The sequence below is a fragment of the Podarcis tiliguerta genome, assembly GCF_965153285.1.
Source record: "Podarcis tiliguerta genome assembly, chromosome: 17".
NCBI classification, from domain to species: Eukaryota; Metazoa; Chordata; class Lepidosauria; order Squamata; family Lacertidae; genus Podarcis; species Podarcis tiliguerta.
Window position 1 is genome coordinate 8,000,403 of NC_139550.1, and position 143,604 is coordinate 8,144,006.

The 143,604-nt window shown below is 45.2% G+C and overlaps 3 protein-coding genes and 3 long non-coding RNA genes across 11 annotated transcripts; 4 read left to right on the top strand and 2 right to left on the bottom strand.

Moving 5' to 3' along the window:
• The first annotated feature begins 11,489 nt into the window (after positions 1-11,489).
• Positions 11,490-64,425, top strand: MFHAS1 (multifunctional ROCO family signaling regulator 1). The gene is made up of 4 exons (XM_083419602.1): positions 11,490-15,121; positions 53,789-54,070; positions 56,249-56,655; positions 61,437-64,425. Exons 1-2 carry the CDS (start codon positions 11,791-11,793, stop codon positions 53,917-53,919), a joined length of 3,462 nt encoding a protein of 1,153 aa, XP_083275728.1. The 5' UTR covers positions 11,490-11,790; the 3' UTR covers positions 53,920-54,070; positions 56,249-56,655; positions 61,437-64,425.
• Positions 25,741-31,662, bottom strand: LOC310667909. Its single transcript, XR_014506400.1, has 3 exons — positions 29,715-31,662; positions 27,487-29,598; positions 25,741-26,165 (listed from the first exon to the last, which is right to left on the bottom strand). It is a non-coding gene; the product is annotated as an uncharacterized lncRNA (long non-coding RNA).
• A 3,406-nt stretch (positions 64,426-67,831) lies between the features above and the next one.
• Positions 67,832-71,678, top strand: LOC310667904. The gene is made up of 3 exons (XR_014506390.1): positions 67,832-68,466; positions 69,181-69,235; positions 71,440-71,678. It is a non-coding gene; the product is annotated as an uncharacterized lncRNA (long non-coding RNA).
• Positions 71,679-73,070: 1,392 nt separating this feature from the next.
• Positions 73,071-84,225, top strand: ERI1 (exoribonuclease 1). Of its 4 annotated transcripts, none has more exons than XM_083420537.1 (7): positions 73,071-73,386; positions 77,131-77,305; positions 78,850-79,060; positions 80,027-80,110; positions 80,984-81,093; positions 82,042-82,156; positions 83,012-84,225. In XM_083420537.1, the coding sequence occupies exons 2-7, from the start codon at positions 77,181-77,183 to the stop codon at positions 83,249-83,251; spliced, it is 885 nt and encodes a 294-aa protein (XP_083276663.1). In that variant the 5' UTR covers positions 73,071-73,386; positions 77,131-77,180; the 3' UTR covers positions 83,252-84,225. The 4 variants fall into 4 exon arrangements, with proteins under 4 accessions (XP_083276663.1, XP_083276664.1, XP_083276665.1 ...); XM_083420538.1 differs by lacking the exon at positions 73,071-73,386 and adding an exon at positions 73,489-73,606; XM_083420539.1 differs by lacking the exon at positions 73,071-73,386 and adding an exon at positions 73,626-73,900.
• A 25,587-nt stretch (positions 84,226-109,812) lies between these two features.
• LOC310668177 lies at positions 109,813-111,663 on the top strand. The gene is made up of 3 exons (XR_014506645.1): positions 109,813-109,879; positions 110,427-110,565; positions 111,610-111,663. It is a non-coding gene; the product is annotated as an uncharacterized lncRNA (long non-coding RNA).
• Positions 111,664-125,814: 14,151 nt separating this feature from the next.
• Positions 125,815-141,589, bottom strand: PPP1R3B (protein phosphatase 1 regulatory subunit 3B). 3 transcript variants are annotated; one of them, XM_083420605.1, is made up of 3 exons: positions 140,459-141,589; positions 139,678-139,778; positions 125,815-130,059 (listed from the first exon to the last, which is right to left on the bottom strand). In XM_083420605.1, the coding sequence occupies exons 2-3, from the start codon at positions 139,680-139,682 to the stop codon at positions 129,168-129,170; spliced, it is 897 nt and encodes a 298-aa protein (XP_083276731.1). In that variant the 5' UTR covers positions 139,683-139,778; positions 140,459-141,589; the 3' UTR covers positions 125,815-129,167. The 3 variants fall into 3 exon arrangements, with proteins under 3 accessions (XP_083276731.1, XP_083276730.1, XP_083276732.1); XM_083420604.1 differs by having other exon boundaries at positions 141,033-141,347; XM_083420606.1 differs by having other exon boundaries at positions 140,932-140,952.
• Between the last annotated feature and the right edge of the window lie 2,015 nt (positions 141,590-143,604).

Genomic DNA, 143,604 nt, shown 5'->3' on the forward strand with positions numbered 1-143,604 from the left:
GGTGGGAAGTTAACAGCATTTCCGTGCGCTGCTCTGGTTTGCCAGAAGCGGCTTAGTCATGCTGGCCACATGACCCGGAAGCTGCACGCCGGCTCCCTCGGCCAGTAAAGCGAGATGAGCGTCGCAATCCCAGAGTCTGCCACAGCTGGACCTAATGGTCAGGGGTCCCTTTACCTTTTACCTTTATATATGTATATGTATATATAGTATTTACTTATATCATATATGTTTTTGGAAACATTCACACACCACACCCTCCTTGTCTGAGATCTTCAGATGCTCCCCTGGTGGAGATACACTGCTGTAGGTGCCATCCTGATCGGCTTGTATACGCAAAAAGCACTATGAGGATACTGCTATTACCTAGCTCAGTTTCTCCATAACACTGGAGGCTTTTGTTGCTGTTCTTTCTTTTTTAAGAGAGGCAATAAAGTTCTTGCGCAGTGTCCTGCATGGGCTGTCCACTCTAAGGCTTCCTTCCCCGGCAGGTACCATAACGCTCCAGTGCTTTCTCCTTACTAGGGGAACTGTCCCTATGAATTGCTGCTTCCTGACCATTTTCCTGATTCAGTATTCAGTAAAGCAATATTTAATGGGTCCCCCCGTATGTTTAGTCCAAGGGCGTCTGTGCTCTCCGGAGAGCCGCTTCAGTTTTGTCCAGCAAGAGGTTGGCCAAACTGACAGAGGAAATCATTTATTGCTGCAGATATCTGTAGGCTGCAATTACAGAACTGCTTTCCGTTTTGCTTTTGCCGTGGCCAAAGTTTTTTTTTCTTCCTCCAAGTTCCAAGAGCCAGTCACAGAATCCGGTTTAAACTCACCACCCAAGTGACCGATTAATCATATCTCAGCAGCAAGCGAAGTTATAACAGACTGCTTTTCAGGCAACACCCAGCTGAACTAGACTAAACCGGAGGAACTGTTTAAATATTAGCCATCAGTGGTGTTGCAAGCGGCAGCATGCCCAGAAATGCGTAGCGACTGCCTCTGGGCCAAAAGTATATAGGAGTGAAGATTTATCTATCTGGAACACAGCAGTTCCTCTGTGAGGTCTCAGCTGGCCACCCGCTCTGCTTCATATGCAGAATGTCACTTTAATTTCAGTCTGAAAACTGATCTCAAGAGTGGCTAAAGCTATAGGAGGTGCTATAGCTACAACTGTGGCATCAGTCAATCTTGGAGAGCATTTGACATCTAAGGCGGATGGCAGTTGTAGCAACTTAAGTACAGTATTGAGTCTGAACCAGTGGCACAGTGTGGGGGGGGACCCACGGGCAGTTGCTCCTGGTGCAAAATTGTTAAAGGTAAAAGTACCCCTGCCCGTACGGGCCAGTCTTGCCAGACTCTAGGGTTGTGCGCTCATCTCACTCTATAGGCCGGGAGCCAGCTTTCCGCAGACACTTCCCGGTCACGTGGCCAGGGTGACAAGCTGCATCTGGCGAGCCAGCGCAGCACACGGAACGCCGTTTACCTTCCCACTGGTAAGCGGTCCCTATTTATCTACTTGCACTTTGATGTGCTTTCCAACTGCTAGGTTGGCAGGCACTGGGACCGAATGACGGGAGCGCACCCCGCTGCGGGGATTCGAACCGCCGACCATTCGATCGGCAAGTCCTAGGCGCTGAGGTTTTACCCACAGCGCCACCCGCGTCCCTATGCAAAATTGTTAGGGGCGCAATATTTCAACACCCGGTGCTGCCTCAACGCAACTGCACGCTGGGCTCCATTGAAACGGCTTCTCCATGCAAACCAGGAAGTGACCTCTCCAAAATTACTCTTCTTTTCTTATCTCTGCAGTTGCCATCTCCTGGGTGATCCAGAGGCCTTTAGGCAGTTGAATGTGTGTGTGTACTCTGTTTCCCTCACTCCTGCTCCCCCCCCCACCTGTACAGCCCCAGACCAGACGCTGGCAACCCATGCTACACCACTGGTCTGAACACATGTTCAGCACTCTGGAAACGTACTTCAGAATGTGTGTACCGCTTTGAGCACACTTAAAATGTAATGCCTTCCTTTGCTCTTAGTTCAAAGGGGCAGTCAGGTCACTCAGTAAGCCAAATGTAATGCTTTATGGTGTCTTTGCATTCTGGTTCTTTACATAAAAAGGGTAAAGGGACCCCTGACCATTAGGTCCAGTCGCAGATGACTCTGGGGTTGTGGCACTCATCTTGCTTTATTGGCCGAGGAAGCCGGCGTACAACTTCCGGGTCATGTGGCCAGCATGACTAAGCCGCTTCTGGCGAACCAGAGCAGCGCACGGAAACACCGTTTACCTTCCCACTGGAGCGGTACCTATTTATCTACTTGCACTGGCGTGCTTTCGAACTGCTTGGTTGGCAGAGGAGGGACCGAGCAATGGGAGCTCACCCCGTTGCGGGGATTCGAACCGCCAACCTTCTGATCGATAAGTCCTAGGCTCTGTAGTTTAGACCACAGTGCCACAGCGTCCCTGTTCTTTTCATAGGACTCTTTACATAGGATTCTTTACATAGGACCCTAAATATCTCCCCGCACACACGTTTTTTCTCCTTTTAACAGTGTTTGTTGGGAACTGAGCCCACCTTAACCTGGCCTCTGAGGTCGAGTTCCGCTCTGAGCTGCAATATCAAAGAAGCTCAGTGATGTCTGTGCTTGACATGAAGAAACTGAGTTCCTTGAAGGAAGAGTTGGATAGAAATGTAATGAATACCTAAGACCAGGGGTCAGCAACCTAAGGCCCATGGGCCGGAAGCGGCCTGCAGAGGTCGTTTGACTGGCCCACGAGCCGCCCCCTGAACCAAGCTGCCTGCTTGCACGCTGCACTAAATCAGCGCAGCGCGGGGACTCACTTCTGCGGCACCGGAAATCGCATCTGCGCACAGACACTGAAAATCATGGGCACCGATCTGAGCCAGGCAAGATAAACCTTGCTGACCCCTGCCTAAGACCATAATCCTGGGCACACTCACTTGGGAAAAATGTCCCACTGAAATGAATAAACATTCATAGGATTGGCTGTAAGTCAACCTGGCTGTGAGAATCAACTTCTGCCTTTAGTCTCAGGACTGGATTCACATGCAATAATCCTTTTTCAGTTGGCGTGGAATGTTTCTCAGCATGCCCTGGCCCTGGGCTACATCACTCCCCTGGCTTGGGCTTTAACGGTTATTTCCCAACTCATACTTGCAGCACTTAAAATAACTGCCAACTGAAACTCCTGCCTTAACTACACCTTAGTGTGCTTGAGGGAAAAGGCTCACTGCGCTACCACTACAAGGAAACAAGGAAATTATGGTGGTAATTGGTTGAATGAAGAAACAGTTCTGCCAAATATGCTGAGGGGCCAGGGAATAAATAGCCGCAAATCTAGACTTACTGTTCTGATTATAGTTGACTTTCTCATAGTACAGTGGTACCTCAGGTTAAGTACTTAATTCGTTCCGGAGGTACGTTCTTAACCTGAAACTGTTCTTAACCTGAAGCACCACTTTAGCTAATGGGGCCTCCCACTGCCGCCGCACGATTTCTGTTCTTATCCTGAGGTAAAGTTCTTAACCCAAGGTACTATTTCTGGGTTAGCGGAGTCTGTAACCTGAAGCGTATGTAACCCGAGGTACCACTGTATTGATTTGCAGAGGAGGCCCTATCGTGAGATAACGACCTCAAGTGGTGGAGTTTGGGCGCCATAACAGGCATTGTTGGCAGATGACGACATATGTTGCACTGGAAGACACACAGGTGAATGAACCTTTGATGTTGTGTTTTTGTGGGAATGTCTACTGCTCGTTACAACCTCCGTCCCTCGTGTGTGTATTTGTACCTGCAACTCAGGGCAATAATTTATTCAGTTTGATGCAATAGTAGTCACTAACCACCACTTACCAATGAATTGTATTACAATTATTATTTAAATAATGAACACGCTAATAAATCTACCGGTTGACTCAGTGCCTTCCATGCATATGGTGCTTTATTGAGAGGTGAAGCTAAGACTCCAATACTTTGGCCACCTCACGAGAAGAGACGACTCCCTGGAAAAGACCCTGATGTTGGGAAAGATGGAGGGCACAAGGAGAAGGGGACGACAGAAGACAAGATGGTTGGACAGTGTTCTCGAAGCTACCAGCATGAGTTTGACTAAACTGCGGGAGGCAGTGGAAGACAGGAGGGCCTGGCGTGCTCTGGTCCATGGGGTCACGAAGAAACGGACACAACTAAACAACTAAACAACAACAACAAGGTGTGTGTGTTTGTGTGTCCTGAGGAACTTCTGAACTGAATTGCCACAGTGGGTGAAAACAGTAGAAAGGAAATGGGGGGGGGGGCAGGGAGTGAGACGGGATGAACAGGAAAAAATACAATTCAATCTGTACTTAAGTTGGGCATGAGGACAAAAGGATTTTTCTTATGGGCTTTGCTTTTGCTGCAAACAGCAAGAGAATAATGTTCTGCCCAGGCATTTCCCCAAGAATCTCTTCCATTCCTGTCTTCACGAAAAGGTGAACGCTTTGTGGTATTTATGTGTTCTGTGCAAGCGCTCACCTACTTTTGCGTTTCAGAGAGGCATGAATAATATATACACAACTGTCTCAGTTCAGCAGCACTCAGCAGACTCCCAAGGGGACGGAGAGAAGAGAGGAAATCCTACCGGTGTACTGCAGCAAACTGTTTGCTCATTAGGCAGGGAAAGAGGGGAGGGAGAGAGAAGGAGGGAGAGAAAGAGATCAGTTTATATCAGTGTGTGAGCCATTAATCGTAACAACTCGGGTGCATTTGCAAGCTCAGATCACACTGATGATTATTTGCGTTGGAGTTGTTACTGAGGCAGCCGTTCCCATGTCCCCCTGCCAAATCTGTCCTCACTCAGGATTGAGAGAGCTGTGTTAATTAAAACCACTCCCAGCCTAGGGGCCGAGGTCTGTTCAGCCCACCTCCCAATAAAATATTTGAGGGGGCCGTCGCACCCTCCCAAGTTGATGGGCGTTGCCAAACAGTGTGCATGTGCCATGTCATGTGATCAGTTACCTGGGCTCCCCAATATTTTATTCAAGTTGGCACCCCTGCTCCCAGCTGATGCTAGGAATAGGAATAATAATAATAATAATAATAATAATAATTTATTATTTATACCCCGCCCATCTGGCTGAGTTTCCCCAGCCACTCTGGGTGGCTTCCAATCAAGTGTTAAAAACAATACAGCGTTAAATATTAAAAACTTCCCTAAACAGGACTGCCTTCAGATGTCTTTTAAAAAGAAGATAGCTGCTTATTTCCTTCACATCTGAAGGGAGGGTGTTCCACAGGGTGGGCGCCACTACCGAGAAGGCCCTCTGTCTGGTTCCCTGTAACCTCAATTCTCGCAGTGAGGGAACCGCCAGAAGGCCCTCGGCGCTGGATCTTAGTGTCCGGGCTGAACGATGGGGGTGGAGATGCTCCTTCAGGTATACAGGACTGAGGCCGTTTAGGGCTTTAAAGGTCAGCACCAACACTTTGAATTGTGCTTTGGAATTGTTTCTTTCTAGCCAGCCACAGCTTTCTTTCTTTCTTTCTCTTCCCACCCCCCCCAACTGAAAGCAGATGGACACCATACCAAATTGGGCAGACGAGTTGCATAGATGCATTTGTTTTCGTCTTGAAAGTACCACAACGTTCTCCTGTTTTTCTTCAACTCAACTATGCCTCTGCATTTTGACTTCAAGACTACAGCCAGAAAATGTGTTGCTCCTTAGGGCTTGCTAAGGATTGCCCCAGTGAAGCGCCAGCATTGCAGTGCAAATGAGTTGGCATAAGTGACCAGCCTACCATCTTGGTGATTTAAATATGCTGCATAAATGTTATATGAGCAAACCAAATGAATAAACTCAAGAGTTGTATCCAACTAAAGCCCCACCTGCACTGTACACTTAAAGCAGTATCATACCATTATAGTCAAGGGATGCGGGTGGTGCTGTGGGTTAAACCACAGAGCCTAGGACTTGCCGATCAGAAGGTCGGCGGTTCGAATCCCCACAACGGGGTGAGCTCCCATTGCTCGGTCCCTGCTCCTGCCAACCTAGCAGTTCAAAAGCACGTCAATGTGCAAGTAGATAAATAGGTACCGCTCTGGCGGGAAGGTAAACAGTGTTTCCGTGCGCTGCTCTGGTTCGCCAGAAGCAGCTTAGTCATACTGGCCACATGACCCGGAAGCTGTACGCCGGCTCCCTCGGCCAATAAAGCAAGATGAGTTCCGCAACCCCAGAGTCGGTCACGACTGGACCTAATGGTCAGGGGTCCCTTTACCTTTACCATTATAGTCATGGCTTCCCTCAAGAATTGTGGGAACTGTAGTTTGTCAAGGCTTCCAAGAGTTGTTGGCATCCTTCTGTCTCAAGAAACAATGGAGTGCACCTCCAGGGATGAAGTCACACAGCTGCGCTAGCGGGACCGAAGTGATGCCCTCTCTATCATCTAGGTCATGGAAACGCCAGGGCAAATAGCTCAGTCAGCTGAGTATGAGACTCTTAATCTCTGAGTTGTGGTTTTGAGCCTCACGTTGGGCAAAATATTCCCGACTTGCAGGGGGTTGGACTAGATGACCCTCAGGATCCCTTCCAACTCTGCAGTCCTAAAATTCTATTAATGATGCCATTGTGGCTACTCCTAGTGCAGGTCTTCTGCTGATGGGACTCATTAAGTGATACCTGCCCTGTGCCTTCAAAGCACATTGTTTCCCTCAAGGAATTCTGGGCACTGTAGTTTGTTAAGGGTTATAATCATAGAGTTGGAAGGGACCACAAGGGTGATCTAGTCCAACCACTTGCAATGCAGGGGATTTTTTTGGAGGAATATGTTTTGAACATCTGTAAATGTATATTGCGTACACAGTGAAAACACTCGTTTCATTCCAAAATTGAAAGCTCATTGCATATTGATTTTTTTATTCCCCTGCAGTGTGTCCAGTTGAAAACAGTTGTCAGCAGTCCTGACAATTTGGGTGTGGGTGTGCACATCCACATCTGCCCAATGATGTTGTGAGTGGGTGTATATCAAGATTACAAGCACCACTTCCTTCTTCGTTCACTTGGACCATGTGCAGGGAGGGAAACATGTGGATATCCTAAAGAAGAGGAGGAGGGTTTTCAAACACATAACAAGTAGGCACATCCAACCTCCTGAACAGCAGGATCTAGAAACACTCTAAATTGAAAGCAGCATGTTGAGGATGAGCATGAATGACTCCGGATTGGGAAAACCTACATCTTTTGTAGATTTTAAGGACCTTTTAATGAGGGTGAAAGAGCAGAGCGCAAAATATGGTCTGAAGCTCAACATCAAAAAAACGAAGATCATGGCCACTGGGCCCATCACCTCCTGGCAAATAGAAGGGGAAGAAATGGAGGCAGTGAGAGATTTTACTTTCTTGGGCTCCATGATCACTGCAGATGGTGACAGCAGTCACAAAATTAAAAGACGCCTGCTTCTTGGGAGAAAAGCAATGACAAACCGAGACAGCATCTTAAAAAGCAGAGACATCACCTTGCCAACAAAGGTCCGTATAGTTAAAGCCATGGTTTTCCCAGTAGTGATGTATGGAAGTGAGAGCTGAACCATAAAGAAGGCTGATCGGCGAAGAATTGATGCTTTTGAATTATGGTGCTGGAGGAGACTCTTGAGAGTCCCATGGACTGCAAGAAGATCAAACCTCTCCATTCTTAAGAAAAACAGCCCTGAGTGCTCACTGGAAGGACAGATCGTGAAGCTGAGGCTCCAATACTTTGGCCACATCATGAGAAGAGAAGACTCCCTGGAAAAGACCCTGATGTTGGGAAAGATGGAGGGCACAAGGAGAAGGGGACAACAGAGGATGAGATGGTTGGACAGTGTTCTCGAAGCTACCAGCATGAGTTTGACCAAACTGCGGGAGGCAGTGGAGGACAGGAGTGCCTGGCGTGCTCTGGTCCATGGGGTCACGAAGAGTCGGACACGACTAAACAACTAAACAACAACATCTTTTGTGCTACAGATGGGTTAGGCTGCATACCCACCAAGTCTGAATGGAAAAGCTGGGCTGTTGAAGGCCGTATGTCAGCAATGCTATACTTTTTAAACCAATAGGCTAGGATGAAATGCAGAGGACAGTGTTCCCTAATAGTAGAACAGAAGAAGGCATTCTGATTGGTACAGCTTGTCATGTAGGGGAGAGAAAATCCGCACAGCTATTAAAAGGCACAGAAGTCAAGACAACTTTTGCTTGAGGTAACTTCTACCAAACAAGCAGGAGGCACCGTCTCGTGGCTTTAAAATGCATTCACTGGTCGAGTTCAAACCTTTTCCAAGTCAGCATAACCTGAACTGCAGTGATCTCTGAAAGCAAACAGAATGTCCATATAGGGCTTTGCTTTCAATCATCACTGCTAATTATGTTGAGGCCTTCAGTTCCAAGAAGGGGGACTAGCTTAAATTATATCTTCCTTTTCATCACTTCTAAATCTGTTCCTTGAACCACTCAGGCACATTCTCTGAGAATATCGCTTGCTTGATTAAAATAAGATTGCTTATGGGGGCAGGCAGGAGAGACGGTTGGTCAATGACGTCCTCCAAACCCTTCCCATCCACCAACCAGGTATTATATTTCAACAAAGCAATTTTCAAGGGAAAGATGACCAGTATGCCACAAACAGGAGCAATGATTTAAAATTAACCACCACTTCCTTTCTTTTTAAGCCAACTTTTTTAAAAACAAGCACCCAGTCTTCATTCATTTTATCATAGAATGTTGTGCATACATAGGAGTGAGAAGCAACTGCTGTCCTTTCCAACTGTACCCCAGGTTGCAGCCCATTTACCTTGCTCCATAGAATTCAATGGGGGCCACTGAGATCCAAGCCAGCCCCTCTTCCCATAGTCTTTCCCTTATTCTCCTGTGCAGGTCATGTTCCTGTAGTTTGTAATCCATGAGATTTGGGTGGATTTCAAATTCAGTTCCCTTGTATTTCCAGAATGTTTTAATTTGGAATGAAAATACTCATTTCCCATCAAAGCCCTGAAGTGACCCCCTGTCAAAAATAAAGACATTTGCACCCACAGTATAAATGCTGCAAGGGACTATTTTATGTGTGGTTATGACCAACAGGTGGTGGAAGGAGCGAGCCGCATTCCAGTGAGTGAGCCTGTCCCTGGCTATAGTACTGGTGTTAGCCCTCTCACTGGTCAGAGCTGAAGGAGTTAAGGGGCAGAGGGATTAGGAGAGGGAGGCTGGGAAGATGAAACAGGTTTGAAAAGGCAACTGAAACCAGCTTAAATCAGATTGCTTTTGAAAACTATTGGGATTTTTTTTTAGAGTAAATGAAGGGATTTCACTCTGCTGAAATTCATCATTTACAACTTTAAAAAGGGACACAGGTAATTTTAACCTGTGATCTCTTTCATGGTTGATTTCAAATACTGCACACATATATCTTAATCAGGTATCTGTCCCTAAAAGGTGTTAGGAGAGACATTAAATTTCAGATTAAAAGGAAACCGAAGGGAAATAGAAGATCAAAGAAGACTTAATCCTAATAACACAGGGACAGTAAATGGTAGACGGATGATGGACCTTGAGAAACTCCCTTCAAAATGAGTTTAGCCAAGCAAAACTTAAACTGAAAATTCAGAAAAATACCAAGATGGAGATTTTAAAGAGAATCAAGAAAATCAAAAATACTTAAATGGAAAAGCCAAGAGAAAATGAAGATAAATGAAGGATGAAAAGAGGAAGCACATGAAAGGGTACATGGATATTATGTTCGCTTAAAGAAGAGGGAAGATGAGTAGGCAAAATAGAAGGGTTCTGGCATCTCCAGCTACGGGTGGGTCCAACTTACAATATCCTTTGATATGATCACCTGATGAAAATCTTGGCATATTGCAGAGATGGCAAAATGGATGGCACTGTTAAAACATACAAATTTAGAATATTTTAAGGAAGACTGAAAACCCTTTCTGGTCTAAATTAAAGGTTATTATTTCCCCTATTCAAGGATCACAGCGGATCATCAGTGGATGATCACAGACGTATCTCAACCTGAACTACGGTAACCTCACAAGGCTGCTGGGGTGAGGTAGAATGTGAGCTCCTTGGAGGAAGGGTTAGCAAAAGCAAAAAGTAAATAAACAGACACCTGTGTGAACCTTGGTCTCTAATAGTTAACTGCTGTCTTTTCTTCCTCCACAAGGAAGTGGGAATAGAACTCAAGAAGCTTGGGTTGGGCAGTGTAGAGAAGGACAAGGAGGCGAGGCCACTGTCTAGCTGCAGTAGTGATCCCATGTTGCTCTCATTTATTTCAGTAGTGCTGGTGTCAGGAATCCTTGGGCTGCCAGATGTTGCTGAACTTCAGTCCCCATCATCACTGGTCGCTGCACATACTGGGGCTGATGGGAGCTGTACTTCAGCAGCACCGAGCAGGCCAAAGGTTCCCCCACATTGGCAGTTAAGTATTGTTCCTGAGAATTTCCCCCATGGATTGAACCAGTTCACAAAAACACACAGAGAGAGGTATGGAGTGCTCCCCGAAATGAATTTAAAAACTCTCAACTTCTACTAAATGCTTGGGCTCTGCCTTGCATGTGTGAATGGGTGGCACTGTGGGTTAAACCACAGAGCCTAGGACTTGCTGGTCAGAAGGTTGGCGGTTCGAATCCCGTTGCTCGGTCCCTGCTCCTGCCAACCTAGCAGTTCAAAAGCACGTCAAAGTGCAAGTAGATAAATAGGTACCGCTCCGGCGGGAAGGTAAACGGCGTTTCTGTGCGCTGCTCTGGTTTCGCCAGAAGCGGCTTAGTCATGCTGGCCACATGGCCCGGAAGCTGAATGCCGGCTCCCTCGGCCAATAAAGCGAGATGAGCACGCAACCCCAGAGTCGGCCACGACTAGACCTAATGGTCAGGGGTCCCTTTACCTTAATTATCATTATCTTTTTTACACAGATGGAACTTTCACACTGCAGCACACCTGTCCCTGGAACACCCTGGCTTCCTGCAGGTCTGAACCTTAGGTGACGTCAGGAATGCCAACTTGAATAAAATATGGGGGGGGGGGGCAGATAAGCCCCACCCCACCTAATCAATCATAGGACACGCAAGGGCATAGCCTGGGGAGAAGGGGGGCAGTTGCCCCCATAAATCAATAAAAAATACTTAACTGAGGTTCTGCCCCCCCATAAAGCCTGCCCTCCCAACATAAATCCTGGCTCGGGCAGGCACACTCCATTTGAATGGCAATGACCATCAACTGGGGGGCCTGGCCCCCCTCAGATATTTTATGGGGGTGCTAAGGGACCTTGGCCCCTCGGAGTTGCCTCCTTTGAGTGAGGAGGACGAGCCTCGTTGTGAGCCGGCAGCAAAGGGAAGCGAGGAAAAGCCTCCGCTCCCGGCTGGCGCGCCCTTTCCTCCTGCAAGGGCGGCTCCGACCAGGCGTGCTCTGACGTGCCGAGGGGCGGCGCTGCTGTTGCCGCCGCCGCCGCCACGGGCACCTCCTCCAGTTTCCTCCCCTCAGTCGCGGTTCGGGAATCCGCCGGCGCCGCCTTGCTGGGAGCGGCCGCCCAGGAGAAAGGATGCTCCTCCGGGCGCGGCGGCGGAGGAAGAGGCGCGGCGGACGGGACATCCCTGCGGCCGGCAGCCTTGCCTAGCGCAAGACGCGCGCAGCCTCCTCCATGGCGAAGCCCCGCGCTACGTTGCAGCGGCGAGGCCCGGCTTGCGGCGGGGAGCCCGGCGGCGGGGGCGGCGCTGGTGCCCGGGCCCATCTTTCCTCTCGCCTCGGTGCGCCCTAAGGACTGCGGCGGCGGCGGCGGCGCTATGGCCGAGACGGAGCGGCCGGAGGAAGCGGCCCGGCTGTGGCGAGACGCCGCCCTGCGCGCCGGCAAGCTGCGGAGCGACCTCGGGCAGCTGGAGCTGGGCTCCCGGGAGGAGAGCGGCCCGCAGGCAGAGCCGGAGCCCAAGTCCGCGCTGCAGCAGCAGCAGCAGGAGCAGGAGCAGCAGCCGCCGTCGCCGCTGGAGACGCTGAACCTGAGCGGGCGCGGCCTGGAGGAGCTGCCCGAGGGCTTGTGCGCCGCCGTGGGCAGCAGCCTGAGCGTGCTCTCGATGCGCAGGAACCGGCTGGCGAGGCTGCCCTCGGCCGCCGCCCTGGGGCACCTGGGCCGCCTGGCCGAGCTCGACCTGAGCCACAACCGCCTGCGCTCCCTGCGCGACGACGGCCCGGCGCTGGCGCTGCTGCGCGGGCTGCGCAAGCTCAGCCTCAGCCACAACCAGCTGGGCGCCGGCGGCGACGGAGCGCTGCCCGACGCCTTGGGCGAGCTGCGGCAGCTGGAGGAGCTGGACTTGAGCTTCAACCGCCTCAGCCGCCTGCCCGGCGAGGCCCTGGCCCGCCTGCAGCAGCTGCGCGCCCTCGACGTGGACCACAACCAGCTTCCCGCCTTCCCTCCGGCGCTGCTGGCGCTGGGCTCCCTGGAGGAGCTGGACTGCTCCGGCAACCGGCACCTGCGGGCCCTGCCCGAGGGCATCGCCGCCCTGCGGCGCCTGAAGATCTTGTGGCTCAGCGGCACAGGCTTGGCTGCCCTGCCCGAAGGCTTGTGCCAGCTAGCGGCCCTGGAGAGCCTCATGCTGGACGGGAACCGCTTGAGAGGCCTGCCGGCCGGGTTTGGCGGCCTGCAGCGCCTCAAGATGCTTAACCTCTCCTCCAACCTGCTGGCCGACTTTCCCGCAGCTGTGCTGGCCTTGCCTGGCTTGGAAGAGCTGTACCTGAGCCGCAACCAGCTCACCCTGCTGCCCGCTGGGCTGTGCCAGCTGGGCCAGCTGCGGACCCTGTGGCTGGACAACAACCGCATCCGCTACCTGCCCGACTCCATCGTCCAGCTGCATCACCTGGAGGAGCTGGTCCTGCAGGGCAACCAGATCGCCATCCTGCCCGAGGGCTTTGGCCAACTCAACCGCATCAGCCTCTGGAAGATCAAAGACAACCCTCTGATTCAGCCGCCCTACGAGGTCTGCATGAAGGGCATCCCTTACATCGCGGCCTACCAGCAGGAGCTGGCCCACTCCCAGCCTGCCCTCAAGCCCCGGCTCAAGCTGGTCCTGATGGGCCTGAAAAACGCAGGCAAGACGCTGCTGCGGAAGTGCCTCGTGGAGGACGAGGACGAGGGACAAGGGCATGGAGAGCTGTCCTTCGCTGCAGCCTGCAAGGACGCTGGGAGAGCTCGGACCAAGGGGTGCTTCATGCAGACCCTAAGAGACCTGCCCCCTCAGCCTCTTTCCCCCAAAGCACAGCCCCACCGTCGCCCCATTGTCGAGCAGCCAGAGGCTTCCCCTTTGCCAGCTTCGACCCTGAAATGTTCCCATTTGGGATGTATCTCCAGTGAGCAGTGGGACATGCTCTTCTACCCTTCCCCGAAAGCTGCTGGGCAGACCCAGGTGGGATGTTTTGCTGCTGAGCGGCAGGACGATGCTCCGCTGGCCCCATCCCCAAAAATAAATGGGGAGGCGCACTTAGGATATTACCCTCCCCTACGGCCCATTATGCCCCCAGCTCCCTACGCAGCAGGGTTGCCAGGCAGCAGCAAAGGCATAGAGGTGACCGACTGGACTGCAGACGTGGAAAGGGGCCTGACTTTCATTGTGTACGAGCTGGCGGGAGACCCAAGTTACGACGTGATCCAGCCCTTCTTCCTCTCTCCCGGAGCCCTCTATGTGCTGGTGGTGAACCTGAGCACTTATGTGCCGCAGTGTTTTTATCCCTCCGTGGGGCACTTCCTTCACTGGCTGGGGGCAAAGGTGCCCCATGCCGTGGTGTGCATGGTTGGCACCCACGCTGACCTGTGCGCTGAACGGGAGGTGGAAGAGAAGTGCTTAGACATCCACCGACAGATTTCCCGGCAGGAGAAATGCGACTACGAGGGCCTCCAGAGTCTGGCCCAGCAGGTAGACGAAGCCCTGGGGCAGGATTTCGACCTGCGCTGCTCCAGCCCCCACGTCGCCTTCTACGGGGTGTCGGACAAGAACCTGCGCCGCAAGAAAGCTCAGTTCCAGTATTTGCTCAACCACCGGCCCCAAATCCTTTCCCCGGTGCTGCCTATCAGCTGCTGGGATTGCTGCCAGGTACGCCGCTTGCGAGAGAAGCTCCTTTCGGTAGCCGAGCATAGAGACATCTTTCCCAATTTGCACCGGGTGCTGCCAAGGTCCTGGCAGGTGCTGGAGGAGCTGCACTTTCAACCGCAGGCTCAGCAGCTGTGGCTCAGCTGGTGGGACTCCGCTCGGCTTGGCCTGCAGGCAGGGCTGACGGAGGACCGTCTCCAGAGCGCCCTTTCCTACTTGCACGAGAGCGGCAAGCTGCTCTACTTTGAGGAGCACCTCACCCTCCGGGAATACGTTTTCCACAACTTGCCCAGGCTCATTGACATCCTCAACGTCTTCTGCCAACGGGATGCCGCGGTCTTGCTCCAGAAACTGCTTGGCAATGCCCACGTGGACGAGCTGAAGGCCACGCAGCTCCACCACTATGTGGAAGGCTTTTTGCTCCACGGGCTTCTCCCCGCCCATGTCATTCGCCTACTCCTCAAACCCCACATCCAGAGCAGAGAGGACCTGCAGCTGATCCTGGAGCTGTTGGAGAAGATGGGTCTCTGCTACTGCGTCAACAAGCCCAAGTCCAAGCCCTTGAACGGGGCGACGGCATGGTACAAGTTCCCTTGCTATGTGAAGAACGAGATGCCCCACGCAGAGGCGTGGATCAATGGCTCCAACCTGGGTGGGCAGTCCTTTGTCGCTGAACAGCTGCAGATTGAGTACAGTTTCCCCTTCATCTTCCCACCGGGGCTCTTCGCCCGCTACAGCGTCCAGATCAACAGCCACGTGGTTCAGCGGTCTGATGGGAAATACCAGATCTATGCCTACAGGGGGAAGGTACCTGTCGTAGTCAGTTACAGACCTGCCAAAGGCACCCAGCAGCCAGACACTTTGTCTATCGCTAGTCATGCATCCTTACCAAATATATGGACAGCCTGGCAAGCCATAACCCCACTAGTGGAAGAACTGAATGTCTTGCTTCAAGAATGGCCAGGCCTTTACTATACTGTGCATGTCCTCTGTTCCAAGTGCCTTAAAAGAGGGTCGCCCCACCCGCATACTTTCCCAGGTAAGAATATTCTAATGCTCAGGTGTTTCTTTTGTGGTGTGTGCATGCGTGCGCTACTGGGTTAATATCGAGTGTGCGCATGTAATTGCCTTGTAAGCGGGTGGATAGATAGATGCAAGCTGTCTTTCTGCAGCTGCTTGCCGCGTTGCAAGATGATGCAGGTAATCTCACCTGGAAACCTGACTACCGCCAGGTGAGAGAGGTTACCCCAGGATAAGTTTGCTTACCTGTATGTGCTCCGTGTTCCATCCTGCCAAGCGGCGAGGAATCTTTGCACTTCTCTGTTCCCCCCAGATTTCTGGCCAGGGTTGAAAATGTCAAATTCTCCCTCGGCGCTTGGCAGAACAATACAGGATTCACCTGCGCTTTGACGTAGGCGGTGAAATTCTTACTATGATGGTGCAAATAAGTCCATACAGACGATCAGAATACGCCCCCAGCGAACTCTGTTGCCATGAAGCATATTAGTCATCTGTATTTTCCAGTCAAGTGATAAGTTGGTGTTTTGTGAACATCAGGTACAGATATGTGGTTAAAATGGCTGTCTGCATCTTGGCCGAGTAACAGTGATACCTGGCGTATTTTTATAGCCTCACTTTGTCAGCAGCATGCACCCTGGTCACAATTATGTCACTTGGCCAAAGGATCATCTGTTCCCACCCACTGCTGTGTTTAGCAGGGAGTATTGTGAAAAAATCCCCCTCTGCCTCCTCCCTTTGTGCGGCTTTTGCATATGCTGATGTACAAAACAGCCAAAGGAACCGATTTACTTCTGCTGGCTCCTGTTCGTGTTTTCATCGAGGGTTCATGTTTGTTTCTTCATTCGATTCCGTATTCTGTTCTTCCTTCAGTCAGGTTGGCAACTTCCTATGTGTGCGGCATGTGTGCGCTCACATATGTTGAGGCTTTGAATCTTAACAAGCCTCCAAAAGCAACCATAGATTGCGGCCAGCCAAGTGTTTGGTATTCTCCCTGCCCGCCCACCACTCCCGCCCCTGCCTGCGACTAAATGCTGAGTATTGAAAAAAGCGGGGGGGGGGGGGGGAGGACTTGGGAAAGCCACAATAGATGGTTGGTGGGCCTGTGCGTTGTGTAGACCTGATGAATAGTATGTGGATGTATTCTTAATACTTTGGAATACTTGCAAAGCAAATTGATTTAGGGGATGTGTTTCCATCGTTGGCTTTTAAGATAAAAAAAACCCCCAAATAATATCTGATGTTAGAATTTTCGTCAAAATTGCCTGTAAGTGGAGAAAACGTTAGGTGGAGGTGATTGCTTTTTTGGTTTCTTAATGTTGACGGTGGCCAACAAGAAGGATTACTGCATATGGCATGTACCGTATTTTTTGCTCTATAAATCTCACTTTTTCCCTCCTAAAAAGTAAGGGGAAATGTGTGTGCGTCTTATGGAGCGAATGCAGGCTGCGCAGCTATCCCAGAAGCCAGAACAGCAAGAGGGATTGCTGCTTTCACTGCGCAGTGATCCCTCTCGTTGTTCTGGCTTCTGAGATTCAGAATATATTTTTTCTTGTTTTTTTCCTCCTCCAAAAACTAGGTGCGTCTTGTGGTCTGGTGCGTCTTATAGAGCGAAAAATATGGTATATTCATCCCCCTTCCCCCTCAAGTCTGGTAGGTTTCTGTGTTGTTTAAATACAAATGTTGACCAGAGGCAATATTGGGGGCGCCCTCTATGGGAAGCTGTGCCTCTCTCAAACTGCACCAGTTATCTTAAAGATAATGGGCCGGATCCAGCTATGTAGGTGTGCTCGTGGGAGCCAGGGCAACATGTTCTGCTAGTGCAGGGCGGTCCAGCTTTTCATCCCAAGTGGGCCGCAAGAGTATGGAACCAACGGGCTACACTTTGCCATGTCATGCTCCACCCAACAAGGCCAGCTTCCCAAAGCCCAGCATATCTCTTACCCGGCTTTGGGAAGGTGGTACAAGGGGCATCAAATGTTGCCAAGGGCCGCCAAAAAGGCCTCGAAGGTTAAGTGTTGGATCACCTTGCCCTAGAATCATAGAATCATAGAGTTGGAAGAGACCACAAGGGCCATCGAGTCCAACCCCCTGCCAAGCAAGAAACACCATCAGAGCACTCCTGACATATGGTTGTCAAGCCTCTGCTTAAAGACCTCCAAAGAAGGAGACTCCACCACACTCCTTGGCAGCAAATTCCACTGTCGAACAGCTCTTACTGTCAGGAAGTTCTTCCTAATGTTTATGGAATCTTCTTTCTTGTTGTTTGGATCCATTGCTCCGTCCCCTAGTGAAACAGAGCTCCCTCCAGCCCCTGGGTGCCATCCCAGATCGGCTCTGGGGTGTCTGGAGAACTCCTAGAACAGCATGGAGGACAGAGAGGGGAGATTGTTCTGTTGGGCAAGCAGAAATGTTTGCACTGGTGGAGCCAACAACATGGAATTCCTCCTAAGCTATTGTGCAGTCGTACACCGGCAATCCTGAAAACTGTTCAGGTTTAGTCTCCTTTTAACTGTGTCCTAGCTTGCTTTATCCCCATAGAATTCAGAGGGAGCCACTGAAAAGACATTCAGGCCCTGTTTGGATAAACTTGTCCGGGGTTCTTTTCCCCCGCTATGACACTAGCCAGTGATGTGGAGCAGAAAATAATCCCAGGAGACTTCCATGGAAAAAATTCTATTTCATAAGTCAATTAGCAGCAGTGAATGGATGTCAGCTGATAATAGAATATTTGAAAATACAGTATGTGAAACTTGACCGTTTCAAAGTTTTCAGCTTTGTTTACTAAATGCAGGAAAAATAAACAAGAAAAATAATAAATTAGTAGCAATGAATGGGTGTCAAATGAAAACACAATATTTGAAAGTACAGTATTTGAAACTAAATGCAGGAAAAATAAACATGCTGAATTTGAACACACTATCTAGGGACATCTGACTTTATTGGGGTGAAAACTGAAAATTTTATAGTGCACGTTGCCCTAGGAAAAGTCTTCCGATTCAAGCTTTTTTCCGGAAAGTTTGCATCACTGCAAATGACCTTTATGCAGAGAGGCAATTAAGAAGGGGGAAAAAGATGCACTGCTTTGCTGGAATGATTTCTTCCTTAATTATGAAAGCTACTTCCACTGTTGTGGCCCCCACTGAGCCCCAGCAAAGACTGACTCTGAGTCACACACTGCAAGAGAGAGTTGCAAAATGACTGCCTCGCTCTCCTCCCCTAGTCTAGGTTTCAATTGTGGGAGCAGGCGAGAGGACAGCCAACACAAAGAGATTGTGGTTGCGGTGGTGACTCACAGCTTCTCTTCAGTGTGATAGCTGGAGACTTTCTGGTGATGGTTTGTTTTGAATTCATTACTTGTGTGTAACCAGTTGATACTTTCCTGCTTTAGTAATGCAGACTTGAGTCAGAACGCCGGAAGAGTATTTTTGGCAGGAGGAGCGTATGTTGGCATAAAATCAAGTCAAACTTCTGACCTTAATAAGCAATGTGTTTATGGGACTTTTCTTTCAACAAAGTACTTGGGAATGTACTTCATAAGGATGGAGGGGGGGGTGAGTTAATTTCACTCTTATTCAAATGTGTGTTTTGGCTCGTTTGCGTTTTTCTTAGACTGTGGTTAGTTTTTGACCCGGCTTGCTGCTGCTGCTTCTACATACCTGGTAGTAAGCGCCAGTAGAAGTCATTTCAGAGGGCTCAGTGGTCAGATTCATGACATAAAGCTTGCTCTTTCCTGCATCTGTTAATGCACTAGGCCCTTGTTGATTTGCAGGGTGAAGCTCTTAGGTTAGAGTTTCTGCTGTCAACATAACAGGGTCTGATCAGGGACTTGCTGATCAGAAGGTCGGCGGTTCGAATCCCCGCGACAGGGTGAGCTCCCGTTGCTCGGTCCCTGCTCCTGCCAACCTAGCAGTTCGAAAGCACGTCAGAGTGCAAGTAGATAAATAGGTACCGCTCTGGCGGGAAGGTAAACGGCGTTTCCGTGCGCTGCTCTGGCTCGCTAGAAGCGGCTTAGTCATGCTGGCCACATGACCCGGAAGCTGTACTCCGGCTCCCTTGGCCAGTAAAGCGAGATGAGCGCCTCAACCCCAGAGATGGTCACGACTGGACCTAATGGTCAGGGGTCCCTTTACCTTTACCTTTAATCAATGTACTGGGTGCTTTATAGAGCAATACAGTGGTACCTCTGGTTGTGAACAGGATCCGTTCCAGAGGCCCATTCGCAACATGAAAAGAGCACAACCTGAAGCGTCATATCTGCACAGGTGCGCGACACGATTTGGTGCTTGTGCGCCTGTGCAAAACGCGATTTAGCGATTCTGCGCGAGCAGTGAAACCCGGAAGTAACCTTTTCTGGTACGTCCGGGTTGCCACAGGACGCAACCTGAAAGAACGTAACATGAAGCAAACGTAACATGAGGTATAACTGTAATGACAGTTCTTTGCCCTCAGGTTGGTCACAATCTGAGTCCAGTGGTACCTCGGGTTACATATGCTTCAGGTTACATATGCTTCAGGATACAGACTCCGCTAACCCAGAAATATTATCTTGGGTTAAGAACTTTGCTTCAGGATGAGAACAGAAATCGTGCTCCTGCGGCGCGGCAGCAACGGGAGGCCCCATTAGCTAAAGTGGTGCTTCAGGTTAAGTACAGTTTCAGGTTAAGAGCAGTACTTAACCCGAGGTACCACTGTATTGACTGTGACAGAGACATCAGTGATAACAAGGGGCAATAACTGAGAAAGCACAGTTAAGAATCCCTTCAGCCCAATGCTATGTTCCTGCCATTTTTAAATTTATAGTATCTTGTTAACCAAGCCAATCATCCCATAAAGAAAATGAGCATCTGTTTGTGAGCAAAGTTCATTATCCCTCTCTAAAGTGCTTTTTGGAAATGGCTGCCCCCTCCAATTTGGCTTTCTGTTGATAGATACAAAAATTGCATCCAGGCACTAATAATTCTGCAGATAACTGCTAAACAAGATTTTAGTTTTAAGTATATGCGAACTACTGAAAATGTGAACCACACTGCAATCATTCAAGGACAAGATGAGCCCTCTGAGCCCAGAGGATACTGATTAAAGGCTCTGCTATTTTCAGGTCACCTTCATCATTGGATTAAAAACATACAGATGAAGCCATCTTATGCCAACTCAAACCACTGGACATCTAGTTCAGTGCTGTCGACATAGACTGGGAACAACTTCCCTGGGTTTCAGGCAGGAAACATTTCCTACCTTACCTGGAAATGCTGGAGATTGAATCCTAGGGCTTTTAAAATGCAAAATGCATCTTCTGCCAGTGAACTAAAGCCCTTCCTCAAGGGTTAAGGATTGCAGGGTCAGAGGAACTCCTTCCTGGGAAGAGACTGGTGAAGTTCATATATGTTTGGTCCAGGCCTAAATAGTTCAGCTGGTGAGAGAGACCCTTTGTTTCATTCTGAATTTCTCACCCTGTTTGGAAATGTGTTCCTCTTTCCTTTTCAAAAGAAGGAAGAAAAAATACGATTCAGAGCATGACTACATACAGTCCTACCTCGGGTTGAAGTCGCTTCAGATTGAGCATTTTCGGGTTACGCTCTGCGGCGATCCAGAAGTAACGGAATGCGTTACTTCCAGGTTGCGCCACTCGCACATGCGCAGACGCTCAAAGTGACGTCATGCGCAGAAGCGGTGAATCGTGACGCGCAGACACAGGTTGCATTCGCTTCAGGATGCGAAAGGGGATCCAGAACGGATCCCGTTTGCATCCAGAGGTACCACTGTATTACTGTACTTGCAGTTGGTTGTAGTGAAGCCCAGCGGTTAGTGCCAACCATGGTTTACAAATCCACTTAAAGTCATGGTTTCTGTTTCAGGTTTATGGTAGAACCATAGTTTATATTAAGGGTTGTGCTTGGATCGGTGACTTTAAACCTAGGGTAAGTCTGACAAGGAAAAGAGGCAAGGGAAATCACTTGGATAGGAGCCTTGCATTTTCAAAGCTGGTGCTGCATTTAAAAACTGTTTTCTGGGGAGCCATTATTATGTGGCATTGGAGTGTTGCAGTATAGAAAACCCTAGAGCAGGGAGTGGCTAACAGTGCTAGAAACTCAGATATAAAAGTTAGGCACCAAATAGCTCATTAAACCAGGGTTACAGCCGCCAAAACGGAATGCCTGGTTGCCATTTTGGGGCCAGACAGCTCAAAAGTCACATTTTTCAATATGCGTTATTGGTTCCTGAAATTTACTCTGTGCAGATAAAATATACCGTATTTTTTGCTCTATAAGACTCACCTTTTCCCTCCTAAAAAGTAAGGGGAAATATGTGTGCGTCTTATGGAGCGAATGCAGGCTGCGCAGCTATCACAGAAGCCAGAACAGCAAGAGGGATTGCTGCTTTCACTGCGCAGCGATCCCTCTTGCTGTTCTGGCTTCTGAGATTCAGAATATTTTTTCCCTTGTATTCCTCCTCCAAAAACTAGATGCGTCTTGTGGTCTGGTGCGTCTTATAGAGCGGAAAATACGGTAATTTTACAGGATGCATTGCTAGTATGTGAAAACAGTCAAGATCCAAGGATCTCCAGGCATGCACCTCCAGATGGTGACGTCATGTGCCATCCTGGTGAATGGGCATCTTCGCCTCACAAGTGGCCAATAGCCAGCTGCAAAATGAATTTTGAACACTGGTGGCCCTCTAGTGTTGTTGAACTCTATTTCCCACTAATCTTGATGTGTTAGCCATGCTGGCTGGGGTTTATGGGAGACGGAGTCCAACAGCCACAGGAGAGCCACAAGTTAGTTAGCACTGCCCTATAGGAACAGTGTTACATGATAGGGTCACTGTGGGGAAAGCATATTCGCCAACTGGAATATTCGCCAATGGGATCAGGGGCAGGGTCTGTGTGTGTGTGGGTTTTTAGGAAATGGTCAGGAAAATTATTTTGAGCACCCTGGTTAAGAATGATCTTCTATGTTAAAAAGACCACCTAACTTAGCGTTTATTTAAGGCCTGAGCTTTTTATGTTGAACTTGGGGGTCTGGTTTTAGGTATGCCTTGTGAATTTAAGAACACCAGACAGCGTGATGTGACAGTAAAGGAGCATGCAGAAGATTACCGATGGGATAAGCACATTTCAGAGACTCTCTTGTATACCCCATTGAGGATTTGCATTGCTGTCTTTTTACAATTGTCTCATTGTGCCTCTGAATATATTCTAAAGAATCTAATGCATGCTGTCTGAGTCACTAAATGATGCAAAGAGTGCGGCTTCCACAATCTCCCCAGTCACCCGGATTATGGGAAGAGGAGTGGGTTAAGGAGTTAACTGATTGGTTAAGTGGTTTTTGAGAAAGTTCTGTAAAGTGTGGAATGGTTATTATAGTCCTAATCCCATTTAGTGACTAAAAGGGTAGGATTTAGGGTTTATGTTTCTTCCAGATTAATTAATTTGTGCTAAAGTCATGGAATCTTGTGAACGCCCCTCTTGAAATATGCAGATCATTTTCTAGTGTATGCTTATGTGGTTTGGCTCTGTTGAGACTCTAATAAAATTTTCTGTAAACAATTCCCTGAATTTCTGTTGCTGTCCTATTCATGCTTATTTGGTGATGAATCCTTCTGAAATCAGTGAAGTTATTTCCTGAGTAAACGTGAATGAGATCTGATTGTTAGAAAACTAGCTCATAAGGGAGAAAGGTTCTAGCCTAACCTTCAACCTGAATTGTTTTTCTACATGCAAAAAAGGTTCCTGGGCAGGTATCAAAACAACATGCAGAGGTATCAAATATGCAGGTTTGACGTGCAAAGTTACAGGATTGTTGAGAAATAGAGACATTATTGTCAACAGTTGTGATCGTTTCTGAATTAGAGCATTGTGCTCACAATTTGTTCAGATACAACAGCAATGGAGGGGTGGGGAGACAGCACTGGCCTTTATGAAGCTACTTTGTTTGTTCAACTTATGAGGAACTGCATCTTTAGGAGAAGCTACGCCTGTTTTCTCCCAAATGAAAGCAATCAATGAAGTTGTTCATACTATATAGCTCATCTCAATCTTTAGAACTCGAGAATCCAGCCATTGCATCAGAGAGCTTACTATGAAATACAAGAAACATATTCTTCGAAAGCAGTGTTTTGCTGCCTCTCATGGAAGAGGCATGGTACGGCAGAAGAACTAAACCTCTCCAAAGAGCCTCCATAATAGGCAAATACCACTTTGAGTGAAAGGAGAAGAGGTCCTGTGGTACGAAGTGCTATGCAGATGGATGCTGAGGACTAAAAATATCTAGGAGAATGCTGATCCTGTAATGTTAAAGATGCTGCTTTGAGGCCTAAAGCTGACACTGAACTGTCAGGGAACTGCCATCAGTGCCTGAGGGAGAGAGCAAAATCCAGAGGGATTCCGGAGAGCGTCCCATCTTCTGGGGTGGGAGAGGCAGCCCATCTTCTGGGGAAGAGAATCAGCGTAGCACCAGTGGGGCAGCTGGGGGAATCGGCGAGGCGGTCCCATGACTCCTTGCCGGGGACCAGCAGGGAGAGTAGAGGTCTTCCGCTGCCTACACCCTCATTGCGCAGAAGGCTTTCATGCAGAGAGAGTAGGAGGAGACTAGGCGTCAAAGAGCTTCTTTGCTGGAAGAAGTTTAAGAAACGCCCACTGACGGATTCTGCCAGCGACTGAGACAGCCACAGGTGAGTGGCTGTCCGGACAGGAAAGGTTCACTCAGGCAACCCAGCCAGGTGTTTGCACCGGCTTACACACGAGCAACCCCTAGAACCACTACACTGAACTATACTGATAATAAAATCTCTTAGTTTTCAAGAGTCTAATCTACATTCCAAATATCACAAGGTACAGGGCTCTCAGAAACAGGTATGTCAAAATAATTGATCCTACACAAACTACAGTGTCACGAAGAAGACTAGATTAAAAGGTATTATAGCTTTTTAAAATGTTAAATTCAGTATTATTGTAGAGTTAAAAATATTTTAGCATAATTTCTCCCAATTTGGAACATCAACTTCCATGTTTACTTTAAAGTGATAAACACAACACAATCCTGGAAGTCAGTCCAGTAGTGTTTAATCCCAAGTAAATGTGTTTAGGAATGCAGCCATCACAGTGTTTTTTAAACCCAAGTTTTGATCTTTGAAAAAGTGTTTGTTTACATTTGTAAGGTTGCACACCACTCACTACCTGCCTCAAGTACTCTTGTAAGATTAATTCTTTGCAACTCAAAATCCCTGGTGGCTTTACTAGTAATGTTTGAGCCATTGGAAGACTTCCCCGGGAGCAATTCCAGACCCCGTGTTCCCCATGCTCTTAGGACTTTCTCAAGTGTTTTGCTTGTAGTATGGTATCAGTTAGAAGGAAATCATACTCCAGCCTTCCACTTTAAAACAAAAGACCCTAAAGAAATTTGCAAATGCCGTCACATATTTGCAATACTTAATGAGCTCGCGTTTACATTTGTGCTCCCAAACATGTCTAGTGGGGAGAGTGTAACCAGCCTTGTGTGACAGAATAGCGTCTGTTCACGGTTGCTGGGTCAAGCAGTTGCATTGTTGATCATTTGTAAGTTTCAGCAGGAAGCTGGGAGACAGCATTTCCCCTGTTAATCCCTTCCCAACCCAAACTGCACTGGCTAGCTGTTACAGCTTAACTCTAGTGCACCTACCCCATCTTCAGCTGTTAAAAACATCTCATTTTCCAATAACGTGAATGAGTCTGCACAAGTATCAGGCGTGTATGCTTCTCTTCATTTGCATGCCACTGGAAGAGATCAGAAAGATGTCCTTTTGATTTCAAACTAACCACAGTTTCCCGTGACAGCCACACTCAGAGATACCTGGTTTGACTGTAATTAGTGAAATAAACCAGGAGCAAGCATGATTTTATGTCCTGTTTTTGTTGTTCTCAAATCAACTTACTTAGAGTAGGTGACCAGGGTAATGCCATGCTGTGTGGCATTGATTGCCAACAATGCCCATATATGCCCATAGAGGCCTTTCCGACTAAGTGTAGGAAGAACTTTCTGACAGTAAGAGCTGTTAGGCAGTGGAACAGACTCTCTAGGAGGGTGGTGGACTCTCCTTCCTTGGAGGTTTGGAAGCAGAGGTTGGATGGTCACCTGTCATGGATGTATTTTGAGATTCCTGCATCGCAGGAGGGTTGGACTAGATGACCCTCGGGGTCCCTTCCAACTCTGCAATTCTATGAATGATGCCACTGTGGCTACTCCTAGACTGCAAGCCTAAAGCTGCCATCTTGTGTATGCTTCCTTGGGAGGAAGCCCCACCAAATTCATCCGTGGAATTGAGCTTCATGGCTGCAACCCTAAGCGTAGGAACAAAGGAAGCTGCCTTATAACTGAATTAGGCCAGCACTCCCATCTGGCTTTGTATCAATGACTGACAGTGTCTCTCTAAGGATTTCCCCCAGCAGCCATATCTGGAAATCTGTGACCTCCTCCATACAACACACACACACTCCACCACTGTGTTATAGCTGTGCCCCCAAAGCACACTGGCCAGATCACTGGGACTTCCTTCTAAGCAGAGTTAGGGTCAAACTGCACTTCCCATGATCAGGGGGAAAACAAAGGGCCAGGCTGCCAGGGCTGGAGTCAGATGCAGGTCAGCACAAAGAAGCAAGGCCAGTTGTCAGTTCTCAGCCAACTTTTTATTCAAGGAAATGAACATACAACTCAGCAACACTTCCCATTAGGTCTTGCCCCTGTGGAGCAGTTGTCAGGACTGAGGTCCCTGCCTTCTAAGGCTCCTCCTCTCCCAAGCAGTCTCAAACAGCATCTGAGCATCTTTGGCCTCTGTTCCACTCTCCTCATTATTCTGTGCGTTCTTGGAGACAAGGCTGGAGGGGAGCTTGTCGCAGCAGGAGAGGGAGACTCCCTGGATTCCTCATCAGTCTCTTGACGCCCCTCCTCTGCTTCAGCCTTGGAGTCTGAACTGCTTCCTTCCACAGGTTCTTCCTGCTCACTAAACTTTGTTGCCCCTTCAGCTTCCAAGCTAGATTCTTTGAATTGCATAAATTGGCCTCTTGGCTTATAGTGGCCACTGACACATGGCTTAAAAAGAAAGAAAGAGGAGACTAATTTGCAAATGCTGTATATAGATAGACATGTAAAAATGATTACTGCCCTACTGAGTAATACCCATTGGTATTGGTAGACCCATTGGTTTCAGTGAGTCTGAGTATGAATTAGCTGGATGCATGATTTTACTCTTGAGTATGACTAATGTTGGATATCACCCTATAATTTTTATAGAGGAATACTATACATCTCACTGTAGTGGGGAGGACCAGGGCCTGTGTGCATGTGCTCAGTCTTCTGCCAAGGGGCTGGCTGCTGATGGACACTGACCACCCTGTCTTTGCCCTGTCTTTGCCCTGCTAATGTGTGCATGTGGTACCAGTTGCTCTGCCATTGAGACCTTGTCCATTTTCCACATCATTTAAAAAGGTTGCATTTTTGGGAGTGCGTGTTGTTTCCTAAACAAACAAAGATGTCAAGTTAGACTCTCTTTAGAAAAGTACTAGGGGAGTAGTACTCCTTAGTACCTGGGAATTCTAGGATAGGAAGCACCCACATGATCCAGCCTATCTAGACACACCTGGAGATGCATCAGGGGAGCATCATTAGAGCAGCAGGCACAGGGCAAAGGTTGCTTGAACCATGTCATAGATGCCATGACAGAATTCAGAACCAAGCTTATTCATTGAAATCCCCACACAAAAACACTCGCACGCTAATACTTTGGGATTTGAGTGATATAGGGGAAAATAGAGGGGCATGATGGTTGCATTAGAAGTTAGTGAGGACACCGCAGGGACTTGAACCCCGTCCTGGAAACCTTGAAGGTGGTGCTTGAAATGGTCCTTTGGTGCAATGGTGGAGTTAAGAATCAAGCTCAGTCACTGAAGTCACCACCCTCCCATGCTAATACTTTGGCTTAAGAAAAAAGGAGCCAATTATTATTTGGGCAGTGTGGGATAGAGAGGGGTAGAGAGACAGAAAGAGAGAGACAGAGAGGGGTAGAGAGAGGGATAGAGAGAGATAGCAGTTGCATTGGAAGTAAGCATGGACACCGCAGGGATTTGAACCCCGTCCTGGGAACCAGGAGCGCCGACCACCAGTGCCTTTTGCTTTTTTTTTGAGCAATGCAACAAGGGGAAAAGCAAAACCTGAGAGAACATTCTGTGAATGTTCTCTCAGGAAAAAGAAAAACCTTAAGAGTTATGAAGAAATCTGCTGCAAAAGGCTTCCACTTCTGACGAGTCATGGACTGCAACCTGAAAGAGTCTTAGCAGAAAACAATGTTAGTGCAAAAAGTTGCAGATGGAACACGATAAGAGATTTCTTCCTTAGTCAAGCAAGGGGTACTGACCTAAATATCCTTGAACAATGGAATACCCTTTTGACTGCCATTTTTGTCTGAAGCTGGATGAGCCATTGATCTTTGTTGTTGTTGTTTAGTCGTTTAGTCGTGTCCGACTCTTTGTGACCCCCTGGACCAGAGCACGCCAGGCACTCCTGTCTTCCACTGCCTCCCGCAGTTTGGTCAAACTCATGCTGGTAGCTTCGCGAACACTATCCAGCCATCTCGTCCTCTGTCGTCCCCTTCTCCTTGTGCCCTCCATCTTTCCCAACATCAGGGTCTTTTCCAGGGAGTCTTCTCTTCTCATGAGGTGGCCAAAGTATTGGAGCCTCAGCTTCAGGCCATTGATCTAGAGGGGCACAAAAGAGAGATAAAATTCAGACTTCAATCTCTGCCATTAAGCTTGGTATGCGGAAAGAGGAAAGATTGCTCAATGCTCACCCTTTTGTTTGTCCATTTAACTTCATATGTCTGGCAGCTCCTTCTGTTGGTCTGCGATCTAAAGTCTCTAGTTTATCCTACCAGCAGGTGAGCCTCAATGTGGTGACACGGAATAGGGCCTCTTCTGACATATACAGAAGAATCCTTTGCTGTAAAAAGTCGCAAACCATCTTGCCGCAACCTTAAAACGAATGAGGAATCAGAGAGTACCATTTTGACTAGATATTTCCTCCCTAGTCAAGCAAGGGATACTCACCTTGATGTGGTTCAGTCACAGAGTGCCATTTTGACAGTCATTTTTTCAAGAAGCGGATGAAGAGATTAACAAGGAGAGACCAGTACAAAAGCATTGCACTGAAAAAGATCACTGAGTTGTCTTCATCCAAAGACTAATTAGTTTGTAAGGTAAATAAAACTTTAAGACTTAAAAGTGTCTTAGCCCAAGAATTGCAGGTGGAAAAGAGATTTTCTCTCCAGCGAAACACGAGATACTCACCTAGAAGCCACCACCTTTTGAAAAGTCAAAAGTATTTAATAGTTACCTTCCTTCAACTGCAGAACTAATTTCCAGGTGTGAAGTTACTGGCAAAGGGAGCTGACTGCTAGACCTGGTTTTAAAATTGGCATTTTAAATGCATTACCTTCAGTGCTGGAGGAACCAAGTTTTTTGTGTAGAGTCAACACTTTGTGTTGTCTGAGCTATGCAGCAAATAAAATAAAATAAAATCTGAAAACCTTGGTTATTACCACCAGAGAGCCACGTTATGCATCAGGGGTAATCTTGCCTGGCCTGTTTCATAGTTGCCTTTTGAGCTCCATTTCCCATATCTTTTCGAAATCTTGCCGGTTCTGCTGGAAAGGCTTAGTGGAGTTGATGTTCTAGTCTGCTTCCTCATCTGATCCTCACAACAACCCTGTGAGGTAGGTTAGGCTGAGAGACAGAGCGCTTCATGGCAGAGTGAGAATTTGAACTTGAGTCTCCCAGGTCCTAATCCAGTACTCTAGCCACTCTCAGGAACTTCCTTTGGAGAAAGCACTTTCCCTCAGGATCCTGGACTTGCCATGTCCCTGAGCAGTCACTCTCCAGTCGCCATCAGCAGGTTCATCCTCAAAATGCTTTATTTGCCTTTTCAGCAAGTTTTTAACTTACCTGTCTTTCTCTCCTTCCAAGGCAATTTGAGCCAACATGAAATTAGAAGGAACGGCTTTGTCCTCTCCTTGTCTTCTTTGCCCCCCCATATGCACATTTCTAGCTTCAGCAACAAAAAACTCAAACTTTCCCTTCATGAAATGACTTCTCTAGTTGCCTTTTAAAAGAAAACCCTTCTATTTTTCCTACTCATTTTCGCTCTTCTTTAAGCGGACTTCATATCCATGTACCCTTTCATGTGCTCCTTCTTTTCATCCAAAGTCTCCTTAGTTTGAAGTTTCCTAGATCTTCATTTTCTCTTGGCTTTTCCAGTTAAGTATTTTCATTTTTCTTGATTCTCTTTAAAATCTCCATCTTGGTATTTTTCTCAGTTTTTTGTTTGTAAAATATGTCCACCATGACTTCTGTGACTCTGCAGGAAGAGGTGGCTTCATCTGAGCGTTGTGGGCTCTTCAGACACAACTGTAAAGAGAGGCTGCCGATGAGACGCACCTGGAAGAGACTGGGGTCTTCAGCACCTTTTCTCTCTCCTACAGAAACAGAAGACCAAAAACAGCAGGTTACCTAAAGCCGCGCAATCAAAATGCATGTTTCCCTCAATAATAACTGCAGGTTTTTACTTGATGTATCAAGAGCTCTTACTCACTTTGCATCTTGGGAGTTAACAAAACAGCTCTGCCTCAGACACAGTGAACTCTGCAACGTCTGTAAAACAGAAGATCTGGAACAAAAGAAAGAGTGTTGTCCCGTCCGCAAGTGTACCTCATTGTGGACTGACACAGGAAAAGGCCTTCTCTGCAGTGACATCTCGACAGTAGAAGTTCCCTTGGAAACAGGAATGGCGGTCACCTGGCGTCTTCAGTTCCCAGATCATCTGAAAAGAACGACTGAATGACCAATGTTGCTAAGTGCAAGCTCCTTAGGAACTTGTATATTTTATGTATTATTACATCAATAACTTACCTCTTCTCCAGTGAGTTCATGGCGGTGTGATCGTCCTTCTCCTGTGACCTGAAACAGTCTTTGCACAAAGAGTTGTAGAAGGAAGACAATATACCGTATTTTTCGCTCAATAAGACGCACCTAGTTCTAGAGGAGAACAAGAAAAAAAATGTTTTCTCTTTCTCTGCGCAACGCCTCTCCACCAAAGTGGCAGGAAATGGAAGGGGCTCCGTTTCTCCGGCCGCTTCGCTGAAGGGCCCTGCGCAGCTTTCCCTCTCTGCGCAGCTCCCCTTCAGCAAAAACCTTGGTTATTATCACCAGAGAGCCATGTTACACATCAGGGGTAATCTTGCCCAGCCTGTTCCATAGTTGCCTTTTGAGTTCCATTTCCCATTTCTTTTCAAAATCTTGCCGGTTCTGCTGGAAAGGCTTAATGGAGTTGATGTTCTAGTCTGCTTCCTCATCTGATCCTCACAACAACCTGTGAGGTAGGTTAGGCTGAGAGATAGAGCGCTTCATGGCAGAGTGAGGATTTGAACTCGAGTCTCCCAGGGCCTAATCCAGCACTCTAGCCACTCTCAGGAACTTCCTTTGGAGAAAGCACTTTCCCCCAGGATCCTGGACTTGCCATGTCCCTGAGCAGTCACTCTCCAGTCGCCATCAGCAGGTTCATCCTCAAAATGCTTTATTTGCCTTTTCAGCAAGTTTTTAACTTACCTGTCTTTCTCTCCTTCCAAGGCAACCTGAGCCCACATGAAATTAGAAGGAACGGCTTTGTGCTCTCCTTGTCTTCTTTGCCCCCCCCCCCATATGAACATTTCTAGCTTCAGCAACAAAAACCCCAACTTTCCCTTCGTGAAATGACTTCTCTAGTTGCCTTTTAAAAGAAAAGCCTTCTATTTTCCCTACTCATCTTCCCTCTTCTTTAAGCGGACTTCATATCCATGTACCCTTTCATGTGCTTCCTCTTTTCATCCAAAGACTAATTAGTTTGAAAGGTAAATAAAACTTGATTTCCCCTCCTTCACATTCCTTCATTTATCTTCATTTTCTCTTGGTTTTCCATTTTTACTTTTCTTGATTGATTTCTTGATCCATCTTGGTATTTTTCTGAATTTTCAGTTTAAGTTTTGCTTGGCTAAACCCATTTTGAGGGGAGTTTCTCAAGATCCATCATCTGTCTACAATTTACTGTCCCTGTGTTATTAGGATTAAGTCTTCTTTGATCTTCTATTTTCCTTCAGTTTCCTTTTAGTTTAAAATTTAATGTCTCTCCTAACACCTTTTAGGGACAAATACATGATTAAGATACATGTGCACAGTATTTGAAATCAGCCACGAAAGAGATCACAGGTTAAAATTACCTGTGTCCCTTTTGAAGTTGTAAATGATGAATTTCAGCAGAGTGAAATCCCTTCATTTACTCTAAAAAAAAAAAATCCTAATAGTTTTCAAAAGCAATCTAACTTAAGCTGGTTTCAGTTGCCTTTTCAAACCTGTTTCATCTTCCCAGCCTCCCTCTCCTAATCCCTCTGCCCCTTAACTCCTTCAGCTCTGACCAGTGAGAGGGCTAACACCAGTACTATAGCCAGGGACAGGCTCACTCACTGGAATGCGGCTCGCTCCTTCCGCCACCAGTAGGTCATAACCACACATAAAAAAGTCCCTTGCAGCTTTAATACAGTGGGTACAAATGTCTTTATTTTCGACAGCAGGTCACTTTGATGGGAAATGAGTATTTTCTTTCCAAATTAAAACATTCTGGAAATACAAGGGAACTGAATTTGAAATCCACCTAAATCTCATGGAGTACAAATTACAGGAACATGACCTGCACAGGAGAATAAGGGAAAGACTATGGGAAGAGGGGCTGGCTTGGATCTCAGTGGCCCCCATTGAATTATATGGAGCAAAGCAAATGGGCTGTACAGTTGGAAAGGTAATATGGGGTACAGTTAGAAAGGACAGCAGTTGCTTCTCACTCCTATGTATAGAGAACATTCTATGATAGAATGAATGAAGTCTGGGTGCTTGTTTTTAAAAAAGTTGGCTTAAAAAGAAAGGAAGTGGTGGTTAATTTTACATCATTGCTTCTGCTTGTAGCATACTGGTCGTCTTTCCCTTGAAAATTGCTTTGTTGAAATATAATACCTGGTTGGTGGATGGGAAGGGTTTGGAGTGACTGAAATAGATGTACAGTTCCACTAATTACAGAAGAAATTTCATTTCACTCAGAAGATTAAAAACCTCAGTGTTTGATGCTTAAGAATACCTTGTGTGGTTTGAAGTTAAGTGCTCTTTTCTCTGTTCTATCTCTGTCTTAACTTTAACCGCCATGACATGATTGCGTAATTATTGTAACTTGCAAAACCGGATGAATTTTAGCACAATGTGTAAAGTTACTTTCCAGATAAACGTCCCTGAAGTTGGACTGTTATTTTACAGGAAAGCAGTTAGAGGTGAAAGACCGGGTGAAATTGCTTTGGATATGGTTTTTATCCTGCTGTAACCACTGTTGTGTAATGCATGACATCATTAATCTGGTTGCCATTGCCAATAGATTTAAAATTCTCCTAATCAAATGCATTCATTTTAAAGGAATTAGCCTTGTTTGGTACACTTCTTCCTTGCATTGGGCAAGGAAAACATTGCCACTGAGAGACAGCAGATTGTAAAGTGGTATATTCCTTTAACATTTTAGCAGCCACTGGCCCATTTGAAAATGGGGGCTGACTGGTAGTATTCCAGATAAGCCCACACTTGACTTGTCTAGCTTGATATCCTAACTACATATAACGTGACTGCAATGAAAGGTTTTTGCTTGAGATGATAGCTTGTTTGCATGACTATTCAGTAGTTCCTCTTTTAATACCTGACAGGAAAATGTCAGTGATATGACAGGTGATTTCTCACTGGGAGAAATATTTCATTAGGGGTCCAGTGTTTATGTTAGTGCACTCTGAGAGACTGCTAAGATTTGGAATATGGTGTTATTTTGCTCCGTTGTATGTGTAATTTTTATTTATTTATTTTTTCCCCATGTTCAACAAATGTGTATCTTTCAAGGCCATGAACAAACATGCCTGAATCCAGATCGTTGTAGTCTTGAAGCCTGAAATGCAGAAGGCAAGAAGGTTTTGCTTAGTTGATCAGGCAAAGGTTGAGATGTGAAAGCCTGGAGGTAAAAATAAAATAAAATAAAGAACAAAGGTGCAACTGCTTATTTCCCATTTTTTTCTGATTTTTTCCCCAGGCCTTCACATCTCTAAGCAAGGGTAAGAGGCAGAATCACTTAAAATTGTAATGCTAGACTACCGCAATGTGCTGTATGCAGTACTGCCCTTGAAGTCCATATTGATCATGTAGGTGCTCCTTTAGTCCAGGCATGAGGGCCTCAGGCGAAGGAGTTAAATGTGGCCCTCCAGAATCTCTTTACTGGCCCTCGGGACTCTTTTCAGGTGACACCCTGCCCTCATGCACAGTTCTTCCCAGGCCACACTCCTCACTAGGCTTCCTTTTCATCCTCTTTCAAAGGCTTTGCCTAACTGGGACGTGTCCTTGAATCACTACCATCATTGTCGTCGATTGTATAGGCTACTCAGAGAATAATAATAATAATAATAATAATAATAATAATAATAATAATTTATTATTTGTACCCCGCCCATCTGGCTGGGTTTCCCCAGCCACACTGGGCGGCTTCCAACAAAGACCAAAAATACACTAAAATGTCACATATTAAAAACTTCCCTGAACAGGGCTGCCTTCAGATGTCTTCTGAATGTCAGGTAGTTGTTTATCGCTTTGACATCTGATGGGAGGGCGTTCCACAGGGCGGGCGCCACTACCGAGAAGGCCCTCTGCCTGGTTCCCTGTGAAGCCATCAAAACAGTAAAACAGGATAAAACAAGCTCTAAGAACAATAACATTGATTCGGGAACAATAAAACCATCCATCCAAACTCTAGAAAAAACACCCACTGATATTATAACCCGGCCAATAACTTGGACAGGAAGTCCTGGGTGAGCTTTCTTAGGAGTGGATGTGCCACCACCAATTTCAAAACAGTGGGAACTACCTCTGTAATGATGCCTTCACCACATCCCAAACCCACCCAAACATGCCCTGCTGGGTAGATTTTATTAACCATGAAGGACAGGGATCAAGGGAGCAACATGGTTAGATGCCTCACTGCAAGCACTTTCTTATAATGCTACAGTGGTACCTCAGGTTAAGTACTTAATTCGTTCCGGAGGTCCGTTCTTAACCTGAAACTGTTCTTAACCTGAAGCACCACTTTAGCTAATGGGGGCCTCCTGCTGCCGCTGCGCCGCCGGAGCACAATTTCTGTTCTTATCCTGAAGCAAAGTTCTTAACCTGAGGTACTATTTCTGGGTTAGCGGAGTCTGTAACCTGAAGTGTATGTAACCTGAAGCGTATGTAACCCGAGGTACCACTGTACTTTCTTGCCTGGATGGAATATAAGAGAGGGGTGTGTGAGTCTGTGTAGAAAGTAGACTTGTACAAATGTACAGTTTTCCATTTGGTGGTCTGCTAACATTTGCCCCTGGCCTTGCCCCCATGTTGACATGTAGACCCCCGACATTTCACAGATGAGAGGACAGCCCTCAGTCTGAAAGATGGTCTCCTGCCACGACTTCAGTAGATTATAGGGTCTGTTCTGGCTATGATTTAAGACTGCAGGTTTTGACCTTGCAAAGACTTGAAGGAACTTGAATCTTTATAGCAAAGAAACCTCTCCTCTCCTTTTGTAAGCAGTATAAGGGCACCTTTTATATAGCGAATAAGAATCATGAGGCATATAAGTGTCCCTAGTGGCTGTTGCTCAGCTCTCAGTTCATTGTCTCTGGAAGTTAGCCAATATCTTAGCTTGGTATTTTCTGGAAATGATGCAAGATGTTTGTAATATATAAACAGGAAAAAACAGTTTTTAGTTTCTGTATTTCTTGTAGGTTAGTTCTTTTAATTGTATTGTGAAAACTTCAATTAATTTTTAAAAAATATTCTACACAGAGAGACATATATATGAATGAAAAGATTGAAGACACTGGGATGTATAAATAATAGAATATGTATTTTAAATGTCATGATTTTTGTATTCCAAAATGGTAGTTGCTGACACTGTCTCAGAGAGAGGAGAGAGAGAGACAAGGTAATAAATCTGAATAAATAGATCAAAATAGGTTAAAATAGTAGTCAGCGGTCATAATACTTTTAAAGCTTCACATGAGAGGCGATGCTTGGCATTTATATTGCATTTTTTTTGCTGCTCAAAGCATTTCATTTTGTACAGTATTTCAGTACTTCCTAGGAAACCTTGAAGCAGCCCCTAACTGGGCTTTGGCTGAAACCAAGAGGCAATGGTTTGTTTGAGACTAACTTGCAAGTTACCGTACCTAGTTTTTGGAGGAGGAAAACAAGGAGAAAAAAAATCTGAATCCCAGAAGCCAGAACAGCAAGAGGGATCGCTGCGCAGCAAAAGCAGCGGTCCCTCTTGCTGTTCTGGCTTCTGGGATAGCTGTGCAGCCTGCATTCGCTCCATAAGACGCACACACATTTCCCCTTACTTTTTAGGAGGGGAAAAGTGAGTCTTATAGAGCAAAAAATACAGTAATACCGACGAAAGATTTGCATTCGCACACTTGACCACTAGGCTGTCTCAGATCTCGGCGCTTGTACTAAAGTACATTAGCCCATCGTCAGCTCACCTTTCATCCTTGGTCCAGTATGAGAACATTGGTAGTCCTGGCACCCTAGTCCTGCGCATTGAGGTCTCCAGGGGGAGTGAACACATATACAGAGAGCATGAATCGCAGCGGAAGGCATTCACCCCAATCTGCAACTGTATATGCATAGGCATGGGGGTCCGTGTATGATTTAGAAACCTGATTTCCCACCTGCAGAAAGAAAGGCCTATACCGTGGGATATACTTAGTCGACTTTGTGCCATTATGCAACCAATTGCACATTCGTCTCCTCCATTCACCCTCAGTATGTCATGAGCTCTGACTTTACATGGTGTTGCTAAGTATGTGTCAGGGAACTGCCATCGGAGCCAGAAGGAGAGGGAGGGCTCCAGAGGGATTCCGGAGAGCGTCCCGGGAGGGAGAGAAGCAGCACATCTTCTGGGGAAGGAAATCAGCGTAGCACCAGTGGAGGAGGGGGGCAGATGGGGGAATCGGCGAGGTGGCTCCAAGACTCTTCGCCGGGAACCAGCGGGGAGAGCACGGGTCCTCCGATGCCCACACCCTCCCTGTGCAGAAGGCTTCCGCGCAGGGAAAGTAGGCAGCGACTAGGCGTCAAAGAACTTTTATGCTGGAAGAAGTTCAAGAAACGCCCACTGATGGATTCTGCCAGCGATTGAGACAGCCACGGGCGAGTGGCGGTCCAGACAGAAAGGGTTCACTCAGGCAACCCACCCAGGTGTGGTGCCGATTTACGCACGAGCAACCCCTAGAACCATTACAGTATGCTATGGGAATAGCTAGCCTCCCTCTGCTCCTCAATAAATATAAATGAAGCTTCACTCATAACGTTGGGTTCTGCTTCAGAATTAGCTAGTTTCTCAAGCCTCCAGTTTTCAGCAATTTCAGTGTTGTTGACTTTCATATAGATTACTTTCATTTTTACAGGGCTTCTCAGGGCAGACTCTTAAGTGCTTATTCAAATATAAAGGAATGAGGTTACCCTTACCAATAATACCACAATGATGAGAGGGCAGTAGTCATTTTAAAAACATACCAACAAACCCTTGTATTACTATACTCGGTTTTGTTCTCTCTAATGCCATTTTCTGAAATGCCTCCTATTACTTGCCACTTTTTCATTGTAAACTTCTAAATCGCTTTTAAATCTCAACGCCCCTTTTAGACCTACCCCAGTGCCTGTTGGTTTTACTTGGTGGGGAGACGAAGGCATTGACTGAAACTAAATGTGCAGGCCAGTGGCACCCAACTTCATGTGGGATGTTCATGTCTACTGTTCTATGCTACCTCTAAATTTTGCGGTCTCATCTAAACCTGCATTCTGCTCATTCGTACTAGATTATGCACATAAAAAGATAAAGGGACCCCTGACCATTAGGTCCAGTAGTGACCGACTCTGGGGTTCATAAAGCTCATCTCGCTTTATTGGCCAAGAGAGCCGGCATACAGCTTCCGGGTCATGTGCCCAGCATGACTAAGCCTCTTCTGGCAAACCAGAGCAGTGCACGGAAATGTTGTTTACCTTCCCGCCGGAGCGGTACCTATTTATCTGCTTGCACTTTGATGTGCTTTCGAACTGCTAGGTTGGCAGGAGCAGGGACTGAGCAACGGGAGCTCACCCCGTCGTGGGGATTCAAACCGCTGACCTTCTGATCAGCAAGTCCTAGGCTCTGTGGTTTAACCCACAGCGCCAACCGCGTCCCTTTTAGATTATGCACACACTCCTCCCTATTTTAAGATTCACTGATTTCTTGCTTGCTAGCATTTCTCTAAAAGCCCATCTGTGAAAGCCCAGGCAACACACTACATTTTCCGTCGGCAGATGGAGGTGGAAATGCAATGACAAAAGTAATGTTGATCTCATTCCAATTAGTATCACTTTGGAAGACTTCCTACGCAATTATTTTGGTTCTGTATACTTAGAACTGCCTTTATTTATGCCACTTCTCAACCCCTGCCCATGTTTGAACAGCTCAGAAAGTGCCTTGCATGCATGCAGCACCCCAGGTGGTCTCCCATCCGGGCACCATATGGGACAAGTCCTGCTTAGCTTCAGCAGTAGATTTTCATCATGTGCCTTCTAAGCATTCCCTGGGAAGAAACACTCCCTTGCTGTTTTCAAGGGTGGGGGGAATCAAAGCTCTTCCCCAGCAATCAACATTCATTAGGAAGTCACAATGTTGTTTAAAAAAGCAAAACATCTATTGCAGGCATATGGCATTATCTCCTACCACAATGTTTTGCTCAGTGCATGGGGAGAACCTCAATTCATCAAAGGAGAGTTACATTCAGAGATAAGGAGATCCTTAAACACATGGAGGAAAACACTGGGTCCCACCCACGGAATCTGTCGTCTTTGCAATTGCATTAATTAATGTTAAGCTGCTCTTTATGATGAAACTGAAATGCTGTAGGTGACAAGCGCTACCTCTTTGCCTGCTCCGTCCCCATAATACATTCCTTTAAAAAACCATTCAGACATATGTAATGAGAAGCAGATTTCTTCTGTTGGGACTGCTATTAGTACTGTTGCTGTTTCAGAGAACTAGGGCAGTTTGGGGGCTGAGAGACTGACTTTGGAGCCAGGAAATACCTGGTTCAGATTTCATCGAGTTGACCCTAGACAAGCTCCTCTCTCTCAGTCACAGCCCCCTTTCCATGGTCTGGAGATCAGACTTACCCCCATTGTAATGTTTACTAAAATATGTGAAGGAATACTTGGAGCCATGCAAAAGCGCTCTTATAAATGTTTGACTTGGTTTGTTATATTTCTATGCCACTTTTGTTCAAATGAATCCCGAAGCGGCTTACAAACAATAAATAACAGTAGCGTGATAAAACATAATAGAACAATGCCAAGCGTCATTAATTAAGATTGGCCCCCATCTGTGAGCTAAGCTGATCTTGATTCCATATGAGAACGATGAAGAGGTTTAGAATGCAGCATGAATGTCACATTTGTAAATAAGATGGTTTGAGTTTTGTGTCTCTTGTTACTTGTGTGTTTTGCTCATATGTGGTGGGTTGAATACCCACAATAAGCAGCTGGTGTTTCTCTTCTGTAATAATTATTCAAGACCATATTCCATAGTTGGAGATTTTGTTGTCGTTTAGTCGTGTCCAACTCTTTGTGACCCCATGGACCAGAGCACGCCAGGCACTCCTGTCTTCCACTGCTTCCCGCAGTTTGGTCAAACTCATGTTGGTAGCTTCGAGAACACTGTCCAACCATCTCGTCCTCTGTCGTCCCCTTCTCCTTGTGCCCTCCATCTTTCACAGCATCAGGGTCTTTTCCAGGGAGTCTTCTCTTCTCATGATGTGGCCAAAGTATTGGAGCCTCAGCTTCAGGATCAGTTGGAGATTAGGCTGCTGGAATTAGTGCTCCCAGCATATTGAATACATTGAGAGCAAGAATCTGAAAATGGTTATCTGATAAGTTGTCTGAGCATCTTTTTAGATTCTTGCCTTCTCCTTCCTCACAGTATTACATTGTCAAAATAGATCTGTCACTTGATTCCACCATGAACATCTCACCTTATGTTTATTACTAGAGACAGTTGAGTAGTTTTTAAAAGAGAATTCAAAGTAATTTGAGAGAGGCATTGTTTCTCGTGGTGTCTCTCAGAGGCAACATGAAACGTTCATATCGAAACAGTTCAAAAACTTGCCAGACCTGATTACCAGAGGCAAAAGCAAGAGAAATATACATGCCATAAGCAGAACTCTTTCCTTGAAACTGTCTGGAGAAAAATGACGTTTGTCTTCAAAGCTGAGTAATAATAACCAAATGTGGATAAAATGAGCAGCTTTTCGTGTTTCTTTCTCAAAGGGAGGTTAGTCCAGGCCCTTCATGCAAACTGGGAAATATTCCATAAACTATAGCTTCTTGTTTTTCCCCAAACAGGTAAATGGTTTCAGAAGTTGGTTGGGCAACTTGTGGCTTGCTTGTATGAAGGGAGACGTGAAGGGACTGCTTGTATGGCAGAAGCCCTCGTACATATCTTGGCTTATTCAGATGAGATATGTTCATCTGAATGCAACCGGTGTTTAATGCAGATCTTTTCTGAGGCAAGCACAATGCTAAAACCTGCCTCCCATCCCTGGAAAGGCAGGGTCAGGGTTCATCCCTGTATTTCATAGAATCATAGAATTGCAGAGTTGGAAGGGACCCCGAGGGTCATCTAGTCCCACCCTCCTGCGATGCAGGAATCTCAAAATACATCCATGACAGGTGACCATCCAACCTCTGCTTCCAAACCTCCAAGGAAGGAGAGTCCACCGCCCTTCGAGAGAGTCTGTTCCACTGCCTAACAGCTCTTACTGTCAGAAGGTTCTTCCTATACTTAGTCGGAAAGGCCTCTATGGGCATATATGGGCATTGTTGGCAAGCCACACAGCATGGCATTACCCTGGTCACCTACTCTAAGTAAGTTGATTTGAGAACAACAAAAACAGGACATAAAATCATGCTTGCTCCTGGTTTATTTCACTAACTACAGTCAAACCAGATATCTCTGAGTGTGGATGTCACGGGAAACTGTGGTTAGTTTGAAATCAAAAGGACATCTTTCTGATCTCTTCCAGTGGCATGCAAATAAAGAGAAGCATACACGCCTGACACGTGTGCAGACTCATTCACGTTATTGGAAAATGAGATTTTTTTAACAGCTGAAGATGGGGTAGGTGCACTAGAGTTAAGCTGTAACAGCTATCCAGTGCAGTTTTGGTTGGGAAGGGATTAACGATTTGTAAGGTGCCATGCCTTGATTTATTTATTTGTGATATTTATGTAGGCTGCCCAGTAGCATGATTCTCTGGGCACTTTGTGAACTTCAAATAATAAAATACAATATTAAAAATCCCAGTCGTAAAACAGTAATTGTAGCGTGAAAAACTACCAGCACGTCCTGAGTTATGTCCACATCTTTCCCTTCCATGCTCTTCTATTCCCTCTCATTTACAGGAAATATTACAGAGTTCTTATTATCCATTAGCTTCCTGAAGAAAGTGAAATGTAACCGCTGAGGCAGGTGTATGTTACCTGTGCTTAAGTAACCGTTCTATTAAAGTTTAAAGATCTGTGTGTGAACTTTCAAGGCCTATTAGGAGTATCACTTGCTACCTCACAGGTGACTCAAGAGCAAGCTTTTTTCTGCACTCCCTCTCTCCCTTTCCATTCCCACAATAAAGAAAGGCGGAAACAGTTGTGTACTTCACCCATAATTAATGAATGGTGCACAATGTTTTTCATTATTGGGTATGTAGAGCATTGCCGGTAATTCAGGGCTCAGTTATTTTATTTGCTTCTCATTTTGCTCCAGGTGGCTAGAGATGGCAAGGAAGGGATTCAGATGTAGCCACTCTCAAATAGAGTACCAGACATTAATTCCTAGTTTCCAGTTGGGAGTGGGGCGTAGAATCATTCTGAATGAGCCTCCATACAAAACAATTTTAGCTTTCTGTGCAGGGGTTTGCGTCGGGGAGAGCAGGTCTCTGCAAGTGGTACAGAACAGATACAGTCATACCTTGGCTCCCAAACGCCTTGGGAGTCGAATGTTCCAGCTCCCGAACGATTGAAAACCGGAAGCGAGTGTTCCAGTTGTCAAACGTTTTTGGGGAAGCTGAACATCCGGCGCAGCTTTCCCTATTGTCTCTGGCGCACCTGTGCAATTGGAAACCAATTGGGAGCCGCTCTTTGGTTTCCAAACATTTTAGAAGTCAAAGAGACTTCCAAAACGGATTCTGTTCGACTTCGGAAGTACAGTGGTACCCCGCAGGACGAATGCCTCGCAAGACGGAAAACCCGCTAGACGAAAGGGTTTTCCTTTTTTTGACGCGCTTCGCAGGACGAATTTCCTAGGGGCTTGCTTCGCAAGACGAAAATGTCTTGCGAGTCTTGAGATTTTTTTTCGCTCCCCACCCCCTTTTTCTAAGCCGCTAAACCGCTAATAGCCTTTTAGCAGCTAATCCGCTAATCCCTTAAGCCTTTAATAGCCGCTAATAGCCGCTAAACCGCTAATAGCGCTAATCCGCTAATAGGGTTGCTTCGCAAGACGAAAAAACCGCTAGACGAAGAGACTCGTGGAACGAATTTATTTCGTCTTGCGAGGCACCACTGTACAACTGTATTGGTTTTACCTCCTCAGTGGGAACTATGCCGACTTTCCAGAGTACGATAGAACAGTGGCTTTTCAAACTCTGTTCTAGGGAATCCACGGATCCTGGGAGAGTTACCACTTTCAATGATAATTCCACCATCCAACTTGTAGTCTTTGAATTTAGTGCAGAGTACAAAACGACACAGAGATGGTACGGCGAGAGAATACAGAGCTGCTCCATTAACTTGACTGTACAGATAAAAGGGGGCGAGAGCACTTAACTCAATGAGAAATGTGAAAGGCCTTTAAGTGGCAATATTATTGCATGCATTTGGCCAGTCCTCTAACACTAATGCAGAAGCATAGTGGTGCTTATTTCTGCAGCAGCATTGATTGCATTATGTATAGAGCAATCTTCCTTGTCGTAGTGGCTTTTGGATTACAGATCCCATCACCACTGACCATTAGCTATTCTGGCTAGGGCTGATGAGAGTTGTAGTCCAAAATATCTGATGGGGCAGGCTGTTATAGAAAGTGCCTGTGAGATAATTTTGAAAAACACTCCTGCCTACCATAATGTCTCTCTTCCCGGCCTCCCTAAGAATGCATCATCCATGTGTATTGCAAAATACTGCAACTCTCAGGGCCATGGCAGTCTTGAAATTTCATTTATCTGTATAGAAAATGATTTATGAGCTGCCCTTTGTTCTGAAATCACAGGCTGGAATTTGGGTTTGTGTGGGGGTTGGGCAATGACTTGCTAGTTTTCCAAAGTGGCTTTCAGATTCAGCATTTCCCCATCTGCAGTCTGAAGCAGTTCTTGTTGTTGATTAGTTGTTTAGTCGTGTCCGACTCTTCGTGACCCCATGGACCAGAGCACGCCAGGCACTCCTGTCTTCCACTGCCTCCCGCAGTTTAGTCAAACTCATGCTGGTAGCTTCAAGAACACAGTCCAACCATCTCGTCCTCTGTCATCTGAAGCAGTACTGTCTCATAAAAGTTGTGTAGCATGGTTGTGCTGCAGGTTAGAGTGTGTCTCGTGTTATGAACGGGTAGTTGGAGGAGAAAGTTGATCTGCCATTCATATTCAGGGCTGCTGCTTCTGTTACCTTTAAAGACATGGGTGTGCTCATGCAAGTCCTCCCTTATGTCTGGAGAACTCATGAAAATGTCCTCTGGGGCCTGCAATGCCAGTGTCACTCTCCGAGATAATGAGCTTTAGAACAATTTCTGGAGTCTTGGTGAGCACAGATCTTGTCTCTTGGTAACTGTGTGGCGTAGTCATGGATCCAGTGCTAATCATAACCTTGGTGATGGTTTTCACCTTGGATAACAGAGGTTGAAAGGTTATTGTAATGGTTCTAGGGGTTGCTCGTGCATAAGCTTGTCCCAACCTCTGGCTGGGTTACCTGAGTGAACCTTTCCTGTCCGGGCAGCCACTCGCCCGTGACTGTCTCAATCACTAGCAGAATCCGTCAGTGGGCGTTTCTTAAACTTCTTCCAGCAAAGAAGCTCTTTGACGCCAAGTCTTCTCCTACTCTCCCTGTGCGGAAGCCTTCTGTGCAAGGAGGGCGTAGGCAGCGGAGGACCTCTACTCTCCCCGCTGGTCCCCGGCAAGGAGTCATGGGACCGCCTCGCCGCTTCCCCCATCTGCCCCCCTTCTCCACTGGTGCTACGCTGATTCTCTTCCCCAGAAGACGGGCTGCCTCTCCCACTCCCGGGACGCTCTCTGGGATCCCTTTGGAGCTTTCTCTCCCTCGGACACTGATGGCAGTTCCCTGACAATTAGGAAGCAGAACTCAATCTCTACTGTAGTTGTGTCCTCCCTGATTGAACCGCGGTGACGTCCAAGAGAAAAGAGGGAGACTTTGGAATGAATTCCTGGTTTAGTTTGTGGATAAGAGCCCCAGGTATGATGAATCTGTCTCCCTCTTGACTAAGATGCAGAAATCCTTTAAAGGCTGGAAGTTCTTAGTACTACTTCAAGGAAAGCAAAATTAGCTCTTATAAAAGGGGGGCATAAAATGCCCTCTTTTCCCAAGGACATTAAATGATAAAAACAATTTTTAAATAGCTTCAAAATGGACTCTTCTGTTTACACTGCCTTTTTATGTGAGTGCTCGTTAGATAGATGTCTTACTGGCTGCATACAGGCAAGCAGCAGTGGTCAAAGTGGTGTGTTTGATGATGAGCAACCCATCCTTGATTTCTCTCAGAACCTATTTTCTCCCTGTGAGGTCCAGTGGGTCCTTCCACTTTCATTTTGCTTGGTCTCAGAATCCTCTCCCTCTCTCCTGTTGTGCCCTTCCTGTTCATCTTCAGTGATAACATTACAGCTGGTGATGCAGTATGAAAGCAACTTTGGTCATAAGTGATGAATGTCTGACGATAACTTGACATGACTTGCTGGAACTGGAAGGGGCAGCTGTGCCCCTGGACATAAACAGGTTCCCTGACACATTGATTTAGTTTCCAGATGTTACTTGTTTCAGTGATGCTGTAGCTAGATATAGCAAAGACCATCTGTGAGATTTGGTGGGGAGAAAGAGCTGCCTCTTTTCCTACAGTTTTGCTCTACGCTGTACCAATCACATCTTTAGGCACAGTGAGGAGGGACCTGCTGCAGATAGATATTTTGGGGTACCCTTTAAATGCCAACAAAACATTTATTTAGATTTTATTTTTTACCACTGTGGCAAAATGGTGGTTTGGAATTTCTGCCCTGGGTGCCAGAATGTCTTCTTGTTGCTCCGTCCAGTGCAGCAATGGCCCGTGCATTCTCTGTAATTTACATATATATGTGTTAATTAGGGCAAGGCGGAAAGCTGACTTCTGAATAAATTACACCAAGTATGCATGCTTTTAGTATGTTGTTGTTTAGTCGTTTAGTCGTGTCCGACTCTTCGTGACCCCATGGACCAGAGCACGCCAGGCACTCCTGTCTTCCACTGCCTCCCACAGTTGGGTCAAACTCATGCTGGTAGCTTCGAGAACACTGTCCAACCATCTCGTCCTCTGTCGTCCCCTTCTCCTTGTGCCCTCCATCTTTCCCAACATCAGGGTCTATTCCAGGGAGTCTTCTCTTCTCATGAGGTGGCCAAAGTATTGGAGCCTCAGCTTCAGGAACTGTCCTTCCAGTGAGCACTCAGGGCTGATTTCCTTAAGAACGGATAGGTTTGATCTTCTTGCAGTCCATGGGACTCTCAAGAGTCTCCTCCAGCACCATAATTCAAAGGCATCAATTCTTCGCTGATCAGCCTTCTTAACTTACGCAAAATGGTAAAAGTTGTAGAATAATTCTTCTGCTGCTAGACATGAGGATGAGTAAGCAGTTTTGCAGGAGCACTGAAGCCCCTGTTGCCCAAACTCACTTGAAATTTTCATCAGCTGTAGTCTGGTTTCACCTGGAGCCATATCTGTGCAGCCATAAAAGATAACTTTCAAAACAAATGTAAAGCGAGATGCTCAGAGAGATGAGTTCTACTGGACCCTAGACTGTGTTCTTGAATGGGCCCGTATACATTCCTGAAATGATAATTGCTTTAACTACATACTCTTCTTCTGTAGCTTTGGGAACTTAAATTTGTGGAAACAAGGTGCATCTGAGGATTGAAAAGGGTGACGCCAAGACTACAGAGGTCCCAAGGCAGGAAGAAGACCTAAACCTGGGACTACAGATAGAGTAGGAGGAGAGAAGAAACTGGAGCAGGTTTTTTTGTCTGCATTTCGGTAACATTGGACAGCCTTTTGAGTCAAGATGGCAGCCCAATCAGTTCCAGACGTCACTGATTTGGACAGTGGAACCAGCCCTGATCGCCTCGGTTCGACCCACCTGGAGAAATCCAGGGTTGTCATGAGGCAAGGTGTCTGACACTGAGCAGTAATTGATCATACACTGAGGTAATATTCATGATGTAAAACAATATACCCCCTACCCCTGGCTTTCATCTGTCAGCGTAATTCCTTCAAACTGCATGGGGAGGTCAGCACCATCTTGAACTAATAAAAATAAAAATAAATTATTATTTGTACCCTGCCCATCTGACTGGGTTGCTCGCCCCCAGACACTCTGGGCAGCTTCCAGCATATCTAAAAACATATATTTAAATAGGTACACAATTATTTATAGCTTATGATCTTAGTAAAATTATTAACTGTGATTATGGTCGTTAATGAGCACCTTTTGCTTTGGGCACCTGTGAAGCAGGTTTTTTAAAATTTTGGTTTACTTTTTGGGCCAGGGGAGGGTGCAGGAGGTAGAGGAGAGAAAAAGTCTCATTGCACTTGTGGAGTTCCTGTTGTATAAGTGGGTGGATAATATAATTGCATCTCTATCCTCTTTGCATTAATTTTATATTCCCCATAATTCATTTCTATCTTGTTTTCCACTCTCTGTACGGACATTCTTGCAGGACAGAAGCAGCTCAGCTGAAGAGTCTGATGACCTTGCTCAGTCATCAGCAATAAGTGCTTTCTAAACCAGTTACATAATACATTATCAACATTGGCAAAATTGCGTGCCCTGGCAATTACCTTAAGTCCAGCCTAGAGCTTTTCAAACAGCATTTTCCCTCGGCATAAGGCATTTTCGCGTGCTGGGTTAAGTGGGTACAAGCAGTACGGTTTGAGGCAGCCTGATTGCCCTGCCTCTGTTTACTAGTTGTAAAATGTAATCATTTTGCAGTGCAATGTGTGTGCGGTGGAGAGGAGGGTCATAGTGGACTTTGTGCTTATGTGTGTAAGTTATAATTCCTGTACAGACACTTTTCTGCTGTATTATAACCAGCAACAGGCCCTTTCCCTTCCATATGCTGAATCTCCACAAGTTAGTTGAAACAGCCCTCAGTATTGGCTGCAGCCATGCCCTTCAGACACTCATTTTCTCAAGGCTCCATATAATGTGGTTGGCCTTAGTGCAGATATTCTGACCCACACCCAGAAAAGTCGATAGGGACTGAAATGTATTTTAATATCATTGAGAAAGTACTGTGTCTGCGATGCTACAGTAGTCCTGTTTGTGGCAATGGATTTGCAATGAGCTCATTCACGCTGGTAAGACAGGTATTGAATATGGTCAGTCACGGAAGTGGCTCGCCTGTTTTGTTTGTTTATAACTGGGTTTCCCAAGCTTTTGAATTCATGGACCCCTTGATGAGTTGATAAAGTCATCCTTTACCCAGAATCTTAGGAATGCAAATGGAATAAAGTCAAGGAATATCAGCATATACTGTATTTTTCTGTGTATAACACGCCCCCATGTATAAGACGCCCTCTATTTTGGGGGACTGCAAATTAAGAAAATGGGGGGGAAATTGCCCCATGTATATGACGCCCCCCTTTTCTTAACATAATTTTAAAAGAAAAAAACCTAGTCTTATACACAGAAAAGTACGGTAATCAACATTTACTAATCTCCAGTTGACATCCCTAGGAATCATAAAATGTTAAAAAAGTGAAATACGGTAATAAAAAGTAAAAGTGTACCTGTGTACACAGTTTTTTAGCAGCAAAGCAGAATGGTCTGATGCGGTTGTTTTGTGGAATCATCTTATGAAATACAGAGGTTCCTCATTGAGAAGGAACTCTGTACATGCCCGAGGCTCATAATCTCTAATTAATTTTTTTTTGCAGTATACCTCGTAAACTTCTTTCCCACCCCTCAGCCCTTGTCAGCCCCAGATCTTTAATCATCCCGGGCACAGTCCCATCAACCCCAGGGGATCCGTATTGACCGCTTTTAGGAAACCCTGACTTACTGTAATACTTCTTTCTGTCGCCCCTTTCTTACGAGAGGCACAGCAGTTTAAAAAGTCAATACAATTCCACATGCAAAAATAAAAGCAGTAAAACAATTTGGCATCCCAGTGTTGAAAGTGGGGGGGAAAATCAGTCTGTACCTCTGTACCTTCTTGGGGTGTTTTTGTGGGTGAGTGGGTTAGAAGGAGGCTGTTTCTTGGCAATAGAAGAGTTCTTTCACTTTCTGTATTATCTCTCATTTTTATGAAACGGCTTGCCGTCAGGAGCTGGGGTTTCCAATTGTGTGTGACATGCCTCAGAAAGAATGTACTATCCAAACACAGACGGGTTGCAAAAGGTCTAGTCGATGAAAAAAGCTGGAGGGATTTGTGTGTGTGGTTTTTGTGTGTGTGTGTGTGTGCGCGCGCGCACCAGTGTGTGTGCTACCTTCTCTCTTTCCTGCCCTGTCCCCCTGCTTTCCCTTAATGCAATGAAGGAGCCAAGAGTTCCTTCTGGCAATGTGACCTTTCTTGACTTTGATCTGCAAAACATTTCTAATTCCTCTTGGACTCCACTGGGGCTTAATTCAGCAGAACAGGAAAATTGTTATTTTTTCCCCCCCTTAAAGGATGAGTTTATATAATGCTTGGCACTGATTACTCGGGCATGTGGTAGGCTTGATAATGTGATTGGGAGAATGGTCCACAGAGAAACAAATAAGGGTGCTGCATGCTACTCAGAAATGTAATCATTGTGGTCGTCATCCCAGACGCCACTGCTGCTGCGGCTGTTATTAAACTCGTCTGAAATTGTATGTGGCGTCCGCCACCAGAACATAGCGTCATCCTCAGCATATAGGTCACAGACATGTCCAGATTCCCAGTTGGGAGGAGCGGCAGGATAAAAATCAAACAAGCAAACAAACTCTGGCCAAGGTGCCAATTGTACTTTTCAGAATTGCAAGGGAAATAGAAGAAAAAATGCAAAAACTTGGCAGCGGAAGATGAATCTGCACCCGTTCTCTCTACATACCACAGATTATATGTAACACTAATAGGTATAAACTATATTATGCCCAGGGACGCGGGTGGCGCTGTGGTCCAAACCACTGAGCCTCTTGGGCTTGCCGATCAGAAGGTTGGCGGTTCGAATCCCTGCAACAGGGTGAGCTCCCGTTGCTTGGTCCCAGCTCCTGCCAACGTAGCAGTTTGAAAGCAAGTGCAAGTAGATAAATAGGTACCGCTCCGACGGGAAGGTAAACAGCGCTTCTGGTCGCTGCTCTGGTTTCACCAGAAGCGGCTTAGTCATGCTGGCCACATGACCCGGAAAAACTGTCTGCTGACAAATGTCGGCTCCCTTGGCCAGTAAAGCGAGATGAGCGCCGCAACCCCAGAGTCGGTCACAACTGGACTTAACTGTCAGGGGTCGTTTATTAGGCATAATATAAAGGTAGGCAGGGTTATGAGTATTCTGTGCTGCAAATATAAAAACCCTGCAAATTAGAAATGGATTTCTGTGGTCTGTGCGAATTGGGAGTGGGAAAGCTATACCCCTCCAGATGTTGAGCTGCAACTCCCATCAGCCTCAGCCAGCATGAGGCAACATCTGGAGTGCCACAAGTTCCTCACCCCCAGGTCAAATGACACAGATTGAGCAGATTCGCACTATTGATTTTGCTTAATTTATTATGCATTTTAAAACTTGTTTGCGGAAATGAATCAATATATTATTCTGCTTCTGCAAGTAGGGACGAGGGTGAGTCTACTACATTAACTAGGGGAAATCTTGCTCAGAGAAACTGAGGATAATCACAAACCACCATCACCCTTTCATAAGACCATTTGTTATTCTGCAAGCTGTTAGTGGAAGAGATTATCAGAGACTTGGGAGGGTGGGCTGGTAAATTAAATTTCACTTTTGGGAGGGGAGACAAAGTGGCCAGGGGGTGGGGCAGCCATCTCCCCCACCCCATGCAATATCCTCACCTACCATTGTTCCCATTGTCCCACATTTTTGAAAGAAAGGCAGCCAGGCTTCTGGGTACAGCCAATCAGCTGCTTGAAGCTGCACTTTACTTTTCTTTTAATTAAGAGGGAGACAGAGCTTGGAGGACCCTTGATCATCTTGTCAAAACACAAGCCTCACCCCACCCAAAGTGATGTGACCTTCCCAACCCTGAGATTAATATGACCTTTGGAAAGGTTGTGTGTGTGTGCATGCGTGCGCAATTACAGAATTGTAGAGTTGGAAGAGGGACCACGTTCAAGCATATCTTTACATCTGCAAGGCCTGGGAATTTGGGGTGTTGTTGCTGAGCGTCGCGAGAAGCCAAGTTGTGCACCCAGTACTATTTTTTGTGCTCCCCCCCTTTGCATTCCTGTGGGATCTTACCATCACACACACACATACACACAGCCCTGAACTCAGGCGACGTAGAGAGTTCAGTGATTTTTAAAATTTCTGTCGGCTTGTAGCTTCTCTGGGCTTCTTTGCAACATACCATGTTAATATCTATGACTTGCCACAACTGTCTCCACCCGCTCCAAGTTTTCTTTTGAGCCTTGGTCTCAACTAGGGCCAGAGCCTTTTCAGTACTGGCCCCAACTTGGTGGAACGCTCTGTCACAAGAGACTAGGGCCCTGCAGGACATTGACATCTTTCCGCAGGGCCTGCAAGACAGAGCTGTTCCACCTGGCCTTTGGTTTGGACTCAGTCTGACCCTTATGTTTCCCTCCCCTTAGGGTTTTGATCTATGGGCTACATTTAAAATGAGGCTGCATTTTAAATTGTATTTTTAACCTGTATTTTAAATTGTTCCCCCCCCCCCATTATGTTTTTATTGTAATTTTACTGGTGTTAGCCGCCCTGAGCCCAGCTCTGGCTGAGGAGGGTGGGGTATAAAGAAAAAATTATTATTATTATTATTATTATTATTATTATTATTATCATTATCATTATTATCATTATTATTATTAAGTGTGACATGCTCCTTTAGGATTGCATGTGCTTGCTGTTTTAAAGACAAATGCACGTTATTGAACTCTTTATTCTCGCCTATTCATGGGGACTCCAAAGTGCAGGCTGTGTCTGCAACCTGTTAACGCTCATATTGCCTCGGGGTAAGCATGTCCATTTTACGCAGGGCGGGGGGGGGGAGGAATTATTCAGAAGTGGCGAAATGCAATAACAAACCCTACGTAAAGCTAGTTATTGCTTGATGAAACAAAATGTCACAGTAGTCTCGACAAATTAGTAATCAACTACCGTAGGGGAAATTAGGTGGAAGGATTTTCCATCCTTTGAAATCTTTAAATTGCTGCTTGCGTTCCTCAATTAAAAAAAAAAAGTTTCCACAGCCTGGAAGTTGTGGGGCTGGATGGAGGAATTGCTGAGGATGTTGTTCTGGCCTGTTTAGCACAGAACATCAGATGAAATTGTGTGAACAGCAGCTTCCATCCTTTAAACTAAAGAATCTTCAAACTCTGAATATTGTTGTCTTTATTGTTTTGTTTCCTTGGGGAACAAGGGAGGAGGATTCCCCCCCCCCCTTCTCGTAACAGTGCTATTTAATGCTATTGTGTCCCACCCTTCCTCTAACAAACGCAGCACAGTGTACAGTGGTACCTCGGGTTAAGTACTTAATTTGTTCCGGCGGTCCGTTCTTAACCTGGAACTGTTCTTAACCTGAAGTACCACTTTAGCTAATGGGGCCTCCCGCTGCTGCCGCGCCGATTTCTGTTCTCATCCTGAAGCAAAGTTCTTAACCTGAGGTACTATTTCTGGGTTGGCGGAGTCTGTAACCTGAAGTGTATGTAACCCGAGGTACCACTGTACATGGCGTGTTCTCCCCCCCCACCCAACATCCCACTCCTCACTTACACCCATGGCACTCTGTGATGTAAGTTAGTCAGAGAGACATTGACTGATCCCAAAAACATCAAGTGAGATTCATGGTCAAAGCTGGGATTTGAACTTGAGTCTCCCCCACTTGACGTCTGACACATTAATTTGTATTCCCTTCTCCCTTCATTGTATTCACCAATATGGTACTTCAGGTTGTAAGCTCAATAGGTCATAGAATCATGTTGTTGTTGTTTAGTCGTTTAGTCATGTCCGACTCTTTGTGACCCCATGGACCAGAGCACGCCAGGCACTCCTGTCTTCCACTGCCTCCCGCAGTTTGGTCAGACTCATGTTTGTAGCTTCGAGAACAATGTCCAACCATCTCATCCTCTGTCGTCCCCTTCTCCTTGTGCCCTCCATCTTTCCCAACATCAGGGTCTTTTCCAGGGAGTCTTCTCTTCTCATGAGGCGGCCAAAGTATTGGAGCCTCAGCTTCAGGATCTGTCCTTCCAGTGAGCACTCAGGGCTGATTTCCTTCAGAATGGATAGGTTTGATCTTCTTGCAGTCCATGGGACTCTCAAGAGTCTCCTCCAGCACCATAATTCAAAAGCATCGATTCTTCGGCGATCAGCCTTCTTTATGGTCCAGCTCTCACTTCCATAGAATCATAGAACTGTAGAATTGGAAGAGAGCACAAGGGTCATCTTGTCCAACCCCCTACAATGCAGGAAACGTTTACCCAACATGGGATTCAAAGCCATAACTCTGAGCTATTGGGTCATAATCCCCCTTTTTCTTTGCTGGCGTTATTCTATAAAGTGCCATGTGCACTTGGAAGCATTGTACACATACTGTATTCTGATGTTATTGTTAGCTGATCTAAATGTTGACTCATTATCAGCTAATAAGACTGATTGGCTACTGTATTTTTTTATATAACATTGTTTGAAATACATTTGAAAGACTTGAAGAGTTGTTGTGTTAATTCTCTCCTCTTCCTGTGCCCTCTGGAGCAGATTTTGAGGGTGTACAGGTAACAACAGTGTTGGATGCAACCCAAAGAAACTAAAGAGACTCCGGAGGAGAACGGATACAACAAAAGATTTGGAATGCATTAATGAGGGCCTACAGTTATTGGGGGTATTTAGATCAAGACCTTGGATTATTAAATATCTAAAGGAGGGAGATGTCAGCATCTGGATACCAGGCCTACCTGGGAAAACCTCCTCATCAACAATCACCTCTGCTGTCTGCATTTGCTCACCTATCCTGTTACCATAGTCTCTCTCATTTATTTTCCCCTCTTGTTATCTTCCCACACCGTTGAAAGGTGCTCAACAGCTCCTTAGAAACAGGCAACTGCCTTTTTTTATTTACCTTGTGTTGCACTGAAGAAACAATACAGTGGTGCCTTGCAAGACGAAATTAATTCGTTCTGCGAGTTTTTTCGTTTTGTGAATTTTTCGTCTTGCGAAGCACGGTTTCCCATGGGAAATGCATTGACGGTTTTGAGGAAAAGGCGCAAGACATTTCATCTTGCGAAGCAAGCCCATAGGGAAATTCGTCTTGCGAAGCAACTCAAAAAACAAAAAATTCTTTCGTCTTGCGAGTTTTTCGTCTTGCGAGGCATTCGTCTTGCGAGGTACCACTGTAATTTGAGAAGGTGAAATGGTTGCAAGCCATTAGCACAGAAAGGTTCTGGGCTGAAAATAGATCATTTCCTAGGGGAAATTACAAATGTCTGATCCCTAGAAGAATTTAGGAAAAGCGCTTGCATCCAAAGGCATGTGCAATTGCAGAGGGTCTCTGGAGGGCCTCTCTCACTTTCCATGGCTGTCTTCCGAGGCCGCTGAGAAGGAATACTGAATTCAGTGCACCCCTGCACTGGAACATACCTAGGCAGGGGTTTAAAGTGTGACTGTGTGTCTGGCTCTTACCAATTCTGCTCATGGCAGGTATAGTTTAATTCATTTATTAAAGCCTTCATTGAGTCAGAGCCCATCTACCCCTAAATCCTAATGGCAATCTCTCTTTTCCTCTGTAGCCTTTCTTTCATTAGACTCTGGGAGTGCATGCATTAAATGTTCAGATTCTAGGTAAAGATCTCCAGAGTCCGTCTGTCTGGTGGTGCAGGTGATTGGAGAGGGAAAGCGATGACAGCTGCTTGCTTTTGTCTTGCTTATTCCTTCAGACGTTCAGTTTGTCAATACGATAATTGTGTCGGGTGACATTTTTGCATTGCGCTACGTCTCTTCAAGCCATTAGTGATCTCTTAAGTTGTGTTTTCCTTACCCATGCTTGGAAACTTACCCTTCTTGTGACTCAAGACCTGAAGCAAGATGTGTCTTAACAGCCTCTACCTTGTTTTCCGCAGGAGAATTGCTGAGTCAGCCCAGGCCAGAGGGAGTGACTGAGATCATCTGTCCGAAGAACGGTAACGAGCGAGTGAATGTGGCTCTGGTTTACCCCCCTACGCCGACAGTGATCAGCCCTTGTTCCAAGTAACTTCTGGAGACACCTGCCTTTGCCCCCATGTAAGGACACACCAAACACCCCTTAATCGAACAAGCCCTTCCTAAGCATTTTTGGAAATGTACAGCCCAGAGATGTTTCTGATTACTGATGGGACCTGGACAACACAGCTTGGGAAATAAAGGTACAGCTACGTTGTTTTCCTTTAGCGAATGGGAAGGTATTTGCAGTGTTGGGTTTTTAGGCTAGATTGCTACAGCAAAGCTGAATTTTGGTGGAGGGTGAGTATTTTACGAGGGTTCCTTGTTTTGCTTATTTATTTATGTTGCAGAATTTACACCTTAAAAGCTTCCGTTTGTCTGTGTTTTTGAAATCCACTTGCAACTCCTGTTCTGGGCAAACATCAACCACGGCAGAAAAAAAGCCTCACTAAGGAGCATCTCGCAGTTAGCGGCACATGGTTTATTTTTGCATGAGAACCAGCGCCTACACTGCTCTGCTGACATGTGCATGAAAGAACTATGTCAGTAATACACAGAGCAGACGAGTAGCGTCCAGTTTAGATTTGGGATTAAGCAAGTTGCATTTCTGCAAACGGTTTCGAAATATCCTCCAAAGCAAATGTAGGTTTGTTTGCTTCAACTGCTCATTTATAATAAAAGTTTGTTCATTCCCATAACGTACCAGGACTTATTTAGCTAAAGTTAAAGGTAAAGGTACCCCTGCCCGTACGGGCCAGTCTTGACAGACTCTAGGGTTGTGCGCCCATCTCACTCAAAGAGGCCGAGGGCCAGCGCTGTCCGAAGACACTTCCGGGTCACGTGGCCAGCGTGACATCGCTGCTCTGGCGAGCCAGAGCCACACACGGAAACGCCGTTTACCTTCCCGATAGTAAGCGGTCCCTATTTATCTACTTGCACCCAGGGGTGCTTTCGAACTGCTAAGTTGGCAGGCACTGGGACCGAACAACAGGAGCGCACCCCGCCACGGGGATTCGAACCGCCGACCAGTCGATCGGCAAGCCCTAGGCGCTGAGGCTTTAACCCACAGCGCCACCCGCGTCCCACTATTTAGCTATTAAAGCCATTATTAAATAAATTATGAAGCCATTGTTAAGTAAATAATAAGTTTGGTAATTGCCTAACACAGAGCTGCCTCTAGGTGATTTACATTCAGTTTTAACTGTCAATAAGTCCAAAGATCCTACTAGTGTCCTGTGTTTTTGATGCACCAAGCCATAAAATCCTCCTAATAAAATTATCTATGAAAATTATCTATGAATTTAAAAAATAATGTTGCAACTTGATGGTTGATCATTATTCAAATTGCAACATTATGGAATGGCTTTGTGCACATTTAGATTTTAATAAGCTTAAGTAAGGTTGGGTTTTAATAAAATCAACCAATGCATTGTCCTGTTATTCTTCAGACAATGTCCGCTGAGATTCACGGTAGATTTGCCTGTCAAATACATTTTGACACTAGCAACCTCGTACCTGGAATTGCTCAGAAATTTTAAGAAAGCAAAAAATCAGTGCAGTTTTGAAAGGTCCAGTCCACAATCTTTATTCAAAATGGTGTCCAATTATATCCAAACAGGCAGAAACACAATCCTTGAGCTCAGAAACCATGATGCAAAATTTGGTTGGCAGTATCTAAAGGCATGTCTAGATGCATAGCAAACAAACAGCTTTCCTAAATACTTTCCTAAAAACCTTCTTGTATGACCAAGCCTCTATCCTTTAACTGTCTGTGGCCTTCTAGAAGTGGGCGGGATGTTTTTAATGTATTTCTCTTTCCTCTTGGTTCTTTAATGAATCTATGTAGGGTCTGGGACGTGGGTGGCGCTGTGGGTTAAACCACAGAGCCTAGGACTTGCCGATCAGAAGGTCAGCGGTTCAAATCCCCGCGACGGGGTGAGCTCCTGTTGCTCGTTCCCTACTCCTGCCAACCTAGCAGTTCAAAAGCACGTCAAGTGCAAGTAGATAAATAGGTACCGCTCCGGCAGGAAGGTAAACGGCGTTTCCGTGCGCTGCTCTGGTTCGCCAGAAGCGGCTTAGTCATGCTGGCCACATGACCCGGAAGCTGTACGCCGGCTCCCTCGGCCAATAAAGCGAGATGAGCGCCGCAACCCCAGAGTCGGTCACGACTGGACCTAATGGTCAGGGGTCCCTTTACCCTTTACCTTTATGTAGGGTCTATTATCTGTCTGTCCGGTTGTAAGATAAAGCAACAAACAAAGTATTAGATGAAGATGATAGATATGTACAGATGCAAGATAAGTATATTATGGTACAGAGAAGGTGGATCCTTAGCGCCATGAACCTTGAGACTTTCTGTTTTGTCTTCTTCAAACACGCAGATTAATGGGAGCAGGTGTGCTGAAAGGCTATGCGCTGGGGTGGACACAAATCTGTAGCCTGCCTGAATTGATCCTTACCATCGGCTGGGGTTGGAGTGGTGTGTTTCCAAGAACTTTGTCCAGAGGCTCATTGAAGCAAGAAACACAGCAAAGCCTCCTCATCCTGTGCTGCTCTTGGAACTTTTATACACGACAGTCTGAAAACTCTGGGTGGTTTTAATTGCTTCGTAAGCACGGAAACGAGAGCATTGTTGACTGACGGCGATGCGCTGGGATTGAGAACTCTGTGGACCTGTCTTGTGCACTTGTTTGGACCCATTGGTGAATGTAAGATTGTTCTCAGTGTGGTCGCTGTTCAGCTGTAGCTGAAAGATATATCTGCTGAAAAGGCACTGTTGGTAACTCGGGTAAGTTTTGACTTTGTCATTGTGTTCCTCAGGGCTTACTCTGGGTTTGCAAGGGCAAGGCACCTGCAGTTTTCTGCAGGGAAGAGACCTGCCGTTCTTGCAATGAAAATATCCTTAGTTTCTCTGCTAATTTCTTGATTGCCATTAAAGCAATATGAAAGATGACTTAAGCAGTGGTGGTGTAACGTGGGTTGCCAGTGCCCGGGGCCACATTACAGCCACAGAAATAAGGAAAGAAGAGCCATTCTGTTGTCTGGAGATGTCACTTCCTGGTTCACATGGAGAAGCTGTTTTCAACAGAGCCCAGATATGGAAGCGCACAGCTGTATGGAGGCAGCACTGGGTGTTGAAATTTTGCCACCTAACAATTTTGCGCCCAGGACAACTGTCCCTCTGCCCCCCCCCCCCCAATGCCACTGGGTTTAAAGGTTGCACTTTGTTTTCAGGGCAAGTTTACATACAACATAGAAAGATCACTTGATTATTAGCGTGTGTGATCTCTTGGAGATAATAATTGCAGGTAGAAATTGTCATGTTACCATTGTCAACTCTAAACAGTACTTTTCAGTGGAAGTAGTCCATTCATGATTTTAACTAAAGAGTCATGTAAGAGTCCCGGTGGTATATATGGATGTGTGAACGAGCCTGAGATAAAATATTCTGTCGGATAACGATTGGGGTCCAAAATAACCGCAATATAACTGGCTCTGGCTTTTCAGTTAATTTTTCTCATTAGTGATTGCTTTCTTTGTTTTGCTCACAAGCTCTTGGTATTTCCTTGAGGAATACCTTTGGCTGGTCATAACATTTATTCCTTGGCAAATTCTACGGTTGATTATTATAGTAACTCTTTAAGTAGCAGCAGAACAAAAAATCTGTTCCCAGATTAACCTTCCTTAGCAAAATTAAACGATTGTCTTTTGTTTTGATACTGTCATGGCTTGCTGCTTATTACATGTATATTACTGGTTGAGGTAAAAGGGAGAAATGCATAGACATTTCATTCCATAAAACAGCTCAATTTGGGGCACAGTTTGAGTAAAATTTTCTCCTTTTTATTTCAAAATAGACAGAAAACCAACATATTGTTGAATGCCACATCCTCCATCTCACATATTCCAGCATTTTAGTTGTTTAATTGTCTGCCTTCTAATGACCGGCTGCTTAGGTCATCAATTTAATAATACTATGTACAAAGGTAGTGTACAAAAATTAAAAACAAAAGGCATGCCCCGCCCACAAACTTACAATCTAGTAAAAAGGTAAAGGGACCTCTGAGCAGTAGGTCCAGTCGTGGCCGACTCTGGGGTTGCAGAGCTCATCTCGCTTTATTGGCCATGGGAGCCGGCGTACGGCTTCCGGGTCATGTGGCCAGCATGACTAAGCCGCTTCTGGCGAACCAGAGCAGCCCACGGAAACGCCGTTTACCTTCCCGCCAGAGCGGTACCTATTTATCTACTTGCACTTTGACGTGCTTTCAAACTGCTAGGTTGGCAGGAGCTGGGACTGAGCAATGGGAGCTCACCCCGTCACGGGGATTCAAACCACCAACCATCTGATCATCAAGTCCTAGGCTCTGTGGTTTAACCCACAGCGCCACCCGCGTCCCTACAATCTAGTACATTTAACTAATTTTGTATACTACTGAAACTTCACTAAGTGCTTTTTGAGATAATGAAGTAAAAAATAAAGTAGAATTAAAGAAGCAAAAGCTATTCAGTGTTGAAAAGAAAGAGCATCTGTATGACAGCAATGCCAAAAGCAAAATGACCTCTGCACAATGTTCCTTATAGGCAGCCCCATCCATTTAAAATGTGCCGCCTCTTTAGCTTACAATTGTCACCTACTAATTAAAGCATTTGTTGATTAAGTGAGATGGATACAACTTTACAACCCTACCTATAATAATTCCTAATTATTATCTGAAAGTTGGAAGCTTGCTTTATAACCAGTACAATTGAGGGCGGGGAAATGACTGCGGTGGAGAAAAATTCATTACTGTGTAATGAAATTGCTCACATGAAAGGAAAGCAAAAATGTCAGCTAGTCTACTCAGCCTTTTTGTTCTGCGCTTGTGTGCAGATACTTATCTGGCTAGTTTTGCTTTAAGCTTAGTTTGTCTTGTTAGCCTGGTATAGGTTTGGGTTCTTCTCAGGCTTGGGGATCAGAACCCTTTGTTGTCTGCAGACAGAAGTGGATCTCTTTTGTCCTCGAGAATAATTTAAATGTTTCGTGGGGAGGGCGGTGGAGCTGGCAGGTGAGTTGGGGAGGAAATTCTCACTAATAAATGCTTGACATCAATTCACCGAAACGCAACAAATGCAGATTTCACTGCTTAGTGTTGCTTGTTGAAGAATAACCGTGCCCTTTCTCTAAGCATGTACTTGCACATACTGATGAATCATGTGGCTCTCACCCATAACAATGGTAAAATTGCACCCTGCCCTTCTGCCTTTAAAAAGGTTCTACGGTAGATTAAAGTGCATGTAAAATCACACAAACGTAATCGGCTAAATCCAATCAGATATAAAACCAACACACTAATATCACATAGCAGCAAGAAGAAGAAGAAAGTAATATTTGTATATAAATTGCATCCCTCCTTCCTTCATAAATTGTTTGGAAAAGAAATACTTACCGTATTTTTTGCTCTGTAAGACTCACTTTTTCCCTCCTAAAAAGTAAGGGGAAATGTGTGTGCGTCTTATGGAGCGAATGCGCAGCTATCCGAGAAGCCAGAACATCAAGAGGGATTGCTGCTTTCGCTGCGCAGCGATCCCTCTTGCTGTTCTGGCTTCTGAGATTCAGAATATTTTTTTTTTCTGGTTTTCCTCCTCCAAAAACTAGGTGCACCTTATGGTCTGGTGCGTCTTATAGAGCGAAAAATACGGTACTTAAATTGATTTCCTGAAGCAGAGGGAAATGGGTGACAGGAGAGCAGGGCTGGGAGATCTTTGGCCCCCCAGATATTTGCTGAACTGCAACTCCCATTAGTTCTAGCAAGCATGGCAAATGGGCGGGGAAGATGGGAGTTGTAGTTCAGGAACATTTGGAGCACCACAGGCTCCCCATATCTGCCGATACATGACGGTTGGGTGGTCATCTGTCATGTGTGATCTAGTTGAGATTCCTTCATTGCAGGGGGTTGGACTAGATGACCCTCGGGACCCCTTCCAACTCTGCAATCTGATGAGCAGGAGTGGGGACAAATCTGTATCCCAGTTTGTGATCTTCAGCTTGCCACAAACTACATGCTTCTTATTCAAGTATCTTCAACTGTATGAACAGTCTTTTCCCCTATTAAAAAAACATGCTCCTGTCTTTGGTTTAATCTGAAGGGAACAATCTCTTCCTGCACAAATTATGTTTCCTTTCGGTTTGCTTTGGAGGCGAATTTGAAGGCTGCCTTCCATCTGCTTGCTGTCTTCAATGTGTTGGAGGCAGCAGGGAGGGAGGGAGTCGAGTAAATCTCAGCAAGGCAGAGTTATAACACCACAAAATCTGGCTAAGAAGGTCTGGATCAGGGATCAGCTGGATATTGATTATAAGCTCCTAAAAGCCCCTTGAGCTTCTTTGGAGAAAGGAAAATGCTTGCTATGGAATGTAGGCTAGTTGCTCTGCAGACAAGAAGCCTTCTTCCTTCCTCCTGTTGGTTGGGTTCTGTTTGGCCGTCCTTTAGAGGCCTGCGGAGAAAACTATGACTTCTTCTCTTTTTTGCTGCTTCGCTGAGAATAGTCTTTATTGGGCCCTCCGTCAGTTTTGTTCGGAACTTCCTTGAGTCAGCAGCTCAGCACCAACAAGACTGCTGAGCTATGTGGAAATCCAGGAAACGCTGGTTACCAAGATAGCAGAAAACCAGTGGTTTACTAAAGGACTTGGTCATCCCAGGCTTGGCAGAGAATGCCTTGCTATCTACCAGCAGCAAGTGAGTTGCACTCCAGCTACTGATAACCAGCCACAGACAGGGGGAAGAGTATTACAGGGCTTATTTTAAAACTCAAGATGGTCAACCCTACGCACCCTTAGCTGAGACTGCAACTGGGATCTGTGAGCATTCTCTGAGAATGCTAAAAACAGAAAAGTGGTTTTGGAGAGGTGTGTGTGTGTGTTTTGAATTGGTTTTACATCTCCTTAACACTGTTTTATAGGAACAGAAATAGAGATGTTTGCCTAAGTCTTCCTGGTAACTTCCCAAGTTTGTACAAATGGGGACATTAGCCTTGTCTGATGGATAGACCCTTCTTTGAGAAGTATAATGTGAGAAGTTTTGCTCTTCAAAGACAATGCTCTGCTTATGACAATCAGAGCTGTCTTTCCCATTAGGGCTTAGTGGTGCGTTGCGCCAGGGCGCCGGCCTCTCAGGGGCGCCCCAGCAAGTGGGGGAGCTTCGTGGCTTTGCTGGTGACCTTCCCTTTCCCTGCATGCCTGCCAGCTGCGCCCTGCCAACCATAAGGCTGGCGGGCGTGCAGCTTCCTTCCCAAGCCTCTGCAAGGATCGCTCTCCTCCCGAGGAGGCCTGGGAGGGGCGCAACTTCACTCCCAAGCCTCTGTGGGGATCACTCTCCCACAGAGACATGGGGGAGAGTTGCGCCCCCCCCCCCATGGCTGGCAGTGCGCAGCTATGGCCACCACAACATTATCCGTGGTAATTTGGGGGCGCTGGGCGGATACTTGCACCCCAGTGCCACATCTGCTAAAGACAGCCCTGATGACAATTATGAATATGTGGAATGTCTATGACTTGCTTCTTGTATATAAACTTCCTCTTGTTCTTTCTTTTAGTTTCCCCATAGGAAGAAATTCACAATTCTGTGGCTGTAATGTGCTGTGGAAAAGGACGCAAAATCAAAACTGGAAAATACCTCTTCAGATGGATGCGTTCCCAGGGACTGAGCATATAACTTAACCCCAGAAGTGAAATGGTTTTTAAAGTAATATATTAAGTTGCAGATGAATGGTGGACTAAAGGATTCATCACTCGGCCCTCAGCCTCAGGATCATTCTCGAGCGAAGAGCTGCTTGCCAACAGAGTAGGATGAAAAACTTCTCAGGGATTATGTTCAATGTGCAGTTTAAAAGCCGCAGCTGCCGTTGATGACAGCAGTATCGGGGGCACTCTGTTTCCAAGTCTGTCAAATGTGAAAGAGGATCGCTGCTGAAGTTCACTGCTGTTCAGCAATTTGTTTGTGTGGTTTTTTTTAAGTGTTAATCTTTATTTTTCTAAGTTTTTAATTGTCTATGCAGTTTAGAATTAATTTGACACTGGGTACAAAGGTCAGCATGGAGATTGTGCTAAATCAGTTGCTGGGTTCTGGATGTCAAAACAATGCATGTAGGTCTCTATTGTTTAAACACCTGGTTTGTGCACATACACACACATCACACACACACACAGATACACACAAACACAAACACAGAATCTTCAATTTCACTGCAGTTTCATGGTAAAATCCACCTAAATAAACACTAGCACAGATTCTTCTGGGGATGCCTCTGCCTCCACGCAGCAGTTGAAGCCGTACTTGAAAGAAGCAAATGTGGTTTTGAGTTTTCTCCCTCTTGTGCGTGGAACATGTCAACGTGGTGGAGAGGGGGAAGACAGCTTTAGTTTAACTTTATTTGTGGAGTATGCAGAGTGGACAGCCGTGAAGTAAGCCAGGAATCCTTCATCCCTAAACAATGCCAAGAATAATTGACCAGGGGAAAAAATTGAATAATTGAATTGAGGCAGACATGATTGACAAGGAGCAAAGAGCAGCGTGGAGATGGACACACCTCAGTCCTCCAGCCACTTGGGAGCCAAGAGAAAGCAATTCAACTATTGGTGAAAATGTGCCACAAAGATTGGGCTTTATTGCGGTTTACCTTCGGTGTATTGAAATTAAGCACTTGGAATACCAGCAGCTAAAATGCAGCTCATGTTGCAATGAAGTTGACCACCTCAGTTCCAGAATTTTCTTTTCTCGACTATGGATCATGCTGGCTTTATTCATAATGTCCATCATGCTGGGGTGGGGATTGGTTCAGTGTCCTACGAAACGTGGTTTGTTTTCAAACGTGGTTAGTCTGGGCCCCACTTTAAACATCGCCTGAGTTATGTATAGTTATGGCACTACACTTTAAGCCATTCTGATAATGGTAGCGCCGTCTGCCCATATGGTTAGAGCAGCATTTGTGCCACATTTGCTAGATTAGGAAACTTAATTACGACACCACCATCCAAACCTACAGCACAGTCTACCTTCAGCGCATCGATGGAAGATTTTGGTGTTACTGGAATGGTTCAGGAAAGCCACAGAGCAGAGGAAACCACACTTCTCAGAGCTCAAGATTATTCACTTGTTTGAAGAATGCAGCCAACAATCTGTAATATCCACTCTTACAAGTAAACATCACATTTAAAAAAATGTTGGGGCATTTTAACATGCATCTTGGAGATGGATTTCCATGGGGAAATCATAAAAACAGCTGTTGAATTTTAAGTTTAGCTGAGGAAAAAATATACCTCATTTGAAAAGTGGTTGAAAAGGAGACATTAATCAACAAATGTGTCTGGTGTTATGAGTGAGCTTTTGAATCCCAGTGGCTAATTTTTGTCGGTGTGTGTTGAAAGATGTCCCCCCCCCCCCCGCTTCAGAGTCACTCCATTCGACAACTGTTGTGTACAAGAAGGCTAACTGGGGGATTAGCTGCAGTTTTCTGTTGTATTTTGGGTCTTGTGGGCCATTTCAGGTCTAGTGTGAATTTAAGTGGAACATTCCCATATCTTAATTACCTTAGCGTATCAGGGGCATGTGCTAAGAAGACGTTCCCAAGCAGATTTCGGTGCCACATCACCTAGTAAAATAGTTTGGGCTTCAGAAATGTATTGTTTAGGTTTGCCTTAAGTAGGCTTGAGCAAAACTTGGTCATTCTGTGGGAAAGTGCCAAAACAGCAGTGCTTAACCAGGCTTCAGCACCACTGAATTTCTGGCAAATACTAGTTGAGATGAGTTTTCTAAGTGTACCTTCATTCTTCAGTGCAATGGGAGATTGACTCTTTCCTGATGTCAGCCTAAACATGGGTGACGTTCAGTCATTCATGTTTTTCAGGCTATTTGCTAAAAATGCTCAGCAACATCGCACTGGAGCGGCTGAGGCGAAACACTTGCTGCGGTTGTCTGAGAACTTTTAAGAGCAAATATAATTTTTTTAAAAAATCATTTTTTTTTGCTATGCAGGACATTTCAATACAGACACTGCAGCCAGACAAAGATATTTTGGCTGGCAGAGTGTCTTGACAAGATTCTGTTGTGGTAGTATCGGCGGGAGACTTCTGCCAGCTTTTCTGGGAAGAGGGCGAGGTTTTGCTCTGTGAGGCACAAAAAAATCAATCAAGCTATTCCTCTTAAAACTGCTGGAGAATTGCCCTTGGAATCAGTCACGTTTTCTATTCCTAGGTTCCATGACAGGAAAAGCTGTTTCCTGGATATGCACCACAGTGCTGCCAAAGAAAACGTGTGCTGTTTTTAATTCCTCAAAAGATTCTCTTCCCTTTGACCCATCTATGATTCACTTCTGGAAGGCCAAAAAAAAGGGGGTGTTTGGTGTAACATGGGTGGTGATTGTTCAGCAAGGGGCATGGGGGGGCGGCGGCTATGCTTATAGCTTATCTGTTAATTCTCCATATTACAGCACAGACTTCTTTTTTTACAAGAAAAAAGAAAAAAAAAAAAAGAAGAAAAAATATTCTCACCAAGACGAAAACCTGAGAATAAAAGTAATATTACAACTTGAGTTTTCTCTGACTATTTATTGACTGAACTTTAATTTGTATTATTGCCTGTGCAGGCCACAAATAAATAAGTTGAAGCAGGCTTCTTTTTCCCCACTTTCCAAATTTGCATTGCAAAATGTGAACAGCAGTACTTTTTATTTATTAAGGAAGGTTTACAGATGGCTTAATTGTAAAACTCTTAGGCAGTGTGCAGAATAAAATTAGAATAAAACGACCAGTACCATAATACCTTTACTGGGGGATTAATTTAAAAGCCATAGTAGTAAGCAAGCTTTTGACTTCAAGCTGAACTCTTGTTTTGGCCGCACGTTAACCAAAAGAAAAATGATGGGCATGACGCAAAGTTTGCTGTTGGAATGCCTGAGGCGTTGTGGAGACTTACACTAGTTTAGGTTGTACTCTGTGCAGAAAGATCACAGATTGTGATTCGAGGACCCGATCCCCGCTTGGGGAATAAAGACACGTGGACACAGAATGTAAGGTTAATGGGTAAGGTAAAGGCCACAACTTTATTGATTACAGCATGTGAGAAGGTATTGGCTTAGGCATTGGACCACGGAACATTAGACTCCACCCACTCGTAGAGAGGTGAGTCTGAGGAGGGGTTAACCACCAGTAGGGGAAGCCTGTTGATGCTAATCCAACTATAGGCTCTCTTCCTGATGTCACCGAGGGTCGTGCCATGGCCCCCCGCCACACGGGCATCGGACAGGATCCACGACCGCCGGATTCCTTTAGCGGAATACCCAAAATTGTCGGGGAAGGCGATGGCCACACCTTGCCCCCAGAAACACCAACAACACATTCCAATGCCTAACCGCCAAATACCACGAAAGTTGTGACGGTTGCTACGAGGTAGGCGAAAAAAACCAAGAGGCCGGGCCAATTTAGCCAATTGGAAAAAAAACTCCTACCAGGCCCCCTGGTTAAACAGGGCGACCAACCAGAGGTCCATAGCAAAGTCTCAGGAACAGCTAATCTAAAGGGAGTGTGCAATGGTGGGGATGGCTGGCGCGGCTGCGTTTGAGCAGCAAGCCCGCCCCCGCTGAGCTTCCCTATTGGGTGCCCAACCAGGGAGGGGCATGGCACGCCAGCCCTGGAGTTGAAGCAGGGGGCGGAGCACCCCCTGCATGACATGGGAATCGTCTCCCGCTCACAACCCCTCCTCTCCTGGGAGGAGGAAAGGCTTTGCAGCACAAGCCCTGCCAGGGCAAAGAAGCAATGGCTGAAATTCCCTTTGAAAATACAAAAACCAGCAGTGATTCAGATGTCTCTCTACGAATACACATATGGAAAATGTAATTTTGTAGGAAGCGGTCACTACTGAGCTTTAAAGTAGATAACTGCCCTTTAATTGCATTCTAGAGATCAAGGTTTTCCTTGTTGCCTACAGGAAGTGATGGGACAAATCCAGAACGGAAAAATTAATTTTGTGGAGGCAAACATCCACATTACAAAACGTGGTTTTCAAGAGACTTCCACCAGTAAATCTGAGGAGAATGACTCCACTGAATAATGAGAGGCAGTCTAGATTTTCCTGAAGTTGGAGAAATGCCCTGCTACTACTGTTTTTGGCTTGCATAAATGTGAATCCAAATTGCAGTGCTGTTGCATGCATCCCTTCCACGAGATTCCCAAATACCATCATATGCCCTCCAGATTTTTTGTGATCAGAGCCTTATGCAGACAACCCTGTCGGTTTGGACAGGAAAGATGGAATTAAATTCCCTACATTGCAGATCTTCTACAAACTGATGAAAAACATGACCCCAAGCAATACTAACATAAATTTTTAAAAGAAGCATCTAGTGGGAAAGCTATTACATTTACGGGTTATAAATTGACGGTGAGATAAAAAACAAACAAGCAGGGTTTTTCTGCATTATACAGCAAAGTGTATAAAGTCGCTACACTCTTAACCTTTCTAAAACACAAGCTTTTTGTGTTTTATGAACTGGTTATACCTTTGCACCTCAAGAGGAAATCTCTGATTCTACACCAGCCAATAACTGCTAAAATCTCTTCAGCTATTTGAGGTCATTGGCAATCATGGTTGCCTTGGCAAAGTAAAAACCTGTTGCTAGAGAAACCAGACATGTCATTGTTCACCTGGTTTTATCACTTCGTAATCTAGACTCCTGTCCATCAACGGCATTTTTATCACTGCTTATATTTTTCTCTCTCACTGCTTAAGAGGTTACCAGCTAGAACTGATGTTTCAAAAGAACAAATTCATGGATGGGAAGGCTAACAATGGTTACCAGCCATGATGCCTATGTTCTGCCTCCTCTGTTAAATGCTGTTGCACTCAGGTCCTGACTTGCCAGACGACACAGCGATTCTTCAAGCAGCTCTTGTTTATTCTCAGGCCAGAACAGAACTGAACTGAACTGAAGGGTTCAGCCAGCCTGCTTACATAGAGCTCCACTAGAACGCAACAGTAACCATTTTCTGTAACTAGCCAATCACTGAACGTCACTTTCAATCCCTTATTTGCATATGTGGACTTGAACTATCTACAGTATCCCCCTGCTGGCCCAGGGTGAGAACTTCAGTACATAACACCTGGCAACTAGACAGTGGCGGTAGTGGAGCAACAATTGGTTGTTTCCCCTTGTCTTTTCAGGACAACTGACAGTTGTAGCAGTGTTGTTCCTAGAAGGGTGGGGAAAGCTGGTTCTCAGCAGCTGTGGGTTTTCCAAAGCCAGGATACATTCACATGCATAAAGGTTACCTAAAGCCTTCCATTCACCTACTGCTGTAAATGAGGGTGGTGTAGTAAACATTTTCCAGCAGAAGCTTATTACCGTATTTTTCGCTCTATAAGACGCACCAGACCACAAGACGCACCTAGTTTTTGGAGGAGGAAAACAAGAAAAAAAATATTCTGAATCTCAGAAGCCAGAACAGCAAGAGGGATCGCTGCGCTGTGAAAGCAGCAATCCCTCTTGCTGTTCTGGCTTCTGTGATAGCTGCGCAGCCTGCATTCGCTCCATAAGACGCACACACATTTCCCCTTACTTTTTAGGAGGGAAAAAGTGAGTCTTATAGAGCAAAAAATACGGTATCTTATCAAGTGATGGATGATTAGTTTTCTCCCATTCCCACTGGCAAGTTTGGGAAAGGGGTTTATTCCAACACACAATTCCCCTCGTGGGCACATCTGCCGCCTACATGCTACACAAAACAGGATTTGATTCAGCTTGTGTAAACTGGCTCTAATGACTACTTGTGAAGGGAGATACGATCTTCTACACAATGCCTGCAAGGGATCAAAGTGTTTAAAGAAATAAAATAAGGGCCGCGGGGAGGGGAGAGGAGTTTGCCTATACTTGTTGCTATGGGCACCATTATCACTGGATTCCATTCCTTGTGTAATGTCAAGAATGTGCTTTATTTCTTAACTCGCGCTCCACAATTACAAGCAGATGCAGAGACAGATTAGCCAATCGAAGAAGTGCTACTATCTTCTTGATTTGCCACTGGCATGAACTGTTTTAGGAACGCACATGAGCAAATGTAACGAGGATTCCCATAGGACATTATCTCTTGAGAACGAAAAATAAAACGCAGGGTTTCCTTCTGTGCAGTGAAGTTTAGAAGAGTTAAAATAACGGATTTAGCTTTCTTGGTAGCTGAAGATTTTTGGACTGAAAAATGCTTGCTCTCTCTCTCTCTCTGTGTGTGTGTGTGTGTGTGTGAGTCACTGTTTCCTTGGCTACCACAACAAACAAGGCCACAAGCAGGCACTGGAGCCAGAAGAAAGATAAACTCTAAACTCTACTTGGCAATTCCAAAGAGTGCGGAAAGAGCAACAGGAAGAAAAATTAGAAAACGTCAAGGTATTTGGTATGGACAGATGTAGCTGAGACGTTTCTGTTTCTTTACTATCTCCAGTGAGGAAACCATGCCTATTTCTTCAGGGGCTCAGGGACAGGTTGGATTTGGAGTCGACACATCCATTCAGTGGCACCCCAAAGGAGATCAAACGCTCTGTATGCCACTATCTTTCAAGGTTGACTCCTATCGCCAGAGGTAAGCGGTCCGCTTGTTGTGCCTGGGAAATATTTCGCCCCAGACAAAAATGGCACTTGATTAAAAAGTGCTTTGAAATGAGTGTCTTAATGAATAAGTTGCTGTCGTTTGTCACCTAAATATTTATAGGTGCTGTACGGAAATTAAAGGACAGGACAATCCCTGCCTGCAGGCACTCAATCTAAAAGTCAAGGAGAGACTAGAGGAGACAAGAATAGGGAGGGAAGAGGGAAGTAAACGAGTCCAGGCACTAATTATTGAAGTTACATCATCTCAGCAGTGTCATCTGTCCTAGACATGTGGGCCTCCCTCTCTTTTAAGCACACACACAATCCAGCAGTCCTTACTAGTTTCCTGACTGATGGCTTCTCTTCAGTTTTGCAGTCTCAGAGCAACTGACAGCTGGAACCCAGTGTACAGTATTTTCTGGCAAGGAAGGGAGAAGGGCGTTCCTTGCATCTGCTCCTTTTCTAGCCTACGGATGGGGGCCGTGTTGGTCTCCATATCGCCACAATGTTCTCCTTTGAGAGCCAGGGTGCCGCCTCTTGGTCCTCAGGTTGGTGGCAGAGCCTACGGTGCCCTTCCCTTCAGTTCAGAGAGTGGTGCCACACCAAGTTACCACTAGAACGTACAGAGCAAAACTAGGACAACGAGGCATTAAATGACATTGCAGCTAAATACAACATCTATGCTCCATGTTCACGTTTTCTGCAGATACTTACGCTGCCACCCTGAAGCCAAAATCAGATGTTTCACTCAGCACTCAGAAGTAAGTGGCACTCTTTGAGAAGAAAAATGATTGGTTTCACATTTGCTTTGAAAACCTTTTATTATAAACGTTAAGAAGTACAGTAATGGATGAGCAATTCTTCATACCCAAATGTGCTGCATTGCTTGCCCTCTGGTGGCAAGAAGGTGGAAAATATTAAGAGAAGGAAGTGGCCTGAATATGCTCATTTTAAAATGTACTGTACATAAATTGTTTCAGACTCTCTTTGCATTCCACAGCCATTTCACCTATGTTTATACGTTCTCTGTTTAATATTTCATACACACATCAGCCAACTAAGGATAACACTTAATAAATCTGATGAAGCAAAGTGAACACACACACAACACAGGCCAGTTTCTGATTTAAAATTACTGTTCTTGCTACCCATTGCTAGATTGTTGTTATCTAGTTAATGCACTACAACGTGGGGATCCTCAGGCCCAGGAGCCAAAAGTGACACTCAAGATTATCCCTGGGCCATGCCCCATTTCCCCATACAGTGGTACCTCGGGTTACATACACTTCAGGTTACAGACTCTGCTAACCCAGAAATATTACCTCGGGTTAAGAACTTTGCTTCAGGATGAGAACAGAAATCGTGCTCCGGCGGCACGGCAGCAGCAGGAGGCCCCATTAGCTAAAGTGGTGCTTCAGGTTAAGAACAGTTTCAGGTTAAGAACAGACATCCGGAACGAATTAAGTACTTAACCTAAGGTACCACTGTATCTTAATACCTTTTCTCCCCATAAGCCCCAGTCACCCACTACTGTACTTGTTGACCTGATTCTGTGTCCTCCTTGGGTGCTTTTACCTGGCTGGAATGCGTCTTGTATGTATCCTGCTAGCCTGGAGGATTTTTTTGGTGTGTGTGTTCATGCACATATGCGTAAAAACCTCTGGCTTTTGCATGGCTAGAATTTATCTTGCTTCTCAGTTCTGTTGCCTCTGACCCCAGCCACCACTGGCAGAAGGTAACCCACAAGGGAATGTGACCTACTGAGGTGAAAAACACTCCCCACCGTGTTTTAGCTCTGCCTTACAATTCCTGCTCTTTGACCATTTTATCTTTTATTTACTATTTTATTATTACGTTGTACATTACTTTTGGGAGACAAAATGCCCCATGGTGACCTCACTGAAGGCTGCATCTCAAAGTTGATGTGGCAAAAACTTTCTTTTTATAGGACACATTTTGGTGAGATAAGGGGGTGACACAAAAACCTTTTTTCATAGCACCTGCAGGAGCAGCCAGTAATGCATATTTAAATCTGAAAATGGGAGAATGTGTGGAACCTTGACAAGTCAGAGAAAGCACCTCTTGAAATCACAGCAAGAAATCTACATATTATTTTTAAAATTACAACATTTTGGAAGGGCCCTTGGGGAATCACAAAAAACTGTCCCCATGATATTACAGCAGGAAACCAATAAAATCAGTCACTATCTTCAACCAACCAACCAACCAACCAACCTGAAAGATCCTTTCAAATTAGGAAAAAGGACTTGGAGGCCACAAAACACTCCAAGGGTGTCAGATACAGCTCACGTGCTGTGGCTTAGCCATTATGTTTTAAAACACTGATTTTCCTTAAGGATTTTTCCAATGCAGGCACAAAGCCACAGCCTGCCTGTGGGAAACCACTTTCTCCAAAGCAGGGGTCAGCAAACTTTTCCAGCAGGCCCTCAGACCTTGTGGGAGGCCGGACTATATTGGGGAGTGGGGAATGAACAAATTCCTATGCCCCACAAATAACCCAGAGATTCATTTTAAATAAAAGCACACATTCTACTCATGTAAAAACACCAGGCAGGCCCCACAAATAACCCAGAGATGCATTTTAAATAAAAGGACACATTCTACTAAAAACACGCTGATTCCTGGACCGTCTCCGGGCCGGATTTAGAAGGCGTTTGGGCTGGATCCGGCCCCCGGGCCTTAGTTTGCCTACCCATGCTCCAAAGGAACTATCAAAAGGAGCATCATTGATATATTAAGAAAAAAACCTACATTCACCCACTTACTCGAAGCAGTCTTCCAATTGCTAGAGGATGTTGATGTCCAGCAATGCAAACATTATTGGTTGATAAATATCAACATGGTAACATGCATTTATTTAAATTTTATGGATCTGTTTAAGAGCAGATCAGTGGACACGTTTATTTTCAAGGAAGTCATAACAAATCATGTAACTTCTTAACAGGTGAAGAGACAGTGCAAAAAGAATCATCCAGGATATGCAGAACTCCAAAGTGGAAACCATTTAACCATTCCAGCTACCAAAAGTACATTGCTTACCAGTGCAAAAACCGAAGGCACAAGACACAGAAGGAAAGAAGGCATTTCCAGATTCTCGCTTTGTACCCTACTATAATTATGAGAATGTGATGAAATAGAAACTATCTTTGATATTGCCACATTAAAAATGGAGATAAAAAAGAAGTCAGTGCCATACTTCGAAAGCTCTCCTAGGTAGCTATAGGTTTTCTGAAGTTTGTACACATAAGATCAGCAATCCTCTTGTGTGGGTAGCATGACAGTACTAGAGGAGTCTCCTGCCAACCTAGCAGTTCGAAAGCACGTCAAAGTGCAAGTAGATGAATAGGTACCACTCCAGCGGGAAGGTAAACGGCGTTTCCGTGCGCTGCTCTGGTTCGCCAGAAGCGGCTTAGTCATGCTGGCCATATGACAATTTAGTGCTTCTGCGTATGTGCCGAAACCCGGTACTTCCGGGTTTGGCGCAGTGCACAACCCGAAAACACGCAACCTGAAGCATCTGTAATCCGAGGTATGACTGTACTTGCCGTTATTAAGGATTCAGGGCACCAAGTTTTGGAAAGGAAGTAAAATTAATAAAGGTATATTCGAGACATATATATATATACACAGTGGTGCCTCGCAAGACGAAAAGAATCCGTTCCCTGAGTCTCTTCGTCTAGCGGTTTTTTCGTCTTGCGAAGCAAGCCCATTAGCGGATTAGCGCTATTAGCGGCTATTAGCGGCTATTGAAGGCTTAAGGGATTAGCGGATTAGCTGCTAAAAGGCTATTAGCAGCTTAGTGCCTTAGAAAAAGGGGGTGGGGAGCAGAAAAAAAAACCCAGGAATCGCAAGACATTTTCGTCTTGCGAAGCAAGCCCATAGAAAAATTCGTCCTGCGAAGCACCTCCAAAATGGAAAACCCTTTCGTCTAGCGGGTTTTCCATCTTGCGAGACATTCGTCTTGCGGGGCACCACTGTGTATATATATATATATATATATATACACACACACACACACACACACACATATACATATATATATATACATATGCCTGGGCTTGGATTTAGGGTGGTGCAGGCAGTTCCCCCGCACAGGGCGCAAAATAACAATATATCAATGGCAATATCAATAAAACCAATATTTATACAAAAATACCCATTAATATATATAATAATATCTATAATAATATCTATATTAATGGGTATTTTCGTATAAATATTTGTTTTATTGATATATATTTTAATGGGTATTTTCGTATAAATGTTGGTTTTACTGATATTGTCATTGATATATTATTATTTTGCGCCCTGTGCGAGGGAACCGCCTGCAACCACCCTAACTCCAAGCCCGGGCAGAGGGCGGGGCAAAGCGGGAGTCTGAGAGGAAGGGCCCGCCCCCTGACGTCGAGGCGCATTGCCTAAACACTGAAAGCGGGAGTTCTCCACGTGACACTAGACGGGCCGCGGATTGGAGGAGGAGCCGCCAAACGGGCGCTTTCCGTTCTGAAATGGGCGGGAGGAAAAGAGAGGCGGGGCTCCGGACAAAGACGCGCGGCGGCGGCGCGCACGCGCACTTCCCCCTCCAGGCGTCCTCAGTCTTAAGAGTTGTTAAGATCAGGGGAGGGGCGTTCCTATCCTAGGTCCCGCCTACGCGTCAATCGTCAGGTTCAGGTAGGCGGAGCCGTGCGAGCAGAGGCTCTCCGGCCAGCTTGCGTCACTTATCCCGCCCCCTTGTGTGACGCTGCTGCTGCTTTTGATCTTCTGGCGCCCGCCCGCGCCTGCCGCGCCACGGCGGAAGAGAAGGGAGCGGCGGAACGCGAACGTGCCGACGTCGCAGCAGCAGCCGCTAGCGCTAGAAGAGAACGGAGGAGTGACAGAAGCCGGCTTGCGGGTGAGCGTTGCCGCGGAGAGGCTTCAGAATGGGAATCGCCCTCCCTCCTCATCCCCACTGTGGCGTCATTGGTCCAGCTCGCGCGCGGCGCCCGGCGAAAGTCACGTGAGGCGGCATTAGCCGTTTGAAGGAGGAATGGCGCTCGCGCGCGAGGGGGGAGGGGAGGGGAACGGTCCTGTTTAACGGTCTCAAATCACCACCACCCCGGGCCAGACTTGTGGTGCTTCACATTATTATTATTATTATTATTCTCAGAGCGGTTCACAACATAAAAGTGCCGTAGGAAAAATCCCACACAAAATAATAAAAGCAAACCAATAACCACTCCCACAACACATTTGAAAGGGTTGCGCTTCCATTAATACTCGTGAGAGCAGCACCGTTATGAAGTCCGCCAAAATGCCACAGCATGTCCCGCAAGGTTTCGGGTTCTCCAGAGCTCCTCCTCAGGCTGGAGGGTAAACAAATATGGGGTGAAGTGGGTGGAGCAGCGTGCATGTTTATTGTGAAGGAGGTGAGGACAGGTGCCCCGCCTAGGCCCGAAGTCACCCTAAGCCTCAAACTGTCCAAAATTCCCTTTCTCTCTTCTAAAACAGCTCTTCTCTGCTCTTCTCTGCTTTCTCACAAGATGCTGTTGCATAGGCAAAATGTTACTTTAAAAAAAAAAAATATTTATTAAAATTTAATACCGTATTTTTCGCTCTATAGGACGCACTTTTCCCCCTTCAAAAATGAAGGGGAAATGTGTGTGCGTCCTATGGAGCGAAGACGCTATAGCCCCGCGACCCTCTCCCGGCTGGAAAGGTGACGCACGGCTATGGCAGGAGCCTCTATAGCTGCACGTCACCTCTCCAGTCGGGAGAGCGCGCGCGGGGCTAAAGCGGGCTTTTGCGAGAGGTGAGGGAATTCCCCCACCTCCCAGGAAAGCCAAGAGAAGCTGTGCAGCCCTTTTAAAGTGTGCGCGGCTTCTGCCGGTTTTGCGGGAGGTGGGGGAATTCCCCCACTTCCCAGGAAAGCCAGGAGAAGCCGCAATCTCTTTAAAGGGGTTGCGCGGCTTCTGCGGGCTTTTGGGAGAGGTGAGGGAATCCCCCCACCTCCCAGGAAAGCCAGGAAAGCCCTGCGCAGCGTCTCCCGGCAAGGAGAGGCTGCACGGGGCTAAAGGGGAAGCCAGAAGAGTGAGCGGGATCCATCCCGCTCTCTGCTTGGGCTTCCTCCATAGCTGCGCGCAACCCCTCCGGCAAGGAGAGGCTGCACGGAGCTATGGGTTCTTTAGCCCCACGCAGCCTCCCCCGGGAGGGAGAGGCTGCACGGGGCTAAAGGGGAAGCTAAAACAGTGAGTGGGATCCATCCCGCTCTCTGCCTGGGCTTCCTCCATAGCTGCGTGCAACCCCTCCGGCAAGGAGAGGCTGCACGGAGCTATGGATTCTTTAGCCCCACGCAGCCTCCCCCAGGAGGGAGAGGCTGCACGGGGCTAAAGGGGAAGCTAAAACAGTGAGCGGGATCCATCCCGCTCTCTGCCTGGGCTTCCTCCATAGCTGCGCGCAACCCCTCCGGCAAGGAGAGGCTGCACGGAGCTATGGATTCTTTAGCCCTGCGCAGCGTCTCCTGGCAAGGAGAGGTTGCGCTGGGCTAAAGAGGAAGCCAAAACACCGAGCGGGATCTATCCTGCTCGGTGCCTTGGCTTGTGCCATAGCCGCGCGCAACCCCTCCGGCAAGGAGAGGCTGCGTGGGGCTATGGATTCTTTAGCCCTGCGCAGCGTCTCCTGGCAAGGAGAGGTTGCGCTGGGCTAAAGAGTAAGCCAAAACACCGAGCGGGATCTATCCTGCTCTCTGCCTTGGCTTCCTCCATATCCGCGCGCAACCCCTCTGGCAGGGAGAGGTTGTGCGCAGCCTGTACGCTGCTCTTTGGGGCTGGGGGGGGAATATTTTTTTCTTGATTTCCCCCCCTAAAAACTGGGTGCGCCCTATGGTGCGAAAAATACGGTAGTTACAGAAAAAGAAGTAAAAAAGGGGGGGGGAACCCTAAAGAATTTAACAAGCAATACATCAATAATAATAATAAAAAGTTATATAAAAAACCAGATAAAACAATACATCTAAACAACAAGAAAAGCAAAACAAATTTAAAAACACATCCAATGTTTCCATATTTTTACCTTTCATTTACTAGTTTCATCGACCTCCTCACACCTCCCTTTTTGTATTCTAGTTCAATTAGCTATTTCAGCAAATCCTTTCCATCTTTCTCAATTTTTTGTTCTGAAATTTATCTTAACACAATCTAACTTTAAGTTTTTCACTTTAACCCCTTAACAATCATTTTTTGCTTAATTCTTTATAACATTTCTGCTAAAACCATATAACTTCATTCCAGCATCCTTCTAACATTCATTAATTTTACAATATTTCTGTAAATATACTTTAAATTTTTTCCAATCTTCTTCCACCGACTCTTCTCCCTGGTCTCGGATTCTGCCAGTCATTTCCGCCAATTCCATGTAGTCCATCAGCTTCATCTGCCATTCTGGTATAATGTTACTTTTATCAGTACGAGAGAGCTTCAAAAAGGCTAATGAATAGGCTCGGTCAATGCCAAGCATAAAGGAAGCCTGGGAATTGAGTCTTATCTCACTCTAGTTGCAACAAGGCTCCTCAACCCCCTTGGCTTCTCATCCCCCTTTCCTGGGAAGGGCGCCAAGAGTCCCAAAGACAGGAGCTTTCTGTTCATGCTCAGGAAACCTATCATGGGGCAGGGCTCCTGAGGAGGAGGGGAAAGGGGAGGGAACTGGAGGGGAATATATGCTCTGTGCAAATGGCTGTGAACTTGTGCTTGTTTGTGAAATTATCACACTAGCTCCTTCTACCAAGCCTGGATGGTAGAAATAAAGCTTTTTCTCCGAAAATTATCCCATGAGTGTCTGTTTGACTCCCATTTCCCTGTCCTGGGCACAATTCTCTTCCCACCCGAGGGCAAAACCTGAAAAGGCTACAATTGTAGACTCTGGTGCTGCTTGTGTGTGGCAAGGTGTGTGTTTTTGGTAGCACCCCCCCCCCCCCAATTTTGTTGAATGGTCTGTATTATTTGTTCCAAGTTTTTATTATTAATTTTCCAAAAGATTTTTCAAACAAACAAACATAAATCTCAGCTGTATTTAAACCAATCTTAGTAACATTGTTAAGTGACTTCCTCGTATCCCCCTGGTTGAATTTCAGTGTATATCATTTTAACAGTTTTCCAAAACTAATATTCTTATAAGATGAACTTCATTACTTATCATCTTTCTGTCTTTCAAATTTGGCATTAAACATATTAATTCATCACATTACATATTTAAATCCTAAGCCTATCTTATATTTGCAAGTTTGGGTACTGTGACCAAGAAGGTTCTGCTATGATATTGTGGCACCAGCCACAGTGAAACTATCAGCAAGAACTCCCCAGCAGATCTCAGACTATTGACTGGTAGACTAAATCCGACCCACAAAGCAACATTGACCATCATTTCCTTCATAAAAGAAAAATGATTTCAAAAGTTACATATGTATGAGGGGGAGAGAGGTTCCAGACTATTACAACTCTGGGGTTTTCTTTATATAATGCCCTGGATCAGGTAAAAAGTGTTTATTAGTTTATATATGGATCAGCAAATCAGCAGGAATGTGTTGAATAAAATACTTATTTTAAGCTTTGGAAGTTGAGGTCGATTGATGTAAACTTTATTGTTTTGTATCATTATCACATAGCCTTCCAGAGTAAGCGGCACTATATATTTTATTGTCAAGAAAAGAAAACCATGTCTGGTTCAAGTGACTTCAGCGACCCAGTTTACAAAGAGATTTCTCTGACGAATGGCCATATCAACAGAATGAGCCGAGATGAACTTAGAGCTAAACTTGCTGAATTCAAACTTGACACCAGGTAAGCATTTGTCAGGTGTTTGTCTTTTTTGAGGATACATATGCATTTCTGATTTCATATGTAAGTAATAATAATAATTTTATTATTCATATGACGTTCATCTGACTGGGTTGCCCTAGGCCTAGCCAATGTGGGTGGCTTCTAACAAAATACAGTCAGACCTCTGCTCCCGAACGCCTTGGGAGTTGAACGTTCTGGCTCCCAAACAATCGAAAACCGGAAGTGAGTGTTTCGGTTTTCAAACGTTCTTTTGGAAGCCGAACGTCTGATGGGGCTTCCTATTGGCTGTAGGAGCTTCCTGCAGCCAATCAGAGGCCGAGCTTTGGTTTCCGAACATTTCAGAAGTTGAATGGACTTCCAGAACGGATTCCATTCGACTTCCGAGGTGCGACTGTATTTAAAAACAAAAGGAAACATCAACCATTAAAAACTACCCTGAGCAGGGCTGGAATGAGACCGGTATGGTCACCTATTATGCATCCCTATTCCTACAAGCTTTTTACAGCCTGAAAAGTAAGTGAAATTAGAGGGGAAGTTTGTCATTTGTTCGTTATTTAGAGTACATTATAAATGGAATGGAACTGAAGACTTGTGGAGAAACTGAGGATTTGATAGTTACAGCTGCTACTGGTAATGTAATTTCTGAACACATGACTTGTTGCATAATTTGAAATTCTAGAGTTTGCAATATAAGTTATAAGTCTGTATATTCTTCAGTTATACAGCAAAAGGAACATGTAAGAGAAGTTCCATATAGCCTTCCTGAAAGGTTAACCTGGTAAGAAAAGGGAATTGAAGGGAGAATGACAGCTAGGAAGAAACTCAATAGGATGGTTTGGATGTAATTATAAACAGTTTACCGTTGTGGGCACAAGTCTCAGAATTGCATGCTCCTCCGCTATACTACCCATGCTAGCTGGAGCTGATGGGGGCTGTCCAAAGGATCTGGAGGGCACTAGGGTGGGATTGGTGGTTTAGCATTATAGCCAAACCCTAAATTGGTTAATGAGCTATGATTAGCTGAAATAAACTTCTTAGCTGTGTACATAATTGGTACTATTCCTGTTTTGCGATTAATTCCTGTCCTATCATCTATCTATCACTGCAGCTTGCCTGGATATGCTTAAGCTTATATGAATCATGAATCAAATCATTGTTGTTTTTTTAAGTGTTTCCATTTCACTGCTGACTTCCTTTGTAAAGAACTGGGGTAACTCTGAATAAGACTTGCGATTTTTCTGATTCTTCTAGAGAGATTTTTGGACTTGCTTTAAGGTGGTTATTCCTTTCTCAAGAGAAGACTGTACTGTAGGAGCAACTGCTTTGTGTGGCCTGTGGATCAGAACAGCTCATTGTAATACCTTTTAGGCATTGGCATTTACAAGAGGCAGGGCTAAAGTTTGCAGAGGGAGCCAACCAACAAATAGACCATGAGATTTCTACACTTTGTATTCTACAAATACCATGGCATTTCTACACTCAGCACTTTGCTGAATAAACCTTAGGTGATGGTCAAGCACTGATATATTTTTTCCCTTTGGCAGAGGAGTGAAAGATGTTTTGAAAAAGAGACTGAAAAACTACTATAAGAAAGAAAAGTTAATGCAAAACCAGACTATGAATGCAGATAATTACTACGATTACATCTGTGTTATTGACTTTGAAGCAACTTGTGAAGAAGGAAATCCTCCTGAATCTACACATGAAATCATTGAATTTCCTATTGTCTTGTTAAACACTCGGACATTAGAAATTGTAAGTGACCCCATTTCTTCTTACTTTTTTATGGGTAGCAAACATTAGATACAGTGTGTTTTGTAAAAGAGAATTTGGGCAATACAGTGGTACCTCTGGTTACAGATGGGATCTGTTCCGGAGGCCCGGCCGTATCCCAAAAACTCCGTAACCGGAGGCCCCCTTCTGGGCACGTGCGCGGCGCAATTGAGCATTTCTGCACACGTAATGTGCAGATCGCTTCTGCGTGTAGATCACTTCTGCGCATGTGCATGTGGCAAAACAGGAAGTATACACTTCTGGGTTTGCCGCATTTGCAACCCAAAGAGTATGTATCCAGAGGGATAACCCGAGGTACCACTGTATATCCTTTTCTTACAGATATTGTTTAACCTCTTAAAAATAACTTTTAGTTTTTGTTCAGCTTTCAGTTTAAAAGCTTTTTACAGGAATTTAAAAGTAATCACATGTTTGTTCCTGCAACAAAGGTAACTAGAACCTTCAGGGTTTTTTTGTGGAAAAGCAGCCAGCAAGAAGTTATTACACTGCCACTCCTATATTAAAAACTGCAGCATCCTGCTTTTCATTTTTCAAAGATCTGTTGAGCTTCATTACACATATGTAAGTTTGTCATCGATAGTGCAAAAAATCAATCTGTACAAGTGTTCAGTGGCTCTGATGATGTGTCCATAGTTCTTTAACAGCTACTGTATGTTAAAAAGGTCTCAGCACTACATATCAGCCGGCAAAGATACCCAAAGTGGAGGCTGTTGAGAATGTCCCTGTCCATAAGAAAATGAGTGTCAGGTTTTCTCTTTCATAAAATGTTGCCATTTCACTGCTTGTGTTCAAATATAAAAAAGCTTGGATGTTGACTGCTTGCATGCTAGTTAATACCTTAATTATTACTCTTTTCTTCTAAAACATTATACATTTTCTGTGATTCTTTTGCATTGTTGCCAAGTGAACTATGTTTTAATATTATAGGAGGACACATTTCAACAGTATGTGAAACCAGAGATTAATCCTCAGCTTTCAGAATTCTGCATTAATTTGACAGGAATCTCTCAGGTAACATTCTCTGCAGCTGACCACAGTTATGAGTGTAAATGAAGCAAGTGCTTGTTATAATAGTCTTGGCTCCTAGTTCCAAGCATATTTATTGGGTATGTTGATGATTAATTAAGTGTGCTTAGGACAACAATGTCCCCCTTCCTTTCCTGTTTCCAGATTAACATTTCTAAAATCCGTATTTCAAGTACATTAATTATGTGTCCATGATTCTTGGGATTCCTAAAGCTCCTTCAGGTCCTTATCAGGGTTTTCTCAATAAGATCGTTGGTGGAAGATAGGATTCCCTAAAAGGTAGCTTGAATGATATTGTATCATTCTGAATTTTCCCACACAATGTGCTGGAAACTGTCCCTGGGTGGTGTTCAGAATATTCTAGACTGTGCCTCAAAGTAAGAGTTAATCAGCAGGTGTATAATGGTTTCTAGGCAGACAGAGGTTTAAAAGAAAGTTAAAGAGCATTGTTCTGGGAGATAAAAAGGGAAGTGTATTGCTCCAGCTATAAGGTATATTCAGATTGTGCTACTATTTTAAATTCTATGAGGATTATGTTGATGGATTGATTTAAAGTTTGTTTTTCCAGTATAAGTGTTAGGAATGCAGCTCCATCTAATGTTGTCAGTCTGTTGTGCAGGGAGTGGTTGAAAGTAGTTACTATCCACTGGATGCAATAGAAAACAATAACGTTTTTAGTTACGTTTTGTTTTTTGGAAATCTGTTGTAGACTTGCTAGCAAGCTTTTAAAGATTTATCTTATCCAAGTCCCAATTTGTGTTAATCTTGCTTTTCACAGTTTCTTGCACAATGTTTTTTTAGATCATACCTTGTACAATATTTTTATTTTTGCTCATTGCTGTTGTTACATATTTTCAGGACCTTGTAGATAAAGCAGATGAATTTCCAAAGGTTCTGCAACATGCTGTGGACTGGATGAAACAGAAAGAACTGGGAAGCAAATATAGCTATTCCATATTAACTGATGGGTATGTATTCAGTTGCTTAAAAATAATATTTTTAACATTGCAAAACCATTAATTTCCAGTCAAGAAACATATTGTAAAAATTAAGCCAAATTGATAATCTTAACTCTGTGCTATTGTTTTATCTTGCATCTTTGGAATTATTCAGGTAACTGAAGCTGTTTTTGCATTTTTATCTGAATAGCACGTCATGATGAATAGTTCTGTAAAAGGACTCCCAAACAAAGTTGAATTCAGTGGGGATAATATGTGTAACTATTTCAAGCATGTTAGTATTCATATGTAAGTATTTAATCCAAGTGGTTCTTACAGCTAGTGTGCTGGTCGCAACCATGCTCCATTATGTTCCTATCCATATCCAGAATTATGTTCCTACCCATAATTAGTATAGCAAAAAAAACCTCTTCTGCATAAAAGTTGCAATTTTGCTATTTGAGTCCCACCTCTTTAATTCTAGCAAGACTGATTCTATATAAAGTAATGTCAAACACCATTGCACAGTTACAAAAACAAAGTTAGTTAATACAGTGACAGAAATTTTAAAAATCCAGCAGAGTCACATAAAACATCAGCGCATAAATGCAATTTTTATCTCACTGTTAAATTAAAAGATCAGGCAAATAGAACTGGTTTTACCTGGCCTCAAAACTCATTGGTTAAAAGGAGTTTTGCCAGTGCAAGGATTTATCCTTGTGCAGTGGAATACTCTCCCCCTCTCCTCCCTGCATACCCACTAAATCTGTTCTAGGGGTTTCCCTAACCTTCTATAAAAGGAAAGGGGAGAAGACCGGTTGCCACCTGTCCAGCCTCTGAAGGTGCCCAGAAGATGACCTCCAAAGTTCATGTAATCAGAGACACAGGGGAGATCCTCATGCGACACTGGTCCTATTAGCATGAAAGGGACACCTAACTCACTCTTAAGATACTATGCATATTTTTTCTTTTTTTAAGATCTTGGGATATGAGTAAATTTTTGAATATCCAGTGTCGCATTAGCCGTCTGAAATATCCTTCTTTTGCTAAGAAGTGGATCAATATTCGCAAATCCTATGGGAACTTCTACAAGGTTTGTGTCTCTGTCACTTACATTGCCTGAAACTCAGTGCTAGGTATTTAAAATTTAAGTATATTGTAGACTTATATTATCAATATGATCTGACATACATCCTTTTTTGTTCAGAGAATTTGTTTAAGTTTGTTTAAAAGAGAGAGCATTCCTTGCCAGTTTTTTGTTTTGCTGTTACAGTTATCCCTGTAGGGATAACTTTTGTTTCCTGTAATGATGATGATTTGTGTTTTCAATATTTATTTTTTCCTCTATGCAAAAACAAAAATATGCCTTTTTCAGTATTATAGCTAGGAAGCATTTTATGTTCTTAAGCTCTAAATGTAAGTTTATTACTTTCTCAGAAAATAAGTGTTGCATATGTTTCAAATTCCCCCCCCCCAACCCCACATTTCTATCTCCATGGCTTCAAAATTTGTGGGAATGTATACATCAAGTCCTAGCTGGCTAGAACTTAGTTTAATCAAAGCTCTGTTCCAGGTGAGGTATACCTCTGGCCAAACCGTTAGCAAACGGCAACCCAGCCTGTAACTGTTGCCTACTGTGCCTTTAGCTCTTCTAAATTGGTTGAGAAGGGTATAACCTTCGTTATTTTGGGTTGTATTGATATTTGTCATACCCAGAGTAGACCCATTGAAATGAATGCATATGGCTGATTTAGGCCTATTATCTTCAGTTGGTCTACTATCAATAGAATTTAGTTGCATATAACCCTTTGTTTGTTTGCATTGTGGCATTAGGCAACTGAACAATTTAAGAACAGCAACAACAACAATAATAATGTAGGTGGGTGTATATATATTGGTTCTCTTTTCTATCTCCTTCTGCTTTAGTATCTTTTATTTTCTTTATCAGGTTCCAAGAAGCCAAATTAGACTTTCAACCATGCTTGAAAAGCTGGGAATGGACTATGATGGACGGCCTCACAGTGGGCTTGATGACTCTAAGAACATTGCACGCATAGCAATACGTATGCTTCAAGATGGTTGTGAGCTTCGGGTGAATGAAAGATTGCATGGTGGGCTGTTACTGACTGTCTCCTCCACGGTCCCAATAGAGGGAGCTCCTGTGCCACTAATGCCAAGTTTACGATAAAAATGAAACCTTGAGCTACATTACGTTGAGGACCATACCCAAGAACGCTAGGACTTCAAAAGACTTCCAAGGAGCTTAAAAACTGGTATCTGTTTCCCAGTTTAACAACTCACTGGAATTTACAAAACCACTGGTGTTAATGTTGGGTTGTTTTTATGGCCGCCTCGGTTCGTTGTGCTAGGTTTGGTATAAAATATCCAGGTAGTTAAGATGGCTTTCTGTAAAATGTAAAGTCAAAACTAGAAGCATAGAATTGAGTCCACAGGTGTAATGCCGTTCTTTTCTCCTTCAATATGAAATAGGTAATTGCAACACTGTTGAACAACACCATTGAATGTGCTGTATCTCTTTTGTAGCATACAAGGGTCTGCTTGACTTTGTGAAACAGTGGCCAAATTGACTTCACCTTCTGCTCATATTTCATAACTTACCTGTTACTTTTTGCAAGTCTTGCTCCAGGAGAGGGAGATTCAGTTTTTAAGTTTGCCTGGCTTTAGCCCAACTAATAGCAATTTCATACAGTAATAACAAAGGTTTTTCTTTTTCGTATTCAGAAACGTTTAGGCCTTTAATTGGCCAAAATTAAGCACTTTTTAGACACCTTAAATTGTTGACTTTAGCATGTGCTTTATGCTCTCCCATTTAAATAAGTGGAACTAGAAAGGGCTTGATTTTGGCTGGAATAGGTTTCTGTTTATTTTTCTTCCTTCCATTATGAATCAAATAGTTTGGTTTGATTACTCGACCACTCTACCTCTCTTGTAAAAGGATCAGTGGAAAAGCTTATTTCCACAATATTTGAATAAGATCTGGATTTGATGTGATTATTGCATAAGTTTATTTCTATGACCAAAGACAAACTCTTACATGTATAACTATGCCAAACAGCCTGCAAAGTGTATAAAGCTTTGTTTTGATTTTGACATAATAAATACAAGTCAAGTTTCTATTGGTACATAAAATATTACATAAAAGTGCACATCTTTTTTATCTTGTGTTGATGAGTGGATGCTTGTCTTTTGAACTATCCTCCCCTTCTCAAGTAGCTCTGATTTGCTTATATGCACGTTGCTCTATTTTATCTTCAAAACAACCCAGAAAGAGTAGCTCAGATTTCATAAGGCTCTTCAGGGCTGAGCATGAATTCAAACCCATATCTTCAGTTTCCATCACTTATCCATTCCCCTGCACTGGGTTTTTGGTTCTACGTGTAGATAAACTCACAATAATGTTTAACAGTCTATGGTATTTGTTTAATACTTCAAAAAAGTTAGAAAGACCATCCAAAGGAATAAAATACAGTAAGCCCGCAACTTACATGTGGGTCACATTCCAGGGATAATGTCTAAAGCAAAGATTGTGTGTAGTAAAAAAAACAATGGGTTCAATAGCAGATGGGATTGCCAGTCTTTTCCTGGATGCCCGCTCCTTTCTGCCTGCTAGCTAGCTAGCTAGCAATTGATTGATTGATTGATTACCAAACACATAAAGCTGAATGTGCCCAAGTTAAACGTGCGTAAGTTGCAAGATTACTGTACGCCAAAACAAAAGATAATGCATATCCCGTACAAAATATTATTGGGCTATAACTATCTTGTTGTGCAAAATACATAAAAGTCCTCAAATAAACTCTAAGCTAAATCATAGTCACAGTTATACCATAAATACTGTATTTTTCTGTGTATAAGATGCCCCCGTACATAAGACGCCCCGTATCTTGGGGGACTAAATTTAAAGAAAATGAGGGGAGCTGCCCCAAAGTTGTTGAGCTTTTTTAGGGTAATTGCATGTGTGCCATCACCCCAGCAGGGCCGTTGCGGAGGGTTGGCAAAGTGGGCAGCCATTCCCCCACTCCCCACGCCACTGTGGGCTGGAAACGGGGTGCAGGCTGCCAACCAGCTGTCTGGCTGTGCGCAGATTCCCCTCCACACTGCTGCGGGAAACACTCCCTAGAGCGCGCACCTCCCGCAGTGGCATGGGGTGGAGTTGCGTGCACACCAACCTGCAGGCTGGCGGCGTGCAGCTCCCTGCCCCCACTATCCGTGTATAGGATGACCCCAGTTTTTTGACACGATTTTTTAGTCCAAAAACCTCATCTTATACACGGAAAAATATGGTACTCATCATCTGCTATGAATTCATAGACAACAGAGTCTTGTGGCGCCTTAAAGACTAACCCATTTTATTATGCCATAAGCTGTCCTGGTTTGCTGTCCACTTCATGAGAGGTGTATGTTACCTTGAGTTGCAGATCAAATATGATAGCTAACACTGACATTGGTAAGCCGATAAAATAAAAACCCATCTCAAGCCCTAAAATAATTAACGATGCATCACACTACCAGCTATTGACTTTTGATGTTGATAAATTGATTCAAAGAAGCTTGTCTGCTATTGCTGCAGCAAATATTTCTTTTCACATTACAGTGGTACCTCGGGTTAAGAACTTAATTCATTCTGGAGGTCCGTTCTTAACCTGAAACTGTTCTTAACCTGAGGTACCACTTTAGCAAATGGAGCCTCCTGCCGCCGCCACACAATTTCTATTATCATCCTGAAGCAAAGTTCTTAACCCAAGGTATGGACTGCAAGAAGATCAAACCTCTTCATTCTGAAGGAAATCAGCCCTGAGTGCTCACTGGAAGGACAGATCCTGAAGCTGAGGCTCCAATACTCTGGCCACCTCGTGAGAAGAAAAGACTCCCTGGAAAAGACCTTGATGAATGGGAAAGATGGAGGGCAAAAGGAGAAGGGGACGACAGAGGACGAGATGGTTGGACAGTGTTCTCGAAGCTACGAACATGAGTCTGACCAAACTGCGGGAGGCAGTGGAAGACAGGAGTGCCTGGCGTGCTCTGGTCCATGGGGTCACAAAGAGGCGGACACAACTAAACGACTCAACAACAACAACTATTTCTGGGTTAGCGGAGTCTGTAACCTGAAGCGTCTGTAACCCGAGGTACCACTGTACATTTCATGCCGCAAAATGTGGTGATGCCCTCTAGGTTAAATGGCTTTTAACGGGAGAGATAGACATACAGTGGTGCCTCGCAAGACGAAAAGAATCCGTTCCGCGAGTCTTTTCGTCTTGCGGTTTTTTCGTCTTGCGAAGCAAGCCCATTAGCGGATTAGCGCTATTAGCAGTTTAAGGGCTATAAACGGCTATTAAAGGCTTAAGGGATTAGCGGATTAGCTGCTAAAAGCCTATTAGCAGCTTAGCGCTTTAGATAAAGGGGTTGGGGAGCGGGGAAAAAACTCCAAAATCGCAAGACATTTTCGTCTTGCGAAGCAAGCCCATAGGGAAATTCGTCTTGCAAAGCACCTCTGAAAACGGAAAACCCTTTCGTCTTGCGGGTTTTCCGTCTTGCGAGGCATTCGTTTTGCGGGGCACCACTGTATTGGCTATTAGGCATGAGAAGGGGGACTAGCAACAAAATATAGTGCAGTGTTCCTGTTTAGTGCCCCAGCCAGCCATTGCTCTCTTCCTGGCTTTCTGATTTCCCCCCATTCCAACATTAGCATCCCATTCCCACTAAGCATGCACAGTCCTCATTAGGCTGTTCCTGATACTTGATACCTCCCTCCTGTGCATGAATGGCATTGTTTTAGCTAGGATCAAACTCAGATAATGAATTCATTAATATAGAGGATAGCTATTGCTTTTATGCCCTGTTTGTGGTCTTGGAAGCATCTAGTTGGCCACTGGGATGCTAGACTAGACTTTTGAACTGCTCTAGCAAGACCCTACTTATGTCCTTGAGTTCTTATGTTTACAGTGTAAAGCCCCTGATGTTCCCTTGAACATTCTTCCATGAAGGGGACTTAATTTTTTTCAAGTGAAGCATGGCAACATACAGTATTAAGGCAGGAGGAACAAGAGAACAAGACTGCCAACTTGGAATTATCAGACATTCCCAATAAATAATGTTCAGGGTAAGCACAAAGTTCTCAAACTTCGGTAAACAAGGTAATAGACTGCCAATGTGGACACCTGCCTGCGGAAGGTTTATGGGATAAAGGCTAAAAAAAGAACTCTTGCCACAGGGTAGTCTTTATGTAATCTGTTGCAAAATTCTTATCTTTTGGGTTCTGATCCACCCAAAGTTAAGCATTTAAGTCCCACTGGCTTCAGTGAATGAGGGCATCTAGAAGGATATAAAAATGCCTAACTTAGTTGGGACTGTGTCCTAAATTTTCAATAGAGTCTACAAACATGAGTCAATGGTCTCATTCACACTTCACTTAAAACCATGGTTTCAACTTAACTGTGGTTTCAAGGTGAATGCCCAGTGTGATAGTGCATGCTGCTGAAATTGCAGTCACTTTGTCCCCGCTCTGCTCCTGCTGCTGCACTGCAAGGAGCTAAGTCATGGTTTGGTTTAGTATTATGTCTGAGCCCAGGCTCATGGTTTGTCAAGAACAAACCAGGGTTACTGGTTGTGGTTTATTACAAGCCCCATTGGGATGTAAAGCTAAGCCAACCCATGGCTTAGCTTACACTAGTGTGGTAGCACCAGCAGTGGCCACAGTTTTCTTCCTGTTCAGCAGCACATTACACAGTCACAATTAAGTCATAGTTGAACTTAACTGGTGTAAAGTGATAAGCAAACCAGGCCATTGAGTCACATCTCCAGGTCCAAATGCCAATAAACTGAATGCACATCCCCATTGAAATAGCAGTAGCCATGTCTGCTGATCTGATGCATCTGTGGACGCAAATGGAGATTTGTAACTGGCGCCATTACCAGTGGCCCATGACTGTAGCTTGAGCACGGCTTCTATTTCACTCGTGGGACTCTTTAAAACACACTCCCTTTAAAGCTCTTTAAGAAGTGTGGTTGCTTTTATGCTTATTTTGTCTCTTACCTGATTTATTTGCTTTACCACTGCAGTAGCAAAGTCCTAGTAGCCAGGTTACTCAATAGCCAATGCAACGCAAACAATTCCACTGAATACCATGTTCTGACCTCTATTACAAAATTAATAAAGTATGATTCACCACTGCTAATTTTAACTCTGCTGCTTATTTGTTTTAAAGCATTCTAAACCACTTAATTTTTTTAAAAAAAACTCGAAGCAATATACAAAAATACAACATAAAAACAGTATAATAAAAACAGATACATCATAATAACCAGTACAATGGCATTAGAAAAAACCCCAGATAAAAGTCAAGAATTCAATAATAATATGGTCCAATCTGATAGGTTGGGGAAGAATATGTCATTACAAGATGTCTGACACATTGCATTTCAAATAGAAGGGTATTCCACAGTGCAACGAAACTGCCTGTTTTGGGTCACTGATATTCTGTAAGGTACAGTGCCACAAATAAAAAAATGTACGTTATCCAGATCTAAATTGGCTTTAACCAATCCAGGGAAGAGAACCTTAAATTACATGATCAAAACTGAAACCATTTCAGTGTTAGAAATTATTAGGAAAAGGGCTGAATATAAAGTATAATAAAGTCACCATATTAGTTATGGTGCATATACAGTGGTACCTTAGGTTACATACGCTTCAGGTTACAGACTCTGCTAACCCAGAAATATTACCTTGGCTTAAGAACTTTGCTTCAGGATGAGAACAGAAATCGTGCAGTGGCGGTGCAGCAGCAGCAGGAGGCCCCATTAGCTAAAGTGGTGCTTCAGGTTAAGAACAGTTTCAGGTTAAGAACAGACCTCCAGAACGAATTAAGTTCTTAACCTGAGGTACCACTGTACATGGAAGGGCTAATTAAACAGAAGCAATGAGAGACAGATTATGATTATTGTTGATTTCCATATTTTCACAGTCGGTTATCTTCAGTGCTTCATTCTAGCCCAACCTGTTATCTGTCTTGAGATCTGCACAATCTTGTCTGCGCAGGAAACCCTCACAGGAAAACACCATCTTATGATCTACACTGCAGCCACACGCACTGCACGTATATTTTTCTCACCATGTCTGAGGAAGAATGCTACGAAACTCATAAACTTGCCTAATATATCAAAACTCCCTTGCTTACATGAAACAGTATGTGCGGTGTTAACGCCCATTTGCTCAACTGAGAGATGTAACAAAACGATGGCTGCAGCAATACAGTGACATTGGAAAGCCAATAAACACATTGATATCTGAATCAGCTTGGCAATTAAATGGCCATGCCACCCTGTCTAGGACGTTTTCCTCCATGTCAGTTTGGAAGACTTTTTGCCTAGTGTCGAAGAATAATATCCTAATATTAGTCCTAGAAGGGGGATGCCATTTAACTGAGTACTGGTAGCCTGCTAGGGGCTGCATGCCACAGAACAGCAAGATGACACATGATCCCAACCTTCCAGAGTTTAGTAAACAGACACGGCTACTGTGAGATTGTAGATTAATAGTAATGAGGAGAAAGGAGGGAGGCGGGCAGTTGCCCAGTGAATCCATAAATTAAATCTGGATTTGATTGCAGGTTGCCATCAGCCTTTTCCCAACCTTCCCTCAGCTAAAGGTCATTCACATGCATGCAAATGAGCTAAAATCTGAGCTTGCTCTTGCCCTGCCCATTTGGTGATCTGAAGGATGGCATGACTGGAAAGGGAAGAGTCAGGGTGCCCCTGTCTTTCCCCCCCTTTTTAATGGGCTCCACTGAGAGGCTAGAGCTCACACGCTATGACTATGGAAACCTCGGCTTGGCATCGCCAATATCTTCTGGTCGAGTTGCAGCTGTAAGTAAAATTTAATGAAGAAACAGACTCCCCTGAGAGAAATGAATGGCTAGAGAAATATATTGGCAATGAAGTGATGGATATCAGACCAGCACTACATGCATCTGCAGAGTGGCCACACTAAAACACAATCCTTGCCAGTAGCACATGTGAAAAGGATCTAGGGGTCTTGGTGGACCACAAGCTTAACATGAGTCCACCGTGTGATGCAGCAGTAAAAGAAGCTAATGTAGCCTGCATCATCAGAAGTATTGTTTCCAGATAAAGGGAAGTAATAAGGTAAAGGTAAAGGGACCCCTGACCATTAGGTCCAGTCGTGGCTGACTCTGGGGTTGCGGCGCTCATCTCGCTTTATTGGCCAAGGGAGCCGGCGTACAGCTTCCAGGTCATGTGGCCAGCATGACTAAGCCGCTTCTGGCGAACCAGAGCAGCACACGGAAACGCCGTTTACCTTCCCGCCGGAGTGGTACCTATTTATCTACTTGCACTTTGACGTGCTTTCGAAGTGCTAGGTTGGCAGGAGCAGGGACCGAGCAACAGGAGCTCACCCCATCGCAGGGATTCGAACCGCCAATGTTCTGATCGGCAAGTCCTAGGCTCTGTGGTTTAACCCACAGCGCCACCCGCGTCCCATTCATAAATGTATATACTGCTTATTACCAAGGCAGGCTGTACCAAATACTATCTATACCAGGGTCAGCAAACTTTTTCAGCAGTGGCCCAGTTCACTGTCCCTCAGACCTTGGGGGGGACGGGACAGGCTATATTTTGAAGGGGGGGGGGGGAGAACGAATTCCTATGCCCCACAAATAACCCAGAGATGCATTTTAAATAAAAGGACACATTCTACTCATGTAAAAACATGCTGATTCCCAGAACCGTCCGCAGACCAGATTTAGAAGGCGATTGGGCCGGATCTGGCCCCTAGGCCTTAGTTTGCCTACCCATGATCTATATCCAGGTATTCAAGCCACAAAGCGGCAAAACTACAATAGCAAATCAAATCCCCCCAAAAGCTAAACATAGCACAATTTAAAACCATCTTATCCTGTCTGAGATAGTTTTCCACCAGGTATGCAGCTCCAGGAGGGACACACAAGGAGGGAGAGTGCGCTCACCTAGCCAGCCAGAGCAGCCAAATCAACCCTGGCGATCAATAGGTTGACCAGTGTCATGGCCCAATCACCCTCACAACAACCTTGGTTGCATAAGCAAAATATCTATGGTTGGTAAATCCATGTTTGATCTAGCAGGAGTTTCATACAAAAAGTTGCATCACTTTATTTCGTAAAAGTTTTAAGTGATTCTTTTTTTAGCATGATTATATTGAGTAAATTTAGGATGTGATTCACCCATTCCTACACATGTGGGCTACAACTGTGGAGGCAGCAGACTGTTGCACCTTCCTATTTCACAACTAGGCAGGGCAGTGCTGAGCCTTAGACACTGTCTTGTTCCCAGCCACCATGGACAACGCTTCCTCTTAAATCTTAGTGTACAAGCTACTGCCAGGAGGAATGTGGTTAAGACTGCATGCCTACATGAAGAGGAGCAGGCCTTTCGATACTGTATGGGAAACCTCCCGTTATGGGGCATAGCTGAGCATATTACAGTCTGCCCAGGACAGCAGCAGCTAAGGATTAAGGAGAGGGAACTGGAGAGATCACTAATGTGGGAACATAGGAGACTGCATTATACAGAGTCAGACCAATGGTCCATCTAGTGTATGAGTAATCAACCTTTTTATACCTACCGCCCACTAATGCATCTTTCTTGATGGTAAAATTTCCTTACTGCCCACCAGTACTCGATGGAAGGAGGATTCAGCTTGTGCCGTAGAGCCCCCTACCGCTCACCTAGAATCCTGAAATGCACACTAGTGGGTGGTAGGGACCAGGTTGACAACCCCTGATCTAGTGCAGCATTGTCTATACGCCATGGGTAGGCAACCTAAGGCCCGGGGCCGGATCTGGCCCAATTGCCTTCAAAATCTGGCCCGCTGATGGTTCCGGGAATCAGCGTGTTTTTACATGAGTAGAATGTGTCCTTTTATTTAAAATGCATCTCTGGGTTATTTGTGGGGCATGGGAATTCGTTCATTATTATTTTTCAAAATATAGTCTGGCTCCCCACAAGGTCTGAGGGACAGTGGACCGGCTCCCTGCTGAAAAAGTTTGCTGACCCCTGGTCTATGCTAACTTCAGGCTTTGATGGAGATCTGTCAGTTACTCTCTGTTGTGTCAGCAATTGGGATGCAGAAATAAGGGAGAACTCTCCCAGAGCCTCTGCTGATGTTCATAGCTTGGAAACAATCCACTGAGCTGCATTGTGGGGAGACGAACGCCAGTAGCCAGATTAGAAGTTACCAGGGACCAGACATAGTCCCTTGACTGCTAATAGCCTCTCCTGGTGTGTTTGTTTGTTCCTGGGCTCCACAAGCACAATGCAGAACTATTTTATCAGTGGCGTAGCGTGGGGGGTGCAGGGGGGGGCCGGCCGTACCGGGCGCAACATCGGGGGGGGGGCGCTCGCACTCGCAGCTCTCTGCCCCTACCTGGCTCACTCACTCTCTCTCACTGCAGTGCTGGCTGTGCGAATCCGATCTGAGCCGCCGGGTCGCCGCCCACTGTGGAGGGGAGGGTGCCAGGCGTGCGGTGCGGTGCGGAGAGAGAGCGAGGGACTATCTGGGGGAGGGACAGTGCAGCGGGGGGGGCGCAAATTACTTGCCTTGCCCCGGGTGCTGACAACCCACGCTACGCCACTGTATTTTATTACTGTATAATATTTTTTAGGGGAGAGGGTTCAATATTGGTTAACTTTTATGCCCCCCATCTTGTTTCTAGGGATTTTTTTCCGGCCTTCTCTGCTTCAATTTGCCTCCTACTCTTCCATGACCTCCACTGCCCAGAGAAGGATTTAGGGGAGCACGTCTGGTTCGGTTGCACTGGTGCAGAGCCTTGGAGGTGCCCCTGGGGACTACGCAACTATTATTTAGAATGGGGCGTGAGAGGCGGAGGGGCACCACATTTTAACGTTGCACATGGCGCCACTGAAATATGACACCGCAAGTTCTGCCACTCATGCCCCATTCTAGATCATAGTTTCCAGTATGGTGTAGTGGTTAAGAGCGGTAGACTCGCCGCTCCTCCACATGCAGCTGCTGGGTGACCTTGGGCCAGTCACACCTCTTTGAAGTCTCTCACACTTCTTTGAAGTCTCTTTGAAACACCTCACAGAGTGTTTGTAGTGGGGGAGGAAGGGAAAGGAGAATGTTAGCTGCTTTGAGACTCCTTAAAGGTAAAGGGACCCCTGACCATTAGGTCCAGTCATGGCCGATTCTGGTTGCGGCGCTCAACTTGCTTTATTGGCCAAGGGAGCCGGCGTACAGCTTCCGGGTCATGTGGCCAGCATAACTAAGCTGCTTCTGGCGAACCAGAGCAGCGCACGGAAACGCTGTTTACCTTCGCACCGGAGCGGTACCTATTTATCTACTTGCACTTTGACGTGCTTTCAAACTGCTAGGTTGGCAGGAGCAACGGGAGCTCACCCCATCGCGGGGATTCGAACCACCAACCTTCTGATCAGCAAGCCCTAGGCTCTGTGGTTTAACCCACAGCGCCACGTGCGTCCCTTGAGACTCCTTAGGGTAGTGATAAAGCGGGATATCAAATCCAGACTCCTCTTCTTCTTCTACACTGTCATCTCATCTTCTTCCTCCTCCATCATTTAGAATAACTTTCTCAGATGTTTTGGACAACAACTCGCAACAGCCCACATGGCTGTGCTGGGAGCTGTAGTCCACAGCGTCTGGAAGGCACCAGGTTGTAGAAGGCTGACTTAAAGCAGCCCACATGGTTCCATGGAGGGAAGCCAGCCCACGGCATAGACATTATCATGCTTTGTCACACTTCCTTCTTCGAAAAGTGCGGCGTCTAGACTTCATTCTAGACATCATTGTGATGCGAGTTTATTTAGGCCTCTCTCTGGATGAGAGGCTACAAAAGTGCAGATGAGAACTTTGCCAAATGAAAAGAGTTCCAGAGCTGCTGTTTGCTGTGCAGCAACAAGCCAAAGGGGTTGCACGGTCCGCCTGCCGACGGTTTAGTTCTCTTCTGTTTGTTTTACAAAGCAGCGCCTGAGAATAGCTTTTGCTTCCAGGCCCTCCTTTTGTGTGCACGCTTCTTAATGTTTGCTTTTTGCCCTTGCAAAGATTAACTAAAATATGGTTTTTGCTTCTCATTGACAGAAGTGGCTCAGCTTGGAGACTTAACAGTGCCTATACAAGCATGCCTGCTTAGAGGTCAGCCCAAACAAACGGAGCTTACATCCATGTAAATGGATATATATAGGTTTGCTGCCACAGCGCAACAATAGATTTGGGGCATTGTCAGGTGGAGAGAGATCTGATCTACAAGCTCAGTTTAATTGAGACCTGTTGCCCCCCTTTGTTATCAGCCCTTTCAATTACAGCTGTGGGTTTATAAAACAGTAACAGAAATCCTTCAAAATAGCAGGCTAATTCTGAGGATTTAATTGGCAATTCCAAATTTTATAAGATGCTATATAAAATAAATAAACTGCGCAATGAAGCCTTCCTTGTGCACTAGATGGGGGGAAAGGTTTGGGGGGAAATTATCTCAGAAAATAGATGACAATATTTATTAACATAGGGAAATAAATTATTAACCTGAAAATTATAAACTATTAGTTTGCTGGCATTTTGTACCACAGAAGCTGAAGAACGTTCAGTCTAATGTAGATGTATTTTACTACCTATGAAGTCATGCATAATAACACAGCCTTTCCCAACTTGGCGCCCCCAGATGTTTTGAATCACAACTCCCATGATTCCCAGCCAGTGACCTTGCTGGCTGGAGCTGATGGGAGTTGTATTCCAAGACATCTGAAGAATATCAAGCTGGAAAAAACTGATGATAGCACATATGATGGCAATGTCCAAAAATACTAAGGATGTGTTTCAGAGACATATTATTGGTAAAATAAATGAAGTAAGCAAAATTACAGCCCCATTAAAGAACTGCGGGAGGCAGTGGAAGACAGGAGTGCCTGGTGTGCTCTGGTCCACGGGGTCACGAAGAGTCGGACATGACTAAACGACTAAACAACAACAACAACAACAAAAGAAGTAATTCTGGCATAGTTAAAAGAATCCAGTGGGAGAATGAAACAATATTTCACATTATCAAAGCAGCTAGTTGTCAAAAGCTCAACACTACCGTGGTACCTCGGGTTAAGTACTTAATTCATTCCGGAGGTCCGTTCTTAACCTGAAACTGTTCTTAACCTGAAGCACCACTTTAGCTAATGGGGCCTCCTGCTGCCGCCACGCCGCTGGAGCATGATTTCTGTTCTTATATTGAAGCAAAGTTCTTAACCTGAAGCACTATTTCTGGGTTAGCAGAGTCTGTAACCTGAAGCATATGTAACCTGAAGCGTATGTAACCCAAGGTACCACTGTACTTTAAAAAGTCAACTTAAAAATAGGGAAGCAATGTTGGTTTGTTATCAGTTGCTGTAAAATGACGTATGAAATTAGATGAGGTCGGTTCAAGGATATTAAAAACTTGAACGTATTAGAGCAGTTATGATTATATATGGTAATACTGGCTTGTTGAAATGATTACTTCATGGAAAATTTTTATATTGCATATAATTGATTTTCTGCAAGGACGTGGTTGGGGCCATATTTTCAAATGAGCAAGAGCTCAAGAGCATGCAGCATCACCACAAAAAATGTACGGTCTGTTCTGGCCAAACAGAACTGACATGAACATTAAATTGTAGGGCTAAACCACAGCTACTTAGGTTGTCTTTTTCCCAGGAACGTTTTTCTGCAATCTGGAGGGAAAAAATATTCTGTCTTTGCAGTGCTAACACACCACTCTTGTGTTTGTTTGTTTGTTTGTTTGTTTATATTGCCCTTTCTCTCGTTTGACTTCATTTGCCCTCAGTGATGCAATCGTGTTGCCAAATCTTGCTGTCTAAATAATGCAAGCCACTCTTCTTGCTAACTGCATGTTCCCTAATCACCTCAGGGCAGGAGTAGTCAATATGGTTCTTTCTAGATGTTGCTGGGAGTCCCTCACCCTCAGCCAAATGTAGCCAATGGACAGGGTAGGTGGAAGTTGTAGAGCAACAATACTTGGAGCGCATCTGCTAAGGTAACCTGTGTGACTTACTGAAGCAGAGAAAGAAGCTGCAACCAAGGATAAAAAGTCCACCAAAGCAATTAAAAAAGATGTTCGGCCTTGGTCCAGTATATCTGAAGGAGCGTCTCCACCCCCATTGTTCTGCCCAGACACTGAGGTCCAGCTCCGAGGGCCTTCTGGCGGTTCCCTCACTGTGAGAGGCCAAGTTACAGGGAACCAGGCAGAGGGCCTTCTCGGTTGTGGCGCCCGCCCTGTGGAACGCCCTCCCATCAGATGTCAAAGCGATAAACAACTACCTGACATTCAGAAGACATCTGAAGGCAGCCCTGTTCAGGGAAGTTTTTAATATGTGACATTTTAGTGTATTTTTCATCTTTGTTGGAAGTGATTCAAAGTGATTACCATATTTTTCGCTCTATAAGACGCACTAGACCACAAGACGCACCTAGTTTTTGGAGGAGGAAAACAAGAAAAAAAATATTCTGAATCTCAGAAGCCAGAACAGCAAGAGGGATTGCTGCACAGCGAAAGCAGCAATCCCTCTTGCTGTTCTGGCTCCTGGGATAGCTGCGCAGCCTGCATTCGCTCCATAAGATGCACACACATTTCCCCTTACTTTTTAGGATGGAAAAAGTGAGTCTTATAGAGCAAAAAAATACGGTATACTAAAAACAAAACAAAACACCTCTGAAGCTCTTATCTTAGGGAATATAGTGACAGAAGTTTTTAAATGATTGAGCTGTTTATGTATGTAACAACAGCAGCTAGGATTCTCTATGCACAAAAATGGAAGGAAGAAGAAGAATGGATATGTAAAGCAACAGACTATGTGGAACTGGCGAAACTAACAACAAAAATTAGAGAACTTAATGAGGACTCTTTGCGGAAGAATGGAAACCTTTTTTTGAATATTAAAAATAATAATCTTAGAATGATGAAATTGTGAGCAGGATTTGAACTATGAGCAACAGAAGGTATGTTGGTTATGACAGAAGAGAGAGAATATAGGGTGCAGCAAGGGGGAGAAATTAAAAACACCATGGAAAATGGGAGAGGAAGTAAAAAAATAAATAAATTATGTTTTGCAGTTTATATGTGGAATTAAATATAATAAATGAAGGGGGGGGGGATATGCACCAAAGCAGCAGCTGCCAGGGAAAATAGTACATAGCAGGAATATATAAAGATAAAACACTGTGGACTTTATTTTCAGATAAATCTTACCCACTTTTTGAATGCCCTTCTTCAGCATTATAATGGAACATATTCAGGGCAGATCTTGTTAAATTCTTAACCATTCATTTCATTTATGGTAAAGGGTAAAGGGACCCCTGACCATTAGGTCCAGACATGGACGACTCTGGTGCTGCGGCGCTCATTTCGCTTTATTGGCCAAGGGAGCCGGCGTACAGCTTCTGGGTCATGTGGCCAGCATGACTAAGCCACTTCTGGCGAACCAGAGCAGCGCACGGAAATGCCGTTTACCTTCCCGCCGGAGCGGTACCTATTTATCTACTTGCACTTTGATGTGCTTTTGAACTGCCAGGTTGGCAGGAGCAGGGACTGAGTAACGGGAGCTCACCCTGTTGTGGGGATTCAAACCGCTGACCTTCTGATTGGCAAGTCCTTGGCTCTGTGGTTTAACCCACAGTGCCACCCGCGTCCCATTTCATTTCATTTACCCACCCACCAATGTTTTATACTTCCCAGGATTTCAGTGGGGCCGGCGTATTATGATGACTAAGTTGCTGGGTTGTGGCCACTGAGGTCAAAGACACTGTCTTGCTGGCCTATTATTAGAAGCCTGGTTCAGTAACTCTGCGGCCCCAGAGAACCACAGAGGGCTGCTGACTTACCCTTTTACAGATCCTGGATTCTTGAGGCAAAGTTTGCCAGCGTTCCGGAGGAAAGCAATGCTGTTTAATTATCCAAGCTGCAGAGTCATTAAACAGCGGTATAATAAGCGAGTCTGAGCTCTGCTTCTTTCGCAGTTTGTGAAGGCCCATTGTTGTTGCTGCCAAGTAAATACTTCTCTGGGGCATCCCCACAGGGTGACATTCAGCAGCGAGCCAGGTTACACATGCTCTTGCATGTATTCATATTGGGAAGTGTGCAAGCACCAGGAGACTCAGAAGAGTGCCAGGTCTTCCAAACTCATGGGAACTGCCACTGTCCCTTTTGTCCTTTGGGGCTCAGCATTCATGGAATCATAGAATTTCCATTCATTAACGCAGGCGCTGAAGATTTTTAAGCCAAAGAGGGGTGGCGTGAGCATGTGCCTAATCCTTTCAGGCCACCAAGCCAAATCTGTCCTCCTGAGAAGTACTCAACCCACAGAAAAGTGGGGCACATGATAAGTGTGATGGCTATGGCAACAGGACAGGCTAGTAGTTGACTTCAGAAGATGGGTAGTATGGTCAACAATTTCCCGTTCTCCCCTGAAAGAAGCCTTTCCTATTAAACCTCTTGCTGGCCAGGGATACATTACTCTGGTTGAGAAATAATTTTATGAGTTCTGACCTCAGCCTTTTTCCTATAAGATGGTAAGGAATCTTTTTCAAATTAGGACCACATTACCTTCTGCCACAAAGGGACGCAGGTGGCGCTGTGGGTTAAACCACAGAGCCTAGGACTTTGCTGATCAGAAGGTCGGCGGTTCGAATCTCTGCGACGGGGTGAGCTCCCGTTGCTCGGTCCCTGCTCCTGCCAACCTAGCTGGTTGCACATCAAAGTGCAAGTATATAAATAGGTACCTCTCCGGTGCGAAGGTAAACAGCGTTTCCGTGCGCTGCTCTGGTTCACCAGAAGCGGCTTAGTCATGCTGGCCACATGACCCGGAAGCTGTACGCTGGCTCCCTCGGCCAATAAAGCGAGATGAGCGCAGCAACCCCAGAGTCGGCCACGACTGGACCTAATGGTCAGGGGTCCCTTTACCTTTACCTTCTGCCACTTGCTGATAGTGGGCTGGGCACGAGGCAAAGATAGACAGGGCCACAAAGGTAAATTTTACCTTTGTCCGGTTTGGGCCAGTTTCTACACAGATCCACACATGCCTCTCTAATCTTCAGACATGCAAGAGTCATGATCAAGGACACATTTTGGCCCAGTAAAGGTATTCAAGGAGCAGAGCAGAGCAGGCACATGGTGGAGCAGAAGAGGGGATGTAGCCTGGGGAAAGGCCAACAAGGGCCAGATAGAGACCTATCTGGGAGCTGAAGTTTCCCATCCTGACTAAACAACTAAGGCTACACTCCTCTACCCAGTGAGGAGGAGCTCCCAGTGCCTGGAAGTAAGTCCCACTGAACTCAACAGGCCAATAGGTTTGCACCCTAAAGCTGCATTCTGATGTTCACGTGGGATTCTATTAAAGTCAGTGGGACTAACTTCTGAGTAAAGACACAAGGGATTGAGCTACAGCTGCCAGAATGGTTGCTGCAGTGAAGATGCTGGAAATAAGACATTCACGTGCAATGCTAAGCCGAACAATGGCTTAGCACAAATCAGCCAATGTGTGGATTCCCAGAGAGAAAATTGTGGCTGCTATAAATACTCCTCTCCCAGCACTACTCTTGCTGCACTTCTCCAAGGTGACCCATGGTTTGGCTTAATATGACATCCTCACCTGGTTTTGTACTTTGTCTCACTCCAGAGAAACCTCAAGTTGTAACCAAGGTTTGTTCTTGGTTTATGCCTTGTGGGTATTTGGGGGCGACAAACCATGAGCCCAGATTTTGATGGATTGGAGTCATAATGTCGCTGTTTGTACTTTTTAAAACAAAGTACAAAATTAGAAAACAAATGGCCTGATTAGGAGGTTTGTAGCAATCCTACCTTCTCTTCTATTCTGCCATTTTGTCATTTGTAATCTTCTTTCTCTGCCTATTAGCTACGGAGGCATTTCCTCATTCACACTCTTTTTCTTTTTACTCCTTTTAAGACTTAATAATGTATAAGAACGTTTACTGTCTTTAAATCTTCATAATTCCCGGGGCCTGTCACATTCACTTTTGTTTGTGCTGGATGCGGAAATGAAGAGGAAATCAATGAAGGGAATTAAGAAAAAGGATTACATGTATGGACAATGAGAGAAGTGAACGAGTTTGAGAACAGGAAGAAGAGAAGAAGAAGAGGAGTTTGGATTTGATATCCCGCCTTTCACTCCCTTTAAGGAGTCTCAAAGAGGCTAACATTCTCCTTTCCCTTCCTCCCCCACAACAAACACTCTGTGAGGTGAGTGGGGCTGAGAGACTTCAGAGAAGTGTGACTGGCCCAAGGTCACCCAGCAGCTGCATGTGGAGGAGCAGAGACGCGAACCCGGTTCACCAGATTACGAGAGACTCTTAACCACTACACCACACTGGCTCTCAGGAACAGGAAGTCCTGTGCAGAGGTGAGAGGAATGAGATGTGCCAGAAGAAAGCCAGAGACAAGATATAAGATACATTAAAACTTAACACCTTTCTCCTTGCTATGGGTGTGCTTCAAATTACAGCCAAAAGCACAAGCAACTGTCACTCAGCATCCTTTAATCCATGGGTCACCTGCTAAAATGAAAGGGCTGCTGAGTGGCGCCAAGCGCTGCCCTTTGTGAAGGGACTTGGTTTCCTCGGCAGCTGAGCTATGTTGTCAAATAACAGACCGGCCGATGGCTGCTAATTTTCAATAGACCAAGTCTAAAATTGGTTTGTGACTTATTTGACGGCCCCTTGGCTGCACGAGGCGAAGGCCTCCTCTGACACACTGCAAGCCTATTGCAGCAGCGATAGAGTAAGATAGTCTATGAGTGCCAAACATCACATTTGGGATCCACGTGCTCACTGGATCAAGTGACCACCTCGCAGTTAGACACGGTGGCCTCGGCTGCCTTTAGTGGGCTGGGCCTTCCAAACATGACAGGTCGAATTCTTGTCGTTACTGTACTATGAAATGATTTAGAACTGCGTGTGTCGCCTGAGGTAATAACGAAATAACGCTGAGTAATATAAAGATCATGCGCTGTGTTTTACTTCTGCTCATGGCAATGGAGAGAAAGAGAAAGGGAATAAAATATAAAGTATTCCCATGGGGCTTTTTGGCTACAACAAAGAGATTGCATTAGCAGAAACAGAATAGGCTTCCAGATATGGTCTGGTTTTTCTGTTCACTGCTGAAACAGATCAAGTCAGCTGCTTTTTCTTACCAAAGTGGTTTGTGCATGGTGACTGGATGCCACAGGACCAGTGCCAAATATTATTTTTCTGGACCAATACAAACACACCCCTGTGCTACCAAAAGCTTTGCCGGTTTTGAAAAATCGGAGGAGTGATTTGTTTTCTAATGTTGCCAGCTGCCTGGTTTGTATTTATTACCAGACATGGCAATAGGACATGTACACATATTAAATGTGCACAAGAGACAGATGATCTTCAACTACTGTTTTTTCTCCCTGGGATTTTGTGTTAGGGTTGTTTTTTACGCATTCTGGAGCCCAGAGGTCTAACTAATTTATTGACTTATATGCCAGCAGGGCCTGTAAATTCTGATAGAAACATTTGTTCCCACTTTCTGCGGGATTTGTTGTTGTTGTTGTTGTTCCTCCCTCTACTCAAAGTCACATCCTGTTGGCTTCGTCTGCCTAGGAATAGAAAATGCTGTTACGCTGGACGCTGGACTCGTGGCCTATCTAGCAGGCTCTTGTGTTCTTAATTTGGTTTCTGTGTTTTCCTCATGGTTATGGGCTTCTAGCCCAGAGCAGGCCAGGCCAGGCCGGCCAGTCCCACCCTGGAACTCAGGGCTAGAATATCGTACCCCCTCCCATGTTTTGGCCAGACAGGGGTGGAGTTGTTGCTTCCCCTACGCCCGACGCATTTTCTTCACTATAAAAGTTTCTGAGTCAGTCCCAAGTTAATATCTCATGACGCCAGCTGGAAAGCCTATACGCTGAACAGCAGAGACAATGGGAGGAGTATAAAAACAGCTGAGAGGTCAAAGTCGTGACTCACAAAAATTATAGTGAGGAACAACATTTAACTTATTGTGCACCTATATGCGTGTTTGCATTACTGCAAGAAAAGCCCTTCTGGATCCGACCACAGCAGGGCTGCGCAACACTGACGGGGGAGATTTTGAAAAGGCTCTCTGTATGAAAAACCTAATACTATTTGTACCACAGAAACTGAAGACTGTTCAGTCTAATGCATAGCTGTCAATGTTTCCCTTTTTTAAAGGGAAATTCCCTTATTCCGAATAGGAAACATATTATCAGAAACATATTATTGGTAAAATAAAGAAGTAAGCAGAATTACAGTCCCATTAAAGAAGTAATTCTGGCCTAGCTAAAAGAAAACGGCGAGAGAATGAAACAACATTTCACATTATCAAAGCAGCAAGTTGTCAAAAGCTCAACAGTACTTTAAAAAGTAGTACTATTTGTAATTACCGGTATATGTTTCAAATAATATGTTCTTTTCAAAAAGTTGAGGAAAGTCATTGGTGCTTTTGGTGGCAAATAAAGAATTATAGAAGATGGCCTGAATTTTGTAATGTCAACCAATGAGGACAGATAAAATACTAAATATGCTAAATTACCGTATTTTTCGCCCCATAGGATGCACTTTTTCCCCTCCAAAAATGAAGGGGAAATGTGTGTGCGTCCTATGGGGCGAATGCAGGCTTTTGCTGAAGCCTGGAGAGCGAGAGGCATCGGTGCGCACCGACCCCTCTTGCTCTCCAGGCTTCAGGAAGCTATCCGCAAGCCTTGCAAGCCCTGTGGGAGTTCCCACGGGCTCACAAGGCTTGCGGGCAGCAGCCTGCCGCTGGAAGCACGGGGAGCCCTCCGGAGGACTCCCCGTGCTTCGGGCGAGTGTCCGCAAGCCTTGCGCGCCCGACGGGAGGTCCCGCCGAGCGCGCGAGGCTTGGGGCGGCAGCCAGCTGCCCAAAGCACGGGGAGCCCTCTGGAGGACTCCCCGTGCTTTGGGCGAGTGTCTGCAAGCCTTGCGCACCCGACGGGAGGTCCCGCCGAGCGCGCGAGGCTTGGGGCGGCAGCCAGCTGCCCAAAGCACGGGGAGCCCTCCGGAGGACTCCCCGTGCTTCGGGCGAATGTCCGCAAGCCTTGCGCGCCCGACGGGAGGTCCCGCCGAGTGCGCGAGGCTTGGGGCGGCAGCCAGCCGCCCAAAGCACGGGGAGCCCTCCGGAGGACTCCCCGTGCTTCGGGCGAATGTCCGCAAGCCTTGCGCGCCCGACGGGAGGTCCCGCGGAGCACGCGAGGCTTGGGGAGGCAGCCTGCCGCTGGAAGCACGGGGAGCCCTCCGGAGGACTCCCTGTGCTTCGGGCGAGTGTCCGCAAGCCTTGCGCGCCCGACGGGAGGTCCCGCCGAGCGCGCGAGGCTTGGGGAGGCAGCCTGCCGCTGGAAGCACGGGGAGCCCTCCGGAGGACTCCCCGTGCTTCGGGCGAGTGTCCGCAAGCCTTGCGCGCCCGACGGGAGGTCCCGCCGAGCGCGCGAGGCTTGGGGAGGCAGCCAGCCGCCCAAAGCACGGGGAGCCCTCCAGAGTGCTCCCCTTGCTTCTGGCGGGTGTCCGCAAGGCTTGGGGCGGCAGCTGCAGCTGGGGGGGGGGAATAATTTTTTTTTATTCATTTCCCCCCCCAAAAAACGAGGTGCGTCCTATGGGCCGGTGCGCCCTATAGGACGAAAAATACGGTAATCTTAAACTCAGTAATTAAATATTTGATCAAAACTGCAAATCCTGTTATCAGCCAGAGTCCTGTTTCAAATGTCAGAGTGGTAAAAAAAAAAGTGGGGGTACAGTTTTCAAACCTATTCACACATGCTTCTGAAAAAGCAGCTTGACCCCCAGGAATATTAGCATGGGAATCAGGTTTAAGAGAAGCCTGGCAGAGGTCCAGTCTTGCTTTCTGGTCCAGCAGTTAAAACCAGCCTCCACCGCCACCCCTGTTCTGGAGTCACCGTAGGGGCAGCGCAGCAGTCATTTGGCTGCTGGGTCAACAATGAATCTTTTCATTGGGAGTCCCAGAGCGGTGAGCCACCTCCACATTCAAGTTAATGAGAGCCTTTCAAGCCACATTTGGAATTACAATAAATAATGTCCCAAATTATGCTGACTAAGAGATACCATCACCAAGAATGTGCTCTCCACAGAGGGCAACAGCAAAAGAAGGTCATCTACTCTGGAAGGCGTCCATACCTCCAATTATAAATCTGGTCGACAATGAATATCGCCCTTATGTATTGACTATGTTAATGAACCCAGAGAGCTACAGACGGTATGGCACTAGGCAAATACATATATTATATACATATAATGGTGCACTTGGCATATGAAGTCAGGAAGAGGCAACATCAAATTGGTGATGACAGAAAAGAATGAAGGCATGGGAAGAGAAGAGAAGAGAAGAGAAGAGAAGAGAAGAGAAGAAAAAGATCTGCCAAAAAAGCTGAAAAACATATTCATGTATGCGACAATGGCCAAGAGAGTTTTAATAGCACAAGGATGGAAAACTGAAGTAACCCCAACTAAAGAATCATGGCAAGAAAAATTGACGGACTATGCAGAACTGGCAAAACTGACATATAAGCTACGGGACAAGGATAACTGTGACTTTAAAGACGAATGGGAACCCTTTACAAAGTATTTGAAGACGCAACAAAGCGAACTGGACTCCTTGGCTGGCTTTGAATAAACATTCACAGACTTTTCTATTGATGACAATCAGCTAAATAGTTTGAGGATCTATACAACTGTGTAACGTGCAGAAAACAGCATTCTTAGAGAAACCAAAGACTGGAACTGAGGGGAGGGGGAGTTGTGTAGGAGGGTGGGTTTTTGGGGGGGGAGGAAAAATGGGGGGGAAACAAGGATGATATGTTTTTGGATAATATGTCTTGTTATAATTTTGAAGAAAAAAGTAATTAAAAAAGGAAAGGAAAGGAAAGGAAAGAATAGAAAAGAGAGAAAAAAGAAAAGAAAAGAAAAGAAACCTACTGAGTAAGAGAAAGAGAAAAGAATCTTAGCTTTGGAAGCCACTAGGATAAATAATCCATTCTGAGAGGAAGCATGAAGGAGGAAATGTATGGAAAATGTCTGTGTGTGGCTAGTAATGTAATAACTAGCCAGAATGGGTGTATCAAGGTCACCCAAAACTGCAGCAGGAACTATAGCTTAACGCAATCTGCACTGCAAGAAGAAACCAGTCAATGCAGTATGAGCTTGTCTCTCGGGACTGACGGCTGCCAACAACGGCTTGTGACGGCACACCACTCAGTAGCACTGCCGTTGTTGAGTCCGTGCGTATCACAGAAGCGATCTTCGTTGGATTACTGTGGTGAGGGAGGCCACAATCAATGCATGGAGAAGTGCCACAGGTTCATTCGTACCTACTTAAGCATGTCAGAATGAGACCTGTGAGGGGGCAGGTGTGGGGAAAACTGGGTGGCAGAAGCATTCCTGTCCCTGGGAACTTTGATGGGGGGGGGGCGGATGAGGTGAGAGCATGACTCTCTCTTTAGACACCACTCTGTGCTCATCTCTCTGATGACTCCTATTACTTATATCCTAGCTAGGCATAAACACATTCTGCAAACTTAAAAAAGAAGATTTCTGTTAATAATGAACATTTATAGTATTCAGGTTTGAGGCGTGTGTGTGTCTCTGACCCCCCATGCATGCTGCTGAGGCAAGCAAAATGGTTCAAATTGCTTTCGTTTTCTCAGCCAGCCTTACCACAGCCCTGTAAAATAAGCCGGTATTCTTATTGGTATGTTGCCAGAGTGGGGACATTTCTGAGGCATAGAAACGACAAGCATAGCTAAGCCTGCTAGTGAATTCATGGCTGAGGTAAAATTTAAAGCAAGGCCTTCCCAGCCTATATCTTAATCTTCACTTATACACCAGTGTTTGCGGGCCCACGTGCTAACCCTGTCCTTGCCCCCCCCCCCCCCACAAAGGAAGAGACCAGACCACAAGGTATGGTTTCGAATTGGCCACAACTTTAGTGAATTCAGATTTCAGATGTAGGCAACCTGGCCTTGGAAGGTATCCTTCTCAACCCCACGAGGGGCTGAGGATGTGCAGGGAGACAGGTGCAATGTGAGGGGACTGCAAAGCGTGAATTTACACAGCATGCTCACACACAGCAGCGGATTGGGAGTTTGACCTACTTGCCACCGCTCTATGGCCAGGGACTCCCACAAACACCCTTTAACGGGCCCTGCAAAAACGCCACCGCATGGGGTGCATGAGATGCCACCCCCCTTTCACTCAAAGATAGACTAAACAATACCTAACAAAGCCCAAAACCGCCACCCGAGGTCCAGGGGCCTCGCCCAGGGGCCCTCCACAACATAAGCTCCTGAAAATAAACTCCCTTTGGCCTGATCCTAGAAGAGAAGAAAGATGAGTGAGTCTTGCCCCTAAAGGTATTCCCAGGCCACAGCTCCACTGGCAGCCCATTGGCCCGCCATGTGGGGGTGGGCCAAGGCTGCAGTTACCTGGTGGGTGCCACCCGGCCAGGTGGCTCAGCCCAGGGCCACAAACTGCGCCCACCTGTTGGGAAGGGGTGACTGGGCATTGTGTTTTCGCAGGATATTGACACTTGAGGCATCCAACGTTTTCTGAATTAAAATTAGAGGCACATTTCACCAATGGGATTTACTTTTAGAGAGGCCCAACGATCAAGAACATGAACAGGGCCATACTAGCTGGCTCACAGATTTCAGAGCTAGCAGCCACCCATTCTAGAACCAGGTCTAATTCTAGAACCAGGCCTAAAAACAAGCAGCCAACACTTAACCAGCAATCTAGTCATACAAAAGATGGTGCCATTTATTCACTTGCATGGCACCACAACATCCCCATTGAAATGGTTTTTATTTTATGGTTGAAAAGACGCTGAAGGTAGCTCAAGCTTTGTTGCCTCAAAGACAAACTCCATCTCACTGTTGAGGCTTGGTTGGGGATGAACACTTGCCTCCATATTCCAAGTCGTTCATTTCCTTGGCCTTTGGTGTTTTGTAGCTTTCAATACACCTCAAGGAAATGGGAGCAATAAAGGAACGTCATAAACCTTCCAACAAGCTGCTAAGAATCAGGTGCTGGTGGGCTTCCTCCCCTCCCCTGAGATGACCTTTTGGTGGCCAGAGCACAGATGCCTCCCAGGAAGGACATCTTTTCCACCCTCCCTCTTCCAAGCCCAGCGTGCTCCAACCACCAACAGCACACCATTGCAAAGGGAAATTTGCTCCTGCTGGGCAGTGGGGATGAATGGGCACCTGTACAAAGAAGGAAATCATATGCTCGTTCATGCATCAGCTGATTCTTTGATTTCCCTACCTGAGGACAAAAGGCTACATAGCTCGTAGGTTATGGAACTGACCCTGAAACTGACCCCAGAGACCCTTAACAAACTGCAGTGTCCAGAATCGATTGAGGGAAATAATATGTTTGAACGTCCTGTAAAGGTAGAGGGTAAAGGTAAAGGTACAGGGACCCCTAACCATTAGGTCCAGTCGTGACCAACTCTGGGGTTGTGGTGCTCAACTTGCTTTACTAGCCGAGGGAGCTGGTGTACAGCTTCCAGGTCATGTGGCCAGCATGACTAAATCACTTCTGGCGAACCAGAGCAGCGCATGGAAACGCCGTTTACCTTCCCGCAGGAGTGGTAGCTATTTATCTACTTGCACTTTGACATGCTTTTGAACTGCTAGGTTGGCAGGAGCAGGAACTGAGCAATGGGCGCTCACCCCATCGTGGGGATTCGAACCGCCAACCTTCTGATCGGCAAGCCCAAGGCTTAGTGGTTTAGACCCGTATAGGGTGGGAGTCACCTAATGAGTCCTTTCAGCAGAAACCCTGCATATAGAGATTTGCTTGTGATTTTCTTCCTCCCTGCCCCCTGCCTGTGTGTTCCCCCAAAATGGCTCTGGGAGGGTCAGGGGAACCCCCAGAAAAGCATGCTGGGATGGAGTCTCAGAGAGGAGGGACTGTTCCATCTGGCAAGTTGAACAACTTGTGCTGACAGAACATTCAATAATAACACAACACTGAATTGCTCCCATAGGGTGTACACAATCTCAAGAAGCACTTTTCAGACAAAAGATGTACAATAGCTCTAGACTGTGTAGATTACAGGCAACTGCCCATTTGAATGGGGGTTGCGTTCTGGGTCTTCACGCCTGTTGGCAGACCCCCCCCACCCTGCCCCCATCTCGTTCCACCCCCTTTTTGGGCCACTTCCAGGTCTACAGAGATGAGTGTGTGACAGTCACACCTCAATCGGATGCATGTAAAATAGTCACCGCCTGTACATTTAAAACCACACACCAGCATTCAGACTCCATTGATTCTAGACTAAAATGTGTGTATGCAGAATCAAGTGTCTGGAGTGAGAAGCAACTGCTTCAGGGTGCCCCGCGCGCAAGGTGGCAGGCTGTTCTCTCAGGTTTTGCTTTTCCCCTTGTTGCATTGCTCAAAAAAAAAAAAGCAAAAGACACTGGTGGTCGGCGCTCCTGGTTCCCAGAACGGGGTTCAAATCCCTGCGGTGTCCATGCTTACTCCCAATGCAACTGCTATCTCTCTCTATTCCTCTCTATCCCTCTCTCTCTCTCTCTCTCTCTCTCTCTCTCTCTCGCTATCCCTCTCTATCTCTCTCTGTCTCGCTATCCCTCTCTATCTCTCTCTGTCTCTCTATCCCTCTCTATCTCTCTATATCTCTCTATTCCTCTCTATCTCTCTCTGTCTCTCTATCCCTCTCTATCTCTCTATATCTCTCTATTCCTCTCTATCTCTCTCTGTCTCTCTATCCCTCTCTATCTCTCTCTGTCTCTCTATCCCTCTCTATCTCTCTCTGTCTCTCTATTCCTCTCTATCTCTCTCTGTCTCTCTATCCCTCTCTCTCTCTCTCTCTGTCTCTATCCCTCTCTCTCTATCCTTCTCTATTTCTCTATCCCACACTGCCCAAATAACAATTGGCTCCTTTTTTCTTAAGCCAAAGTATTAGCATGGGAGGGTGGTGACTTCAGTGACTGAGCTTGATTCTTAACTCCACCATCGCACCAAAGGACCATTTCAAGCACCACCTTCCTGGCAATGTGCTGTTCCTGGGAAGATACTCACTTGGTGTATCACTGGTTGTGTGTCTAGGTCAGCTGGATCAGGTGGCTGCTTCCCCTCCTAGCGTTCCCAGTCACTGGTGTGAGAAGTCTCTCCATGGATCTGGTCTGTCTGCATTCCAGACACTACTGGAGGAGCAATTCTCCCTGCAAAGGTAACAGACAAGGTGGCCTTATGGGGGAAACATGCTGTGGAGCTTGCTGTGTAGGGTGCTGTTTTTGTTTTCTAACAATTCCTGATCAATAGCTTCCCAATCTTCTGTCAGTAAATGGTGGATCATGAACACAGCTGTCAACTTTTCCCTTTTCTTGCGAGGAATCCTATTCGGAATAAGGGAATTTCCCTTAAAAAAAGGAAACGTTGACAGCTATGATCATGAAGCAAGGAGAATTGGGAGGAGACCTGGGCAAGGTGTGAGGCAGGTGCGGATGCAACTTTGATTACAGGTGATCTGGCAACTTAGAAAGTTCAGTGTCTGTGTTTGCTTGCTTTCAGATTGGCAGATGCAACGAAACCATTGTCCAAGGCAGCCTCTGTTTCAAGGCCAGAATGGATTTGAATTCCCATAACTGTTACTCTCTATTTTTGCTGATCATGGTGCAAGACTGTAGGTTTTTCCCCTTGCAAAGTTAAGCAACAGTGACACAATTACTCAAGGTAGGCAAATCTGATAGATAAAAATGGAGCAGCCAGAAATACGTTTGAAATCTGAAGGCTTGTTTGTTTTGTTGTTAAAAATAGTTCCTGTTTCTTGTTCAGGAAATCAGGTTGTTGTTTTTTTTGGGGGGGGGGTGGGCAGGATTGCTATCGTACAGAGCACGGTGTGACATAAAACCAGCACATTTTCCGTGCTTTGCTTCTCGTCTGGAAGCTCAACAACTTCACAACCTTTTCTAGATGAAAAGGACTGCATAAAACCATTGTGGAGATGTGGGAGGAGGCCTCCCATAATCGTTGCTATCTCCTTCAAATACAGTAAATGTCTAAGCACAGTCCATGGGAATAGGAATGGATGGGAAAGTATTAGAAATCAAGAAAAAGTATTTTACTGTGAGCAGCAAAGGATGGAGGGAAAATAAGCATCTTGAAAGACAGGTGTAAAGTCAACCTTTAAATTTCTGTTAAATTTGAATTAATTTGTTGTTAATTTGTGTTAAATTTGGAAAAGTAATAAAAAACTAATAAAAACTGTTGGGGATTGTAGGGAAAGACCTGCCAAAAAAGTTGAAAAAAAATCTTCATGTATGTGACAATGGCCGCGAGAGTTCTGGTAGCACAAGGATGGAAGACTGAAGAAACCCCAACTAAAGAATCATGGCAAGAAAAATTGACGGTGTAGTAAAGTTAGTATATTTCTGAAAGCCATTCTTTGGTCAAGTAAGGGAGTGAAGCCTTGTGGGAAACCAACAAGCCACAAGGACCCTGGGAAAGAAGTCCTGTTGCTTTAACGCCAGACTAACAGGCGTCCAGGATGAGCAGTTTATGGTGGGAAAGGAAGCTGATTTACTGAAGGATCTAGCACCTGGGTCCTATGCTATTCACATTTTCTCACTGATGTTATCTTCCTAAGTGCCTGCATCTGCATACCATCCAGGAAGGGAGGATACCCCTTGATCTGGCTCTGGGTTCTTAATTGCCCAGCTGCCAAGAGTTAGATTGATTAATCAACAAGTCAGTCATTGGTGAATTTGAAAATAATCTAAAGTTATGATTGGTCTTGGGGGTCCGTTGCCACGTGTGTATTGGAGATAAGAGACCTGGGAAATGAATGGTCAAGTGCGCTTTGCAACCCGCATTGAGCCCGGCTAGAAGCTACACCTAATTAGCCAATAATCACAGCCTATTGTGATGGAGAATCGCTGTTCTTTTCATCCACGGACTTAAAGACTTTTCTATCCTAACCTACAAGTAGCGTGATGTAAGTAGAGAGTTAGTTATATTTTACAATGTTCTTATTTTGCTTCTGTAACCCTCAAGTGATGTGCCTGCAAGTTTGCATGTGTTCTTATGTTCTTCTTTTTTAAAATAAATTTTTAAGAAAAGAAACTGTTTTAGTTGTGTGCCTTTCTGGGAATCAGCTAATCCTTGCCTTACGCTTGGTTACGCCTACCGTGTGTATTTCTGCCTGCAGATACAAACTGCAGGGTTAGGGGAAACCGGTACTAATTGAGGCGCAGCCTTTCCCCTTGGGGCTGTGGCTTGGAGTTCCCCGGGTTAAAGGGGTGGTGGCAGCTACCAGCATATTTTGTCCTGTCTTGTAAAGTAGTAACCCCCGCTTGCCTGGGCTACTCAGGGGGTCCTGTCTGGCCGGAGAGCAGAGACAGGGCAGTGTGGCCGAGTGGCAGAGGGCAAGTGGACGGTTACGTTACCACAGACGGACTATGCAGAACTGGCAAAACTGACATATAAGCTACGGGACAAGGATAACTGTGACTTTAAGGATGAATGGGAACCCTTTACAAAGTATCTGAAAACGCAACAAAACGAACTGGACTGCTTGGCAGGTTTTGAATAAACATTCACAATCTTTTTATTGATAATAATTAGCTAAATAGTTTGAGGATCCATACAACTTTGTAACATGCAGAAAACAGCAGTCTCAGAGAAACCAAAGACTGGAACTGAGGGAAGTTGGGGGGGGGTTGTGTGGGAGGGGGGAGGGAGGAAAAATGGGGGGGGGCAAGGATGTTATGCTTTTGGATAATATGTCTTGTTATAATTTTGAATAATAATAATAAAAAACTAATAAAAACTAATAAAAATTAATTGGCAAAAAAGGAGGTAGTAATGGTTACCAACTGATACGGAAGGGGGGGGCATGTCTTCTTCATCTTCTTCTTCGCTACAATATATCCATTTATTTCCAATTGTCAATGTCAAAAGGGACTAAAATCTATAAAATTCATAGAAAATCAACATGCCAATTTACTCAATTTCTCTAGGACTCCATGACACCTCCCCTGTCCTCCATAATCCCTCAAGCAAGGTGTCAAGACCCTAATCCTGTCAAATCACTCTGCCAAGCCTTTCCTCCGGGCAATGCCAGGTGGCAGACTATGCATACATGGACCATTGTCTTCTCATCACCGGTACTCAGGATGTGCTTATCTGCACATATCTCCAGCTCTGCATATTCCCCCCTCCCTCCTCCATATGTTAATCCTGTGTAACCCAACCTCTTCTTAATGTATTCATGATGTAATCTGTGTAACCCAACCTCTTCTTAATGTATTCATGATGTAACTGGGATGTATTTTGCCCTGTATTCTGGGACATGGAGGGAAGTTTCAAAAGTTCATGTCACCCCTTTCTCGCTGTTCAATCTCGCCTTGAACCTGTTGCGCAATAAACTTGGATCTTCTGCAGTTTGCTCCTGTCTCCGGCTGAGCTCATTTTCCTCCGCAGGGACCCGCGGACTTAGTCCGACGAGCTGGGTGGCAGAGCAGCCTCGCACCCAGATTTTACCGTAACACAACCTAAAAGAGTACACAAATTCGTGGAGGAGAGGGCATTGGATAGCTACTGGCCACGATGCCTCCACTCTGCCTTCACAGGTGGCAATGCCGCCTCGTTGTTGGCAGTTACTGTACAAAACTGTCAAAGTGGCATGGAGCTTTAAAAAACGATAACACATTCCCGCCCTTTTTTTAATTAAATGTTTTCTTGATTTACAGAAGTATGTGTAATGTCTCTTGTATTTTTTCCATGTAATATTTTTACAAATCAGTTTCATTTGTTGAGACTTTAGGAAGAAAAGGGGTGGAGGGGGGAAGATGGGTGGGGGTTGGGGGGTCGGGTGGCGGTGTTTCTATTTTGGTTAACATATGTAGGGTTCGGTATCAGCGTTACTTGTGCCGGTTCTCTGCTGTTCACTTGTGTTCCTTTGGTGGTGAGAGAGGTTGGGGCTGGCCTAGGGTGTGGTTGTTTGTTTGTGGTGGGCTGTGGTGATCTTTGTTTTCATGTGTGAGTGGGGTGGGTGGGTGTTTTGGATCAGGTTAGCCATATTGATTTGTATGCTGTTTTGTTTTGTTCTTTTATAATTGATTTTTATGCAATTTCCAATATACATTCCATCCATATTTAACATTCACGTCTTACATGTACATCTTTTAGACTTCCCTCAGCCTATCTGACAATTTTCCATATTTTCACTACTACTCACATTTCTTAAATTTATATTGCACTTTACCATTCTTAGTCTTATCATGTCTTTCAAGCAACATTTCAATCAGTCTTTTTCACAAAGCTTCTTGAAAGCCAACAAGCGTTAGTTGTTCCTCACATACATTTTTGATATACTCTAAATTTATTCCAGTCCTCGGTAAATCTCTGATCGCTTTGGTTCCGAATTTTTCCCGTCAATTTGTCCATCTCTGCATATTCCATCAGCTTCATTCTCCATTCTTCCCTAGTCGGCATTTCTTCCTGTTTCCATTTCTGGGCCATTAAAATTCTTGCTGCTGTCACTGCATACCTAAATACTTTCACATTGTTCTTTTTAATTTAATTCCCTACTATTCCTAATAGAAATGCTTCTGGTTTCTTAATAAAAGTATATTTCAACATTTTTTTCATCTCATTATAAATCATTTCCCAGAAACCTTTCACTTTGATTTGTATGCTGTTGGTGGATTATTGTCATTGTCTTGTTGGGCTGTGTATGTGATAAAGGGGAACCATACCGAGGTAAAGGCGTCTTCTTCTATTTGTCCCCATGTCAGTTTCAGTTTATTGGTTAATTTTTCTAGTAGGGCTGTTTCCCATACTATTTGGTACCATTGGTCCATGCTTACTCCTGACGGGTCTCTCCAGTGTCTGATTATGGTGTTTCTGGCTGCTGAAAGTAGGTGGGTTATGAGTTCTTTGTGGTGTAAGTGGGCATTGTTGTCTTGGAAGAAACGATAACACATTTAAAAAGAAAGTCTCCTGATTTCCCACTGTTGTTTGCTTATAAGGAGCAAAGCATACAAGCAAGCGACTCTTATTTAAATTACGTGGAAAGTGAAAATGCCGTCAATGCAAAAGGGCAAAGATTGTGCACTGTTTACAAAAGAAAACAGTACAAGGAAGCTTCGGAGCTGCCATTTCACAGTGTATATAGACTCCTCTCCTTCCTTCTCTTAGTTTACATAATCTGCAAGGAAGGAGCCTTGCAGCGCTGCCAAGAAGCCCATGGAAAAAGTTACATTGGTCACTCCCAGAGCAGCACGGGGTCCTGATAGTTCTCACCCGCCTCTGCAGCCGCAAGACACATGGCAGCGTTTGCAAATGTTTGTCCTCATCTGACCCAGAAACCAAAACACAAGTGCATGGACAGGGAAGTGTCCCCTGGAGAATAGAAAGGGGGTAGTTCTCTGTCCTGTCCAGGGACTCTGGAATATCGCTGCTGCTTTAAACATACAGACATGCAATTTGCATGAATTGAGTGAATGTTCAGAAAGAGGACTATGTCTCCCTGGGAGAATTTCAACTCCCCGCCCCCAATTCATGTTTCTGAAATGTGAGGAGGAAAGTTGGCCGGGGTGGTGTGGGAATAACCAAAGGCACTAGTTATGTGTATAGATTCATAAGGTACAGTGGTACCTCGGGTTACATACGTTTCAGGTTACATACGCTTCAGGTTACAGACTCCGCTAACCCAGAAATAGTGCTTCAGGTTAAGAACTTTGCTTCAGGATGAGAACAGAAATTGTGCTCTGGCGGCGTGGCAGCAGCAGGAGGCCCCATTAGCTAAAGTGGTGCTTCAGGTTAAGAACAGTTTCAGGTTAAGTACGGACCTCTGGAACGAATTAAGTACTTAACCGGAGGTACCACCGTATAGGCAACTCTCTTAAGTGAAGTAATGAATATCTGAAACACAGTTGAAAAAGCCTGCAAGCGCCCCACCCCTTTCCTTGACATTTTCATTACACTTCTTGGTTTGGCGCGATGCCTGTGTGCGTGGTTGCACAAATATCAGTCGTGACTGAAACGGAAGCTGCTTGCATCCTGAAGGCGATCCAGACCAAACCCAGTTTAATCCAGGGTGTACTATACAAGGTGCAACACCAGCATCCCTAACAGGTGGTCCTCCAGCCTCTGTTTAAATGCACCCAGCAAAAGAAAGCATCCTGAGAACATTTGCAGAGCTGTTAGATGCTGACAGAGTTTCCCTCAGCAACCACACTGCAGCATTCTGCAGCTTCTGGATCAAGCCCAAGGGATGCCCACTGCTGTGATCCCAATTTTGAAGTCACCAGTGCCTGAATTACTGGAGAAACACAGTAGTGGATAGAAATTGCAAAAAAAGAGAGAGTCAAATGCTAATATAGCCCATTTAATTGGTGTCACTATCTTGCTGGTCATGCGCAGCATGCAAATTGCATTGTCTCATTTTGAAGGCTTTGATCTGTCCACCCTATTGAGAAGGCCCAGATGGAGACCACATCCCATAGGCTGCATCCAAACTATATTTCACTGGACCCTTCAGCCTGAAGCATGAGTGCTATGTCCTGCTAGACACGTGAGACGCTGACCCTGTGCATTTGGTGGAGCCAAAGTTTTCAGGGCAGCTGTGAGGTAAGGACATGCAAATCCATTTTTTCCTCTTTCTATAGAATGCCATAAACATGCTCCTTTGCAGGTTCCTTTACATGCAAAATGGAAATGTGTGGACTACTGGGAAAGCTCAGATGAGGGCAGACTTAACCTGAGTACGTGACGCTAAGATACTGCACTGCAGTTCTTCTGGCAGTTGCATAATGGAAATGTCAAGATTCATATCTGGTAGCTGATGACTGGGCGGCAGCAGTCTATTTGGATTTCGTGCCATTGTGACTTTAATATGCAGGGATGAAAGCACTCTTAGAAATGAGGTGCTGGGACACAAGATCCCCTGACCTTTCTCCTAATCTTTGGTGTATGATTGTGCAGGGTTCTCCTGCTGTCAAGCTGCCTCAGACCATTGACTCCTCTAGTCCTGGGCCAGCCTCCAGGGTTAGTAGTCACTGGGTACCTGCTGAGGCCCCACTGCCCATCCCTGAAATCTTCTGGCCTTGTTGCCATTGCCATGCCCTCCAACCTTTCTCCGATGAAAATAGGGACGTCCTATTAAATAACATGGTGCTGGAGGAGACTCTTGAGAGTCCCATGGACTGCAAGAAGATCAAACCTATCCATTCTGAAGGAAATCAGCCCTGAGTGCTCACTGGAAGGACAGATCGTGAAGCTGAGGCTCCAATACTTTGGCCACCTCATGAGAAGAGAAGACTTCCTGGAAAAGACCCTGATGCTGGGAAAGATGGAGAGCACAAGGAGAAGGGGACGACAGAGGACGAGATGGTTGGACAGTGTTCTCGAAGCTACCAGCATGAGTTTGACCAAACTGCGGGAGGCAGTGGAAGACAGGAGTGCCTGGCGTGCTCTGGTCCATGGGGTCACGAAAAGTCGGACACGACTAAACGGCTAAACAACAACTGCAACATTAAATAAGAAGAAGAAGAAGAAGAAGAAGTAGTAGTAGTAGTAGTAGTAGTAGAAGAAGAAGAAGAAGAAGAAGAAGAAGAAGAAGAAGAAGAAGAAGAAGAAGAAGAAATTTTAGTCTTTATACCCCGCCCATCTGACTGGATTCCCCCAGCTCTTCTGGGCAGCTTCCAACATATATAAAAACAGAATAAAACATTAAACATTAAAAAAAAAACCCTCAAGGACAACGTAGAGAAAGCAACTTTGATCTCAATCTCATTACTGCAAGTTACTTTTAGTCTTGGCTTCCTGCCACCATCATGTGAAGCTCAGCCATGCTGGCTGGCTCTCAATGAGATATTAATGGTTCCCAAAAGATGGGTGGGGAAGAACAACATCCTTTGCCACATTTGGATTGTCAGTGAAGTGATAAAAGACACCATCAAACATGTCAAGACATTGTTCACCTCACCCCGGAGCAGGAATTATGGGCTTCTTCTGCGATTACTTAACGGTCAGGGGTCCCTTTACCTTTAGCTTTTACTGGGAATCATAGGACTGTGAGAGGGAAACATCAGTTTCCAGGATTCTTTTTGGGAAGTTGTGTGATTTAAATATCTATTGAACGCACTTTAAATGTATGCTGCCTCTCTTCATATTTGTGACTGGTGGGATGCGAAGGGTCCTTATTGCTTTAGGATTTCTACTATCCAGAGGTTTACAGAAATCCCAGTAGCTGTGTTTTTCCTTCCTTCCTTTGAAGTTTAAATAGAGAAAAACATTCCAGCCCCACAGAATACCAACAGGACAGCTAAGGCTGCAATCCTAACCCCACCTGCTTGGAAGTAAGCCCCATTGATTTTAATATGCTTATTTCTGAGTAGACTTGATTAGAATTGTACTGTAATTCCGGTATGACTGCTTTCCCTGATCTGGGCAGAAATAATGATACTGGGTGCATTTGTAAGTATGACACCATTTAGTGCATAAGTTACTTGATCACAGAGAATGATAATTGCCAGGAATTTTTACAGCTGTGCCACAGATCTGCTATATTCATTTATGTTTATATCTGACCTTTCCTACGGGGAGATATGGCGGCATGCCTGATCTTCTCCTGTTTTATCCTTGCAACAGCCCTGGGCCAAAGTCACCCAGTAAGCTTCATGGCTGAGTTCCAATTTGAACCAGGATCTACTGTGAAACTTAGCAATCCCCTCCCTTTTGCCAGCCATGACAAAATCAACCTAGCCAGTTCTGATCCTTCAGAGCAAATCTGTTGCACCGGGACTTCTTTTCTCAAAAATTATGTGCACAAAAATCACAAAGCATAGCTTTTTAATACAAAATTTCACCAGGGAGTTGTTACAGTCTGTGAATTCAGGACATTATATATATATGCTACATTTCAAATGTTTAATGTATACTGCCTTTTTTCATACGTGGAAGAAGATTTGTAGCATTTAAAGAGAATCTCCTCCCAGCGCAAATATCTGTGTTCTAAGCTGCTAATGTAGCCTGTGCAATATGTTGACAGCAGACATGGCATATGGAAAGTTGGATACCAGTGCCTTAGTGAGGGAAGCAGAGGGTCTCAGCTTGGCATTGGTTCTATGCCTCACAGGGCGAAAAAAGCAGATTTAGCTTCCACATTCCATTGGGGGAGGGGGGAGACCAGAGGCCTGTGACTCATATCGCTGTGGGCTGGGGCGTGTGAGGATTTCCACAATAATTTTTGAGCAGATCTGTCACGATCACTTGCTTCCCTTCAGGGGCAGGAGGATGGACTTGGAGATCCCCTCCCTCTCAGTTCCTTTCAGCTAGGGGAGCGGGTGTATTGTGGTCAGAGGAAGTGTGCCTTCAGGCAAGTGTTCTTAGAATCTCAACTCTCACTCATGGGAGAATTTAAACTGTAAGGAAAAGTGCCCCTTCATGGTTTAAATATGTGTTTGTGCGATGTGTGTGTGAATTGGCCAGGGAGGACACCCTTCCTCTGAAGTCATGTTTCACCCTTCCTGCTTCATCCACATTTTCTTAAACATATCTTTACATGTAGCATAAGGGACGCGGGTGGCGCTGTGGGTTAAACCACAGAGCCTAGGACTTGCCAATCAGAAGGTCGGCGGTTCAAATCCCCGCGACAGGGTGAGCTCCCGTTGCTCGGTCCCTGCTCCTGCCCACCTAGCAGTTCGAAAGCACCTCAAAGTGCAAGTAGATAAATAGGTACCGCTCCAGCAGGAAGGTAAACAGCGTTTCTGTGCGCTGGTCTAGTTTGCCAGAAGCGGCTTAGTCATGCTGGCCACATGACCCGGAAACAGTGGCGTAGCGTTGGTTGTCAGCACCCGGGGCAAGGCAAGTAATTTCCGCCCCCTAACCCGGTAGGGGCAGAGAGCTGCGAGTGCGAGCTCCCCCCCAGATGTTGAGTCCGCTGCGGCTGGCCCCCCCTGCACCCCCCACGCTACGCCACTGCCCGGAAGCTGTACGCCAGCTCCCTCGGCCAATAAAGCGAGATGAGTGCCGCAACCCCAGAGTCGGTCACAACTGGACCTAATGGTCAAGAGTCCCTTTACCTTTACATGTAGCGTGTAAATTCTGATACCATTTTTTAAAGCTGTGTGATCCATGTTTGGTGGAGAGGGTTTTTTTCCTGTAGAAAAGAAAGCCTGTCTTGGGCATAAAAATGACTGGTTATAATACTTAACATCCCAAACTATCTAGCTTGACAGTTTTATGCTGCTTTGACTGTCACAGCTCCCCAAAGAATCCTGGGATTTCCAGTTTTGGGAGCGTACTCAGAGCTCTCTGTTATGGAGTCCTCACTGAATCATGTTCCCCTTTAATAGACACTCTTTCTGTCTTCTAATGCTTGGCTGTCCTTCAGAGCCTCTCATGGAGGGTTTAGAGGACACACTGACCAGGAAGTTGAACAAGTACTATGACAGGAAGTCTCGTGAAATTTCACATTACAGGTAAATGAACTGCTAACTAGAATTTTTGTACACCAAAATTTTGAAATAAAAACTGTTCCATGCTATGTTGACTGACTAGCTAGAATCCAGTATGTTGTGACGCCATGTTCTCATTTCACATTTGGGCAAAGCAACTTACTAAGTGTTGGTGGTTGATTACTCACCTACTTTAAAGGATGCTATTCTTAGAAAAAGGAACTTCACTGGGGGAAGAAGAAAAAGTGGGTGGGTGAATGCTGGAGACGGATGACATATTTTTTGAATAAATTAAGATACAGTGGAGGCTGGTTCATTAGGTCATATGGGGCACTGCCCACTAAGCACTGTCTGACCTCTTGCTTAAACCAGTGCTCTGACTCGACTTACTGTTGGCCTCCCTGCCTTCTTCTCTACTCATCCCAGTGGGTGCAAGGCACCATCGGCCACCTTAGGCTCCATCTCAACTATACATTTTACCAGTATCATATTTTGTTGTTGTTGTTTAGTCGTTTAGTTGTGTCCGACTCTTCGTGACCCCCTGGACCAGAGCACGCCAGGCACCTCTGTCTTCCACTGCCTCCCACAGTTTGGTCAAACTCATGCTGGTAGCTTTGAGAAGACTGTCCAACCATCTCGTCCTCTGTTGTCCCCTTCTCCTTGTGCCCTCCATCTTTCCCAACATCAGGGTCTTTTCCAGGGAGTCTTCTCTTCTCATGAGGTGGCCAAAGTCTTGGAGCCTCAGCTTCAGGATCTGTCCTTCCAGGGAGCACTCAGGGCTAATTTCCTTCAGAATGGATAGGTTTGATCTTCTTGCAGTCCATGGGACTCTCAAGTCTCCTCCAGCACCATATTTCAAAAGCATCAATTCTTTGGCGACCAGCCTTCTTTATGGTCCAGCTCTCACTTCCATACATCACTACTGGGAAAACCATAGCTTTAACTATACGGACCTTTGTTGGCAAGGTGATGTCTCTGCTTTTTAAGATGCTGTCTAGGTTTGTCATTGCTTTTCTCCCAAGAAGCAGGCGTCTTTTAATTTCGTGGCTGCTGTCACCATCTGCAGTGATCATGGAGCCCAAGAAAGTAAAATCTCTCACTGCCTCCATTTCTTCCCCTTCTGTTTGCCAGGAGGTGATGGGCCCAGTGGCCATGATCTTCGTTTTTTTTTTATGTTGAGCTTCAGACCATATTTTGCGCTCTCCTCTTTCACCCTCATTAAAAGGTTCATTAATTCCTCCTCACTTTCTGCCATCAGTGTTGTGTCATCTGCATATCGGAGGTTGTTGATATTTCTTCCAGCAATCTTAATTCCGGCTAGGGATTCATCCAGCCGTACTTTAAACAGTCGTTCCCCCAAAGGATCCTGGGAAATGTAGCTGGTTAAGGGTTCTGTGTGTTGTCAGCAGACTGCTTCTGAGAGTAGCTTAACAATCAACCCTCTTCCCAGGGAGCTCTGGGGATTATAGCTGGTGTGCATGTGTGTGTGTCTCCTAACAACTCTCAGCACCCTTTTTATAGTCTCTATGCATTTTCAGTTGCAAATACAGATAAACTGTCTATTTCAAAAGAAGCCCCTATTCCCTCCTCCGTCCTTCCTCCATCCATCCCATGTATAGGTATCATTCACACAGAGGTAAGTTATTTAACAAATCATGTGTCAATACAGTGGTACCTCGGGTTACATACGCTCCAGGTTACATGCGCTTCAGGTTACAGACTCTGCTAACCCAGAAATAGTGCTTCAGGTTAAGAACTTTGCTTCAGGATAAGAACAGAAATATCGGGCTCCGGCGGCACGGCAGCAGCAGGAGGCCCCATTAGCTAAAGTGGTGCTTCAGGTTAAGAACAGTTTCAGGTTAAGAACGGACCTCCAGAACGAATTAAGTACTTAACCTGAGGTACCAGTGTAATGAGAACAATTGTAGGTATTAAGTAATACCTAGTTCATTATTTCAGCAGGTTACTCAAGAAATTGCTAGGGGTCAATGGTGGCATCTTTGCCCCCCACAATGTTTCCTCAAAATCATCTTTGGTGTATTTTTAGAATCTGAAGCTGCTTAGATAGTTCTTCCATGAGCACTATGTTCCAGATCTTCTCACACCATTCCTCCAGTGTCAAATTAGCAACTGCCTTCCAATTTTGATCTACAACTTGTCTGGTGGCTATCATAAAAACCCTAAACAAAAAGTTTTTCAAAAAGGTTTAATAATACTAGCCTTTGATCATAGGGAACCATTTGACCTGTAATAAGAGTTACTTTATGTATTTTTAAGCTCTAAAAACCTTGAACCTTCTTGCAGTTCCACCACAAATGGTAATAAGATCCTAGTCAGGGCTAGCCCGCCTGTGAGGTAACAATTCACCTGAATAAAAATGCTAACTTTATTAACAATAAATATTACTATAAATATTAATAATATTATTAATAATAATAATAATAATAATAATAATAATAATAATCCAAAGACAGGAGAGCAAGAGTGGGATCAGGAGTAAGGGTCTGTACTCGAATAGCTGTAACTATGGAGAATATATTAAACCAAAAATACTATTAGCCACAGACATTCCCACCACATGTGCAGGAACATACCTATTAAATAACAGCCCCTCCAGTGAGAGTGTATGGTTAACCCTAGAAAGATGAAGAGAAGTCCAACGCCACATACAAATGACTTTCATTGAGGCTTCTGGCAGCCTAGCTCAAATTGTCCTTAGACGGGAGTTTGGAACAGATTTTGACCCATTCATACTCTTCAGTCTGGTGACCTAGGTCCTCTTCCCATACCACTGAGATCGTGGGAGTTACCCATAAGATTTTATCTATGGATGAGGCTACCCCCTTAGATTCCATATTTGGATGTGTGCAGAGTCTCAAATGCTGTCAAGGATCTCAGTCTTTCACCATTACAGACTAGCATCCTAGCCAACGAGTGTAATTGAAGCAATTGAATTCAATCATTTCGGACATTGTTTAATTGTTTTACCAGATTATCCATAGCAATCAGTTGTCCTCCTGGGAAAATACCTTTCAGTTTTATTATACCAGCCTTTGCCCATTGTGGGAATTATTTATACTTGTCAGTAAAGTAAAACTGTGGGTGGTCTAGAATAGGAATGAGTGGCAAAAATGGCGGCCAATTATGTATGATTGTGTTTGCTTACCATTCATCCTTTGTTACGTGCTCAGTTCTTCTTTCCTTTTTTTGCCAACCTCAATGGGAACATTTAGATTGTAAATGCCCTGGTCCAATACTTTGGCTTTTTTTTTGTGCTTATAATATTCTGTAAAGTGCCATGTAAATTGATAGGATCTGCAAGCAGTACAACTAAACGTGTTGAGGAGGGGTGGGGCAGTGAAGACTTACTCGTTCTAGCTCTGAAATGCTAATCCTTTATCCTGGAGCAGGATCAAGCAGTTTTGCCTGAACACATTTATAAAAAGGTCCTTTTCAGTTCAATTGTTTGCAGACCATCACTTTGAACAACTCCCTTTTAATCTTCCATACATGGAAAACTTACGTTTTGTTTCATAGCATTACCCTTTATCAGTTGAAGGCTGAATGTTACGGACTTGCTTACAAAATATGGTTTGTTTCATTCATATTATCACTAAAGCATATGAAAAAAGGAGAACGCATTGCCCATCGTGCGCTAGAATGCATGTCTAAAGAGGTGCACATTGTTCTTAACAGACTGGACCCCTCTGCATCCCCTCCCCAAAGCCTGTTTCTTAGACAGACACAGAAACACCTCTTTTTAGTAGGAAATGAACCTACTGTGTTTAGAACGTCACTGTGTTTAGAAATGTTTGGGCAAATATAATTTTATATCAGAACCAGTTAATTTCCACTGCACATTTCTACCAGTATCAAAAACTGTTCCATCAAATCACTTTTGTAGCATTAAATACCCCTTGCTATATAAATATCTGTTGTCATTTAGTCGTGTCCAACTCTTCATGACCCCCTGGACCAGAGCACGCCAGGCACTCCTGTCTTCCACTTTGAGAACACTGTCCAACCATCTCGTCCTCTGTAGTCCCCTTCTCCTTGTGCCCTCCATCTTTCCCAACATCAGGGTCTTTTCCAGGGAGTCTTCTCTTCTCATGAGGTGGCCAAAGTCTTGGAGCCTCAGCTTCAGGATCTGTCCTTCCAGTGAGCACTCAGGGCTGATTTCCTTACTCAGAAAGAATCCCCACTGATTTCTGTAGGGCTTATATGCAGATAGGTCTTGAAAGACTTCAGAGACCAAGAATTGAATTATCTGGTAAATTGCTGAATTTGGGTTGAGCAAATACTGTCAAGTTTTTCTGGGCAGTCTCTCATTCATCATGTGGATTCTATAATGTTCACAAGTAACTTGTTCTGTCTAGCTGCTTTTAAATTTAGTGTTAGTTTCTCTTTCATATAAATGATCAGTCACAGACACCTGCAGCCTTTTAAATTGGATTCTGATTTCCTTGAACAAAATATTCCTACTGACACCAGTTACTCTTAAATCCTGAGCCCCAATCTAGTTAAAATTGCTCATTTAAGCGCTATTTAACGCCCTCAGAACAACTGGCTGCCAGAATCCCTGTTGCTTTCAATGAACTGAGGCTGCCATTCTAATGCATAGGTATGGGTGGGAATGGAATTTTAGTTTGCATTTTAATGTAAAACTGCTTAGCCTGTACTTCCGGAACCAATATGCAAACCAAAGCACAGCTATTCTTGCCGAACAAAAGATGCTAAAAAAAAGCTTATTAGGGAAAATGCACACAGAAAGTGTGTTAGTGTGGATAACATATTAAGAATGCATTGCATTGTGGAAATTGCTTTCAAAGTATTAGGAGAAACATGTACAAAAGTGTGCACTAATTTTCACATGGGTATGTTTTTGCAAACAGATGCAGAAATGGCATGAGCTTAAATACTGGGAAAGTGAGAAACAGATATTCATCCATGCCTACTAGAGAGTAAAGGTAAAGGGACCCCTGACCATTAGGTCCAGTTGTGGCCGACTCTGGGGTTGCGGCACTCATCTCGCTTTACTGGCCGAGGGAGCCGGCGTACAGCTTCTGGGTCATGTGGCCAGCATGACTAAGCCGCTTCTAAGCAGTGCACGGAAACGCCGTTTACCTTCCCGCCGGAGCGGTACCTATTTATCTACTTGCACTTTGAGCTGCTTTCGAACTGCTAGGTTGGCAGGGCAGGGACTGAGCAACAGGAGCTCACCCCATCGCGGGGATTCGAACCGCCGACCTTCTGATCAGCAAGTCCTAGGCTCTGTGGTTTAACCCACAGCACTGAGTAATTAAACCAGGGGTGCCCAAACTTTTTTTCAAAGAGGGCCAAATTTGATGAAGTGAACATGTGTGAGGGCTGACCAAAATTGTTTTAGGATTGAAGTTTTTGAGCTATTTTTATGATTTTACCCCAAAGTTGTTGAGCCTCTATTAGGATTTTACCCCAAGAGAGAGACTGCCACAGGGGCTGGATTAAACTGATCGGCAGGCCAGATTAGACCCCCGAAACGATCTTTGGGACATGCCTGATTTAAACACAGTCGGACTTACTTCTGAGTAAACAGGCATAGGATTGGAGCTACACAGTGCAATGTTATGCATGTTGACTCAGAAGTCAGTCCTACTGTGTCCAATGAAGTATGCACCCGAGTAATTGGGATTGCAACTTAATTTTTTGGAGGCGAGAGAGCGCAATTCTTAAAATTGTGGCCTCCAAAATTGGATACACCTGGAGAGGCTGAGAAGTCCCATCTCCCCGTTTCTTTGATACATTGCTTTTTATCAATGTGAAATCATGGTCCAGGTGTGCATTTTCTAGCGCAACCTGATTCCTTAATAATTCTCTACCTCTGTAATAAAGAGGGCACCACTTAGCACTCAGGTTGTGCAGCCATGAAGCAAGTGTTCTTAGACATGGCTGTGGCACTTCAAATAAAATCCAATGAAAGATCAACCATGGCTGGGATCCTATGTACTTACTTAGAAGCAAGGCCCATTGCATAGAAGGCCCAGATCTAGCCAAGAGTTAGGTACCTGTCCCTTGTTTAGGTACAGCTCACTTGTTTTACAACAGTGTGACTTTGCTCATCCTTAATTTTTCTCTTCTTCCCAGGCAATTTTTTAGCCTCCAGATTTAATTCTTAGGTATGTTTTACCACCGAGCTCTCACTTCACAAAATGCAAAAAAGTCTCCTTGTAACATTTTCTTTTATTCAAGATAAAAACAAAAGCATGGTGATATTACAGACAGTACTACAGAAAACAAATCCACTGTGATTGTAAAGTGCATTTTTTCAGTTGTGTACAAAATATTTAAAAACATGCAAGGCACTGAAGCATAAAACTGAGGATGACAATTCCTCAGTTACATTCATATTGGCAATTGGAACCAGGAGGATGACTTTAAAAACAAAATGGCGGGGGAAGAGTTGAAATGAAAGGGGTTGTTTGGGAGAACCATTCCTAGTTTCCATTTCACAGTCTTGTCTCCAGCTGCTTGCCTGGCAAGTTACGTACAGACACCTTTAGCAGAGTCAGTAAAGTCCCCACCCATCTAGCTACACATATATAATATTATTTACAAGAATGTACTGTCCTGAAGTAGCTCCAAAGGAAGTAATTTAAGCCCTTGGGAATTCAGCTTTATGGAAGAAATTGGATCCTAACTTTTCCAACAGTCTAATGGATTTATGTAGTGATCTTTCTGGAGCTCCTCGGTTCCAATACTTCTTCCCCATTAACTTCAGTCCTTGGTTTAGTTCCAACACATGGTCCCAGTATGTAGGTTTTACATGTAGTGGATCAAACAAGCAGGTCTTTAATCTGTAAGCTTAGCCCATGACTAGAGGCCTGTAAGATTAAGCCTCACTCTTATACCCCAGCCTCATATAAAATCCAAATACTGGGGCAATGTGCGACTCAGACCCCTGGGTAAAGTAGCCTTCAATCAAAGACTGGTGGATCTTCACAACTCAACTTTTCCACTTAATTCAAAACTGAACATCTAGGGACAGTTCTGGGGGAAAAACCTGTTTGTGATTTTGCTGGTTTTTCCATGGATGACATTTACTCAGAAGTAAAGTGCAAAAATAGCATTATTTTCCCATGAGGAATTTAAGTATCTGGTAGAAACTGTTCCGTAAAAGATGAAACCATTTAATACAGGCTCTTGTAATCTTACCAGTTGCAATCCTAAGGTTGTATTTTACCTATATTTTGCTCATTCATTACAGTTTTCATTGCTGGGAAATGAATCCTTTCCCTCTATCACTCTGTTAAAGCTATCGCAACCATAGCAGTGAGCTGGATCGCTTTTTCTGTAACCGAAGAGAATAAATGAAGACATTGAGCAGATTCAGCCAGTCTCACTTCTCCCCAGAACATCCCAGTGCTAGGGAAGCAGCTCCTTCCATTCTAGGTTAGTAGTGGAGGAGGTGGGTTGGTGGCTAGATAAGCATCAACTCTTAGGAATCCAGATTCAGACCAAGTTACCCCTAGCAGGTTATTTTCTACTCTTTGTGGGGGAGCAGATTTTTTGTTTTAAAAGCGCTAGCATCTGAGACCGCCTGGGTACTTAATGCTGACATTTCCAACATGCAGATGCTTATAAGCACAGTTCCAAGTAGGAATTCAGGTTCTGGCCATTAGTGGCACGTTCATTAGGATCCTTTTCCATGTTTAACAGCAAGTGGACATTCCAAGACAAAGTTCTTCTATTGTGTGCCAACCTAAAGCACACAGCACTGTATGGATGCATGTACTTTACAATTCAAGATGATCTGAGCAAGTTTCATGTAACAGAATGCAAGAGGAACCAGTAGGGTTAGGTAGTTGGGCGCTTAGAAATCTGACCCAAGAGCCTTGCAATATTTCATCGGCAGATTATGGAGCTATAGCTCACGTAACAAAATTAACTTTCAGTCTGCCTTACTGTAACCCCATACTTGAGTAGAGCTGGCATAACTCAGGTTTGCTTCACAACTGAGCCGCAATACTCCACAGATTCATTTGTCTCATGTGTTTTGGGTTGTGAATTCGCTTGCAGCAGTCAAAAGCTCTTGTGAGCTGGGCTTGCACAGTGCAAAGGTTGGAGGGAAGCTAAATGGCTTTCTTTAGTGTTCAAGTCACAATGTAGGGGCTTGGATCTAACAGTCCCCAATGGACCATGGAACATGGCTGTCTGCTGCAGCTATGTACTGTGAAGCTAGTGTGGAAATTAACAACCCAATCTTTCTTGCTTGCTTATAAAGAAGGCTCCACGGCCCTTGCTTCCGCCTGCCCTCCCTCCACTCTCCTTTCCTAGCCTACAGGAACATGCAAAACTGCCTCCTACTAGGTCAGGCCATTAGCTGCCTAGCTCTTTATGGTCAACACTGCCCAAAAGTGGCCCTCCAGGGTTTCAATCATAGTCTCTCCATGTCCTACCCAGGGTTTAAACCTGGGATTTTCTGCATGCAGAGAAGACATGCTGTATCACTGATGTACAGTCTTTCCTGTGAGCGAGCTGTGGGGCAGGCATGTTGCACTGAACATAAGGAATATTCCTCATACGAGTCGATAACCTTTATTTGATTTTGTCAGTAACACTCAATTTTATAAAATTAATGGGGATGGGGGAAGTAGTAAAACAAAACAGTTATTTAACCAGACAACTATACCGGGCTCAAAAGAAATACATTTAAATAAAACGGTCATATGAAAAGTTATGTGTTCATAAAAAAATAGATATTTTTACTCTTTGCAGCCAACCCAAAGTAGTTGTTCAAGGCACATTAATAAGATCGCAGCCCCTCAACCTACGCTCACACACACATTTTGCTCAGGGGCTACGAGATTATAACATGAATGACCTCCCAAAGACTCTCCTGCCTCAGCCATTGTTGAGAAGAACTTAAAACATACTGTTCTCTTCAAAAAAAAAGGCAGAACAGTGAGTAAGCACCCTGGTATCTTCCCACAAATGAAGGCATTTCCTAAAATGGAAGGGAGCAAAGTCATAATACAAGCTAAAATTACAGCCACTTCTATCTGAACGCCTTGGTCTCTTCCAGATCGGACAAAGTAGATAAGGGAAGATGCTAGCATAGCTCCCTCACAAGGCTGGATCTGGTCTCCACAGTTCTTTGTCAAACATGGAATAGCTTTTTGGAGATGTGTACGCCCAGCAGAGTTCCATAGCTCAACAGGTGAAGCACAGGCAATCATTTCTCTGTACGGCTTGCAATACTGTGGTGAACCTCAAAACATGTCAGCAGAACTGCTTGGACTGAAGCAGTGAAAGCTGAACTGGACTTGGGAGACTTGGCAGCATTAGTCTTAAGACAGCAAAGAGATCTCCCCTTTTCTAGCTGTTTAAATTCATGACATCCAGGATGATGCAAAGAACACCTGTCTTTAAAAACCATCTGCAGTCAGGAGTTTCGCAAGTCCTTCAGTTTCAGTTTCTGCCAACTCATGCGAGCCTCCTTTCTCAACTGTGCCCTTGCAGCAAACTCCCAGAGGTCTGCTGAGCAGGATGTTTGCAAATACAGAGCCCAGATCTTTCATTCAGTAATAAGGCCCGCGTTTCTCATACCCTGAGTAGCTGGGCCATTCAGGAAACAGGCCGTAGGAACACCGGGGGCTTCCAAACTGGTCAAAAGCAATCCCAAAGCCAGGTCCGCCCTGCGGCTGAGAAATCTCCCGGGCAGATTTGAGTTCAGACCGGATGATCCTGTAGTTGAGGCCTTTGTTGCTGTCCCAGTATACCTTGCCATCACACTCATAACACACAGCAAACTCTATTCTTTCATGGGGTTGAACTCTCTCGGGCAAGCTGACCTCGAAGGAGAACGTGTCCTTATCTGAACCTGCGTACGTGTCCTTAACATACTGGCATGGGTAGTCTGTGAAGGTTTTCCAGGTGTCAAATGTCACCCGGATCTTCACAGCCTTCTCAAATGCAAGATTCCTGACTTTCACGGTGCCAATGATGGCTTTATCTTTCAGCATGCAGTTTTCAAGGCAGACGTAGTCAGCTTGGAGGCGATTCCGGAAGTCCAAATAATCTGCAGAAGGCTGTATGAAATCCAAGACAAAGTCGTCTCTGTCCACGGTCGTCAGGCCCACAATGTTGTCTATTAGTTCCGTGATATTAAACGGGATATCCAACGGCTCGTCAAACTGGGAGAAGACTTTAACGACCGTGAGAGACAAGCCCCTGCTGTCCGCAAAGGAAACCCTCTTTTTCACCCGGTTGCTCTGCAGAGCTTTGACTTCCTCCCCCAGTTCGTTTAGCTGGGTGTTGCTGTTCAGATGGATGCAAGGCCGCAATGGCGTCTTCGGCTTCGGAGCGATTTTGCAGGCAAAACTCTCCCTTCGCAAGTAGGGTGTGCGCAGGTAGACCTGCATGGCTACATCCACTGCCATTGTGGGCTTGTGAGGAAAGGAGTCCAATATTCTGAAGAAGAAGGAGGAAGAAAACAAAGACTGGTCAATAATCAGAGGGCCATTTCACATCTCAAGCAGCTACAAAACCCAGGTTTTATGTGCAAGGGGTCTCCTATTGGATCTGACTAGGCTTATTTAGTCCAACATCATCATCAACCTTTATTACGGTCCAGAGACCCAACCCATCGTTACAAAGCAATACACAATTCATACAGCCTACCTCCAGGTTAAACAAGCATTTTGTTCGGAATTAAAGATAGGGATCATTGGTTATTGCAACCACCGATAAAAACTTTGCCACTGCTAATGTTCTAGCGTTTGTCCGGTCTTCCAATAGGAACCTGACATAGTGAGCCTCTGATTTTCCCGGGAAAGGTACCAGCAAGGGTAGTATCAGTTCAGCCGTGGCTTGCTCTTATTTCGCACAGTGCAACAAAATATGTTTTATGGAATCGATGACTTAAGCACACGAGCAAAGTCTGTCCTGGTAGGGAACTCCTCTCAACCTGCCATCCAACACTGCAGAAGGAAAGACGTTTAGTCTGGCTTTGGTGAAAAGCCTTCGATAGTTTGGTACTGTCAGGTTTTTAATGTAAGATGGTAACTTAAAGATGTGCCCATATTGTACTCCTATTGCCAGCGGACTACAGACTGCCTGTGATCGAGATCGCAAGTCACTGTGCGCATTATCCCATACCCCATAAGGTTTTCTGCCATTTGCTAAAAAAGCCACCTCTATTGGTCTGTCACCCCCCCCCCAACTGTATTACCTGGGTTATGAAGGCGCCCTAAAGACGTTGAAGCAAATATTATGGGATAATGCAGCATTTTGCTCCCACGGTGGCCAACCAAGTGCTTATGGGATAGCAACGAACGGGATGTGATCACAATGACATTCTCCCACATCAATACATTATATGGTACTGTATTCCATCGTTTAACTATGAGCTGTTTAAAGTGATACTTCCTCTTAGGTGCCTTTAATCTCCCAAAATGCAGCTTCACTGGTTGACCCCAGCTTCTAGTTTTCAACAGCATTCCAGAACCAATCCCAGTGCTCCATGGTAGACACATCTTTGCAAAATGTGTTTGCCACATTCACAATTTATATCTTTAGCTAGATGGCATTGCTTCGGGGTTGTGTATTTCATTTTGATGGGAGATTTAGCCTAAAAAGTTCAAAAACCTTAAAACAGAGTTTTAAAATGCCTGAATCCACAGTCCTCACATGCAGAGCAATCCAAAGCATGCTTATTCAGAAGAAAGTCCTACGAATTTTAATCAGTTTGCTCCAAGGTACGTGCGCATAGGATGGTAGCCTTAGTCACCCAGTAAGTGATCTTGGCCAACATCCTTGGTACAGAGAAACAGAAATTCCAAAACTGCCTCATGCAGATTTAAAATTATGCAACAGAAGAGGTATATGGGTTGCATAATGAAAAGCATTCCAATCCACATACCTGCAAACCAACAGATTTTGACTACTTTTGCAATCAGCTGGCTTGGATATATGTTCAGAAGAATGCAAATTATCAAACAGAGAAAACTAGATTCAAATCACATTTCCTATATCACCCCCGTGACAATTTAGAACTTTGTTTAAATTACAGTGGTACCTCGGTTTCCGAACCGGTTTTCAAACACCGAAAAGCTGGAAGTAAATGCTTCCATTTCCGAATGCACCTCGGAAGTCGAACAGTTTCCACTGAGTGTTCCTCAATTTTCTCAATTAAATTTGCACACCGCCCTTTGTGCCTCGGTTTTTGAACGTTTCAGAACTCGAACGGTCTTCCGAAACAGATCATGTTCGAAAACAGAGGTACCACTGTAATCAATTTGAATATTCTTTTTAAAATTTCAACCAAACCATGTTGATGAGAAGTGTACTAATTTAACAACGACGCTCCTCCCATCATGTAGAAATATGCAGCATTTTCAGATGCAGTGATTCCAATGCAAAATTTCAACAGAGAAGATCCATAGTTCAGAGTCCTTCTCCATCCTAACAGTCTTCTACTTCACATGAACACAATTATCAGCCCTCGTCCTTCTCTGCACCAGACAACCCCAGAAATATATAATAGTTTATATTTATTTTAAGCAGTCTAATGGAGGAACAACTCTTCCTCTAAACAGTGTTTCCCAAACTTGGGTCTCCAGCTGTTTTTGGACTACAACTCCCATCATCCCTAGCTAACAGGACCATAGAATCATAGAATCATAGAGTTGGAAGAGACCACAAGGGCCATTGAGTCCAACCCCCTGCCAAGCAGGAAACACCATCAGAGCACTCCTGACATATGGTTGTCAAGCCTCTGCTTAAAGACCTCCAAAGAAGGAGACTCCACCACACTCCTTGGCAGCAAATTCCACTGTCGAACAGCTCTTACTGTCAGGAAGTTCTTCCTAATGTTTAGGTGGAATCTTCTTTCTTGTAGTTTGGATCCATTGCTCCGTGTCCGCTTCTCTGGAGCAGCAGTAAACAACCTTTCTCCCTCCTCTATGTGACATCCTTTTATATATTTGAACATGGCTATCATATCACCCCTTAACCTCCTCTTCTCCAGGCTAAACATGCCCAGCTCCCTTAGCCGTTCCTCATAAGGCATCGTTTCCAGGCCTTTGACCATTTCCAGGCCTTTGACCAGTGGTCAGGGGTGATGGGAATGGTAGTCCAAAACCAGCTGGAGACCCATGTTTGAGAAACACCAAGTCTCACTTGAAAGCATTCTCAAAAAGCAAACGCAGAGACACATTCATCACCATGCTCACCCAGGAACCCAGAAGTTGCTGGACGGAAACCACATTGCAATCTGAAATGCTGGTATCCCAACAAGGGCACAGATCGGTTCAGGTAGCTGAATGAAGTGCAACTTGTACACTGTCTCTAATAAAGCTTCTTTATGCGGCAAATTTGCCCCGCCCACCAGTACTGGAAACTTTCCTTGGAAGTGTAGAAACAGGAAGTGGCGAGTTGATTAAGCAACAGTGACAGACTCTATTGAATTCATTGCTGGAAAGGAAGCCGCAGCAGACGTGCGACCGGAAACAGCGCTAGCAAGTTCGGTCAGCGGCCAAACCTGTATTGAGACATTTCACGAATCTGAACTTCTTGTAACAGTTTGCAGAAATGGCCCAAATCCAAGAATGAGTGACAAAAGAGGTTAAAAGAACCACCACAAACGTAAAGACTAGACTGGAAAGTACAGTGGTACCTCGGGTTACATACGCTTCAGGTTACAGACTCTGCTAACCCAGAAATATTACCTTGGGTTAAGAACTTTGCTTCAGGATGAGAACAGAAATCGTGCTCTGGTGGCGCGGCGGCAGTGGGAGGCCCCGTTAGCTAAAGTGGTGCTTCAGGTTAAGAACAGTTTCAGGTTAAGAACGGACCTCCGGAACGAATTAAGTACTTAACCCGAGGTACCACTATAATGTATTTCCTGCTATGCATGCTACCACTTCCTAGACCTAATTGAGTAATAAATTAGCTAGGTCAGGGGTCTGCAACCTTTAAGACAAAAAGAGCCACTTGGACCAGTTTCCGAAGAAAAAAAAACTGGGAGCGCAAAACTCGTCATTATAAAAATAACTTTTTTGTCACTTTTTTTTTATTTCTTTGTTTGACCCCTCGGAATTACTCCTCCTCATAGAAATAAATGTTAAATTAACAAGTTACCTTTTTTTTGTGTGTGTGTTCTTCACTCCCCTTCAAAACAGTCACCAGCATACATGCCCCCTTTCAATGCAGTGACCAGCGTACATGCCCCTTACAATGTAGTGGGCAGGAAGGTGACGTCGGGACAGTGCGTGACTAACGCACGCACCACCCCCATGCGACGTCACAGCCAGTACAGTGCCCGCCACAGTGGGGAGTGTCGGGGCGCACAATGCACCTCCTCCCCTCGCTAGTATCTGCCCCGGAGCCGCGGCAAAGGTGTAAAAGAGCCTCATGCGGCTCCGGAGCTGCGGGTTGCAGACCCCTGAGCTAGGTGATGTTTAGTGCAAAGTTTAACAATGGACCAGTTTCAAATATTCTGGACCTCAAATGAGCGTAAATCTTGGGTTGGAAGACTATAATCTATGGCGCAGGAGCACCTATCCCCTATATTGTCCCGCACTAGTCAGTTTTTCCTAACAAGGTGCCCTCCAGACCCTGCTGGAACCATAACTCCCATTATCCCTGACCACTGACCATGCTATTTGGGGCTGGTTGTTGTCATCCAGGATATCTGAAGGGCTTATAACAGAAAACACTGAAATAAGAAGGTAGTAGTCTAAAGCAGGGCTGAGAAGTCTGTGACCCTCCAGATCAGTGTTTCCCAAACTTGGGTACCCACCTGTTTAGGGACTACAATTCCCATCATCCCTGACCACCGGGTCCTGCTAGCTAGGGATGATGGGAGATGTAGTCCAGCAACATCTGAAGGTCCACAGGCTTACTCACCATTCCTAGTCTAGAAAACAAGGTACGGTACAGGTAAAAATGGGAAGCAATGGGCGATAGCTTAAGCTGAACAAATTTAAGTTTCGCAGTTAACCACAGAAGTCCCTGCACTTTTTTTTTTTAACCAGTTCTGCTAATTTATCATTCCAGATGGCGAGATTATTGCAAATAGGAAAGCTCTCCCCATATATGCAATTCTGACTAAAGTGCACACTGATTCAGCCAACAGATAAAATTATATCTGACAAACATGAGACAACACCCATTTTGTGGATAAGCAAACCAATCTCTGTTTCTGCTCAGCCTTACACTGTCTAGATACCTTTCACAACTTGGTCTCAGAGTAAAGCCCATATATACCATAACATTGTGGAGCAAGGGTTACCTATACAACTACTGTGTATATTTCTTTGGGAAGCAATTTTCAAAGAGCATTCTTGGGAACCTTAGAAACAAGACGCTTCTCATTGAGAAGATGATTGACTAATGGCAGACAAGCTGCCTAAAGGCAACTTGCCTGCCGCTACTCATGTTCTCCTGCAAGGTGGAGAAGATAGGGAGTACTGGGTGGGTTTTGCAGTGCATTTGATGCTGGGTAACATGAATACCAGGGATGCAGGTGGCGCTGTGGGTTAAACCACAGAGCCTAGGACTTGCCGATCAGAAGGTTGGCGGTTCGAATCCCTGCGACGGGGTGAGCTCCCATTGCTCGGTCCCTGCTCCTGCCAACCTAGCAGTTCGAAAGCACATCAAAGTGCAAGTAGATAAATAGGTACCGCTCTGGCGGGAAGGTAAACGTTCCCGTGCGCTGCTCTGGTTTGCCAGAAGCAGCTTAGTCATGCTGGCCACATGACCCGGAAGCCGTACGCCGGCTCCCTCGGCCAATAAAGCGAGATGAGCGCCACAACCCCAGAGTCGGCCACGACTGGACCTAACGGTCAGGGGTCCCTTTACCTTTACCTAACATGAATACCCAACACAAACAGCACGCTCTTCTCCAGAACATGATCCAGAATCCTCTGCAACATACAACAGATGCTCAAAGGTCCCTCAGCAGACATGCCAATGTGGAAATGGTTCTCTAAAGATAACCAAGTTTGACAGCCGTCATGTTCTGAAATTCCTATATGAAAATCCACTTGTCTGCACTTAACCCAAAGCATATCAAAACGGGATGAACTACTCCAAGGAACTTCAACAGAGGGGGACTGTAACATGAAACTACTGAACTGCAACACATCAAACCATCTGAATGGGAAGAACTACTCAAGATAAAGGAATCGGATGACGCCATGGCCTTTGGCTCGTGCAATAAAAGTTTACAATGGTGATGGTAAAGGAACTTTGCAGGGAGATTGCATCAAGAAGTTCAGTCATTTGTACTGCCATTATTTATGGACTGAACATGATTTTTAGGACATTATTTATGTTAACTGGCTGTGCCAGCATGCCTGTGTAACCAGCAGCTGTTTTTGTGAATTACCACCATTAAGTACATAATTATCACTGTGTGTCCTTTGGTGCATTTCATTCCCCACCCAAAAACTGCTCTGTACCCACTTCATGCATCTGATGAAATGGGCCACAATCCAGGGAAGCTTATGCAGTAATAAATGTGTTAAGTCTTTAAAGTGCCAGAAGACTCTTTGTTTGAGAGACAATGTGCCAGACCTGTTTCAGATACCTGTTATCAGCATGGCAGGTATTAGCAGTTCTGTTGTCATGCAGATAGCCCCTGACAAAACACCAGTCAACCTCTATGGGACAATTCCTTCCTCACAACACTTAAAAGAGTGGCAGAGCATTTCCTGGTAGGATTGAGCATGTCCTCTGCCTGAGAGTCTGCAAAGCTGCTTCCACTTCCATATTCACCCAGTGCTTTTCCAGTACGGGGTCAGATTTAAGGTGCTGGTTTTGACCTTTAAAGCCCTTCACAGCCTAGAACCCTCGTACCCACGGGACTGCCTCTCCCGGTATGCCCCATGGAGAGCCTCAAGGTCCATAAATAGCAACACCCTAGTGGTCCGAGGCCCTAAGGAAGTTAGATTGGCTTCAACCAGAGCCAGGGCCTTTTCAACTCTGGCTCCGGCCTGGTGAAACGCTCTGCCTCATGAGACCAGGGCCCTGCAGGATCTGATTTCTTTCCGCAGGGCCTGTAAGACAGAGTTGTTCCCCCTGGCCTTTGGCTTGGAGCCAATTTGATTCCCTCCCCCTCTTTCTTTTTCCTTTCTCCTCCTGTGATGAGGCTGCATTTTAATATTTTAATGTTTCAATATTTTAATCTTGTTTTTAAGTTGTATTCATTCAACTTGTTTTTGTTATTACTTGTTAGCCGCCCTGAGCCCGGCCTTGGCTGGGGAGGGTGGGGTATAAATAATAATTTATTATTATTATTATTATTATTATTAACTACTTAGCTAGATGGATCCAGCTTCCTAAGAACTCATCACAGTTCTGACCAATTCGAAATCCTAAAAGACAGATTTTCTTTTGTTCAAAAAGTCACCTGCTGCATGATTTCAGGAACCATATGTCAAAACGAAACCCTCATTTAATGAATAAGATTGATGTCTAACAAGGAAGAACCACAACATCAGAAATTCCCCATTTGGAATCTAGTTTGGCAGATGTTGGGGAAAGAAGTCAGTTTTGGCCTCTTGCCTATTTGCAAATTGATTAAAAAAATTTGCTGGAATTCCAAGTGTCAGGCCCCAACTGCAGTTGCAAAGTTGGCTACTTTAAGAACAGGATGCTGGCCAAGATAGGCCTGATTTTCTTAAATACTCTCTCCAAACTAAGTCAAAGCTAGAATGCTAGTTTTGCATCTATTTCCCGATATGCCCAGTTTCACATCCTACTCATTAATAAGGCTAAGCTAATTGTTTTGTTGCAAGTAACTCCCAGATGAAGCATAAAGGTTTTGCTGCGATTCAAGCTTTGGAAGGATAAAGCCCTTGAGAAATTTCTGTTGAGAGTCATAAGTACAAAGCTTCCTATGGGACCGTATGAGAGCTCAGTTTGCTGAGGTTTTTCACAATTAAAGGATGTCAAAATCTGAAACCAAACATATTAGTCTGGGGTTCACTGTACAAGTCCAGGTTTCAAAACACAGGCACTTAAATGTTTAAATATGGATTTTAATGTATACTGCCCTTAACTCCATTGAAGGAAAGCATATAAATGTATATAAAAAGAGATGGTAGCACATTAGAATGGCCAGGTGTGTTTTTTTAATGACACTGAAATTAAGGCCATTTCTAGCAGTCCAAGTTTAGCAAAAATAATTCATGATAGCACTTAAGAGGACTTTCAAAATGGACTTCACAAATTCAGTAAGAATAGATTAACCAATAGCTATCATCATATGGAATCAAAGAATTCTAGAATTGGAAGGGATACAGGGGGACGTCTAGTCCAACCCCCTGCGATAGCTACATAAAACTGCCACATTCAGAGCCAGTATATATCTGAATACCAGATATTGCATAAAAAGACCAACAGGGAAAGTAGTTAATTGTCTGAGAGTTTCCTAAGGCTGGCCACTGTTTAAAACACGAAACTAAACTAGATGGCTCTTTGGTCTGTCTAAGGAAGGCCATTTTTATATAATCTTATCACTGCTTCAAGCCATTAAAAAAAAATACAAACAATATTAGCAGCTACTATAGCGCTTTCAACAATATTGGGAGAGCTAAAATCAGGTTCATTTGTTTTCATTCCTTTTTTGCTCTTAATGAAATGACAGCAGACTTATTTCTCCATTTTAGAAAACTGTTTCCTGAATGACCTTCATCTGACCCAGCCACCAGACTTCTGCTTATTCTCACCTTCATCACTTGCTGCAAATCTTTTTGTCCATGTCCTTTATGATGCAGAAGCAACTGCTCATTTTTCTATAACCTTAAAGACACAGGCACTGCAGGTTGCACAACAACTCCACACCTGCTGAAATTCCCTGTTCTACACAGCTATTGAAACTACAAGAGCCCCATTCCCTTTTTCATCTAGCCATCTTAGGTAGGATGTGGGTTTTGCTCCAGTCTCCTGGTGCACTCTTTTTATATATGGACATGATGAAGCCTTAGGGTCTATCTGTGCTCCATCAGAAACCCTCCAACACAGAGAACAAAAGTCATGCTCCTAGATTTCTGAAACTGCAAAAGGTAAAGGGACCCCTGACCATTAGGTCCAGTTGTGGCCGACTCTGGGGTTGCGGCGCTCATCTTGCTTTACTGGCCGAGGGAGCCAGCGTACAGCTTCCGGGTCATGTGGCCAGCATGACTAAGCCACTTCTGGCGAACAAGAGCAGCGCACGGAAACGCCGTTTACCTTCCTGCTGGAGCGGTACCTATTTATCTACTTGCACTTTGACGTGCTTTCGAACTGCTAGATTGGCAGGAGCAGGGACCGAGCAACGGGAGCTCACCCTGTCGCAGGGATTTGAACCGCCGACCTTCTGATCGGCAAGTCCTAGGCTCTGTGGTTTAACCCACAGCACCACGCACATCCCATCATCCAAATGAGACATAAGCATACGACAGATGTGCAGCCTGATCCGATGTATGGTTACAAGGTAGAAATGTCCCACCATGCATAGGCTATCAATGGCTACTAAACATGATTGATTGCTATGTTCTACCTCCACTGTATAACAGTTGTTTATTGAGAACTGCAAGTCAGGAGATTACTATTGCACTCATGTACTGTTTGCAATCTTCTATCTGCCTTTGGCTGCACGGCTTGAGGGGAAGGTGCTGGTCTTCGCTGGCCCTCTGGCCTGATCCAGCAGTATTCTTCTAATGCTTTTAGGATCTTGAGCCTCAAATTGGTACAATAATTGCTGCTTCTTCCCAGGGAGCTGTACTTCTAGAAGTAGGGCTTATCAAAGTTCTCAGCAGAGTACTACCCTCTAAATTGTTTGAGGGCAACTTATGACTCATCCAAAACTGCTACCAATATTGTTCAATTCTATCCCTGACCCTACAATGGCTTTTACAGCCTGCAATCCTAAACCCATCCAACCTGGAAGTATACCTGATTGAATTCAGCAGGAGCCTGCTTACTTTTCAGTAGACGTTGCAAAATTGTGCTGTTAAGTGAGCTTAGAAAAGCAGGAAAATGGATACTGAAAAGATTCTTCCTATGTGCAAATAAAATAATATAGTATTATGTTTTACATACCTCATAAGGACGAATGTGCTTAGCTGTAAAGATGCTGCAAGATGATCTGGGCTGGAGGTGCACCCAGATTTCACAAGGCACAACAGCTATAGATTCATTGCCTGGAAACAGCAGGACAAGGCAGAATTAGCAGAGCTCCAAAACTAATGCCAGGCCCCACCCCTTCCTCCTCCTCCACATTCATGCCAACAAGGCAACCACCTTCCAAGTTCTACAGAGATCAAAGATATGGGCAGAGGCATCTCTATTCATATTCACACACACCCTTGAACACCTTCACACAGGAGTGGATTCAGAGAGGAAATGTGTCTAGAGATTGCAGGCTAAATTTCTAGGCAAACTTGAAAGCCCGGCTGAATTCAATAGGACTTTCTGAGCATTTAAGTGTTAGAGGGCTTTCAATAATCTCAAAGCAGGGGGCAAACGCCACCTCGTTTTTTTCAAGTTGCTTGGATTCAGGCAAAAGCAGGCATTATAAAATACTGTAAGCCAATCTGCACCATTTATAAAATATTGTAAGCCAATCTGCACCATTTAAAAAAAGAAAAGCAACCTTTGCTACAGAGATTATCTCTGGCAGGTGCGCTTCTTCGAAGATAAACCATTCACAGCCCCGGTTTACATATTAAAGGTCCTCTCAGGCATGACTCATGCCTCCTGATGGAGCAAGCTGTTGTCAGATCGGGTCATCTGTACCCTATAAGGGGAATCCTAAGAGGGGAGTGGAAAGAGACTCCAGGTTCGCGCCTTGTAAGGCCGCTTTTGTTCGACGACGGCTCACCTTTAGCTCCACTGTGAAAGCAAGTTCGGCGCTCTCATTTCCCGTTTGTTATTCTAAAAAAGGAGTTACTCCAAAGCGGAAAACGAAAAGAGCGCGCAACGAAGCAGAGTCCCACTCCCCGCTTTCAAAACTGCCTCGCCAGGTGCGCAGCGCCTCCGCCTCGGGGGAATCTCTCTTTTCGTGGCTCAGGGAGCTGCAAGGCTGGATCCGGCTCGGGCTGAATGAAGAGATGCTTCCTTGTGGCCCCGATTTCAACGGGACTTGCTCTCTTCTTCCAAGTTGCGCGCAAGCCTATTGCGCTTCCTCGGAATCCACACCGTGGCAACTCCCTTGCGCACCCACCCACCACTCGGCAAGCGCGCACAGGATCGCCGCAGCCAATTCCTGCGCGCGGTTACGCGGAAACCAAGTCCCTTCTCTGCATAGCATTACGCTACTTAGGCAATATATATATTTTTTAATGCATTCCTGACCTGGCTCGCGTGGGGGCCGACCTCGGAAGCAAACGCTGGGCAAAGAGAGAGAGCCCTCCCTGCGCACCTGGTTCGCCCCATTTCCCCGCCCCGCCCCGTACCTGGAGCCGCAGGGCCGCGCACCAGCTTCCCGGGCTTGCAGCGGGTTCACAAGCCGTCCCAATTCGGCTCGGCTGCTCTGCGCGGAGGCGCCCTGCCCTCCTTCCTCGGCCCAGGCCATTCGGTCCCAGCGCGCACGCGAAGCGACCGCCCCCTCCGCTCCCTTAAGAGCGGCCCGTTCGGCGGCGAGCAGCCCCGGCAGGGGAGGAAGCAGCGGCGCGGCCAATGGCCGGCCTCTTCCCCCGCCCTCCGCCAGCCAATGGCGGCGCAGCTTCCCCGTGAGAGCCCAGGAGGATGGCGCGTGGACGCCGGGCTGGCTGGCGGGGAGGGGGCGGCAAGAGATAGCGCGCATCGGGAGCGCACGGGGGCCGGGAATGGGATGGAGCGTGGAGGAAGGCCTGGGACAAGCGGTCCATTTCCACCCCAGCCCCGTGCGCGTTTTAGGGCCTTCTCTCAGACGGAGGCGTCGCTCTTGGCGCCCAAGGCCTCCTTTTCCTAATAAGCGCAACATACTAAACGCATTTCCTTTCCCCAACTGGACGCAGAACGATAATCCTGGGAACTGTGGTTTGCTCAGGGTGCCTGGAACATGTAGCTCTGGGTGGGACAAGCTAATCGTTCTCGAAAATGTGTGGCGCTTGAGTTGTGCGACCCTTTTGGAAGTTAAAAAGTCCCCTCAGGATTCTCTGAAGGAAAGTTGTTGTTTAGAAAGTACCTGTGTCAGATATATATACTGTAGTGCCTTTGCAGACAGTGTTTCCAAACTTCCAACTTCCAGTTGGTTGTGGCTGGTGTGTTTTTTTTGGACTACATTTCCCATCATCCCTGACCATTGGTCATGCTAAAGGTAAAGGGACCCCTGACCGTTAGGTCCAGTCGTAGCCGACTCTGGGGTTGTGGCGCTCATCTTGCTTTATTGGCCGAGGGAGCCGGCATACAGCTTCCGGGTCATGTGGCCAGCATGACTAAGCCGCTTCTGGCGAACCAGAGCATCGCATGGAAATGCCGTTTACCTTCCCGCCGGAGCGGTACCTATTTATCTACTGCACTTTGAGGTGCTTTCGAACTGCTAGGTTGGCAGGAGCAGGGACCGAGCAACGGGAGCTCATCCCGTCGTGGGGATTCGAACTGCCGACCTTCTGATTGGCAAGTCCTAGGCTTGGTGGTTTAACCCACAGCGCCACCCGTGTCCCTAGGAATTAATGGGAGTTGTAGTCCAAAAACAGCGGGAGACTCAAGTTTGGGACACAGTGAGCCAGAGTGTGACTGCATGGGAGTTTCATAGCAAGTACTTGTTTTTCGTTGTAAAGGTAAAAAAAGGTAAAGGAGCCCTGGATGGTTGATATCCCAGCACACATGGGTCTCTTTCCAGGACAGCTTTTATTCTCCCAATAATCCTGTGAGGTGGGTTTCTTTGGGAGTGGACCAAAGTCACCCTGTGAGCTTTTCTGTTTTTAGCTGTTCCTGTTTTATCTGTAAACTGCCTTGAGTCTCTGTCAGGGAAAAAGCCAGGGTATAAATGTATAATAAAAATGTATAGGTGGGAAGGATTGAAACCTGGGTGTTCCCAATCCTAGTCTTGACATTCTAGTTTAAGTATGGGCAAAAGGCTATAATAGAGATAATAAAGCATGGAATTGGCCACATCTGCCTCTGCCTTTTCTCCACATGCCACAATTTAGAAGGGAGGGATAAAATTACCGGTAATCTTTTGTCACAAGCAGTAAAGTACTTTGAGCTAGACCTGACTGAGGATTGTTTTCACATCCCACCTGGAATAGCTCAGTCGATCAAGCATGAGACTCAATCTTAAGGGTAGTGGGTTCATTTCGCCACGTTGGGCAAAAGATTATTTCATTGCCCAGGGAACTGGCAGGACTAGATAGCCCTTGTGATCTCTTCCCACTCTACAATTCTATCATTCTGTATACCCAGAAAGCATTGTAAATAACTGCCCAGGGGCCAGATGTCTGATAAGATAGTGACCACAATACTTGCCAAGAAGAAAGACAATTGAGTGCTGGATAAATTTGGTGTAGCTGACTGTAAATATTTAGGGGTTTGTGTGAATTCCGGGCTCATGCGCCTAATGCCAACCCATATGTGCCATCAGTTTGCATTGATCCCTGTTCTGAGGAGCTACAATGATTTGGTGTAAAAACATCTGAAAACGACCAATAGACTACGACGTTTTCCAGGCAAGGATTGCACCAGAGTGGAAGGCAAATAGAAGCTGATCTTGTCAACAAAGTGTAGGATGGATGGGTCAAGAAGCATGCCAAGATCAGAAGCAAGGAGTCAACCTTTGGAGTAAGCGGGGAGGCGGGGAGAGGGGGAGAGAGAGAGGGCAAGAGCTGCAGACAGGAAAAACAGGACAAATTTCTGGAAACAGGGCTGGCCTGGCCTTACCATTTGGCAGAGTAAGGTGGCTGCCTCAGGCGGCAGATGCTGGCGGGTGGCAAGTGGTGGCAGGTTGTTGCAGGACAGAGCTGTGTGTGCTGTGCAGCCTGCCCTGTATCCCCTAAGGTAACCTGCTGCCCTCATATATAGGATTCTGCCCCATCACCAGTGTTG

Bases quoted from the DNA above. Each gene is read 5' to 3' on its own strand.
- MFHAS1 (XM_083419602.1), top strand. From the start codon at position 11,791: ATGGCCGAGACGGAGCGGCCGGAGGAAGCGGCCCGGCTGTGGCGAGAC. The intron at 15,122-53,788 runs GTAAGAATATTC...TGTTTTCCGCAG, and splicing joins CCACCCGCATACTTTCCCAG to GAGAATTGCTGAGTCAGCCC.
- ERI1 (XM_083420536.1), top strand. From the start codon at position 73,796: ATGTCCCGCAAGGTTTCGGGTTCTCCAGAGCTCCTCCTCAGGCTGGAG. The intron at 73,845-77,130 runs GTAAACAAATAT...ATTATCACATAG, and splicing joins GCTCCTCCTCAGGCTGGAGG to CCTTCCAGAGTAAGCGGCAC. The intron at 80,111-80,983 runs GTAACATTCTCT...ACATATTTTCAG, and splicing joins ATTTGACAGGAATCTCTCAG to GACCTTGTAGATAAAGCAGA.